General features: G+C 31.2%; 4 protein-coding genes across 20 annotated transcripts; 2 read left to right on the top strand and 2 right to left on the bottom strand.

Annotated features, from left to right (window-relative positions):
* Positions 1-17046: 17046 nt before the first annotated feature.
* LOC139519724 (pre-mRNA-splicing factor SLU7-like) lies at positions 17047-34662 on the bottom strand. The gene is made up of 15 exons (XM_071311954.1): positions 34531-34662; positions 31826-32011; positions 31192-31342; positions 30512-30592; positions 29864-30031; positions 29227-29298; positions 27686-27805; positions 26874-26965; positions 26149-26216; positions 25562-25758; positions 23616-23720; positions 22689-22796; positions 20869-20940; positions 19840-19986; positions 17047-17291 (listed from the first exon to the last, which is right to left on the bottom strand). The coding sequence occupies exons 2-15, from the start codon at positions 31987-31989 to the stop codon at positions 17115-17117; spliced, it is 1722 nt and encodes a 573-aa protein (XP_071168055.1). The 5' UTR covers positions 31990-32011; positions 34531-34662; the 3' UTR covers positions 17047-17114.
* Positions 34663-34734: 72 nt separating this feature from the next.
* On the top strand, positions 34735-70416 carry LOC139519726 (pleckstrin homology domain-containing family A member 1-like). 15 transcript variants are annotated; one of them, XM_071311956.1, is made up of 16 exons: positions 34735-34865; positions 36293-36453; positions 37999-38058; positions 38942-38987; positions 39475-39572; positions 40113-40214; positions 41210-41224; positions 44331-44444; positions 45449-45517; positions 46048-46112; positions 46639-46650; positions 48331-48391; positions 49255-49329; positions 50495-50518; positions 59070-59144; positions 69538-69747. In XM_071311956.1, the coding sequence occupies exons 2-16, from the start codon at positions 36313-36315 to the stop codon at positions 69613-69615; spliced, it is 1035 nt and encodes a 344-aa protein (XP_071168057.1). In that variant the 5' UTR covers positions 34735-34865; positions 36293-36312; the 3' UTR covers positions 69616-69747. The 15 variants fall into 15 exon arrangements, with proteins under 15 accessions (XP_071168057.1, XP_071168061.1, XP_071168059.1 ...); XM_071311955.1 differs by having other exon boundaries at positions 34788-34894; positions 69538-69746; XM_071311964.1 differs by having other exon boundaries at positions 34788-34894; positions 50482-50518; positions 69538-69690.
* Positions 70417-75978: 5562 nt separating this feature from the next.
* LOC139519723 (pyridine nucleotide-disulfide oxidoreductase domain-containing protein 2-like) lies at positions 75979-101323 on the bottom strand. 2 transcript variants are annotated; one of them, XM_071311952.1, is made up of 16 exons: positions 101109-101323; positions 98825-98844; positions 97700-97793; positions 96917-96990; positions 95457-95612; positions 94848-95004; positions 94201-94262; positions 92437-92534; positions 91940-92081; positions 91162-91293; positions 86464-86536; positions 85517-85673; positions 83309-83592; positions 78495-78601; positions 77723-77843; positions 75979-76926 (listed from the first exon to the last, which is right to left on the bottom strand). In XM_071311952.1, the coding sequence occupies exons 1-16, from the start codon at positions 101245-101247 to the stop codon at positions 76862-76864; spliced, it is 1881 nt and encodes a 626-aa protein (XP_071168053.1). In that variant the 5' UTR covers positions 101248-101323; the 3' UTR covers positions 75979-76861. The 2 variants fall into 2 exon arrangements, with proteins under 2 accessions (XP_071168053.1, XP_071168054.1); XM_071311953.1 differs by having other exon boundaries at positions 83441-83592.
* A 329-nt stretch (positions 101324-101652) lies between these two features.
* On the top strand, positions 101653-107047 carry LOC139519714 (V-type proton ATPase subunit e-like). 2 transcript variants are annotated; one of them, XM_071311942.1, is made up of 4 exons: positions 101653-101827; positions 103714-103761; positions 104570-104717; positions 106821-107047. In XM_071311942.1, exons 1-3 carry the CDS (start codon positions 101715-101717, stop codon positions 104685-104687), a joined length of 279 nt encoding a protein of 92 aa, XP_071168043.1. In that variant the 5' UTR covers positions 101653-101714; the 3' UTR covers positions 104688-104717; positions 106821-107047. The 2 variants fall into 2 exon arrangements, with proteins under 2 accessions (XP_071168043.1, XP_071168044.1); XM_071311943.1 differs by having other exon boundaries at positions 101656-101827; positions 106827-107047.
* Positions 107048-117005: the final 9958 nt, after the last annotated feature.

Below are 117005 nucleotides of genomic sequence, written 5' to 3'. Positions count from 1 at the left end.
CTATGACCACCTTTCAAATACATGCGCAATATCTATGACCACCTTTCAAATGCATGCGCAATAGCTTACAAATCTGTTGAATATGCATTAGCATCTTAAGTTGCTATAGAGATATTTTACGTATGATCTGAAATTTATTATGATATAATATTTTCTTGCACACGATTACAAGCTGCTAATATTAACCTACATGCGTAGTATTTTAATAAGTCAAACGATGTAACCAGCTGTGTTTAGATATGAGATAAGATTTCATGTAAACAATGCGCTTTATATTCTGAACGAGAATAATTAAAAATAAAATCTTTAGAAAGAGTTTTAGTAGCATTTTATTTTAGATTTTACGTTTAGTGAAGATGTACATGTTGTAAAAAGCAAGCTATTTATTTTTTTATACTGAAATTAAAGGGAAGTCTTTCTTGCATATGATTAAATTACAGTTAATTTTTTTGGTTAAATATTGCAACTTTAATAAAAAAAAATGGTTATTAAAAATAAAATTAAATAGATATTGAATATGAAAAAATAAAATATTTTGAACGAGAACAATTAAAAATAATATCTTTAAAAAAAGTATTAGCACTTTTTGAAATTTTACGTCTAGGATAGACCAAGGACATGGAAATATAATCATAAATACGTGCCTCAAATAGGTGTAAAAACGAGGATTTAAAAAAAAAATCGTTTATTGAAAATAACGTTAAAATTAATTATGAAAGTTATGTCCGTATTTATTTTCATTAATATTGCAAATTTAAAGTTATTTTCTTTGTTTAAATATTGCAACATTATTTACTTTTTTTTAATAACCTCTGAATCCTTTTCGTCATTAAAATGCGACTGATAAGTATAGATATTCAATATGAAGGGGGGAAAAAATAACCGTGACTGAAATCTAAATCTCAAATTTATTTAAAAAAAAATTGACCATGCAGATGTGAGAAATGATACTTCAAGCAATGAAACAACGAATTAAATGTGCCACTTTAATTACGACTGATAACCTAAAAAGGAATCATGCATGCATTTTTAGCAGACTTAACCAGGTCGGCGATAAGATATCGAATATAAAAAAAGAAGATATCGGGTTTGGTGTCAATGAGACAACTATCTACAAGAAACCAAAATAACACAGAAATACAAACTATGGGTCACCGTACGGCCTTCAACAACAGGCAAAGCACGTACCGCATAGTCGGCTATAAAAGGCCCCGAAATGACAAGGTAAAACAATCAGTCAAAAAAGAAAATTAACAAAGTCGGTATCATCGTATGCGTAACTTAGTTGCTCACCAGAGGAACTCTACGCAAGCGTTTAAACACGCGTTCCATAAGTTTGAAGTACGTCGAAATGCAAAGGTATACGCTTGGTGAACGCTTTTTCAGGAAAATTTTAATGGAACATAAAAAACATCATTCAGCTCAAGCGTTTGTCAAACGTATATACCTGTAAACTGCACGCACATAATATACACGCTACACGAGCGTTGAAAACGCTACAGATAAGTTTTAGACACGTTAAGGGCACATTGCATACAAAAATACTCGTCGCCTTAAAGCTTTCATTTAGGAAAAGAAGTCCGATACGGGTGAAACTTCATCAAACCTACAGAAGATATTACACCCTCTCCAACCATGCAACATGGGACTAGACATAGAAGTACAGGAACTACTCACATTAGTTTGAGCTGTACAAGATCTACAAAAATATCCCGCCTGCCTCAAAGGTGCATATAGGATCGACCATGGTCCAGCACTAATGATACAAATACCAACCAGAGTTACAATGACGTGGTAGTAAGTCTTTAAAGGCCACCGAGCAGCCTCCAAAAATGAAAAAAAAACACTATTTAGTCGGCTATTAAATGCCCCGACCATTAAGATTTAAAAACAAAAATCAAACAAAACTAAACAGCCTTTTTGATAACAAAATAATTTACGAAAACAACTTGACCGACATGAATTATGAACAACAACCACTGTACTACATGTTTCTGGCTTTAGAATGGACATTGGCACATAAACAATGTGGTGGCCATAAACCCAACCCTCCCAAATGAACCAAACCTTAAGGACAACACATCGCAAGAAAAAACTGTAAAATATCAGTTGCAATTCGCGTCCCTAAAATTATGGGTACGGTGCACAATAATCACTTACATAAAAACAATAGACACAAATCACTGAAATAATCGCACTTACCGAAAGCTATTTCAAAGCTAGTGAACATGTAGACGAACCAGTGGACATAGAAGGACTGGTAAACATGTAAACAGACGGGCGAATGTGACAGACTTATTGACAAACATTCACATATAGACAGACCTGCAGTTGGGAATGTAGGAAGACAAGGAGAAACGCTAAGGTACGCTTTACGCACACCCAATACACGCTTTAAGCTCGTTGTGCACACGATACAGATATGATTGACAGGTTGAATGCATCAAAATTACTAGCGTTTTGGTAGCGTGCATGATTTTTTTTACCTCGGCCGACGTACGTCGGATCTATACGTTGATGTGTGAAGCCGGTATTACATTATTTAAACCACTAAACAGGCAATGTCAGTTTCTAATTCTTATGCACAACAAAAGTAATATAAGACAATACATCTTTATTAAACAATTATCTAATATATATATAATGCCAAACAAGCATTTGGGTTTACGATTGCATTTCTTTTTTTAAAGAAAGCAACTTGTATAAGATTATTGATTAAGCTTTTCTTGTTTTCTCAAGAGGTTTGTCCACTCCAATCAATTTCATGCTAGACATCATGTGGCAAAATGTACAGTTGTTTTACTATCAAGCTGCCCCCCCCCCCAAAAAAAAAATAGCCTTGTATGACGTCATAAGTACTCACTCCTCACCCAGTGACCCTTCTGGATTTTCAGTAAAAAAATGAAATCCAGCCCCTCTTTCCAGATGTTCAAAATGCATAACCAATGTCCTTCAGTTAGGGACTTATCATTATTTACCTGGGATGGGGGCTGGTCATTTTGAAATCAAATATATAAAATTTTCATGATCCCCCATAAAATTTATCTATTTTTATTTGATCCCCCCTGTAAAAACATTGGAAAAATGTGACCCCCCCCCCCTCTAACATTGTCTAATAAACATGCCAAAATTTTTCACAGAAATATTGTAAACATGAAATATTCTCAGTGGATTCAGTCCAAAACGATATTTGAGGGAAAATTGCCTTGACATACATGTAGGACTCTTCCACGAATATTAGTGGGTAGGGCAAGCCAGTGCTTTGGGAGGCTAAATTTTCTGATTTTTTTTCTAATTTCCTTTATCTATTGGGCTATTAAAGAAAACGTTTTTAAACAGTAAAAGCACATTATTTACTAAGAGGGATCTATTTCTTGTCATATATCATTTCATTTATAAATGTGTGATAGTAACCCCAAATTTTGATTTATTAGCCTAACTTTGAGGGAATGAGAGCTAGGTATAGATGCCCAAAGGAATCTGATATAAATGATAACAAAAGGGTACATTAGTGTGTTCCGCATCTCAGAATCATCTATTGTATCAATATTCAACTGTTTGTATACAGAATATTTGACCATTTATTGGAGAATTTATTGCTCTACATTATATTCTTTCATGATGTAGTGTGATTTGAATTTTTGGACAAAATTTTACACAAATCGCTGTAGATTTCATTTTAATTTATACTTATAATAATTTCTTTCAAACTTTTAGGCTGATTATAACATAAATTGGCAGTAATGCTTGTTATTAATGTAGTGAATGCAGTGATATTATTCGGGTTATGAAGCACGTATGCATTCTGAATGGCATAAAATGACACAAAATGACAGCTTTTAAAATTACTACATCACCAAAGTTATGGAATATATCTTACTTATAGATACATTGTGTATGTATGGTGGTAAAATATATTTCCATTTGACTGTTGTAATGTGGTTGTAATGTTCTTCTTGACATTTTGTCTCTTTTTCCACAAACTATTTTTTTTTATCCCTCCTGTATTTTGACCAGCCCACCCTCCCAGATAAAAAATGATAAGTCCCTTAACCCATTCAGGTCTTATTCTAACAACTTTTAGGGAAACACTTGAACTGTCCCAGATAAAAAAAAAAGTGAAGTTGATCACTCGCATGTTAAAACCGGCCACACTAATCTTTATGTGACTGTCCAAAGTCAAGAGCCTATCTTAATCTTTGATATTAACCTGTTCTTGTCCTGAATATAGACATATTAAAAATTGTGTCGCTGGACGTAATAAAATAGCCATCCATCATCATCATCTGACATCATCCCTTGTAAAAAAAAAAAAGAGAAAGAAACGACGTGGTCTCAACTTATTACGATAGGCTATTAGTTAACAACCACTGTTAACAACAATGGGTTAATTTTAAGTCAGACTCACTCAAGGTCATAATATCAGAATCTGGCAGAAATGTTACATACCCTTTTCAGCTTGCGGCATGCACTTATCCACTCGACATCATATGTTTCAGGTAAGATTTCTCTCCTTCCGACTGTCTCTGTCGCTTTACGGTCAGTGCCACTAAAGTTTCCGTCGGCAAGTCGCTTGAAATCATATTCCTTTTACGTGTGTTTGGCATGCGAGTTTTTTTTTTTAGTAAAAAAGGGAGATAACTCGCACAAAGGGGCGGATTTAGTATAGGTCACGTGATTAAGCTAATGAATAAAGTACCCGCAATTTTGCCGTCTGTGAAGTCATTGGTTCATATTAGTCGTATTTCTTTTTCGTAAATTGTTTTGCTATAATAATGGTTTCTTTTTTTTCATGTTGGGTCCCATGGGCGGATCCAGGGGGTGCCTGGACCACCCCTTTTGTGGGGAAAATTTGGTTGATTATATAGGGAATCACTGAATCATGACCCCCTCCCTAAATGAAAAGTTTTTGATCCGCCACTGGACCGTACTTTTATCATCTGACTAGTATATACGGTATTGTTTTTTTCTCATTGTTGAAGTCCGTACAGTTTCCTATACTTGCTTTTTGTAAAAATGCCTACCCACTGTCTCAAGTTCCTCTTAGTATTGTTTGGGCAAACCAAAATATTTTTAAGTGTGGCCTAACGGGTCTTTGTTCTGCATGTGTATTTTGGATCTATATGTATCCGGGACCTAATTCATTTTTCCCGTTAACATTATTATAGGGAACTAGCTACTACATATTTCACCATATTTATAAGCTCACTACTGTCTGTATACTAGTAACGAAGTCCGTTTAATGTTCACATGTTTAATCAAATTTTTATATTTATACATTTTCAGCAAAATATTATAAAACAAGTTGCTTTCTTTAAAAAAAGAAATGCAATCGTAAACCCAAATGCTTGTTTGGCATTATATATATATTAGATAATTGTTTAATAAAGATGTATTGTCTTATATTACTTTTGTTGTGCATAAGAATTAGAAACTGACATTGCCTGTTTAGTGGTTTAAATAATGTAATACCGGCTTCACACATCAACGTATAGATCCGACGTACGTCGGCCGAGGTAAAAAAAATCATGCACGCTACCAAAACGCTAGTAATTTTGATGCATTCAACCTGTCAATCATATCTGTATCGTGTGCACAACGAGCTTAAAGCGTGTATTGGGTGTGCGTAAAGCGTACCTTAGCGTTTCTCCTTGTCTTCCTACATTCCCAACTGCAGGTCTGTCTATATGTGAATGTTTGTCAATAAGTCTGTCACATTCGCCCGTCTGTTTACATGTTTACCAGTCCTTCTATGTCCACTGGTTCGTCTACATGTTCACTAGCTTTGAAATAGCTTTCGGTAAGTGCGATTATTTCAGTGATTTGTGTCTATTGTTTTTATGTAAGTGATTATTGTGCACCGTACCCATAATTTTAGGGACGCGAATTGCAACTGATATTTTACAGTTTTTTCTTGCGATGTGTTGTCCTTAAGGTTTGGTTCATTTGGGAGGGTTGGGTTTATGGCCACCACATTGTTTATGTGCCAATGTCCATTCTAAAGCCAGAAACATGTAGTACAGTGGTTGTTGTTCATAATTCATGTCGGTCAAGTTGTTTTCGTAAATTATTTTGTTATCAAAAAGGCTGTTTAGTTTTGTTTGATTTTTGTTTTTAAATCTTAATGGTCGGGGCATTTAATAGCCGACTAAATAGTGTTTTTTTTTCATTTTTGGAGGCTGCTCGGTGGCCTTTAAAGACTTACTACCACGTCATTGTAACTCTGGTTGGTATTTGTATCATTAGTGCTGGACCATGGTCGATCCTATATGCACCTTTGAGGCAGGCGGGATATTTTTGTAGATCTTGTACAGCTCAAACTAATGTGAGTAGTTCCTGTACTTCTATGTCTAGTCCCATGTTGCATGGTTGGAGAGGGTGTAATATCTTCTGTAGGTTTGATGAAGTTTCACCCGTATCGGACTTCTTTTCCTAAATGAAAGCTTTAAGGCGACGAGTATTTTTGTATGCAATGTGCCCTTAACGTGTCTAAAACTTATCTGTAGCGTTTTCAACGCTCGTGTAGCGTGTATATTATGTGCGTGCAGTTTACAGGTATATACGTTTGACAAACGCTTGAGCTGAATGATGTTTTTTATGTTCCATTAAAATTTTCCTGAAAAAGCGTTCACCAAGCGTATACCTTTGCATTTCGACGTACTTCAAACTTATGGAACGCGTGTTTAAACGCTTGCGTAGAGTTCCTCTGGTGAGCAACTAAGTTACGCATACGATGATACCGACTTTGTTAATTTTCTTTTTTGACTGATTGTTTTACCTTGTCATTTCGGGGCCTTTTATAGCCGACTATGCGGTACGTGCTTTGCCTGTTGTTGAAGGCCGTACGGTGACCCATAGTTTGTATTTCTGTGTTATTTTGGTTTCTTGTAGATAGTTGTCTCATTGACACCAAACCCGATATCTTCTTTTTTTATATTCGATATCTTATCGCCGACCTGGTTAAGTCTGCTAAAAATGCATGCATGATTCCTTTTTAGGTTATCAGTCGTAATTAAAGTGGCACATTTAATTCGTTGTTTCATTGCTTGAAGTATCATTTCTCACATCTGCATGGTCAATTTTTTTTTAAATAAATTTGAGATTTAGATTTCAGTCACGGTTATTTTTTCCCCCCTTCATATTGAATATCTATACTTATCAGTCGCATTTTAATGACGAAAAGGATTCAGAGGTTATTAAAAAAAAGTAAATAATGTTGCAATATTTAAACAAAGAAAATAACTTTAAATTTGCAATATTAATGAAAATAAATACGGACATAACTTTCATAATTAATTTTAACGTTATTTTCAATAAACGAATGTTTTTTTTAATCCTCGTTTTTACACCTATTTGAAGCACGTATTTATGATTATATTTCCATGTCCTTTGTCTATCCTAGACGTAAAACTTCAAAAAGTGCTAATACTTTTTTTAAAGATATTATTTTTAATTGTTCTCGTTCAAAATATTTTATTTTTTCATATTCAATATTTTTAATAACATTTTTTTTTTTTTTTTATTAAAGTTGCAATATTTAACCAAAAAAAATAACTGTAATTTAATCATATGCAAGAAAGACTTCCCTTTAATTTCAGTATAAAAAAATAAATAGCTTGCTTTTTACAACATGTACATCTTCACTAAACGTAAAATCTAAAATAAAATGCTACTAAAACTCTTTCTAAAGATTTTATTTTTAATTATTCTCGTTCAGAATATTTAGCGCATTGTTTACATGAAATCTTATCTCATATCTAAACACAGCTGGTTACATCGTTTGACTAATTAAAATACTACGCATGTAGGTTAATATTAGCAGCTTGTAATCGTGTGCAAGAAAATATTATATCATAATAAATTTCAGATCATACGTAAAATATCTCTATAGAAACTTAAGATGCTAATGCATATTCAACAGATTAGTAAGCTATTGCGCATGCATTTGAAAGGTGGTCATAGCTATTGCGCATGTATTTGAAAGGTGGTCATAGAAAGACCAGAAGTGTTCCGACTAACATCCGGTGTTCCGAAAGACTACATCACTCGTCCAATATATACTGCGTAAACCCTCAGGGGTTTACGCAATCAAGTGAGAATAAATAAAGTTTGCCACATCTCTGGAGTAGCAACTCTCAAATACTTTTTTATTTAACAAATAATACCTGTATGACTATTTCAATAGTTTATTTTACAATGTTATGTAAAATACTGTATATGTTGTATCAATTATATATATGCCCCCATGGGGACCTAATTTGGAAAATAAAATTTATCTTATCTTATCTTATCTTATAAAAGTACATGTATAACGTGACATTTTTTTTTATGATCACGATAAAAATTTCCATTTTGTGTTTATTTTGTAGCCGTATCCTTCTTTATTATATAGGTATGTACACCAATTTGATTTTTAATCCATATGGAATCATAGAAAAAATGGTCTGAACTGACCTCTAAACCATCAACGAATCTGTAATGAGGAGTTTCCAAATTGCATCTATGCTTATATTCGCATAATTTACTGGATCCGCCCCTGTACCGTTACGTTATATAATATATGGAAAGGTTCGCAGGCAGTTATAAATTCCAATACAAAACGTTGCTTAATTCCAACTCTATGTAAGGGACGACATCAAAAGTTCAATGAAGGATAAAAAAAGTATTGGCCATCAAATCTTTGAAGTAGTCTGAGACTACTATAACTATAACTGTGTTATAGTAGTCTCAGATGTAGTTGACCACGCCGATGTAACTCAAATAATTACAGCGCCCCCTTGCGGTCATTGTCTTCCAGGTTAATGGAGTAATCGGAGTGATCGTAATATAACGACCGGATTATTCGGGTTAACATCAATATTAAATTTTTGAAGTGTATAATATTCACACATATATATGTATATCGTATGTAGCATGTGTAGTTTCCATTTCAGTGGCGGATCCAGAACTTTTCCTAAGGGGGCCCACTGACTGACCTAAAGGGGGGGGGGGGGGGGGCTCCAGTCATGCTTCAAAGATTCCCTATATTATCAACCAAATTTTTCCTACGAAAGGGGGGGCCCGGGCCCCCAGCCCCCCTGGATCCGTCTATGCATTTCTCGTTTCAGCATTTTTCAAATATTGGCTAGGCTATACCATTCATGTAACTATTTATGTGAATTGTAACACTTCTAATTGACTGGATAGGTTAAACCAATGCCTTTCTAGCCTATTTGTATAAATAGCTTCACTGGAAAAGGACTGATTCTGATTGAAGGATTTATTTTTACAACTGCAATATATATATGCCATTATACACAATTTTTACCATAGTATAATGCTAGCCTATAAATTAACTAAGTTTCATATCTAAGCTAGTCCAGTTAGATATTGACTTAATTATGATATTCAGTGAAGACAGATCATTGCAAATTGTTTAAATTAGCAACAATTAAAATACATGTATGCATGTTTGGCATATATATACATCTTTGTAAAGCAAATTGTTACAAATTAAAAAACAAACAGTCCAGAACTTTGGCATACACCATGTTGACAGACAGATGCAAACACAATGGCTATATAAACTCTGCTGTGTCACTATCTATTGAGTATGCATATTGGCGGATCCAAGGGGGAGTGGGGGGGGGGGGTCTGGGGGGTTGGAACTCCCCCTTTTTTTTGGTCGATCAATGAATTTAAATGGGAACATATAGTTGGACCCCCCCCTTTGTCCTGGGTTGGGACCCCCCCCCCCCCCATTGTTAAATGGCTGGATCCGCCACTGTGCATATTGCCAACTATATCTGATTTTAAGACAGTTTCATTTTCTCTCCATCAATTTCTAACCAAGAGTTCCAAATGGTGAAGTTGAAATCATCCCTCTTTAATTGTATGGAACCCATCACAAGTTGTTTGACCGTTATGGAATAACCGCTTCACAGATGATATCGAATACATTTCTTACATCGTAACTACAATCTCTTACCTTTTTCATGAATGTGACTTACCAAATAAGACTATTTACCGGGTTTGTAATAACATAAGCAACACAACGGGTGCCACATGTGGAGCAGAATCTGCTTACCCTTCCGGAGCATGTGAGATCACCCCCAGTTTTAGTGGGGTTCTTGTTGCTCAGACTTTCTTTAGTTTTCTATGCTGTTTCTTGTGTACTATTATTTGTCTGTTTGTCTATTTCATGCCATGGTGTTGTCAGTTTATTTTCGATTTATGAGTTTGACTGTTCCTCTGGTATCTTTCATGTCTATTGAAGTTACTAACTTAGTGCAGGATAAAAAATAATAGTTTTACAATTTAAAATTTGAACACAACATACGGCTGGTTAGAATGCAAACCATTCATTTTGCTTAATATACAATCATGAAGTGACACCAAAAATGCAGACATTTTAGACTGGAGGCAAACCATTATCGGCATACACAATTACACTAGCTCATTGGTTTGACAATACTAAAATGTATGTAAAACTTTAATTCAATAGATCGTAGATGGGTATACAAGCAATCAAATGTTGTATATATCCAAGCAAAAACCAGGTGCTCCGCAGCTTTATACGACCGCAGAGGTCGAACCCTGAACAGTTTGGGCAAGTATGGACACATTCACACCTGATACAGCTCTGAATTTAGATTGTGATCAAATTCTTGACATAATATGAGTTTCTGACACAAAACAAATGTCGAGATCTTACAAACCTATTATGCAATATTTTCAAAAATTTGGAATTTGAGAAATTTGGGGGGGAAATTGAAAACCCCCCTTTTTTTTGCAATTAGTCCAAAACCTGACATTTCTTTATACACAGTTTACAAGAAGTGTAAGGGAGGTAAATCCGAACATACCCAACATTGTATGTGAACTGTTTTTGAATTACCTCCCTTACACTGCTTTTAAATTGTCTTACTTGTCCATTGACCGGACAAACCTAGTTTTTTCCCTTTTTTGCCCCTAAATCCAAAACATTTTGAGCCATAACGCCCCAAAGTCATAACTAACCATTCCTTCATGATATGGAAACTTGTGGTATAATTTCAGAGAAATTCATACACTTAAACACAAGTTATTGTATGATAACTTCTAAAATGCTTAATTTGGGCCCCCTTTTTGGCCCCTAATTCCTAAACTATTGGGACCATAACCCCCAAAATCAATCCAAACCTTCTTTAGTGGTATTGAACCTTATGGTAAAAGTTTATAGAGATCCATTCACTAAATCTAAAGTTATTGTCCGGAAAAACCTATTTTCCTCCCTTTTTTGTCCCTAATTCCCCTTTTTTAGCCCCTAATTCCAAAACAGTTTGAGCCATAATAACCCAAAGTTATAAGTAACCATCCTTTCATGATATGGAAACTTGTGGTATAATTTCAGAGAGAATTATACACTTAAACACAAGTTATTGTTTGAAAACTATGGGACCATAACCCCCAAAATCAATCCCAACCTTCCTTAAGTAGTATTGAACCTTCTGGTAAAAATTTATAGAGATCAATTCACTACATCCCAAGTTATTGTCTGGAAACTAAATGCATCTTCGGACAACGCAGACAACGACATGATACCATTGTCATGCCTACTCTTGTAATCTCAAACAAGCGTGCACAAGCTGAAATGTCTCGCCTTCTTTACTTATCACTGATATTATGTTGATAGTCCTAAATATAAAGCTTTATTACAACTGTCACATAAACTTAACATTAACCAAAAAAAATAAACATTGACCAATAAAGCATGAAAAATAGGTCAAGGTGAGATGAGCCATGCCAGGCAAGCATGTACAGCTAAATATCCTTTCATACAACAAATACAGTTGATCTATTGCTTATAGTTTAAGAAAAACAGACCAAAACACAAAACCTTAACACTGAGCAATGAACCATGAAAATGAGTTTAAAGTCAAATAAAACCTGCGCAACTGATATGTAGATAATAAAATATTTCCATACATCAAATATAGTTGACCTATTGCATATAGTATTAGAAAAAAAGACCAAAACTCAAAAACTTAACTTTGACCACTGAACCATGCAAATGAGGTCAAGGTCAGATGACACCTGCCAGTTAGACATGTACACCTTACAATCATGCAATACACCAATTATAGTAGACCTATTGCATACAGTATAAGAAAAACAGACCAAAACACAACCAGATGCTCCGCAGGGCGTAGCTTTATACGACCGCAGAGGTTGAACCCTGAACGGTTGGGGCAAGTATGGACACAACATTCAAGCTGGATTCAGCTCTAAATTTGGATTGTGATTAAATAGTTGACACAGCATAGGTTTCTGACACAGAATGAATGTGTTCTAATGAACTTAAAATTTTTGTTTTCTCTTTAGAGCAATTCACTATGCTGTTGAATATTAATCCTCTCAAAAAAATGTTTGAAGAAATTTTCTTTTTTATTTATGAAATTTCAAATGAGAAAAATTGAACCCAATTTTTTTAATCACATCCCCCTTTCCCTTATTCCAAAACTAATCTCAATTAAAATTTCTAATGGAGTTTGTAACAATAACTACTCATTTAAATACATCATAAAATATTAAGATGTAAACTGCTTGTTATCACTGAATGGTAAAGATTATTTTAATTTATCAGTTGGTAGTAAAAAGTGAATATACATTGTATATTGTATATAACAAAGATTTAAGTTGATTCTGGACAAAGAAAGATAACTCCAATTAAAAAAAAATCTTGCTATTGCACAATATTTTGCAATTAGATATTTCTTGCTTACTATTCTGGACAAAGAAAGATAACTCTAATTAAAAAAAAATTTGCTATTTCACAATATTGTGCAATTAGATATTTCTTGCCATTGCGCAATACTGTGCAATTGAAAAGACTTGCTATTCGAAATACTTAATATAATAATTTTAGATCCTGATTTGGACCAACTTGAAAACTGGGCCCATAATAAACCAGATGCTCCGCAGGGCGTAGCTTTATACGACCGCAGAGGTTGAACCCTGAACAGTTGGGGCAAGTATGGACACAACATTCAAGCTGGATTCAGCTCTAAATTTGGATTGTGATTAAATAGTTGACACAGCATAGGTTTCTGACACAGAATGAATGTGTTCTAATGAACTTAAAATTTTTGTTTTCTCTTAGAGCAATTCACTATGCTGTTGAATATTAATCCTCTCAAAAAAATGTTTGAAGAAATTTTCTTTTTTATTTATGAAATTTCAAATGAGAAAAATTGAACCCAATTTTTTTAATCACATTCCCCTTTCCCTTATTCCAAAACTAATCTCAATTAAAATTTCTAATGGAGTTTGCAACAATAACTACTCATTTAAATACATCATAAAATATTAAGATGTAAAAAAACTGCTTGTTATCACTGAATGGTAAAGATTATTTTAATTTATCAGTTGGTAGTAAAAAGTGAATATACATTGTATATTGTATATAACAAAGATTTAAGTTGATTCTGGACAAAGAAAGATAACTCCAATTAAAAAAAATCTTGCTATTGCACAATATTTTGCAATTAGATATTTCTTGCTTACTATTCTGGACAAAGAAAGATAACTCTAATTAAAAAAAAATTTGTTATTTCACAATATTGTGCAATTAGATATTTCTTGCCATTGCGCAATACTGTGCAATTGAAAAGACTTGCTATTGCACAATACTTAATATAATAATTTTGGATCCTGATTTGGACCAACTTGAAAACTGGGCCCATAATAAAAAATCTAAGTACATTTTTGGATTCAGCATATCAAAGAACCCCAAGATTTCAATTTTTTTTAAAATCAGACTAAGTTTAATTTTGGACCCTTTGGACTTTAGTGTAGACCAATTTGAAAACAGGACCAAAAATGAAGAATCTACATACACAGTTAGATTTGGTATATCAAAGAACCCCATTTATCCAATTTTTGATGAAATCAAACAAAGTTTAATTTTGGACCCCGATTTGGACCAACTTGAAAACTGGGCCAATAATCAAGAATCTAAGTACATTTTTAGATTCAGCATATCAAAGAACCTAACTGATTCATTTTTTGTCAAAATCAAACTACCGGTAAGTTTAATTTTGGACCCTTTGGACCTTAATGTAGACCAATTTGAAAACGGGACCAAAGGTTAAGAATCTACATACACAGTCATGACAGTTAGATTCGGCATATCAAAGAACCCCAATTATTCAATTTTGATGAAATCAAACAAAGTTTAATTTTGGACCCTTTGGGCCCCTTATTCTGTTGGGACCAAAACTCCCAAAATCATTACCAACCTTCCTTTTATGGTCATAAACCTTGTGTTTAAATTTCATAGATTTCTATTTACTTATACTAACGTTATGGTGCGAAAACCAAGAAAAATGCTTATTTGGGTCCCTTTTTGGCCCCTAATTCCTAAACTGTTGGGACCTAAACTCCCAAAATCAATACCAACCTTCCTTTTGTAATCATTAACATTGTGTTTAAATTTCATTGATTTCTATTTACTTAAACTAAAGTTATTGTGCGAAAACCAAGAATAATGCTTATTTGGGCCCTTTTTTGGCCCCTAATTCCTAAACTGTTGAAACCAAAACTCCCAAAATCAATCCCAACCGTTCTTTTGTGGTCATAAACCTTGTGTCAAAATTTCATAGATTTCTATTAACTTAAACTAAAGTTATAGTGCGAAAACCAAGAAAATGCTTATTTGGGCCCTTTTTGGCCCCTAATTCCTAAAATGTTGGGACCAAAACTCCCAAAATCAATACCAACCTTCCTTTTGTGGTCATAAACCTTGTGTTAAAATTCATAGATTTCCATTCACTTTTACTAAAGTTAGAGTGCGAAAACTAAAAGTATTCGGACGCAGGACGACGACGACGACGACGACGACGCTGACGCCAACGTGATAGCAATATACGACGAAAAATTTTTCAAATTTTGCGGTCATATAAAAATCTAAGTACATTTTTGGATTCAGCATATCAAAGAACCCCAAGATTTCAATTTTTGTTAAAATCAGACTAAGTTTAATTTTGGACCCTTTGGACTTTAGTGTAGACCAATTTGAAAACAGGACCAAAAATGAAGTATCTACATACACAGTTAGATTTGGTATATATCAAAGAACCCCATTTATTCAATTTTTGATGAAATCAAACAAAGTTTAATTTTGGACCCCGATTTGGACCAACTTGAAAACTGGGCCAATAATCAAGAATCTAAGTACATTTTTAGATTCAGCATATCAAAGAACCTAACTGATTCATTTTTTGTCAAAATCAAACTAAGTTTAATTTTGGACCCTTTGGACCTTAATGTAGACCAATTTGACAACGGGACCAAAAGTTAAGAATCTACATACACAGTCATGACAGTTAGATTCGGCATATCAAAGAACCCCAATTATTCAATTTTGATGAAATCAAACAAAGTTTAATTTTGGACCCTTTGGGCCCCTTATTATGTTGGGACCAAAACTCCCAAAATCAATACCAACCTTCCTTTTATGGTCATAAACCTTGTGTTTAAATTTCATAGATTTCTATTTACTTATACTAACGTTATGGTGCAAAAACCAAGAAAAATGCTTATTTGGGTCCCTTTTTGGCCCCTAATTTCTAAACTGTTGGGACCTAAACTCCCAAAATCAATACCAACCTTCCTTTTGTAGTCATTAACATTGTGTTTAAATTTCATTGATTTCTATTTACTTAAACTAAAGTTATTGTGCGAAAACCAAGAATAATGCTTATTTGGGCCCTTTTTTGGCCCCTAATTCCTAAACTGTTGAAACCAAAACTCCCAAAATCAATCCCAACCGTTCTTTTGTGGTCATAAACCTTGTGTCAAAATTTCATAGATTTCTATTAACTTAAACTAAAGTTATAGTGCGAAAACAAAGAAAATGCTTATTTGGGCCCTTTTTGGCCCCTAATTCCTAAAATGTTGGGACCAAAACTCCCAAAATCAATACCAACCTTCCTTTTGTGGTCATAAACCTTGTGTTAAAATTTCATAGATTTCCATTCACTTTTACTAAAGTTAGAGTGCGAAAACTAAAAGTATTCGGACGACGACGCAGACGACGACGCCAACGTGATAGCAATATACGACGAAAATTTTTTCAAATTTTGCGGTCATATAAAAACTTAACTATAACCACTGAACCATGAAAATGAGGTCAAGGTCAGATGACACCTGCCAGTTGGACATGTACACCTTACAGTGCTTCTATACACCAAATATACTAGACCTATTAGTAATAGTATCTGATATATGGACTTGACCACCAAAACTTTACCTTGTTCACTGATCCAGGAAATGAGGTCGAGGTCAAGTGAAAGCTGTCTGACGGGGATAAGGACCTTGCAAGGTATGCACATACCTTGCACAGTTATCCTATTACTTATAATAAGAGAGAATTTAACATTACAAAAAATCTTTTTTTTCAAGTAGTCACTGAACCATGAAAATGAGGTCAAGGACATTGGACATGTGACTGACGGAATCTTCGTAACATGAGGCATCCATATACAAAGTATGAAGCATCCAGGTCTTTCACCTTCTAAAATATAAAGCTTTTAAGAAGTGAGCTAACACCGCCGTAGCCACCGCCGCCGCCGGATCACTATCCCTATGTCGAGCTTTCTGCAACAAAAGTTGCAGGCTCGACAAAAATTATAGATTTTCTTGAAATTGTCTTAAAAAAAGAAAGTCATCAAATGATAATACATGTACTGTAAATTCAGAAATTATTCAGTGCATTTATTATTGCGAATTTGTCATTTTAGACTTAAATTCGATTTAAATTTTAAATGATTTTGCGAAAAGTCATGTTTAATTCATATAAAATATTTCAAAATGCGAGTTTAAATTATTGCGTTTGCAACTCTGTCGCAAATTTTGCAATAATTAAAAACCTTGCAATAATTTCTGAATTTACAGTACATAAAGCATAAAATTTACAGAACCCTATCTCAATATAACAAGGAACAATAAATCTCCATTGTGCGCTTTATCATTAATGAAAGTCAATAACTAATATAGTTTACTCCTGCTGAATAATCAGGAAAGACATTTATTTTCATTATTTTATTTACAATATTTTACATCAACAATATTATTTAGTATCACATCAACAGTATTTATGACTTAAAATGAGCCATAGGATCGTCACTTCGTAAGTTTTTCATTCTCCATGCTTCCATTTCCTCTTCTGTTGGAACTATAGCCTCATACATGCTATTGTATGGTCGTTTTCTCTCATCTAGTTTTAATAACTCCTCTGCTTTCTTTCGATGCTCATCCTCCTTTGTCAGTGCCTATAAAATAATGAAACAATCCATGAATGTCTAAATTATGATATAATCCCTGCATACTAAAGGTTAATCAGTTAGATCCTTTGCAATCATACCACATTTGCTCATTTGTTTTCATCCGATTCTCATAGTAAACGTACAAATTCATTTGAGTTAGGGAAAAAAACAACATTTGTGGATATTTAATAGTTGCATGGTTTTGCCAAAGTCTGAATACAACCTATAGAAGTTTGTACTTCATGGAACATTGAAATTCTTGTATCTCTTATACCCACGAAATCAATGAAAATTGGTATCCCACAAATAATGGTGAATCAATAGTAATAGTATTATTTAATTAGAAGTTTGCTTCATCTACCTGAAGTTTTATAAAATTATGTGCTGTAAGATTAACAAAATTAGGTCCTTGTTCAAAAAAGTGAAATTGAACAATTTCAAAGTTATTGATTGAAAACTACAAAAATGCTTATTTGGGCCCCTTTTTTGGCCCCTCACTTATAGAAACCACCTTGGAGCAAGAACCCAAAACTCAATTCCAGCCTTTTCTTTGAAGTAAGGAACCTTGTAGTATAATTTAAAAGATAGATAGTTTATTCTCATAAAACCATGCAGGTACAAAGGTTACAAAGAAGTTAAAAAATAATGTACATAAAAATAAGAAATGCTTTAAAAATGCATAATATTCAAAATTTCGGATGAGATAGCATATAAAACAATATATTATATATGTATATATACTTATATAGTCAAATAGAGAGATACATACACTTAAACACAAGTTACTGTCTGTAAACTAGAAAAATGCTTCTTTTTGGTCCTTTTTTGGCCCCTTTTTCCTAACTGACACCAAACCTTCCCCAAGTTATATGGAACCTTGTGGTACAATGTCAGAGAGATCCATAGAGTAAAACATAAGTTATTGTCCCGAAACTTCAAAAATGCTTGTTTATATGCCCCTTTTTGTCCCTTAATTCCTTAACTGTTTGTCCCATAACCCTTAAAATAAATCCAAACCTTCTTCTTAATTGTATGAACATTGTGGTACAATTTCAGAGTACCGGTAATTGAAATACTTATTGTCCTGAAACTAGATAAATGTATGTTTTGTGCCCCTTTGGGACCTTAATTCCTAAACAGATGGGACCATAAACCCCAAAATCAATCCCAACCTTCCTTTTGTGGTTATAAACATTGTGTTAAAATTTTACTGATTTCTATTTACTTATACTAAAATGATTATCAGGAAACCATCAGTCTTCGCACGACGCTGACGTGATACCAATAAATGAACGCAAAAATCTTTGCGGTCGTAGAAAAACTAATTATGTTTATAAATAAAATACAGAAAAACAAAAAATATTATTTAATCATAAACAAGTTTCTGTGCAACATGTCCAAGATTGGTACAAATCCAGGACAGTTTAAGAAAATTATAAAAAAAATTAAAGACTTGAACCACAACGCGAATGGCAGAACAACTACTGTGAAAGTACTTTTATTAGTAGGGTACCAATTTTCGTGGTTTTCGTGGATGACTCAACCCACGAATTTAAGTGTCCAACGAAATAAAACAAACATTGACCAAGTCAAGACATTGAAAGATCCCCATTGGTAGGTTTGACTACTGATATGATCTAGAGAATATATTGAATAATGCCAAATCTTAGAATATTGTATTAGCAGTCACAGAACTACAACCGCATGCATGATTATACCCATTTAATTTTTAATAACATAAACTGTACAACTTTTGATCTTTTACTTCTCTTAAAAATATTTTTGATATGCTAGTTTGATTAAGTGTTCATTTTATATCCTCATATTTCTCGTACATATGGGAAATTATAATTTCATGCTGGGTTTGATTTGATAAGAATTATTTGACAATTCAAGATACGTTATAGCATTTGTGTATGTTACTGTTTTCTTTAGGTGACATGTTTATGGCCTAATTAACACCTTTGATGGTCTTTAATCTGTTAATCACTTTATCATGGATTAATTAGTGTTATCACTACGATTTACACAGGTCAATGTTTACTTTGCAATTTCCTAAATCTAGACTATTTGTAACCTTCGTTTCTTAAAAGGCTTAAATTCTTATTTTTTTTATTTTTAGAAAACTAAAATCCATGAATTTTAAAACCCACGAACATGTAAATATTCCTCAAACCACAAAAATTGATACCCACGAAATTAAAGTACTTTCACAGTAAGTCCATTTATAACTAAAATATGGATAAACATAATTTTTTTCTTACAAAATTTTACTTCTGGATACTATCTTAACATGATCATAAACAAGCTTCTGTCCAAGTTTGGTAGAAATCCAGGATTGTTTAAGAAAAATATTAAAATTTCAAAAACTTAACCTCAGAGTGAATATTTGTGGACGCCGCCCCTGACGGAATGTATGATCACTATGTGTCACTTTTACGACAAAAGTAGCAGGCTCAAACAAAAAGCAAGCAAAGAAATAATCCTTTAAAACTTAGATAAAATCTATGGATGAGCTGTTGTTAAAAATAGACCGTCCTTGTGATTATCCTACCTTTTTCAATTTTTTTGGGTTTATCTTTCCTTCCTCCTCCGATTCTTCACTACTACTTTCTGATGAACTCTTCTTTTTATGTTTCTTGTGTTTATTCTTCTTCTTTTTCTTTTTTCTTTTCTTCCCATTCATTTTTTCTTGATGTTGCTGAAAGAATAATACATTTAGGTTACAGCCATTACGTGTTACTACCCATTAATATATATGTCATAACTACTGTAAATTCAGAAATTAGTGCGATGATTTTATTATTGGGAAAAATGCAACAGGGTTATCATCGCAATAATTAAAACTCACATTTTGAATTTTTTTATGTGAATCAAACAGGGTTTTTCGGAATATCTCAAATATTAAAATCGCATTTTAGTCTAAAATGACAAAGTCGCAATAATAAATGCACACAATAAATTCTGAATTTACAGTATTATTCACAAAGAAACTATTCTAGTAATAGGTAATTCTTTGTTTGTTATTTATAAAGCTGCAATCTAACTGCAACTTCTTAATTCTTAAAAAGAGTTATTACCTTCCTAGGAAGTATAACTGGATATAAGAAGATGTGGTATGAGTACTAGTGTTGATGAGACAACTCTCCATCCACGTCAAAATAACATAAAAAATATAATGCACACTTGGTAATATTCAGTGTGCACCATATCTTTTATGTTATTTCTTCATAGATAGAAAGAAGAATGTGTCCATAGTACAATGATACTATCATTTTCTATTTTCAGTGGACCGTGAAAATAGGGTAAAAACTCTAATTTGGCATTAAAATTAAAAAGATCATATCATAGGGAACATGTGTACTAAGTTTCAAATTGATTGGACTTCAACTTCATCAAAAACTACCTTGACCAAAAACTTCAACCTAAAACTAAAACCTGAAGTGGGACAGACGAACGAACTAACAGACGCACAGACCAGAATACATAATGCCCACAAATGGGTCATAAAAATATTACACTCATTCCTTAAATACACTGAACGAATAAATTTGATCTTTGAAAGTTGAAATACTATTCTTACCTCTAATAATGATTTTTGAGGCTCTTCTTCTACAGGTGATTCATCTCCTTCCTCAATGGCCAATATCTCATTCTGTGGTAGAAATTTATTTTAATCATTATAGTGTAAAAACAGAACAACACAAAACATTTCTTATCTGTAAATATTGCGCAATTATCAATTTAGAATATAGTTAGGTGGTATCCATCCATGACACAAAATCAATACATGCACAGCAAACAATACAAAACATTAAAGCTATTCTTCATCTCTAAATCACAGTGAGTCCTTCAACAAGGAGCAAATACACTCTAATCAGAATAGGAGATTGGGCATGAAGTAGTGATGTGAATTTCATAAGCATGGCATACCAGGAAATTGCCCTAAAAATATTTAATTTTCTGCATAATATGGTTTATAATTAATTAATTAATTAAAATAATTAGTGTACGTCCAGTTGCATGCATATATATTACATGCAATCAATTTATGCATGTCGGAACAATTGTGATGATGACGAATTTCTTCCTATATTCGATCAATCTTATTGAAATATAAATCTGTGTCTTATTATGTCTATTACTTCGATGAACCAAAGCAAGTTAAATATTGACCTGTATTTAAATCCAATTGGTTCTCTTCTTCTTTTGGTATACAATAGTCTATCAACATTCGATGATTACATACTGTTGGCATATGTGGACTAGTCTATTTACTTAACTTTTACCCCAATTTACACAACATGTATGTTTCTTTCTTATGTTCAATATATATATTTTAAATTGCGCTATAGTTCTGTAACTTTCTATCTAGGCGTATAAACAAATGGTCGACAAGTGCGTACCGGTACATTTTTTAAAATCAATATTTCTGATATGTTCCAATTTGTCCTTCACTATTGGCAACGAGTATATACTTACATTTCCCAAATTTACCCTTGGAAAAATTATGTAAATAGATTTTTGTCTTATCAAATCTTTTTTTTGTTGTATTATTTAGATTTTTTATAAATTATATACTTTTCACCAAAAATGTTATTTCTAAACAAGCGTATGAGTTTAGCAATGACTAGTATATCACTTTCGGACATGCAAGACAGAGATGTACATTATACACCTGATAGTTCAAAATGGAAAGTTGCAAGTTATTGGCCCAGTACATTGATCAATACCCTCAGAAGTGAAACGATGCATGAACTTGCAAGCTGGACAGGAAATCGCTTGAATACCTGGACGTGTCACCTCATACCCCTCAGAATACCTTTGGGAGTAATACCTTTAGCCATGCTGTTGATCAGATGAGGGAAGATCCAAATTTATTTAAATTAAGTTTATTACATAAAAAAATATGAACAATTTAGATTTTCGAAAACAATTTTCACGGAACACTTATTTATGATTTGAACTTTGACTTTTTAAATAATTCCAATATAAACAGTTTAAAGCGAAACACCATGATTATTAAAAAAATAATAACATTTTGCATATCAAGTTAGTTAGCCAGATAAAACCAACGTTTGATTGACAAGATATCGACATGCAATAACGACTACATCAGGTTACTGTAGTTTTGGTCCTTTGTGGTTTATAGACATATCCTGGTTTCTGAACGGTGAGGGTGACAAAATGGTTGAACAGTGAGGGTGACAAAATGGTTGCACGCAGAGAATTAATAATCTAAATTTAAAATCGATGGTGACCTCTTATCTAGCAGAATAAAACTTTAATATCTATGAATTTGAGCATTTTTATACAGAATTGACATAATATCATTTTTTTGATTTTTTTGCGAGGATTCACTTTAATTAAGTAAGCAGAACTTTTTTATATATATATACTGACCTGTGCTGCCTCTTTCCCTGCTTCTCCTGTACAGTATGATTCTTTGATGGTCGAATGACAACACTTGAATCCCCATTTTCCATTTGACCAAAAAGATCCCCATACACTCTGTAAATAAACAATCAAAAATTCAATATACTGATATACTGACTAAACATTTTAACTGACAACTTGCATTTTCCATTCAAATGTTGAAAGAGTGTCTACAATGAAGTATTTGTTTGCTATGCTGATTGTGATTATAATTTGTGTTAAAACTCTTTCAAGGGCTTTCTACAGGTACCACATTTATATTATCAATGATCCAACACAATCGGGTCAAGACCACATTAACCCAGTCAGATCAACATGTACACCTCAGAATCTCTTTTATATATGATATTTCTCTACTCCTAACATTTACACTTTTAATGTTTAAAAAGCTTGGCAAAATCTCAAATTTCAAATAACCATATTTAACTGCCTCAAGTTCAAAAATATTGTATTACACACAAGACAGTCATGTAATCTATTGTGGATTCATTTATTTTCGTGGGTACCAATTTTCGCGGATTGCAGAAAATTGGCCTTTTCGTGGATATATAATTTCATGGTTTTGCAAATATCTGCATATGACCTGATAGAAAATTTGTACTTGTTGAACATTCTCTGCTCTATGGTCGGGTTGTTGTCTCTTTGACACATTCCCCATTTCCATTCTCAATTTTATTCAAATTTGTGGTTCACCTGTACCAATGAAAACCACTAAAATTGGTTTCAAACAAAGAATAATGAATCCACAGTATATATATTATTCAAGTGTAAGTTAACGATTTATTGTTAATTTGTTCTCATCCTGAAAATGCATGAAATATTTGTCCCTGGACACAAAACAAACAATTATAAATCAATGAACACTTTATTAAAGAATCAAAACAAAATACCTACTGAATGATTATTTATATACACATCTTCTTCATATTTAGATCTAATAACAGGTTTCTCATTCCCTTTAATAATAGTTCCATGTCTAGAATATTCCACATAATCTTCCTGTAAAAATATAGATAATGTGTCAATCTTTCATCTATCAAGGTACATAAATCCCATACTGTAGAAACATTAATTTTTGTGGTTTTGTCTCTATATAATATTTCATTGGGATTTAATTTTGTGGTTTCAGTAAACGGAAGTGATATTATATGTAGGTTACATTTTCGTGGATGTATTCTCTCCACGAAATAAACGAAATTAAATCCTCCAAGAAAATTTCTGCTTTCACAGTATGTCAATGAAAATACTTATTTATAATTGTTTCTCTATAATCATGATAATAAGAAATAAATTTTCACTAGAATTTGAAAATATCTAATATAAAAAAATAGCTGGTTATCAAAATTTGTTGAAACTAATATAGAGCTGAATGACATTTTTTTTAGTTGTGTATTTGTTTAGACGATGTGTATGTCCCACAATCTTTGGAAAATATATCTCTATATTTTTTCACCATCGACAAATGATTAAATCAGTATTTTCAATGTTGATCAAATTGTAAATAAATACTTTTAGTTATAATTGTTTTCAAGCATGATTTTTGTAAACTTGCAAATTTTGATATTTTAGAAAAACAATTGATTTTAGCCTGAAAGAATATGACATTCACCACAAAAGTATAAATTGTTGCCGTAATAAAAATTTCAAAGCTTTGTGCAATTTTCTAATTTTATAAAAATCAACACCTCCTCCTTTAGATGTGACCTCACATTTTTAACTGACACTGTCTAAAGAACATTGACTGACACTGTCTAAAGAACATTGACTGACACTGTCTAAAGAACTTAAAATGACACTGTCTTAAGAACTTAAACTGACACTGTCTAAAGAACTTCAACTGACACTGTCTAAAGAACTTAAACTGACACTGTCTAAAGAACTTAAACTGACACTGTCTTAAGAACTTAAACTGACACTGTCTAAAGAACTTTAACTGACACTGTCTAAAGAACTTAAACTGACACTGTCTAAAGAACTTAAACTGACACTGTCTAAAGAACATTAACTGACATTGTCTAGAGAACATTAACTGACACTGTCTAAAGAACTTTAACTGACACTGTCTAAAGATTTTTAACTGACAGTCTAAAGATCTTTTAACTGACACTGACTAAAGAACTTAAACTGACACTGTCTAAAGAACTTAAACTGACACTGACTAAAGATCTTTTAACTGACACTGACTAAAGAACTTAAACTGACACTGTCTAAAGAACATTGACTGACACTGTCTAAAGAACTTAAACTGACACTGTCTAAAGAACTTTTAACTGACACTGACTAAAGATCTTTTAACTGACACTGACTAAAGAACTTAAACTGACACTGTCTAAAGAACAGAATGGGAGGAAAGCATGAACAGTTAAATGAATTTAGTGATTTCTCCTTTTGAGGATTACCCTAAAAACTTGGAGAACTAATTCTTGTGGATTTTCCTGTGTAAAGGTATACTGTAGATTAAAGTGATCAACAAAATATTAATTTAAAGTTGAAATTTGAATATCATAACAAACAATATTCCTCACAAATACAATATTTGATCAATCTTGAAAAAAAATGTGTGCAAGAGTGTATTTAAATGTGTGATGGAGTGTATTTTGATGTATGCAAGAGTGTATTTTGATGTATGCAAGAGTGTATTTTAATGTGTGCAAGAGTGTATTTTGATGTGTGTGAGTGTATTTTGATGTGTGCAAGAGTGTATTTTGATGTGTGTAAGAGTGTATTTTAATGTGTGCAAGAGTGTATTTTGATGTGTGTGAGTGTATTTTGGTGTGTGCAAGAGTGTATTTTGGTGTGTGCAAGAGTGTATTTTGTTAAATGGGTTGACAATCACTTACTGTTTGTGCCATCAACAAGTGTTTAGGAGGGGCTTCCAAATGTTCCTCTCCACCATACTTGGCTAAAACACCTTCCTTTAAACTACTTTTAAAATCGTCTTTCCTCTTTTCTACTTCTTTGTTCAACATAGCTAACCGTGTAGGGTCTGCCTGCAGATGAACATCTGTTCCTGCCTCATAGGCATTCCATGCAAACACTGTCAACAGAGATAACATGTTTAAATATTTAAATTACTTTAAAGACAAATAATCTTAATTCCATGAATTAGTTTTTCTACATACATAAATCATAGTTTTGGTTGATTTTTATAATTCTAATATTTAATGGATAATTTTACTTGTATTTAGTCCTTTCTAGCTGAGTTCACAGCTATTTCTTTACTTAATTTTCTAGCTTTGTTAAAGCTATCATATAAAAGAAGATCAATGTTTGAAATGTTCACCAAAATATATATGTTGCATTCAAAATCTTGCTAAATTATCATTGCTTTACAGCTAAAATTTTAAATGCTATGGATTATTCAATACATATATGGATATACATCATCTAAGTATTCAGCAAAATTTTCTGTAGTAAAAATGTTTACCTTGATTTGATGCAAATTCAGCAGCATCACCAGAAAATCTTACAAAATTATCTCCTGTAAACTTCACCCTGAAAATATGAAATACAAATGTTCACTATTTGTTTTCTTTTTTTAAAGATATTTCTTTCACTATTAGAAAACAACTTTAATATGTGACCTTAAGATAAATGGAAGATAAACTGGCATTCCTTTTTTATTATTTAGAATCAATTTAAAACAACTTATAAATGCTTTTTATTACAGGAACTACCCATAATTTGAATGCAAGTAGATTCTTTAAAAAAATAATTCAAAACAGAAGTATAGATAGTTTTCCATTGGCATATTTTGATTTTATGTTATAACCTTTCTTTTGGAGGTTGATATGCACTAGTTCCTTTATATATCAACAATATTAAACTTGTTATACTGACCACAAGACTTGAAGATGTTAGGAAATTTTCTTTTGAAAAATAAAAATAAATATTTTGTCACAGAAATCTAGTAAGATCTAATATCAGACTTACTTGTTCTAGTGTACATGTCAAAATTTAGTTTCCTAACAAAAAGAAAATCTATCTGTTGTTTGCAGACATACTGTTTTTGAGGAATTTTGCAAATTGCATTGTGTGGGAGGTGGCAACTTGATAAAGCCATGTGACATTGTCACTTGAAAAATAAAACAAAATAATCTTATGAAGCTCATCAAGAAGAACATGCCTCATATTACGTACTATAAAACTTACTCGGCTTGGTCTTTGCCTAGGGATGGATTTTCTCTCATAGATCTGGTTTTTGGATCATAGAATGCAGAGTTCACATCCAAATTGTATAAATACTACAAAATAGATCATATCATGTATCATCAAAAATAAAATATGTCTATCAGTTGTAATATTAATGTACAATCATGTTATACTTTGAAAGAAATAATAATGTTGGGGAAGAAAATAAATTTTGAAAGAAATTATCACATGAATGAGTAAGATATCCATTTGCAATGTTTTATAGATCTATTGGTGCATGTAATGTGTACATCATCTATTTAACAACAACTTTAAATATAGATTCAATTATTCTAATTACCGATGAAATACCGTATAGTGTTTTTTTAGGGTGTAAAATTTCATTGCATAAGGTATACTAAATATTTTGGCGGTTATTATTTTGGCGGATTCAAAACTTTTATCAATACCTTTGCATGTGCACTTATAAATTGGTGGAATTCATTTTGGCAATTTTGTTCCATCCGCTATCTAAATTTACACCACGCGAAAATGACCTGCTATACAGTATTTAAAGGAAAATTTGACTGTTACCTGATCCTTAACAGCAGAAGACAGAATTTGTCTTTGAAAGTGGTATAAAACTCTTAAGTCCTAAATATACAGTGCCCTGACAAGCTGATACTTAAGTTTCTAATATTTGCCTTAACCATGTAATCTCTCATACATAAATATCCCAAAATTAACCATAGCTTTGGATTCATTGATACATATATTTCTGACTAAAATTGTCTTACTTTTTTGGGTCTCATGCAAAATATTCTGACAATTACCTTAGCTGTGTCTTCTCTGATACGTAAATTTCTGACTGTAATTCTCTGTTTGGTTTCAAATTTCTGACCAGGCATATCAATATGATCTGCATACTTGTCTTCATCATCACTGTCAATTTTCTTCAAGTAAAAACAAGTTTTAGGCATTAAACATTGCCTACATATTCTTTTTATATAGGGGCAAAAATAATGAAAGATGATACTTGAAAATCCTGTTGCTTGTTGTACTACTCTAATTAAGTGATATGTTTTATGTTAAGCAGATATAATCAATTTTCATATGTCAACCCTGAAGCTTTTTGTGAAATAAACCTCCTTCTAAAAGTAAAAGATGCATATGGATTAAACTTAGGTCATATTAACCTAATTGTTGTCTATAAAGAGGAGATAATCCAATTTAATGGGGGTATGCAGATACTAAGTAAGAGTTACACAAATGCTTAACCAACTGAGAGTATTAATTTCAATGGAATTAAAAAGACCAAACAATTAGTAGGAAAAAGAACGTTTTAATAACAAACTGTTGATACAGAGATATGTCTTGCCTGTATGTTACTCCAAAACGATAATGCAAATTTTGAAATTTAAACACATTAACATGTAATCTAAACAAAACTTTCAAATTCAATGGACAATGACTGAAGTATGGGACCAATTAGTCTCTATAGAAATGAAATGTGCAAAAGCTTTTATATGTAAATGCTTACCAGTTTTATTAGGTTGCCCTAAACTTACCTGATAACAAACATTAACTATATTTTACATCGCTGTTGCCATCATTTGAAATATCAAAGCCTATATATCTGACAGGTGGGTCAAAAACTGACAGATAATTCTTAACAATTAGTAGATGGAGGAAGATGTGGTATGAGACAACTCTCCATCCAAGTAACAATTTATAAAAGTAAACCATTATAGGTCAATGTATGGCCTTCAACACGGAACCTTGGCTCACACCAAACAAAAAACTATAAAGGGCCCCAAAATTACTAGTGTAACATCATTCAAATGGGAAAACCAACGGTCTAATCTATATAAAAATGAAAAACGAGAAACATGTATGAACTAAATAACCAGACTACAATTTCTGTACATCAGATTAAGACTAATTAATAAAAGTAACTTCAATATCTAATATCTATAAATGTACATCTTGGTTACAAGATGCAAGTTTGTATAAATTTTTTGTACAAGTTATATAAGTATTTTGACACATAACTTTTTGCACCAGGTTACAGATAGAAATAAGAACACCTAATTGGTTTAAATTCTATTTGTACTTTTCTCCTTTCTCCAAAATCATATCCATAAAAAGTCTTCTTGTGTTCATAATTTTTTTTGTATCAATGCTCAATATTAGACTGTATCATGAAGTCATGGAAATATAATAGAAATATGCCAAACAAACGACTGTGTGTGTGTACTTTCCATTTGTGTTAAGCAGTTCCTAAAACACTGATAACATGTACAAAATTTCTGTACAAATAATTTGAACAACATTACAATTTGTACACAACATATACAAATCATTAACAACTTACTTTTTCTGTTTTATCTGAGTCTCCTTCCATTAATGACAAGTCTAAACTCTGTTCTTTTAATGTTCTTTTTGCCTGTAATATGTAATTATAAGGTATTGGTTATAAATATTTATCATTATAAGAACAACAAAAAATATTTTTCAGTAGTTTTAGATATACATTCAAACATTGTATCAAAGGTGTTGAGAATTTTTTACAGAAAGGATATGGGGTGGAACAATGATATAATCAACAAATATAATACAGGAACAGAGCTTTTATTGCTGATAATTGTTCTTATTCATATTTCTTAGCAATTTCTCTTCAATTACAGATATCCAAATGTTGGCAATCATTTGCTTTGTTTGTCCTATTAACTGTATAGATTTTATACATTATCTTAATTATTTGTCTCTCAAGAAGATAACATATAATCAAAACAAATTTCAATAAGCTTACAATTTTTCTTCCATATATATACCACTAGTCACACCAAAAAACATAATCCCTTTTTAAACACCATTTACATGACTATTTTGTAGTTCATAAAATAAAATGAACCAAAATGCAATTTGGAAAAAAGTCATTTTGTTCAGATGCTGTGTCTTAAATTTGTGGTTTTGCTCAGACAATTTATGTTGCATAACTGTAAATTTACCTCTTCAACACGAGCAAACTCTTCGTGAATCTTTTTCTGATGTTCTTCAGGATCTAAGCCATTCCATCTATCACGCTTACTTTCGTAGCTAAAATCTATATTGGGTTGTAAATGTTCATCAGGTGCAATATCATCTCCTGTAAACTTAGCTCCTATCTTTCTTGGCCTCTGTAAGGATTAAAGGTTGCATGATTCAAATGTCTTAGATAGAATTTAGAAAATATTTCTATGTTTTCAATATTAAATACAAAAATGCAAAAGAATCGAAAATTGAAACAGTAAAAAGTTTTAAACAAGACATTTCAGAAAAGTTGTTCAGTTACAAATGTACCATTACAAAACATACATAAAAAAAATCATAAAGCAAAATTCTGGTGGGTTTAAATTAGAATTAAATACCGTTATTTTCATGGTTATTGTGATAGTAAACTGGGATTTTTTCTAGCCATCTTTTATTTGTGATTTATCAAATGAATTTAAATTTGTGATTTCATACTGGCATTTAATTATGTACAGTCTTAGTCCGATGAGCATGATGAGTTTCAATTAAATATCTGCTGTAGTTTTATTTTTCATGGATTAGATTTACTAATATATATTTGTTCCAACACAGTAAAGAATACAGAAAAATGTATAATTATTACTTACTTCAAAACAATCTTTCTTTTGATGTGTCATAGAACCACAGTTCTGGCATGCTCCTTTTCTAAATTTTGTAGCTGTGGACCCCTATAATGTGTTATATAATAATTGAACTCAATCTGTAATGCTTTTCTTTATAAAATGACATAATTTTTAAAATTATTGAGTTCATGTTAGAGCAAAAGAATATAATCGCAAGATCTTTACATATTTCTAATTTTTACTTTTTAAAAAACTAGTTCAGCCATTCATTGTTTTGTTCAACTTTTAAAAACATGATACACACATCAATTTCAATGAGAGAAATTTAACAAAATTATCAAAACTGTAAAATTCATTTTATATTCTAACCTTTTAATGTGTATATATATGTTAAAGGAATATACAATTGCCTTGTTGTTCCAAAAGCATTCAATTCTTTGATTATTTTATGAAAACTAAATACTGTAGAAACATAATTTTTGCGAGGTTTTGTAATTTTGCGTACGATTTTATTTGAAGTAAACTTTGTAGATTCTAGAATGTGATTGTAAAATTCTACATGTTCTATGCTGGTTAAAATTTTGTTGAGGTTTTAATTTTGTGGATATTTTATGACATAAATGAAATATAAAACGCCCTAATGTTCTGCTTTAAGAGTGGAATTTTTTATACACATGTATCAGATGAACTAGTTTAGAAAATACCTGTTTAACTCCCCTTTTGTACCATGCTCCCACTTCAGATAACGGTTTCATTGTCTCTGGTTGAACTCTCTGATGCTTCAGTGTTGCTGCATCTACGCCATAATACCAAGGAGCTTGCATAATATACTGAGGAATATGAGGATTTATTTCTCTAAAAAAACAAATAAGTATTTCATTTATTATGTTATAAATTATATATACAATACTGGTTTATTGTAGGAAAACATGAATATTGATTACTAAAAGCTTTCGAAAGAGAGAGAAAAGTGAGGCTTGTCACTCCTGTTTCGAAGATAGTCCAAATAAGTTTTATTTTTCCTTCAAAGTATGTATATTGTTATTATCCTGCAATTTACACTGAAAAGTATAGTTTTATATTTCTTAACAGCTGAACTTTAAATCTGAATTTTCAATATATATTGGACAAAATGTTTTACAGCATCATTTGACAATGGAGAAAATGAATAAATATACTTAAGATTAAGAAATATTTTTTAAATCATCTAAAAGGAGGCTTCATTTTTGTCACTACTGGCATCACTGGAAACAACCTAAATCTACATAATATCTCTGATCAAAGCATCTTGATTTTTTTAAAGTATGAATCCTTGATATCAGCATAAATTAAACTTACTTTCCTTCTTCATCCACCATGGCTGGAGCTGTTCCTGCCTTTCTAGCTTCCTCCAGCTCTTTCTGTTTCCTCCATTCCTCTCTGGACACTTTCTTTGGAAAGTCATCTTCTGTTTTGGCCAACTTTGCCACCGCAGAGGGTGGCAAATTCAATTGAAACGACATACTGCAGAGATGTTTTGTTTATCTACAAGAGAACTAATGATTGTTAGATGTTTAAAAATGTAAAGTATACTACACATTTTTGATAGTAGTTATGTTTAACACTGACTGTCAAGAAGACTACATATTGTACATATTATCAAAAAATGATTGGTAGTCAAAAGGTTGTAACAATTAAGGACATTTAATTTTACACATGAAATTTAAAACAAGTATTTATCTGTGTGTTCTAAAATCTTATTTATAGGTCATGTACAATTGGCTCCCGGGTACAATAGTTTCAGCAAAAAATTAAACATTTGTTTTTTCATTACAAATTTTATTTATTACACTATTAGTTACTACTTTATGACATGGTACAAAATGCCATTTTTTGCCATCAAATTTGGAATATCTTTTTTAACTCTGACATCGGTGACCTATATCTTTTATTATTGTTTTCAAATCAGCTGTACATAAACTAAATAATTGTAAAATTTTAACAATTTCTGTAATTGAGTTCTTTTTTTTTCGATATTACCTCTAAATCTCCTTTTAGTTCAACAGAAAAAAAAGGACATTCACAAAAATGTATGCTTCCCTCGGAGGCAGATTGTGAGCTTAAATGATCGGTGACCTCATTTTTTTTATTTCATTTTTCTATTAAGTATATGATAAAGTTTATTTATAAAAAAATATAGTGAAATCCTATTTAAAAAAAAAAATGATTTATACCCCGAGCCACCTTAACAAATATCATTGGCACAGGGTACAAAATAAATCACCCAGGCTACTATTCACCATCAAACAAAATGTTGATAAACTGTAATTGGATTTACTTGATAATTGTGAAACGTTTAAAGGTTTTATGATAATTGTACTGGGACTAATGGCAGGTGTAAATTTTATAAACTATATAAAGGATTTGTAAAAACAATAAAAGCATTGTAAACTAAACAAGCTACATGTAAAGGCTTTAAATGCCAATGTTGCTCATCTGGATCTACATAGCTATATATAGGTGTCCGGCCCTCTGTCAGTAAAGTTTAAACACATACATTGACAGCGGGAAAGGAATATACTTAGAAAAAAAGTTTGTTCTGTTCTCAATTTTGATATTTTAATTGGACCTCTGTACTTGAATTTCTTGGTGTCAATATCAAGGACCTGAATAAATTCTACCTGCTCTATCTACTTCCATGAACTTTTGAATTATTCAGGGTGAAACAATCAATACAATCATCATAATTGAGGTATACAATAACTTTTTAAAACAATTAAAACCTTGATTTCAGCTTGGTTGGAACATTTATAGTAATAAAAAAAAATCAGAAAATAATTAAGCAAAAGAAAATACATCATTACATGTTGTTATGCCTTCAGGTCATATATGTAAAAGGACTATATCTGTGTGCATGTATGAAAAAATGGAACAGTTATAAATACAAATGTATTATCTATCATATAGTGCATGTACTTCTTCTTCTTGTTGTCTCCGTATAGGCATCCTTTATAAGGATCACCACCATGAGTTATGGCAGATAAATTGATTGATTGATTGTTGGTTGCTTAACATCCAGTGGCAAATATTTCATGCATATTCAGGACGAGAACAAGTTCACAATAAATACAATAGGTAGGTTGTTGTAATAGAGGCCATCTAGGATGATGGTCGGGGAAATTTGGACTGCCACTGGAAAATGAGGGTATATTGGATAGGGACAGAAATTTTGCCTTGCAACAGGCCACCTACGGACCCCTCAAAGAGTTGTTGCAAGGGTTCTTAACGTGCAAAGAGCATGGCACTCTCTTTACACGAGGCATCGAATTTAACGTCCCCTTCTGCGAACTTGATACATCCCGCACAGCCAAACGGACGCCCCACTTCAGCAAGCGTTTTACTGCCGGTTGGGAGAAGACCAAGTGACCATATTTCTATACCCCAGTCACCCATGGGGGTTTATGGCGGATAAAGGAAGCATTTGCAGCCTGTATCGGTACAGATTAATGTGAGCATTTGCCTACCCAATTCCCCAGCCAGGCCGTGACAGGTCTTATTACCAGAAAGTTAACCTTCCCTCTTCTTCTTCTTTAAGGTCAACAAGGCTTCAATACTGAAGAATACATGTTGTTGCGCATGCGTGATTGACAAAAATTTATACAAAATTTATAAAATTATTTTATAACAATTGGAGTGTTTGTATTTACAGATAATTTTTTTTGTGATTAAAAATATGTGTACATGTTTTGTTTGAATTTGTTTATTTGAAGCTAGAGAGAACATAATACAATATAACAAAATAAAACATACAAACTCACTCACTCACCTGATTCGCTCAGTCCTCAAAGTATAAAAAATGTATTTTTTCTATGTATCAAATATCCTTTTTTAAATATGTACATTTATAGCTTGCTTGATACATTTTTCAAATGCTTGAAATGCGGTACACATTCATTGATTTTATGTTTATTTCGACATTGAAAACAGGCAGTTACATCTGAAATATATGAAATCAATCAGTTTAACTGATGAGTGTATTATGTAAATATATATATATCCTTTACCTTTGTTAAATGGGTAAAATTTGTTTACATCTTCGCAAAAAACATTCGTGGAACGTTTTCGTCCCTTATGCTCATCACAAACACGCTTAGATCCATAGAAAAATGCGGTGTACCATGAGAAATGATCTTGTCAAAATAAAATAGAGCATATTTCTTAAAAATGTAATACTTTAATTAATAATTTTATACTTAAAATGTTTAGTAATTCATAGCTTTACCCAGAGCAATAAAAAATAGACATAATGAAGTGATTAATTCCAAAATAAACTTTTCGTATTTGGAGATTGTCCCTATATTTTATTTTACTTCCGTATCCTGAAACGGCAAGGAAAAAGGTAAACAGTCTTTTTCTGTGACAAAGACAGTAAGTTTCGTTTATAACATGCACATGACCCTTGTTGCATTCATTTGACATATATTCTGCAAGAAGCCCCTTTCTCAGTAGAGTTTTTCTAGGCCCACATCTTTAAATGTACTGTTTTAGTTATCATTGTTATCGTGCATGTATATGGACCTTATAAGGCATTTTTTGCTCTCTTTGGTGTACCACAGAACCACAATATTAAATTCAGTGTTTATATGCCATCTTCAAATATAATTTTGACAATAAATAGACAGATTTTGACAAATCATTTTTTTTTATTCTTTCAAAAAATGACAGTAACAGTGAAAAATTTGAGACCACTGATAAATCACGATAAGGATATATACTGATGAAGCAGGAAAATTTTAACTGATTTGATGCTAACAGTAGCTGTAGTTTGACACCTGACGGTTAAGGGCATTCCTAATCTCAAAGATTGGAAACACTTCTAGGAAGTCACCTTAGATAACGTCTTTATTAAGCGATGTTGAATATGTTTTAAATTTGTCAAGTTGTAGTGGTGTTGTTGTTCTAAATATAGAAACCAATAAACACGCCACAATATATGTATAGGCAGTCGAAACCGAAACGAAATGTGGTTGATACGAAAACATATGACACGACGATAACATAACTAGCATCCAGAGAAAAGATATTAGTTATAGTATGTGCTTTCTGGTTGATCCCGCCCCAAGTCAACCCGTCCCAAGTCGTTACTGTTGGATTGACATGGGGCAGATTGACTTTGGGCTGGATCAACTTGGAGTCACTTGACTTTATGATGTGGTATGAGTGCCAATGAGACAACTCTCCATCCAAGTAACAATTTATAAAAGTAAAACAAAGCCTGTTGCATTAAATGGTTATGGCAAGTATAGTACAAATGAAATAACAAACTGACAATAATTGAATAAGAGTGACAGTGGCATTTTAACATGAAAAAGAAGACTACACATACATGACATACATTGTATATATGTATGTATTGACAGATAAGCAATTATTAATGTCCATGAATTATATTTAAAGGATACATTTAAAAAAATTTATACACATTATCTCAATAAAAGACCATCATTAATAATTTAATATTTTTATTTAAAGTCGTACGTTCATCAATATTTGTGGATTGAAGAAAATATGTACATTGTTTTTTTGTAATTTGTCTGTGTAAAAGCTTAAGGTAAATTTTAGTGTACACTATGATTTTTTTTCCCCGCCTTTACCCACTTTATCCAGTGAAATAGGATGTCCTGAAAATGATGAATTAAAAAATGTATTCACAGTTAATTGATTTGGTAATTTAATAGAAGAGGGCTGCCCATAGTGAGTAGATGAAAAATAAAAATTTACATTAATATGATTAACTTTACCAAAGTTTTTAAACATTACTTTCAGACACTATAAGATGAAGAACAATGCCTTACAAAGATAAGAACGGAAAATTTTGTGGTTTCTTAAATGCAGAGGAAAAAGAGGGAAGTGGAAAATTTCTACGTAGATATTTTTTGTTAGATGAGAAGAAAAGTCGACTGTATTATTATAAAGACAATCCTGGAGTAAGTGACATACTTTCTAAATTTCATGTTTTATATGTTTACTTCATTATACAGTGAATGTGAAACTTGACTAAACTGAATCCTGTATAAACCGAAAACCTGTATAAACCAAACATGTCCGTAAGCACCCTCATATCAAATTATGTGTGTTGTTAAAACCAAACATCAGCCAAAACTGCACAAAAGGAGTAGGTCACGTAAGACCCCTTTTTGGCCCCCAAAATATAGCAGATTTACAAAATTGTTAAAATGTAAACTTCCAGTTATTTATTGGACAGTAGAATGCTTCTGCTACATAAATATGGGCTGTTTTTGACAATACAATGCACATATATCAGGTAATAGCACCATTAAGTCGTGCTAAATTACTGAAATCTTCACAATTCTAGCAGTTTAGTTAAATTTTAGACAGTTTTCGTGTAAATGAAAGTGGCCACATTAGTGTTCATCTGTAATATTGAAATGTAAGTTGTATTTTATGATAATACATAACATATATAAAGGTTGAGGATGAACACGGATGCGGCCACTTTCATATTTGACAAAAACAATCTGAAAAGTGACATTTGTCAGCATATTTGGTAGATTTTTCATATTTGAGCTTAAATCGGATCATTTTTAATGACAGAATCAGTTAAAATCGTTCACATAAACTAATTGATTCAAAAGAAATAGACACTTTAAGTGTTAAAAAAGTGGTCAAAATCTTTTGTCAGATGAACCTGAAATTTGGGGCCAAAATCGGTCCTTACCGGACCTACATTGTTGTACTCCTTTTAAAAAGTCCAGAAGAGGCTCGGTTTAAACAGGTTTCACTGTACTTGGTTAATATGATGGTAAAGTTTTAATGTACAGAATTAGATGTGTCCTGTCATGTCTTAATTTAGGACTGACAAAACTACATGTAGATATAGTTTTAAAAGGTTGGAAGCAAACTTAAACTCATATTATTAACTCTATATAGTTATATGAGTTATGATTGCAATTGACTAGCACAAGCACGAAATTCTTTGAGCAAAGGTAAAATAAATAGTTAAGTGAAGTACATTATGTCTTAAGACATTTTTTCTTCTGATCTTCGAAAAAGTAAAAAATGCTTATGCTATTTTTCATTTGCCTCAAATTACATTTTGAAGAATGTATTCAATACATGCTATACATGCTATAATACAATTTCATACTTAAACAAGTATAGAGTAATGGTATAATGACACAAGAGGTTTCTAAACAGTAAACACAGTAGATCTATTTGAAACTATTAGTAGTGGAAGCCCATGGAAGTAATATTTACTTCCATGGGAAGCCATATTAAATATGTGTATCAGCGGGAAAAAATTATGACAAATAAGAAATATAGTACATTATACAAACAAACCCAATGTATATACCATTCACAGCACCTGGTTATGATTCTTAGCATGACTGGTTTCAGGTACAATTTCATATTTAATTTGACTCCTAAACCAGTTTACTCATGCAGGGTTCACTATATCACAAGTATTGCAATTTCTACTATCATGATATATTGTTATATTCCTGTTTCAGAATTTACATGCTGACTACAGTAAAACTTGTGGAGAGATAGAAATTCACTTTATTTCAAGGGTATGCCACTTAGAATTAGTATTTGATATTTCTATGTTGATGATACATTTGTACATGTGTATACATTATTATGCAATTAGTACTTGGTACTTGGATATTTCTCCTATAAATTTCATTTAGAAGTACTTTTTTTCCAAAGAAATTATTGAACAGCCATTTTATGCAACTTTATTACCATTTGAATGACGTACTACAAAATGTAATATTGACAGATTTATTGTTATGGACATTGGAACACTGTTCTTTTTAAAATATTTAGTGGTAATAGTTATTTCCCTTGACTGATTTTCTCTTAACCAAAATAAAGCATGCTGTACAAGTCAGTCAGTTAAGATATATTCTGACTTGATTGACTATTCCATGCTTAAACTATGAAAATGGTTCAGAAAACAACTTTTTATTAAGTCAAGTTAGCTAAATGTCAGTTAAACAAGTTTAATATCATAGTTTATGCAAAATTTGTGCATGTTGACTTTCATAAAGCAAGGGAAATAACTTAAGCTCTTATCATATCAATACAAACATTCAAATCGTAGAATTTTAAACCTGCAACTAAAGATCATTGAATCATATTATTGTGGATAAGATGTTATGTTGTATACAATACACAGTTTTAGATTAACTATCATCAGGTTGTCCCATATTCCAAAGTTTCGATAGCCAATGTACAAGAAATACATTGAATCTACATGTACATTAATTTACAAAAATTTGCAAAAAAAGACCCAAAACAACCTTTGACTTTTGCCTGAGGGAATTACAACCTTAAGTTTCTTTTAAAAACAAATTGTATTAGCTAAGAATTTTTAAACTGTGATATTAGAATTATAAGTTTGTCCTAATGTCAAGTATTATATAATCTATCTATTAATATGTTTTATAGGTTAGTGATGCCAGAAAGCTTAGACCAAAAGTTGATAACTGCTTCTGTAAGTACAAATCTAAAGCACAATGACTTTGGAATTGAAAGAGGCACATACAGATTTAAAAGTAAAAACACATTGTTTACTCTATAAAATATACATTTGTATTTGGGCAAAATATGGAAAAATGATTTTAGTCAAAAGGCTATGAAATACATTTGTGTATTGTTTTGTAACACATAATTCCCTTTAGAACATAGCTTGGTATCATAACTGGCTTACAGACTATTTCATCACTCTAGAATTCTTAATTTTCAAAGCACAGTCCAACGTTCCTACCTCTAATTTTGAGACACTGGACGTTAAGCAACCAACAATCAATCAATCAATCTAATTTTGAGATAATATGAAAGAAGTTTGATCTCTGTTAAACATTTTAAAGAAAATTCATGGTCTTATATTAAGTTTAGTAATAACATATGCTGGGAGAACTATATATTTAGAGGCCATAAAACTGCTTTGTCTTTTCATAGATATGTTATATTAATTTTAGCAATAACATATGCTGGGAGGACCATATATTTAGAGGCAGAGGATGGAGATGATCTAGAAGGATGGATCAAAGCCTTAAATGATGCTAGTAAAATAACTGTAAGCAAACAATATTTTATACATAAAAAAGCACTTTATGAATTAAATGCATTTAAAGTGCTTTCTTAGATTTACCATCATTAATAATTCCTAAGGCAACAAATTTAATATAAATTACAGCTGATTGCATAGAGTGTTTAGGCACAGGTAATATCTTTAGCTAGCTTGCTTGCTAGCAGAAATGTAAAGTACAGGTAATATCTTTAGCTAGCTTGCTTGCTAGCTGAACTGTAAAGACATTATTAGGTTAGGTAAACTTCCCTCATTTAAGAGTAGATTAGCCCAACAGATAACCAATCTATCTGTCTTTAGGACTAGGCTACTTTGAAAGGAGGGTAGTATACCTTACCTAATAATGACTTCACGGTTTAGCTAGCAAGCAAGCTTACCAAAGATGTTGCCTTTTCCTACACACTCAATGCAATTAGCTGTAATTCAATACTGATCATGCTGATTATTATAAGCAGGCAAGATATCTGAGTGTGTGCACCTGTTTTACTTTATGAAATCATCAGTTAACATTGGAATGTTTGATTTAAGGTACCAGTAAAGCATGAAGATCTTGGTAATGGTAAAAAAGATTCAAGGGCAGGATTTACAGCAGAAATAGCTGGTGGTGTTGTCTGTAAAATCCCTATGAAGGTAAGAAGATCTAGAGGGTTAACTAGAAATTGCTGATCAGGCAATATGTTAAAGACAATTTGATTTGGAATTTTAAAAAAGTAAACAATCTTTGACACAAGATTTTGAATTGAATGAAAAGTTTGTAATGCAGTTTTAAGTCAAAGATTAATTATGAACCATGCTTATCTCATATTGATTACAAGAACAAATTTATTATGTCAAAAAACATAACCATTTGATCTTTATAATGGCTGTACATGTGCAACAATGGAGGGATTAAAACTGCATGGTTATTTTGCACCATACCATGCTTCATGGAAGGAATGCAAGATCTGTATTCTAGATCAATGGATAATTTTGTTTTTTAATGAATTTATTCCTAACGTCAGTCAGCTTCATTTCATCAAATTTGAAAGATGTCATTAACAGTAACTTCAAAACCGGTACCTACCCACAACCAGAGCAACCCAATTTCAATGTAACTACAGATAAAATTGGAGTCTTGGACCAGAAATATGTTTGTTTTTTTGCTCACCTGGCCCAAAGGACCAAGTGAGCTTTTCTCATCACTTGGCATTTGTTGTATGTCATCCTAGTTTTTGACTTATATCTCTGAAACTGAAGCATAGACTATTAGTAACGTTGCATTATTTCATGCATCAGTTGTAAATAAAAATATCAGGTGAGCAACATAGGCACCTTGGAGCCTCTAGTTTTTTAATATAAAAAAGAAGATGTGGTATGATTGCCAATGAGACAACTCTCCACAAGAGACCAAAATGACATAGAAATTAACAACTTTAAGTCTGCAAATTTATAGGAGGTACAAAGGGTTTGAGAAAAAAACCCATATGAAATGAACATTGCATGGTATAATTTTCAATTCCTTTTTTTGACTCTGTTTAATATATTGGGCAATTCATGAAAATATCAACATGAATGACATTGACAAAATGTTTCTTGACTAAAAAATAAAATGGAATCTACTCGTAATAAATGTTTAATTAATACAGTACAATAAGATACAGGTAAGAAAGTTTGTTGTGTGCAGAACCAGTTGGTTAGCTTTTGTCATCAAGTTAATATCAATGCCTTGAAGAATGTACCTCATAACTTGTTTTACCATTGACAAATGGCTATATGCCAATTTATTAATTGCAATTAAAGATATTTTATTTACAAAAGGAGTAAGTTCGGTAAGGGCCAAATTAGGCCCCAATTATCAAATTGAATGGTACAAGATAAAATTTGTTTTTAAGTTGTCTTAAGGATAGGCAAGAAAGTTCAGGTTTTATTCTAGAGCGTGGATTTTTACATCCAAAAGAGGTCAAAATGAGAGATTTTGACGAAATTTGACAAAATTATAAGTTATAATTGACTTGTTGTTATATATTTTTGTTATATTATTAACATAGTGCTACTTACAAAACTTTATTGATTAGAATTTAGAATATTTATTTTCAAAATTTGGTTCCCAAAATAAATGTTTGACTGAATTATGTTAGATTGTAAAATTTACTTGTTGTTTTATTATTAACATAGGGCTACATGCCAAAATTAACTTAATTACAATTCAAAATATCTGTTTACAAAACATTACTCTTAAGTATATGTTTGACCTAGTTATGTTAAAAAATTTAAAGTGACCTTCCTGAAACCTAGTACTAGCTACTTCCTTTTTCTGATATTCTCATGAAAATTAACTGTAGTAGTTCAGAGAGGGTCACAAATAGAACTGTGTACAGAAGTGTTGAAATATGAAATTTAAAAAAAAACTTTGCAATAAAGAATCTAAATAACTTCATTATTTTTTTAGGCTTTGTCTGTACAATTTTGTCTACTTGCAAAAAAGTGTGATTTTTATTATACGTTTGATAGAAACATTTGTAAAAACTTGCAATCATGTTCCAAAATCATCTGGTTTGAATAGTTTTAAAAATTTTCTTTGCCAAATAATGAATTGGTAAACTGTTGGAAGGTAGCTTTCCTATCGAAATGATGTGAATGATCTTTTAAATAAATAAAAAAAAATATGCACCAAGCAATTCAGTAAAATTTTCAGAATATGTTTCTACATGGCAATAATCTGATTGGCTATCTGATTGTGTAAAGCAAAATTATATCCGGATGAAATTTGATCCGGAGGAAAAAATGTCACAGTAGTTGTTGTTATCTTTTTATCCGGAGGAAAATATTTCCCTGGTATATTTTTTCCTTTGCCGTGAAATTCTATCTGGGTAGTTAACTTATTGAATAGTTGTTAGAAAAAAACTATGAAATAATAATAGTGTATTTGAATTAAAGCCAAATTGTTAAAAAAAAAAATGTATTATAATGGGAAATAATTTCACAAATTATCCTTGAAAAATTTCCTGAAATATTCATGTCAATATCATCCTTTTAAAAAGAAAATTATCATGAAACATAGGGAAGAAAACCAGAAGTAATTTCAAAGATTGTAATTGTGAAAATAATATCATGATTAAATAAGGTTAGTGAAATACATGTAAAAGTGAGTTGTTTTCAGATCTATGTACAAATATAAATTTAAAAGTAAGGTAGAAATATAGTTGCATTACAACTGTTAACAGTAATAGAAGAATTTGATTATGATGATATTTTTAACTATATAAAAAGTTTTGTCTGGGGACAGAGATGTAGTTGTTGATTATATGGAAATCAGATAAATCATAGCATATAACAATATTGGAACAAAAGCATGTTTAACAGCTGGATAGTTTTTACCTGTGAAATTTTATCTGTCTTATTAAATCAAGTTGTAAGTCATCTTTTTATATAAATGAATATATAAAAAATAAGATTCAAGGAAACATTTCACTATACTGTAAAATAGATTCAGAAATATATTATATTAATATCTTTAAAATATAAATTGCATATAATTACCTCCCTTTGATAAATTATGCAAATTTGGTCTACCTTTGTGAAACATTTTATAATTATAGTCAGGTATATATTGATTGTGAGTAACATAGTAGTTAATGGGACTCTATTTCACACGGTTCTGTGAAATATAGTAAGGCAAATATATACCGGTACATACTATCCGCATAACACAGATAGATTTTCACTCCTCTGGAAAAAATCAACCTGTGCAATACCATGCCTGGAAAAAAATTACTGGGACAAATTATCCTCAGGATAAAATATCACAGAGGAAGAAATAAACCGTTACAATTGAACATGTGTATACAATTTATGTGGTTATTTTTTCAAGGCTTTGATATTGTAGGAAATATATGTTAAGTTTTGATATAATAAAACATGTTTGAGTTACAATGTACATGATTTGCTTAATAGAATGTTTTGCTGTTAAAAACCATGCTAGTATACTAATGTCTCATAGTTCGTCACAGTGAACTCAATTTCATTTAAAAGAAAGCATTAAAAGGCATTGTAAATATCACCATGTAAAAAAGATTTTAAAATAGCTGCACACGGTAATTGTAGCTCTGATGGTCCTTATGATATTTTTTGATAATTTGTGGACCATGGATATATCATAAAAATAACATAAGGACCATACTAGAGCTAGGGTTCTGTAGATTTAGAACTACATGCAGTAAATGGCGGGAAAACCATATCTTTTAGTTAAAGGGAGATAATTTTGTACAAGAAATACTGCAATGAAATAAAAAAAGATAAAATGCTGAACTTACATTAAGCTAAAAGATAGGGGAAGAGATTATGGAACAAAAAATTATCTTGTCCTCCTTTAACTCACAAGACCACCTTTAGTGTTCAAGGAAAACAATCGTAATTTTATTAACATTTGTTTTGATTTTTGTTAGTTGTTTTAACAAATTCCAGTTACTTTGTTTCCTGAAAATTACTTAAAAACTGCTTTTTAAATTAAGAACTGTTAACATTACTATTTTAAAAAATTGCTCAAGTGTTGACAATATACATGTATCTTTTATAGATTTTGAAAAGAAAAATGGCCAATATCATCCCTTAATTCTGATATCGATATCATGTAGTTGAATTTGATATATTAAAATAGTTCTACATTGACAATGGCAAGAAGTACACCGGAAAGTAAGACGAAAAGTTATAACAAATGTAGATTGTTTTCTTTAAATTTTCTTACAAGTAACATTGTTTTATATGAAGGTCAGTGATGAAGAACCAGGGTCATCAGATGAAAGTCCAAATGAGTCATCAGGTCTGTCAGCTAGTGCTATGCAAAGTTATATTAGTGGATACTGTGTTAAACAAGGTGGTATGGTAGGTACTTTTATTTATTTATTTAACCCCTCCACAAACAAGGTGGTATGGTAGGTACTTTTATTTATTTATTTATTTAACCCCTCCACAAACTTTTGTCTTGTACTTAAGCATGTTAAAAGGACAAAAAAATAAAAAAAATATTGAATCTGAATCGGTACTTGTTTTCCACTGAGTTTGTTTTTTGTGGAAAACATAAAAGAGTTAATTGTTTCCCCTAAATTGTATAATTGTATGCTTGATTTAACTTTTTGCTTACTGGAAACATGGTTTTACTTGTAGGAATTATTTATATACTGCCTCAACAATTCATCATTGTTGCATGTGTATACACCACACACCAAGAGAGAATTAAGTAATAGCAATACATATCTTGATACAATATTTTAAAAATTGTATGAATTGTATTTAAGAATTGAATGCTTCTTTTTGTAAATTTATTGGGGTGTAAAAGCGTTGACCGAAGTACATTTTGTATGAAGCGCGGAAGCGCTTCATACTAAAAATGTGCGCACGGTCAACGCTTTTACAAAACCCTATAAAGTTACAAAAAGAAGCATTCAATACTTATAATTACATTTTTTTAGCTAGAATTATGAAAACACGATTTTATCAAGTTTTCATTTAATTTACCTGTGCACTTCATTGTGGGACCTTGTGTCATCATGAATGATAAATGTTATTGTCTAATACAATTGTTTCAGGAATAGCACGAGATGTGCAGTTGGCCAATCAGAATAACGTATTATAATGAAACATACATCTAATGTTATTATTAATGAATAACTAAATTGTACTATGTAATTGTTACTTATATATATTTCTTTGAAAAGAACTTCACCTCATTCAAAAATGATAAAATTTAATATTTCATTTTGTAAGAAATTGACCTTTTTGGCATTTGTATGTTTAACAGAAGAATGTAAAGCCAATGTTACAAATTTCTTTACCTTTAATAATATCATTATTATGAAATATTAAGAAGTAAAATATGCATTTTGTAGAGAAAGAATTGGAAGAGAAGATATTTTGTGTTTTCTGAAAGTGGATTTCAATATTATAGTTCTGACAGAGTAAGTTTTGAATATTGGAAATGCTTACACTCTTAGATTATTAGATCTTCACAGCAGGGATCTCCATGAAAAAGTATTTTAGCTGTGTCTAAGGATAATCTTTCAAGAAGGGTTTGGGAGTCTGTACTTATTGCCCTGTACATTTACTACATGTACTAGTAATTTTAAACATGTAATTAACAAAACAAAAATTATATGGACTAGCAAAAGAACAACAGCCAAAACAGTTTCACTACATTTTCCAATGATTGGAACTGGCAAGTTAACTATGGGAAAAAAATTTGATGATGGTGAAATTTTAATGAAAGATGGTCGTTCCTTATAAAAAAACGTCAAATAGATCCCTGTCGGAACAAATCAGCATTTTTGCTCATTTGATCTCCCTTCTATGAAATAAATCAATATGAGAAAGTTGCTTGTGAACTCAAAGGAATCAAGCTTAGAGCAAAAAAACTTCATATTAGCATATTAAAATACCAACTTTTCAATTTAATATCACTGTAGTGTAAGGTTTGATTTCATTATTGCAGGCAAAAGAGCCCCTTAGAACATTACCAAAGGCTGACATCATTGATGTAAGAAGATCCTCATCAGGGTAAGTAATTCACTTTTTATGCTTCCTGTGTCAAATAACATATAGATTTACCCCTGATCCTGATTTGACTATGTTTTGTGTTAAGTTCCATTTATTTTGTTATGCTTTTTTAAAAATAAATTTGATTTTGATGTATAGATTCTATTTCCAACTGAACAACACATAAGTGATATTTTAAAGAGTTATCTCCAAACAGTTGCACATAAATTTAAAGCTGGACAAAATTTAACCTGCATGTCTTTTAAGATAGATCAACTGTACACCACAATCTTGAATTTTAAAAATAGTAGTGTTCACAATAGGTCTAGTTCTTTTCTCTGCAAATTTTGAGACAGATTGGCCATGGATGGGGTAAACTGTTTGTTGGAATGAAGGAAAATAAGTTACTTATGCATTATTTAGACTGATTGATCAAACAATTAATATATATGTGTTTGATCAAATAAATTGTCAGCTTAGCTATTCAAGGAGAGATAACTCCCATAGTTAAATTTTTACATAGAGAAATTTTCAATTTTACTTGTAGCAAGAACACAAGGTCGGTGACATCATTTTTTATTTTTATTTTCTTAATGCCTTTATTAAAACCTATCTTTATTTTAAAATTCTATCTTATAGATTTCTTTTGATTCACAAAAAATGGTTTTTTTTATGAACAATCTATGCAAATTTAGGCAATTTGCACGTCTTGTAGTTTGAAAAATAGCACAGTGATCCATACTTTTTATTAAATTTTTGAAAAAATCGTGGAAAAATCTACATTCTTTTAAAGTACAAGAAAATCTATCTTGGGGAAATATATGCCAATGATCCACTTTAAATTGTTTTTAACTCCCTGTTTAAGCTTAATGTATACAAGCCCCTATTTATAATTGGAGAGAGCGAAAAAATTTGGTCAGAAAAAGGATTTATATCAGTATTACAGTCAACAGAAAAATTCCAGATAATGCTGAGTACATGTTGAAAAATAAGTATGATTTTAAGGTATTATGAAATTTTATGTATAATATGTAATTACACATGAATGCATGTAGTTAAAGTTTGATTAAAAGTGTTCATTTTTGCGCCTGTCCCAAGTCAGGAGCCTCTGGCCTTTGTTAGTCTTGTATTATTTTAATTTTAGTTTCTTGTGTACAATTTGGAAATTAGTATGGCGTTCATTATCACTGGACTAGTATATATTTGTTTAGGGGCCAGCTGAAGGACGCCTCCGGGTGCGGGAATTTCTCGCTACATTGAAGACCTGTTGGTGACCTTCTGCTGTTGTTTTTTATTTGGTCGGGTTGTTGTCTCTTTGACACATTCCCCATTTCCATTCTCAATTTTATCTTCTGTTACAATGGATATGACATTTTGAATACAGTTCTAATATGACATGCTTTTTTTGCTTTGTGAATAAACCCATGCTCTAAATCCAATAAAATTTGTTTCCACATGCATATATTGACTACTGCAGAATAATGAGTTTTATCAAATTGGCATGCATTTAATATATCTCATAATGTTTATCAACTTAAAACACTTACAAACTCTTAAATGATACACATGTTGTTACTAATTCATTTATTATGACTGTAATGTGTTGTAGTTTGAAATTGACATACATGTATTTGACCTAGATACGACAACCATTTCATGCTAGCGGTTCACAACTTCTCCCTCTGAAAAATCACATTGCCAGTTGTTGCCTGTTTACTTACAAAAAAGGGAAGTTAATGGAAGAGCCTATACAAACTCTCTACACATATAGAAATTACCTTAATTGTCCTAAACAGAATCAAAATAATTGATGCAAGCTATACTTTATTGTATTTTTAATATGGGTAGGCTAAATATTCATGGTTTTTTTTTTACGCTTGGGCAAAAATAATCGTGAATATAATGCCTACCCATGTTAAAACTACAATAAAGTATAGCTTACATCAATTATTTCTTAAAGATAGACTTATTACGTCTGTTTATTTTTTTAGATTTTCTTTACAGATTTAAATGAACCATTCATGTGCATTAATAATTATCTCCTCTATTATTTTAGGTTACCATGAAAACCATGTCTAATATGATGAAAAATTGTGCTGTTTTAGTAATAATGCTGCTATAGCTGTTTCTTGCATGTTTTCAGTTCTTTAATAATTTCTGTGAAATCCTTGAATAGAATACAACCTACATTGTGGTGAAAAGTAGTATAGTGAAAAAACCATTTATTTTACTTGTACAGGCATTCGAGTAGAGATAATTTGTTTGAAGTAGTAACAGCCAAAAGAACATTCTATATTCAGGTGAGTATATGATTTCTTATATAATTACAATATGAAAATAAAAAGCTATGGTATGTTTGATCGCAAATGAGATTTATATCCACTAGACACCAAATGACCTAGATATATGGAATTATAGGTCATCATATCCTTAATTTGTTCATATTTGTACAAGAATTAGTCAGTTATTTTGCAAGAAATAAAATCTCTTTTCTTTGCTGATAATATACGCATAGCAGCTGAAGGACTCCTCCGTGTGTGGGAATTTCTCGCTACATTGAAGACCTGTTGGTGACCTTCTGCTGTTGTCTGTTCTATGGTCGGGTTGTTGTCTCTTTGACACATTCTCCATTTCCATTCTCAATTTTATAATCTAGAAACTAAAGTTCAAACTCCATCAGGCAATTGCAAAGTTAACCATAGATAAATTTTTCTATTCTTTTTTCTAGTGCCATTTTTTGTCATATATCTCCTCCTGTATTTGGGTACTTATACCTTCCCTACTTTCAAATGTTTAGTTTTGAGAGTTCCTGATGAAATTAAATCTAGAAAAGCACTTCTAAAATAGAAAATTTATAAAGGGTTATTTTCATTTACGAACAACTTGACTTTATCAGAAAGTAGTCTATATTTGTTTAGGGGCCAGCTGAAGGACGCCTCTGGGTGCGAGAATTTCTCGTTGCATTGAAGACCTGTTGGTGACCTTCTGCTGTTGTCTGCTCTATGGTCGGGTTGTTGTCTCTTTGGCACATTCCCCATTTCCATTCTCAATTTTATTTCATTATTTCTTTGAACATTTCATCTGTCTATGAATATATTATGATGTCACAAAATGCATATGAAATATGTAGTTCTTAAAAAATGGTTTAACGATTTAATTACAGTGTGATGATCCTGCTGATACTGACAAATGGGTGAATATGATGAAGCAAAACTTACCAACAACTCAGATATCACTGGTATGTTTTATTGTATTCAAATTATGTAGAAGGTTCAAGTATAGCATGAGATTATCTTAAAAAAATATAAGCACCTTTTGGTAAAAGTTGGTAGGAATTAGAATAAAATGTTTAAAAATACCATTGAAAGTTCATTAACTGATTGAAGATCAATATAATACCATGATTGTTCTCTACGCCTTTGATACTTGTAAAATTTCACAAGTTTCTGTTATCAAATTGATTGACAGTTGTACTATCAATCAACCTGAATTGGAAGTCAGTCATTATCTTTCAATCATATATGGGTCATAAAAAGCTATGAATCTTACAGTCAGAAAAGTTTTTTTTTGAAGATTGTTTTGATCTGTAATCAATTATTAATTTCAGTGGTGTTTTTAAGCTCACATTAAGGATGTTCGCTGCTCAGTATCAAAATAAATAACTTTTCATAAATCTAGTATGTAATGATAGGGAATAAATTGATGAATCAAAAAAGCAAAAAAAAATTATAGGGGTTAATGTGCTTGTTTTCGAGATATTAGCCATTGGAATTTTGGCCGGAAAATGTTTTCTCTTGATTTTTCATTGCTTTATCATTGACCAGTTAAAGTTCTCAAATACTATTAAAACATAAAGAAAATTTTATAAGACTTTTACAAATGACTTATAATTATACATGTAAAAGATTTATAAAAAGAAAAATGGGGGTTCATGGGGAAAGTTTTTTAAGGCATTCAAATGGATAAAACCAGAGGATTCCGAAAATCTGACAAAAATTCCAAAACATGACAAGCAGACATCCTTAAAGGAAAGTCTTTAAAGGTAAACAAAGGGCAGACCGTGAAAAGGGAAAGATGATAATGCTAATCTACAGTAGCAATATGTAACTAATTTTTCAGTTATTTTGATTGTTCTGATTTATTCTAATCTCTGAATTTTAAAAAGGCCATATCATTCAATATTTTTACTTTATTGCAATGTCTGATTGTCAGCTTTAATTTTGATTATCATGATTTTTCTGTGCTTTTCAAATTGTTGTTGTCTTGCTTTCAATTAAACACACTGGTAATATATTACTACCTTCCCTTTACTAACAGTTTTTTTAAAATGAATTATAAGAACTTTTTAAGAGGAATATCGCCTGCTGTTTAAACTTTACAAATATTTTAGACCAAATTAACAGGGCCAAATGGAGAGGCAATTGAAGGTAGTATTGTATAAGGGGTTGTATAGAGCTAGGCAAGCTTTCTATACATATAAATGCTTAAATGCTTTACTAAATAACAAATGATCTTTTATTGTTTGTATGAAGGAAAGAAATCTTAATTTGAAAAAAATTATAGAATTGGATTTTTTTTATTTTTGCTTTATTTGATGAGTTAGTTTTAACTGTTAAGTTAGTTTTAAATGCTACACAAATAAAACAATTTTAGATTCTTAAATTTAAGGCTAGCTTAATACTTCAAATCATTACAACAAAACGCATACTTGTTAATTTTTTTTTAAAACTAAGTCATTATTCAGCTGAACAGATGACTTTAATTTACTTTAACTTTTTCCAGAGCAGTTTTTGTCTTGCCCTTGTTGGAAGTTGCCAGACATATGCCTGCAATTTATGGCAGTGTCAGTTTTGTGATTAATTTACACAAGCAAGACAAAAAGAAGGATCAAGGCATGGAAGGGGAAGGGGCATACTTGTCCAAAATGATAAAAATACAGAAAAATTATTATTCAAAAAGGATGATAACCTCTATGCCATCCCTGTATCTGCCACTGAGACATATATTTGCTTATGATAGTTTATTATTTCAACACTTGATAGATTTGATATTAAAATAAATACAAATTCAACACTAACAAGAACATTTGTTAACACAATAGTATTTTGGGTTTCAAAGTTTTACTTTTCTTTTATTCTTAGACTTTGGATTGGGGTCCGTTTCTCTAATTTTAATCCTCATTTTTTGTAACTAACTGTGTTTCTTTATAACTATAATTATATAATTTGGTAAAATAATTATATTAATGTGTTGAATTGCAACATGTAAAAGAAATTAAGAAATCATACTTTTAATGTTACTAGATGAAAAAGGTAATAAAGTACGGAATGATATATTGAATGCTGCTTAGAATTAACACAAAAGCTCTGCACTTTCTGTTAATTTAAAATTGAATTTGTAAAAATACAGGTTATATACTATCACTACTATGATTGTCAAGTTAGCTTTGAACAATGAGAAAACTTAGACAGTACACAGTAAAGAACTTCAGCATGTAAATATGTGAACAAAATTCAAACAAAATTTATGATAATACAATAAACGAAAAACTTATGGCAGACAGCAACCATCCATAACCATTATTTAATAACAGGCTCCTGACTTGTGACACTCTCTTAAAAAAATTAAGGAGGGTAGCGATACAGCTTTTAGAAAAAGTGAAGATTGGACTGTTAGACATATAAAAGAACCTTACAACAACACAAAAAATGATTAATATAAATAATTCTTGATCCAGTTGGTATATCTAAGATACCAGAATGAATCTGTTTATCATAAATTAATGACTTCTTATCATGATATATAAAATTTCATCTACAACTAACGGCATGTCAATCTTTGTTTCTTAAAATATAGCTTCACTTTGTCTTGTATATCTATATCATACAAGGCAATTTTGTTGTTATCATTTATGTCTACATCTAAATCCATTGAAATAGGAGGGTTTTATGTTTCTGAGTAAACATGAAGGTATTTCACATAGAAATGGATATATTTAAATATGATAATTATTCCTGATTCTAATCTTTTGTAAATACTTATTTATACAATTAAATTATTTCAAATACTTTTCATTTTAGGTATATTTTATAATTTACTGTGGATTAATTTTTTTTTTGTGGGTACCAATTTTCGTGGATGGAGGAAAATTTGCATTTTCGTGGATATTTGAAATCATGGTTTTCCAAAAGTCTGCATATAATCCTACAACAAATTTTTGAATTTTTTGAACATTTGAATTTGTGGTTTCCTTGTCCCAACGAAATCCATGAAAATTGGTATCCAACGAATGATAATGAATTCACAGTAATCCAAGTTACAGAATAACCCAGTTATTGATTAGGAATAAACCGATTAGTTTTCTTTTCTTTCTTCTACATTAAGCTCTGTTAGAAACTGCCAATTTCTATTTTGAAATCTTTGCTTGTTTGTAGAATTTTGTTTTCGATTTTAGCATATTTGAATGATTGCTTTGTTTTTTTAATGTAAGCATGTTATTTTTATCTACAGATGAGTGAAACTGCCATCTGACTCATGGTAATCTTTTTCTAACCTTAGATTGATTGCAGAATTTTTGTTTACATATGATTTACCCTTAGTATGATTTTTTGACTTTCATTATATATATCACATGGTCCTGGGACAGTTGAGCTTTTCTGTTATGGTTTTAAAGGTTCACTTTATTTATATTTTTAGCTCATCTGGAGTAAATGGACATTTTAGTCATTGCCATCACATTCATCTGTTGTCCGTCTGTTTGTTATCCATTTATTTTCTAAAAGATCATGTGCTCTGAAACTAAATTGATTTCATCAGTTGTGTCGTCTGCTTTCAAAACTATGTCAGACTAGTAACTGAGTAAACAACATGGCTTCCATTGCTATAAATAGAATATATTAAGAAAGTTAATGTCATCAACTTCTATTGGAAACTTTTCTAATAAGGTTCATTTCATTTTAGAAAGTTATAAATCATTTATATTTGGTATGCAATATAATGGCACTTAAGTTTATATGCTTCAGTAACTAAGGAATTTTACATAGCCATTCAGGTCCTGTTTTTGAATGGTTTGGAGTGGAATTTGCGAGTCTTGATCAATCTTTATGAATACAAAACTATCAGGTGATAGATATAGCTTTTAGGAGCATTCTTTTTTAATGGCCCCGCAACGAAGTTGTCGGTGCCATATAGTTTTACCCTTGTCCAAAATTCTGTAATTCCGTCATTCCGTCATTCCGCAACAAACCATAATACACAGTTTTTTCTGAACGCTTTCAGATATTGGGCTGATTTTTGTTATGTGAGTTAACCATGATAAGTTTCAGATCAAGTTAAAGTTTCGTTCCACTCCGTTAATTTTTGCCAAAATTACGGGCTATGGACTTTGATAAATTGTTGAAAATCACAGTTATATAGACTTTTTTCTAAACTCCTTCAGATATTGGGATGATTTTTGGCATGTGAGTTAACCAAGATGAGTTACAGATCAAGTTTAAGTTTTGTTCCGCTGGGCTAATTTTTGCCCAAATTACGGGCTATGGACTTTAATAAATTGTTGAAAATCACTGATTTTAGGTTTGTGAGTTACTCCTGATAAGTAACAGATCAAGTTTAAGTTTTGTTCCGCTCTGTTAATTTTTGCCAAAATTAAGGGTTTACAACTTTTAAAATTGTTGAAAATCACAGACCTTTTGCCTATACGCCTCCATATTTTGAGCTGATTTTTGATATGTCAGACAACCATCAGGTTTGTGTCCACATGTGTTATTGAAATTGCAGATTTTTCAACTTTTTGAGACGGGGCCATTCGTTTGGCTTTGACACGTCTAGTTTAATTTCCGCTATCGTTTTCAAAAGATCTCAGCTATAAAAGCTCCAAAGAAAATATGGATAGAATCATTTTCGTAAGAAATTCTGCAGTCTCATAGTATTTCCATACTTACCAATAAGTTACTGCTACTTATATATACTTACCTTGCAAGCTGCATTTGGTTCTAAGTATTATACTGTATCTTGGAATACTTTTTATGCCCCACCTACGATAGTAGAGGGGCATTATGTTTTCTGGTCTGTGCCTCTGTTCGTCCGTTCGTCCGTTCGTCCATCCGTTCGTCTGTCCGTCTGTCCCGCTTCAGGTTAAAGTTTTTGGTCAAGGTAGTTTTTGATGAAGTTTAAGTCCAATCAACTTCAAACTTAGTACACATGTTCCCTATGATATGATCTTTCTAATTTTAATGCCAAATTAGAGTTTTTATCCCAATGTCATGGTCCACTGAACATAGAAAATGACAGTACGAGTGGGGCATTCATGTACTGAGGACACATTCTTGTTCATTACTGACATTCCAATTTTTTTCAACATATTTTATATCAATTTTATAATGCATGATTTGCATAATCTTCAATTAAATTTTGACCTATAGCTTTAAGCATGCAATCAATTTGAGGTTTCTTTGACATTGTACTCTGATATAAAGCTATGTTGTATTATATAGTCTACTTCTTTTCTTTCAATCAATTGAATTACTCTGGTTAACTGTCTTAATATTTGGTGTTGTGTGATATTGATATGCATTTTCTTACCTGTTTATTATGTAAACACATGTACATCGTGTATTGGCATATCACCTTTCTTATATACATTTACATAATTTAAAACATTTTGCTGTATTTATCAACACTCTTAAATTTAACATTATTAAAAGAACAATGGTTTAAAAATTTTGTGTTTTGTTTTTGTCAATTTCTGAGTTTTTTTTCGAATATTGATACTAATTAATGAAATCATTACTGACAATATATGTCCATACAATAGGTGTTATTTGACATTGACCTCGTCTTCAATTCAATTCAATGTTTTTTCTCCTCCAATAAATGGTTTTAAGACAAGACAAGAATGCTAATCTGAAGACAAATGCTAAATATTTTAAATGGTATAAGAGCTAAACAATTTATAATTTGTATAGGATCCAAAGTTTCCTTTTATAGCCTATGGTATTTGGCCTTGACCTTATTTTCATGACTCAGTGACTTCTCAAAAACTATAAATAAACAACGCGGAAATTATTATAGCGTCGCGGTAATTATTATAGCGTCACGGGAAGAAAATATAGCGTCGCGGTACCGCGACGCTAAAACGGCCTGGGGAGAACACTGCTATAATGATAAGATTAGTTTCTCATTTATTATGATTTATAGTGCAAAGGTCAGTGTTATGTTTCCTGAATAATGGGTCAACTGGAATTGGTCTTTTATTACAAAGTGTATATGTCTGTTTAATAATGTGACATCACCTTGATCTTATACTATTAGCTCATAGAACAAGTTTCTCAGTAAGCAATACAGTACATTTCAACTATATTTGGTATGTAATTATAAAGTGTACATGTCTGTTCTACTAAGGTGACCTGATCTTGATCTGATTTTCATGGTTCATTGATTCACAATTAGTTAAGTGAATAGTATAGTTCTACCTTATTATATTTGTTAAGCTAATTATCTGTAGTTATTAATTCCCATTTGATTTATATAGTTCGACCATAGTACTGTAGAATTTCAATATCAAAATTAGGCCAGTTTCACTTATGTAGGCAAGACATGTCTGCATGACACTCTAGTTTAGTAGATTTCCAAGGATTGCTGTAAGAAGATAATGCATAAGGGTTCCATTGGGGTCTAAGCGTGACGCAGGATTGCCAATTTATTGTAAGCGTGATACGTGAAAGTCAAATTATTGTGCTTTGAAAACGGGAAATGAAATCTAGCACGACACGGGAAATTACAAAAAATGAGAATTGCTTATGTACATAGTGTAAGCAGGATACAGGAATCTGACTAAACAGAAAGCGGGCTCCAGGATCAGAACCCTCCAATGAGACCCCCATGCATGGTAGTGTGTCATGAGCAAATAGCATGTTTATGTTAACAAATAATTGTCCCAGTACAGCTTCATCTGACTTTGTGTAGTTTGGGTCATAGCTAGAAGAGTCCAAAAGAAGTCAGTATCAGAATTATGACATTTTTGTTGTTGTATAATTTTCTGTCCATTTCAGTAATGAGTTTATAAAATGTTAATACATTGTACTGACAGGTGTTAATAATTTTTGTCAAATATCCAAAGTAATTAGATAATAAACACAAAAAAGTATCTGGGAAATACTTAATGTAGTTCCTCTACACTGTTTCAGAAAGTAAATGACTATGAGTAATTTCATTAATTGTACCTGAAAATGAAAATTAATGCCCTGTCATTGATTGGTTGAATCTCCATTACCCGGTATTTAAGATGTTTTTAACCAATCACAACATTTTGTTGCACACTTTTGAAATATTACTTAGAATGCTTTAGATGAATACTGAAAAAGACAACATGAACTATTTTGTTCTTTTGTTATAAATTAAACATAACAACCTTTTTTGTGTATGGTTAAGCAGAGTCCCAATGATGTATTGGACGATAATCAAGAACAAGAGGCCCCTGTAAAGAGAAAATTTGTTTATGCATCAATGGTTTGAGGTATAGTCACTCACTCTACGAATCCTTTCACAACCTGAATTACCCTGTCAAAATAGTGGTACCTTCTATTGCACAGAATAATCTTATAAGTTGTAAAATCCTTTCCCCTAATAATGATTTAAACTTTGTTTGTGAAATAATTGTGTGAAATTGCTGTTTATTTTAATTCCATGTCTTACAAAAATAGATGAAATTGAATCTGAATAAAAAAATTAAGCCTAAATTAGACATTCACTGTTAATAAGACTGGTAGATGAAAAACAAAATTAATGCATTTCAACATTTTCATGCTTTTGCTTGCATCATATGTTAATCCATCCTGCAATTTATAAACAAACCCAACAGCAAGTTAGAGGAAACTATAATCATCATAAACTGCTTTTATAAATCCTTAATCTTTGTACATATCTTCCTTATAAAAACATTTATCATATATATTTTCTGTAAATGTTAGTATATGTTTGAAAGACTTTTTAATAAGAATTGCTTTGAATGATAACAGATCCATCTGCTAATATAAATTAATATGCATACCGTTTTCATATATATGTACATTGTGTTAAAAAACACTGAAGGCTTATCATTTTTGAAGAACCATTGATAATCTATAAATATCTTTATTTAGATTTTAAGCTTTCAAAGGTATTTTTAAAACTATGTTAATGGTTGTGTCATCTACTGCAAAAGGAGGACATATATGTGTCTTTTTCATTTTTTGCTTTTCCTGAAAATAGTGAAATTTTCATCAGTAAAATCATTTATTTTATTTACTTATAAAAATATATTTTCTGGAAATGATTAATGTCATCAAGTTGATTATTTTCATTGGTAATATATGTTATTTGTTTTTGCTTGAAAATGTTTTGTGTGACTGTAATAACGTGTTAGATTTATCTGATAAAAAAGAAGATGTGGTATGATTGCCAATGAGACAACTATCCACAAAAGACCAAAATGACACAGACATTAACAATTATAGGTCACTGTACAGCCTTCAACAATGAGCAAAGCCCATACGGCATAGGCTGTTTTGGTCATATTTTGAAGTCTTTTTAGGTTTTTTTCAAGTTTATTATAGGTTTTACAAATAGTACAACATATGTTGATGTTCATGACCTTTATAATCATTCTCGTTATGAATATGAAAATCAAAGACGACACAAAATCTGACATAACGTCAGACAGATTACCTAATTTCATCTTACAGACTGTTGAATTATTTTGCTACAAGGAAAAGGGCAAAGATTTAAACTCAAGAATATTGACTCATAAAATATTTTAAGGTAAAAATGAAAGAAGTAAGATACCAAGGGTACATTCAAAACTCATTAAGTGAAACTGACAAGCCCACCCGAAAAAAAAAGAATCTTTATGAAATTTTTATACACTAGTTTGTTCATTCAATAGCCTGTTACTCAGTAAATACAATCTCAATACTAATTTAAGTTTAGGTATTTCATGTTCTCCTGGCACAGTCCTTTATTTTTTTTTTCACATGGTTTTGATGAAGTGATTTTTCGCACCTAGCAAATTAGGGTTAAATCTGCACTGAAAGTTTGGCTACATGTATTGTGTTTATCACTTTCAGTATTTTTTTGTTAAAATTGAACTGGTAGGTGCTGTGTAATGTCACATGTTTTTTCTTTTAGTTTCCTTTTGATAATTTCTTATTTTCACGTAGGTTTACTCATATGATGTTAAATTTTTTATCCTTTTTTACCACTGTTAATTGGCAGATACAAAATTATAGTTTTTTTCTTACAAAACTATGTAAATATACTTATACAAATTGTTTGAATCTGGAATTAAAAGGGCCTTAAAAATTATGTTCTAGTTTTTAATTCCCTGTTTTTTGCAGTTTCAAGCTTAAGTTCATTGCATTTGCAGTTCTACAATTTAAGTATTGCATTAATTTGTAATGGTTAAAACTTTTTTTTAAAATGAGTTGTCTTCCTTTTTTTTTTAAAAATGTTATAACATTTTACATTTGTTTAGGATTTACTTTTATTTAGATTGCACTATTATATAGCAAAGAAAAAAAATCATAATTGGGCAGCATCATAAATACAGCATCATTGATTTTTTAACATTTGGTCACAAGTTAAAATGAAAACAAAAATGTGCATACCAACAATCTCTAATCACATTATACTTCTAATACAAATTAGTTTAAGAGTCTTAGTCTCTTTCTCAAAGATATCTAAAAACTCTGATGATATTGTCACAATTTTTGCTGACAGCAAATCTCTGCAAATGGTGAATGGAAACAATAGAACAATTGCTGAAACTGTCTTTCTCAAACTCGTACAAAAAAATTCAACTTTCTGGCAATTTTGTGACCCCAATATATTCCTTAGTAGTTTATATGTTTGTTCTCTAAAAAGCGATTAATAGATAGTATGTGAATATTTCATTAATTATTTTCCGTCATTAATTTCTCAATATTTCATGTATCATTGCAGACGCAGAGTCTACGGAGGCCGCCAACGAACTCTCAGGAGATGGCAGTGACCCGGGTGTTTCCTAGTAAAGAATGGGTATGACCTGCATGTCATTGCCATGGTTACCAGTAGCTAATTAGTTACATGTTGTTACATTTAGATAATATTATGTTAATGAATGATTTTATATTCACTGTTATCAAAACCACTACAATTTGCCATGCATTTATTTTCTTGGACACTGCATGGGTTTGTTGATAAAACTGTAAAAGTACTTTAATTTGTGGGTATCAATTTTCGTGGTTTGAGCAATATTTACATGTTCCTGGGTTTTTAAATTCATGGATTTTTAATTTTCTAAAAAAAATTGAAAAATGAAAAATTAAAGTCTTTAGAAACGAAGGTTACAAATAGTCTGGATTTAGGAATTGCAAAGTAGACATTGACCCGATTTACAATCGTAGTGATAACAGTAATTAAACCATGATTAAGTGATCAACAGATTAAAGACCATCAAAGGAGGTAATTAGGCCATAAACATGTCACCTAAATAAAACAGTAACATAAGCAAATGCTATAAATTGTCAAATAATTCTCATCAAAATCAAGTCCAGCATGAAATTATAATTTCCCATATGTACAAGAACTATGAGGATATAAACTGAACACTTTATCATACAAGCATATCAATACCGGTAATCTGACTTTCATAGATCAAAAATTATTTTTTAAGAGAATTAATAGATCAAAAGTTGTACAGTTAAGGTTATTAAAGATTAAATAAACTCATCATAGATACCAGGACTAAATTTTGTATATAAGCCAGACGCGCCTTTCGTCTACAAAAGACTCATCAGTGACGCTCGAATTCAAAAAAGTTAAAAAGGCCAAATAAAGTACGAAGTTGAAGAGCATTGAAGACCAAAATTCTTAAAAGTTTTGCCAAATACAGCTAAGGTAATCTATGGCTGAGGTAGAAAAGCCTTAGTATTTCAAAAATTTAAAATTTTGTGAACAGTAAATTTATAAATGTAACCATATAAATGATAATTCATGTCAGCACAAGTGCTGACAACTGGGTTAGTGATACCCTCAGGGAAATAAATCTCCACCAGCAGTGGCATCGACCCAGTGATAGTAAATAAACTCATCATAGATACCAGGACTAAATTTTGTATATTAAATGGGTATAATACTGCACGCGGTTGTAGTTCTGTGACTGCTATTAAAGTATTCTCAGATTTGGCGTTATTCAATATATTCTCTAGATCATATCAGTAGTCAAACCTACCGATGGGGATCTTTCCGTGTAATGGTTGTTTTATTTCCTTGGACACTTAAATTTGTGGATAAAGTCATCCACGAAAACCACGAAAATTGGTACCCCACGAATAAAAGTATTTTCACAGTAGTTGACTACTTGGTTATGGACCAATTGTTATTGAATATTTGACAAACTCATAAATTTGACGCTTTGATTATTTGATTACCATTCATATAAAATTGATAATTATATAATTACTGTTTTAAACATTTTTATGATCATACAATTATATGATTACCCCATGCAGGGCCTCATTTCTTACATTCCATTTATAATGAAAGTGCTTCTTTGAAATCCACCGATTGACTTGTTATTTTTCTCTTAATTTATAGACTATTTTGAAAATGTAATGCAATGTAAATGTTTTTGTTATCTTGTTAATTTTAAATATGACTATATAAGGCTTGGACTCAGACCCAAAAAAATTGAAACATTGTAAGGACATAAATATATGATGCAGTAAAAAAACACAGTATTATGGAATACTGATGAACTTTTTTAAAGTTGGCAGAGCATGAAAGAATTTCAACAGTGAATTCAATTCCAATCCAAGAGAAATCATTCTTTACATCATTGCTATGAAGCATAGTTTTCCATTATTCTTTTAACATCTCTATGGCAACATCTCTATGGCAATTGATTCTGCTATACACTAGTAACATCATTATAGTGTGTTTTGGATTTTGTCAACTGTTAAAAGGTATTTAAAGCTTCATTGATTTTGCATGTGAAGATGGAAGTTTTGTTATAAATACTAAATTCATTGAAGAATAGATTAAATTGTTGTATAAAAAAATGAAAAAGTAAGAGGTATTTTGCAACATTATGACATCTATCAAAATAAAAAAAAATATCAAAAGTGACAATATTTTTGATAGTTTTAATGCATGTTTGCTTGAAAGAAACATAAAGTACATTTGTGAGACATCAGTATTTTAAATTGAGGGTCATATTGCAACCTTTCACCTAAATACATAATGTAAGTGTATTTTTTAAGGAGAATTTTTTAATTTCTGATCTCAAATTTTACTACATGTAGTTCACTATTCTTAAATAAGTGGTACATAACTTAAATTTTGTTGTTGATTTGATCTCTATATATACCTAAAACAAGGCATTATATTAGCTTTAAATGTGATATACCAATAAAAATTCAATTAATGCTTTGAAGCATTCCTGTTTTAAAAATGAAGAAAAATTTTGCTGAAAATTATTTGCTTTGAGTAATTAAGATATTGGTATCTTTATAATGATTCTCTTTACACTCCCCAAAAAACATTTTAATAAGTAAAATTTTCTCTAAGTGGGAAACCTTTAATACCCAGAAGTCAAAATTGTTGTGAAATTTGTTAGTGGATATATTATGGATATTAGTAAGCTTCAGACACAAAATATGCTCTTTACTTAAAAAAAAAAAGAAGATTTTATCAAAGTTTGATTTAACTTAGAAGATTAAGTAAAGGTCAAAACTACACATGGGTCACATTTACCAGTTAAGGTCATGCATGACTTTTAGTTGTGTGCATAGGTCCCGTTGTGAACAACTACAACCCTAAAGAGGGGGTCAGAACTTTTTCAGGACTCTGGGATCAGGTGTTTTTAAGCTCTGGATTTCGGGATTGATCCTTTCAGGATTCAGGAATTCTTTTTTTCGAATTTCAGGTTGTCTGGATTTAAATTTCGGGATCAGGACCCCTCAGACCCCCTTCCCTAGAGGATTAATATTTTGTAAGTCAATAGATCTTGGTCAGTAAAGAAGCTTTAGAAAGTTAAACTACATTTTTTGGCTTCATTCATTCATAATATTTCTTGAACTTTATCTATTTACTGCTACATAAAATAACCAACATCTCCATTTAGTCAAACCCTATTCAAGTTACACAGTGTTCTGTTGATACAGATTTCACTGTAAATTAAAATGACTCTTTTTCCTTTGAGGTGAATAACAGCAATGTAAGCACTGTCAGTTTGTTTTTGTTTTGTCAATTGCTTGTAGAGATTTTGTGTAATGAATAAGTACATCATTTTCAATCTTTTTCATAACTTTTATTTAACTAAATTTCGCTTGTGATTCCTTCCTTTCTTTCTTAATTTTATTACACATAGCATAATAAGAAAAGAATCAACAATTTTTTTTAACAAAATATTCACTCTTTGAATAGAATAATTTTATAGTTCATGTGTATGTAAATGTTCGTTCTGTGTATGAATACTTTTAATAGTATGATCTGACCATATTTCATCTCAGATATAAAAGATGTGCAATAAATCTTTATAAAATACTAATACAACAATACTGGGCCTATAATAGTAGTAGTGAAAACTGAATTATATTTTTGTTATAAAATTACAAATTTTCAAAAATATGTTGTGAAGTCATCAATATCCTATTTATACTTATAAAATCTTTTGTAAAGACAACTGAAATAGAAACTAAAGTCATGTTTATTCAGAAATTAGGTATACTTTTAGTATAAATTATTATTGTGACAACATTTTTTAAACTTTCTTTTAAATATGAAAGTTTCAAATTTCCGTGAAAGTTACCAATAGACACACTAGATTATTCTTATATTGCAGATGGTTAATTTGTAAAAATTGACTGACATTTGTCTTCAGAAAGTCATTTTAAAATTTCTGTGTAAAATAAAGTTATTATCAGACGAACTACTCATTTTAAGTCCAGTATTGTACATGATATAGCTCATGTGTTTAACAATTTAATATTTACAGTTTAACTGAATGCATGACTTAAGAATTTGATACTCATGAAAGTAATATATAACACATTTTCAAATGTGTGCATCACGGAAAAATTTACTGTTGATTTCCAACCTTGCGACCTGATTTTTTTCTAATTTTTAATCCTTTCTGTAGTGAAACCTTGAAGGTGAATTTTCCCTCTTTTCATATTTCTTTTATTTTACACAAAATGTAGGAGTTTATGCTTTGAAAAAAATACCAGGACTAAAATGCATAATAGATATTGTAAAAGTATAGGGCTAGGTCTAGTGTAGTTTGTAGTGCATTTTCTTATTAATAATATTACATGTATTAAATTGATGCAAAGTTTACATGATAGGACTTTATTTCAGATCTTGATGAAATTTCTATTATATATCTACTATACCTATGACCCATTTTGTTTGCAAACAATAAAACAGAAGTGTTTACAGCAATAATATTTCAATTCTAATCAAAATTTTGTGGACTAACTTTTGAGAAATGCAATTTAAAGTAGATATTGCATATTTTATGCCGCTATTAGTGTCCATTCTTTACATTTATAGATCTATTTCACAAGTTTTTCATTGGTTTTATCTCTGGAATTATAAATGCTACATGTATCATTTGTTATATTCAGATAGTCTAAGTTCAAATAGTTCTTATGCATAGAAAATTTCATTAAAATCTAAAATAACATCCAATCATGTATACTTTTATCATATATACTATGTTATAAAATTGCAAAAGCCCAGAATTTAAAACTCTGAAGTTTTTAAACCAATCTGAGTTGCTGTATGCTTTTTCAAGACATTTTGAGTTTAGTCCAAGCTTTCCTTACTGGATTTGAATTTTTATTCAAGTGTTATGCATGAATTCAAAGTAACAGTTCAAACTTTTTTGTCTCCCCTGAAATAAACGGCAAAGAATATGCAAGACTTCAGTATACCTATATATTGGCAATGGTGTTGCTTTTTGTATAAAGCATCATATTGCAAAACAATGTAAAGATGGACAGTCCTTATTTGATATTTTTGTACACTGTTAAGGTGTTCTTTGACAAATTCTTTTGAAAATTTTCTGTTAAAATATGTGTTTCTGAACAAAATTTTCTTATTGTTACATTGTTATAAAGAACAAAATATGCTGAGAGAACTATCTTCCTAAAACTTTGTAACTTTATATATATCTCGTTAGATTTTTATTAAATTTATCATGTTTTTATGACTTTTTTTAATGAGCATCTATTCTTTTAAATTATTATATATTGTGGATAATTTTTATTAGTGTTATTTCTAAGCATGTGTTATTTCTAAGCATAAAATTTAATAAAACCAAAGTTTAGATATGTTATTTTTTATATTTGAATTTAATGTAAAAGGCAGAATATGAGATGACAAAAATCTGTTTAATAACCAATAGTACACATATATAAGTGAAACAAAATTCAATTGTTAATGTATTGTCTTGACATTTAAAAAATTTATAAAGACAACAGTGCAAATATTGATCTATTTATAAAAAAAATGTTAATTTTTGACAAAGACATGTGAATATATTGTGGATTCATTTATTTTTTTATGTGTCAACTTCACAATATCAGAAGAAAAATATCCTACATTGGCTGACACCATGTATTGCAAAATTCTCATGTGTGTCTTTGTTTAGCTTTGTTCATGGTAGGCATTTTCCTTCAAATTTCATCATCAAGTGAAACTTTGTGGTCCATTTAAGGACATTGTACAAAGCCATGAACAAAGTGAACAACAAAAATTTAACTTCCTATTGTAAGACCTGAGCCACAAAAAAAAATGAAGTTTGGTACTTTCTTTACCATTAATTAACAAAACACTGTGCTGAAAACATTTATTGTGGTCACACCTTCAGTATTTTTATTATTTTCTTTTTTTTGTAAAGCTAGGTTTGGTTTAACAGATAAACCAGTTTATAAATTCATTGATTTTCTTTTATTTCCACTTCTGATATTTTCAATGAAAATTGATACCCAATAAAAGTATCAATGAATCCACAACGTATGACATGTATATTCACATTACATACCAAATACACTTTACTTGAAAGACAACATAATAAAAACCTGCACATTTATTTTTTAAAAAGTACATGTAGTACATATTTCAACATGTTATTTGATACTATTAGTTTTTTATGCTGTATGTAAAAGCTTTATATAAGCAAACTATATATTTCAATAAAAATTTTAGTACTAATTTGCATGTGTTTATGTTTGTTTATGGCATGTTTTCATTTTGTTTTATTAGCTTTTGTCCCTATACTAATACAGTTAATTGATCCTGCTAGTTTTTGCCTTGTGGCATGTTTGATGGTATGTATTCTGGTATAAATAAAAGGTATGTCAGTGAGACAGTAACCCAACAACTCAAGAGGACTTGAAGACATCTAGATGCTAAGATATTGTCTTCAACAATAGACAAGTGTCTAACATGTTTATGAAATATAAATATACTGTTAATTCAGAAATTGTTGTGTGTGCATTTATTGTTTAGATTTTTTAAGAATGGACAAAATTATAAGATTAATTATTGAGATTTAAGAAAAATCTGCATACAGATACAGTCAAACCTGCTTAAGAGACCACCCGTATTAAGCAAAAACCTGTGTTCAAAGACCACAAATTTTATATCCCTTTGACGTCAGACATTCGAATCAATGTGTTTGTAGATAGATGTTTTTTGTGTTCTGTTAAATTATTCCTTTTGAAAATTGTTACACGATGATGACTGCTGTACCCATATTTTAAATATTTTATTTATTATGTCTGTTTAGTTCACGCATCATTGTAAATATAACAGAATTTGATGAGACTGTTATCAAAGTGAGAGGTTTAGCGCTTTAAAACCAGGTTTAATCCCCCATTTTCTACATCTGAAAATGCCTGTACCAAGTCAGGAATATGACAGTTCTTGTCCATTCGTTTTTGATGTGTTTTGTCATTTGATTTTGCCATGTGATTATGGACTTTCCGATTAGATTCTCCTCTGAGTTCAGTATTTTTGTGATTTTACTTTTTTGTAGTACATTTCATATATATTGAACCTGTATTAAAAGACAACCTGTCTTAAGAGACCACTTTTTTGCTCTCCATTAAGTGGTCTCTCAAAACAGGTTTGACTGTATAGATATCAGATATCAGAATGCTAGTTCTTATTATTAAAAAATCACACGACCGCAAAATTTTTTTTGCGTCGTATAATTGTATGATGTTGTGGTCTGCGTTGTCTGCGTTGTCTGCGCCGTCTTCGTCATCCGAAGACGCATTTAGTTACGAACAATAACTTTAGTTTTAGTGAATGGATCTCTATAATTTTAAAACAGAATTCAATACCACTAAAGGAAGTTTGGGATTGATTTAAGGGGTTGTGGTCTAAATAGTTTAGGAATTAGGGGCCAAAAAAGGGCCAAAATAGCATTTTTCTTGGTTTTTGCATAAAAACTTAAGTATAGGTAAATAGAAATCTATGAAATTCAAACACAAGGTTAATGATCTCATTAGGAAGGTTAGGATTAATTTTTTGAGTTTTGGACCAAACAGTAACAGAATTAGGGGCCCTAAAAGGGCCCAAATAAGCATTTTTCTTGATTTTTGCACAATAACTTTGCTATGAGTGAATAAAATAAAAATCTATGACATTTAAACACAAGGTTAATAACCACAAAAGGAAGGTTGGGATTGATTTTTGGAGTTTAGGAATTAGGGGCCAAATAGGTCCAAAATTTAACTTTGTTTGATTTCATCAAAAATTGAATAAATGGAGTTCTTTGATATGCTGAATCTAACCATGTATTCAGAATCTTAATACTTGGTCCCGTTTTGAAATTGGTCTACATTAAGGTTCAAAGGGTCCAAAATTAAATTTTGTTAGATTTTAACAAAAATTTAATTGTTGGGGTTCTTTGATATGCTGAATCTAAAAATGTACTTAGATTTTTGATTATGAGCGCAGTTTTCAAGTTAGTCCAAATCGAGGTAAAAAATTAACCTTTGTTTTATTTGAACAAAAATTGAATATATTGGGTTCTTTGATATGCTGAATCTAACCATATGTATTTAGATTTTTGATATTTGGATCCAGTGATCAAATTGGTAAGCATTGAGGTCTAAAGGGTTCAAAATTGAACTTTATTAGATTTCTTCAAAAATTGAATTCTTGGGTGTTCTTTGATATGCTGAATCTAACCATGTATTTTGATTTTGGATATTGGACCAAAATAGGTAAATGTCCAATCTAAAAGTTTTTAAGTTTAAGTTTAAGACCACATTCATTCTGTGTCAGAAACCTATGTTGTGTCAACTATTTAATCACAATCCAAATTCAGAGCTGTATCAAGCTTACATGTTGTATCCATACTTGCCTCAACTGTACAGTGTATATTATAGGTCTGAAAAGAGAGGTCAGTCCTTATCTCTAAAATGACAAAATTGATTGGTAAAAAGTGGAGATAATATACCAATTCAAAGGGGCAATAAATAAAAAAATCATAAGTTGAAGAAAACATTAAAACTGTGAACCAAAAAAAGAAAAAGATGACAAACAAGTCTTCAAACACTACACAGAGAACTTAAGATAGAGCAGAAAACCCTACCAAAAACCTACAATTAGAGCATGGGTGCTCGATCAGTAAGGGGAGCAGCTCCTGCTCCACAAGTGACACCTGCTGTGGTAGTATGGGATAATTTAAAGCTATGTTTATATTGGTGCATTGGCATTCCACTTATCCTTTCAGCTACCTGGTCATGATAGACATAGGGAGGTTTTGTCATCTTTTGGCATTCATTGTCTCTTGGTCGTAAACTTTGTACCAAATCTTCTACTCTAAAACCAACAGGATACCAGTAATTTAAACAAACTTGGATAACTATGTTTGGTAAATAGGATCCTTGCAAGGTCTACATGTCCTTCATACAGGGTTTAACTGACCTCCACCTCATTTCATCGATAATTGATCAGTTTAGATTTTCATTGGTTGTCCATATTTGGGATGCTATAATTCAATAATTCATTGGTCTGTATTTCAAGTATGGGATGACTATAAGTAGGCAGGTTTTAGCATCATTTTTATGATTCATTGGTTAAGTGATGTTTTGTGGTTTGGTCTGTTTCTCAGACACTGCAGGCAATAGATCAGCTGTATTTGGTTCATTGAATAATTATAAGGTGCACATAAATTGAGAGTGAAAATAGGGAATGTGTCAAAGAGATAACAACCCAACAATAGGACAGAAAATAGCCAGACCAGCACTGGGATTAAACACAGTGAGAAAATCTGGCATCCAGATGCAGGCTTGAGCTGGCCCCTAAACAAAATGGGTACTAGTTCAGAAAATGGACATCACACTCAACTCCAAAACATATAAATGAACTAAAATGATTTTTTTTACAAGACTTACAAAGGCCAGAGGCTCCTGACTTAGGACAGACCCCAAGATGTGGTGGTTTAAACATGTTTTGTGAGAGCTCCATCCTTTCCCTTTACCTTTAGCCAGTGTATAATAATCAAACATACATGTCTGTCCAGCAGATTTCATCTGACCTTGCCCTCTTTTGATGGTTCATAGGACAATGTAACGTTTTCCTAGTTTGGTCTATTTCTTGGATTCTATAAGTAATACCCAGGGTAGGACCACTATATTTGGTGTATGAAATTATTGTAAGATGTACATGTCTGTCTAACAGGGTTCATCTGACCTTGACCTTATTTTAATGGTTCTTTATAAGGAGTTATAATGTTAAGATTTCATTGTAATGTCTGTTTCTCTATACTTTAAGCAATATGTCAACTATATTTGGATAAGGAAGGGTTGCATTGACCTGGTGTACTTGTTGTCTGGCAGGGTTCATCTGATCTAGACTTCAATTTTATGGTTTATTGGTCAACATTTAATTTTCTAAATTATATCTGTTTCTGAGATACTATAAGCAATAGATCAACTTCTGTTCATTTGGTGAATTGTATGATTGTTAGTAAAACATGTCTGTCTGGCAGGGTTCATCTGACCATGACCAACATGGCAGTGGTAAATCTGTTCAGAAACTTGTTTTCACTTTTGTCTTGAAAAACACTAACTGATAGAGAGATACTCTATATAGCAGAAAATATCAGCAGTACAAGATCAACAAATCCGTTAAAATAATTAGCTGAAATTGGCAGTCCACTCCTGATAGGAATTATTATCCCTGAAAAAAACCTATTTTTTACCTTTTTAAATTTTGTATACAGCTAAAGTAATCAACAAAACAAAATCTACAAAATAGATCCACATGGAGACAATTGTCGATACACTTCCCCAAATTTCTTTCCCTTAGGATGTTATATATGCTGATTAAAATGTGAGATATCAGGTCATCAAAAGTTAGATTAACTTCCTAAGGATTTCATTTGAATTTCTTTCCATTTTAGAGACCAGAATCACCACAGCGAAGTAGTAGTCAAATTGATGAAAATCAACAGAAGAAAAGAAGTTGGTTATGGTCATAAGTAGAGAATCACCAAGTTCACAGCTCATTTTATTTTCATGCCTCATTTCTTATATAGATATTTCAGAAAATTGTTGTAGAGTCATGCCACATAATGATATTCAAGGGCAAATTAAATTAACCCTTACCTTAACAAAGAATTACAAAGAAATATAACTCTAACTCAAATTTTTAACTTGCCCTACAAAATACAATTCAGTTGCAAGATGACAGCAATCTTTACCATTCAGTTCTGACAAGCACTTTGGTTAAGATCCAGGGAAACATTTGAGTTTGTAGTTTTGCCTATGTAATAAAGTTCCACTAAAATACTACATTTGAATTGATAATCTTAGATACATCTTGTAATCTCATTTATTGCTTATAAACTATTGATTAATCAGTTATTTCATCAACTCACTTTTATTATACATTCTCTTTATTTTTCCATAGTTTTTACCTCATAATCTGTTCATGTCTTTTTCAATATTATCAGTCTACAAATTCTAAACTGTTTGAAGTGATTTAAAACACTCAATGACCAAAAAAGTCCAAGAAAAATGTTGCTATTCTTTCCATAACATAAGAGTTATAATTAAATGGTCCTTAACTAGTTCACCTTTACCCATGAAATCCTAAAAAAATTAGTAGGAATAATAGTTAATTTTAATTTTAGTATAACAGGTATCTGTTTTTTCAGACAGGTACATGTGGTAAATCTTCAGTAAATGGACTTTTCTGTAAAGAGAATTCACACTTTTATATAACTGGCTTTGAAACCAACATTTTTAAACAAAGCAAAATTACTCTGCCTTTTCTCAAATGAAGTTCGAATGCATCTACAGCTACAGTATATAATCCTAAAAAAAAATGTCATGTTATAAAGAGTAACAATGCACTTTTTGAGATGATAAAAAGTTTTAAACAGTATTAAGTTATCAAATTTATAGAGCAAATTTATCAACATTTAGTTAATACAAAGTAAAAATACCATTTTTCTCATACTGTATAATACTACAGGACAATCATATAATAATAGGTATATCATGCAACTATTTTTTTTACAGAAGTTTCTTTTTTCTTTTCCTTTTTTTTGTTATTTTTATGATTGAGGGTTACTTAATTAGCTTTTATAATTTTCTACACAAGAATATTTATATCACTCAATATTTTATTGTATATTTAAAACTGTAAATTGTCAACTCTTGGGAATTTCAAAATTTTTCTCTTAAAGACTAATCTTGTTAGTGGGAGATTAATATCCCTACAAAAAAATAAAAAATCCTTCCCATTGACATTCCCCTATTAAGGTGGTACCTAACAGTACAGGGAGATAACTCTTTAAAATCAGCTTAACGTTTGTTTATCAAGTTGTTTTGTTAAGGGAATGTGAAGCTTCTCAATGATCAAAATTAGTGTTTGTCAAACTGCTATATATCCAACCAATTTATTTCAATTATACCAAAGTGATTGGTTCAAGTTTTTTACAATTTTTTCAAAGGATCAAAGTAAATATTTTGTCAAAATTTTATGTAAATTAAACAAACCAATTTAATTTTACTTAAGGTGCTGGGTACCACCTTAATTGGTTATTATTCCGAATACAAAAACATATTTTAATTAAGCAAATAATAATACTGCAAATAGGGTCAAACAGTCATTGCAGACTTAAAATTGTATGTGAGCATTAAAATAGACTATCATAATATATATATTGTATGTTGAAGAACAGTAAAATTAGTGCTTAGACCAAAATGTGTGATTTCAGTGTACATAAGTTATTTATTTTTGTATGCATTTTTTAGAAATTGATATTTTTACTTGTTAATTAATTTATTTATTTTAAAAGTGTTAAGCTTTATGAGAATCTATTCCAAGTTTTTAATACATGTATTTTTATACAGGGCTTATGTGTGTCATTTGTTCTGTAGCAGACCTTATAATGTGCAATTTAAAATTCTTTGTAAAGTATTCCTATTTCTCAACTTCTACTGGAAATTTACTTTTAATTATTCAGCTAATTTAACATCTAAACAAAACAGCATACAAAATTCATGTCAAAATATAGACATGCTTCTGTGGCTTAGATAAAAGGTAATTATGAACTTATGATTTTACAAAATTAGCTGAACCTTGATACTGTTGATTCATTATAAATCATTGGATACCAATTTTCGTTTATTTCGTTGGTGCAGGTAAACCACAAAATTGACTGTTCAATGTACAAATTTTTAGCTGGACGTTTGATATCATCTTTGGATGACCAACATTTTTTCTCTGCATATTTCCAGTGTTCAATTCCTATATGTTTTTATAATACTGTAACATCATCAATGTTTTTTCACAGATAATATATTGTTCATGTAAACAACTTTTTATAGTGCAGATATGATGCAAAAACCAAACAATACTGCTAATGTTAGTATCCTTTGAAAAATGGTCATTCAATATTATTTGTGCTCAAGATGGTGGATTTAGAATTTTGTGTACACCCACTTTCATTATATTCCTTTGTATATTATACATACATGTGTTCTAATTTTAAATATCAACCTTTTGAAAATATCTAGAAGTATGACCATTTCAGACAATTGGTATTTTATTAAGTCGTTTCTTAATTTCTTCTTTTTTTCCCCATTGAAAACTAAACTATTGGTCATTAGAAGTATTTTTTTTAACAAACTATGTAGAAAGTCTTATAACAACAAGACTTGAGGGACTGCTGCATAAAATTTATTGATCAATAAAATAAATTTTATGCAGCAGTCCCTTAAGTGTTGTTGTTATAAGAATTTTTACATTTCTGTGTTTTATCATAACTACCCTGCATACTCGAGTATCCACTTCAGGGACTCTAACTTACTACAGACTTACCAGGCATTGGTTCATTTTCGTTTGTAATTTTTTAACAAACTAGTATAATTAATAAACCTTAGTACCTCAAAAATACATGTTACATAAAATTGTATGTACAAATATTCATATTAAAAGTTCTCAGTTTATGAAAAATCTGATTAAAATACAGATCTGGTGTCCACCCTTGGCTTAGACAACATCTGAAAACACTTGTACTTTGTCCTAGTTATAATTAGGGGCCTCTGTGGCCCAGTTGTCTAAGTAGTTACTACTGTAATCACTAGCTAGTCAACACTGGGGTTGTGAGAACCTCGTTCATGCCGGTGCACTCGACTCCAATCTTATTTGACTAGGATTGTCAGTTTTCCTGGCAAAGGTTTGTGGTTTTCTCCGGGCACACTGGCTTCCTCCACCTATAAAAACTGGCCACAACGAAATAGCCTAAATGCAGTGCCTAAAAGTACCATTAAAACAACAAAAATGAAATAAAATCCTAGTTTTAATTACATTAGCTATAATCATTGTGATAAAACCAGAGAGACACTTAAGGTTTTTAAACAGAGAGCATTATCAGATCCTTTTTAGTAAAGTGTGGACACAGACATGTCTGTTTTTTTAATCAGATTGATTTTGGTGTAATGTTATGTTGTAAATTCCCTTTTTTATGTGTGCTGTGTTTGATATATGTGCTTTCTATATATTTTGTTAAAATTTGTGATTACCTTGCTAATTCCTAATGTACAATATTTTGTTATTGCTTTTTTGTAATTTAAAAGGAAAGAGTTGTAAATACATGCAACTACACTTCCTTGAAATACTTTTCATATTGCAAGAAAAATCAAAACAAATAAAATGCTATGCTTGGCATCTCTTTAGTTATATGTCAACAACAAAGTATAAGAAGAAATGGTATGATTTCCAAAGAGGCAACTTTCCACCTGAGACCAAAGAAAAAACTTGTCCCAACTTTTCCACTCTAACTGGAGAAGACTATGTTTGTAAACAGTTCTTTAAAAGCATCAATGATATCCCTAATACTTCCTTTTCAAATTCTAAAGGACTATCGGTAATTTCACTGTTTGTTCCGCAGTATGTAAACAATGTCACATGATTACATCCATTTCAATTATCAAGGAAGTTGTAAGCCAATCACATCTTTGTTTTTGTACACTTTTGAAAATATTACCAAGAATGCATTAGATTAAGAATAGGCAAATTGTCTCTGTATCAATATAAGTAAGCTGATTGACACCAAAGTAAACCACTTTGTCAGATCATCACAACCAAAATTCATGCTGTTGTTTGTTTTCAGTTTTTTGTCTTGCCTGCAACTGCTTGAAAAAAAGTTATGTTTTTTTGTCATGTGAATTTCCAACTTGTTATGAGTAATAAGATAATTATATTTGGTATAATGGTTCCTTGCAACTTCTACAGGTCAGTCAGACAAAGCCTGACCTCAACCTCATTTCATGGATCAGTGATAAAGGTTAAAGTCACTTGATAAGGTCAGTTTCTGAAATACTATAAGCAGTAGCTCAACTGTTTGTGGTGAATAGAATGATTGTAATGGGTACATATATTTAGTCAGGTTTCATCTGACCTTGACCTATTTTTCATGGTTCATTGGTCATAGTTCTTTTTTGTGGTTCTGTCTGTTTTTCAAGTACTATAAGAATTTTTACAAGATAAGGAGCCTATCCAACAGATTCCAGAAAAAAGCAACTATGTGTCACTGTAAAGCTTTCAACAATGAGCACAACACAGACAGTATAGTCCCTAAAAAGGACCCTATATGAAATAAGTGAACTTATTCAGAAAAAAAAGGAACTGATTTATGTAAGCAACCAACGATAACAACTGAATTACAGGCTAGGGACTGACACATATAGAATGTTGTGATGTTAAACACAATTGTGACGATTCAATCCTAAAACAATGTTGTAACAGCACAACATAATACTGAACTATAATGGAGATGGCTTATCAGATAGGTATGAAGCACAAAAAACAACTAACATATAAACAAAAGACACAAAGTACTGATCGAATATACAGCGAATAAAAGCAGTAAACACATTGTTGGCCCGAAAGACTAAACATGTTTGCAACAACAAAATACACAAATACATAACACAAACACATTAGATTTGGTAAAATATTTTTAATAAATAATCACATTTACTGTGTACAATTGTTGTGATTGTCAGAAAATGCATGACTAGTGACAGAATAATCCTTTTTCACTAACCATTTTGAAAATAGACCTTGTGATATTTCACAAATCTTTTAAGATTGTACTGGCCAAACTTTTGATTTTAAACTCAAAACATGCTATAAAAATGTATTAACTGTAAATAAGTAATTTCCAACCAGAAAATAGGAAATATAACAAAAATACCATTCCAGATGGTGAAAGTGTAATTCTTTGAATTAACAGTGTGTAGTTAAACAGTATGAAAAAAAAATAATCTATAATAAAATTGAGAAAGGAAATGGTGAATATGTCAAAGCGACAACCACCCGACCATAGAGCAAACAACAGCCGAAGGCAACCAATGGGTCTTCAATGTAGCGAGAATTCCCGCACCCGTAGGTGTCCTTCAGCTGGCCCCTAAAATATGCATAATAGTACAGTGATAATGGACGTCATACTAAACTCCGAATTATACACAAGAAACTAAAATTTAAAATCATACAAGACTAACAAAGGCCAGAGGCTCCTGACTTGGGACAGGCGCAAAATTGCGGCGGGGTTAAACATGTTTATGAGATCTCAACCCTCCCCCTATACCTCTAGCCAATGTAGAAAAGTAAAACAATAACAATACGCACATTAAAATTCAGTTCAAGAGAAGTCCGAGTCTGATGTCAAAAGATGTAACAAAAGAAAATAAATAAAATGACAATAATACATAAATAACAACAGACTACTAGCAGTTAACTGACATGCCAGCTCCAGACCTCAATTAAACTGATTGAAAGATTATGTCTTCATCATATGAATATCAGGTACAATCCCTCCCGTTAGGGGTTTAGTATCATACTATCATAAAATATATGAGAAGAACATAACCCGTGTCATGCCAACAACTGTTTTTTTAGAAATAAATGTGTTTAGTATAAACATACTTAATTGCAACTTAAGGAATGAAACTCTAGAAATTGACTTTATATTGCATTCATAGGATAAAGAAGAACATAAAAGAAAGAAAGCATAGCAAAAAGACAAAGAAAAAGCAAGCATAACAATTAATATTAAGTGACCTGTACAGCAATATGTGTATAAAATAAACAAGAATGTGTCCTAAGTACACGGATGCACCACTCGCACTTTCATTTTCCATGTTCAATGGACCGTGAAATTGGGGTCAAAAGTCTAATTTGGCTTTAAATTAGTAAGATCATATCATAAGCAACAAGTGTACCAAGTTGATTGGACTTCAGCTTCATCAAAAACTACCTTGACCAAAAACTTTAACCTGAATAGGGGTGAACGGACGAACGAACGGACTGATGGACGCCTAGACGGACGAACGAACGGAGGCACAGACCAGAAAACATAATGCCCCTCTACTATCGTAGGTGGGGCATAAAAATACTCATTAAAAATAATACATATATTGGATGTTTCACATTGAGGTCTATGTTTGTTTGTTTATTTAGTGCTATCTTATTTATACCAAGATGCTGACAAGTTCACAATAAATTATACTTTCAAGAGAAGATAATTGCATGGTTATGAAAAAGCATCAAAGGGAGATAATAAGTTGACAAAATCAAACATTTGTACTAAACAATTCTGACTGAGACTTTAAACACACTATACTGCTGTAAATGAGTCAGTAGAGTCACCATGTTTAGGACTTATACAAGTGGTACATCATAAGAGACAATATGGATTTCACAGTTTGTAAATTGCAATAAAGTTAATATACATAATTTTCTTATTTGTAAACTACACAAATAAAAAAATATATTGAATAAAAACATATTTAAAGTAAATAATAATAATATTCTTAAAGGAATGTTAAGAAAAAATGGATTCACAACTCATTAGCTAATTTATTACACTACAAACCATAAATGCATTAACCAACTTTTATGATCAAATAGCTCAATATAAATTTGATTTTACACTGTTAGATGGGATACTTATTAGTTAGGTAAAACAGCTTTATCCAAGTGATTTAACCTTACATTTATCTTAATTTGACACTACCAACTTCAGTGTTAACACCTGACAATTTTTTTAAACAAAAGATTAAAAATTTGGTTAACACATGCATGGTTTATAATGTAACAACCTGAGTACTTAATAATTTTCTTGACTACATTTATGATATTAAATGTTCTAGGAAGGACATCAATATCAAGTTTACTAACATAAATCAGATTTCTATTTTCCATCTGTGTTATTTTAGATCTTTTAAAGCCACCTGTGCTGCTTGTCTACCAGGGACGCCCATTACACCACCACCTTCAAAATAAACATAAAATACAGTGGTAAGAATCACATATAGTTTTTTTTTATATTTGACTGGCTACAAAAAGAAAAACAGCCTTTTCAGATCATTGTATGCAAAGCATGGACAGAGGATCTGTTTTTCTATCAGGTTGCACTAAAGTGTTTATCTAAGATATTTCCTTTGGCCTTATTTGATAAAACATAAAAGTTATTAAATGCCAATACAAAACAATATTCTATTATTTACCAAATAATATCAAAACAAAAAAAATAAATTAACAGTACAATTGTTTTTCGCTTGGTTGTTGTTAATCAGTTTACTTACAGAAATATATTGACAAAAAACAACTTCTAGGAATACTTAAACTAAGGATCCCTTTAAAACTTTAATACTTCTGTTCTGAAAATGTGAATTATAATATGCTCGAAGCTTAAATCAACCAAAACAATCCGGAAAAAGTCATTATTTTAGTTGAACATTTCTGTAAAATTTCCACCATTCCTCATGTGATATTTGTTGTTTTGGTTAAAGAAATGGTTTTAGCACAGATATAAATAATTTCGACACACAGGTGCATACTGTTATTTCAAATTTTCAGGTCTGTGCTGAATATAATTTCTTAATTCATTACAGCAGGCTACTGAACGCCTATCTCCTTTATCATGATGGACACATACAGTGAATTTATTGTCCATTAAAGATCAAACATATAAATGCAGTTTTTTCAAAATCCGTATAAACCTGGTTGTGTATTGTAGGTTTTTTCCGTGCAATATTAAATCTAACATATTTATAAAAAAGGTATACCTGGATGGGCACCAGATCCACAGAGATACAAGCCTTTGATAGGACATTTATAATTACTCAGCTTTGTGATTGGACGAGAGGTGTACAGCTGATCAAGTGACATAGATCCATGAAATATGTTCTGAAAAAAATGTAAATAAGTACAAATGTATTTGTAAATATAGATAACATGTCAATTCACTTCTCTATAAATCAAATTATTATATTTAAAAACAGCTAGATATTAAAATTGCAATCCCTGCTTTTATCTTGCAAAATAAATGACCATGCATTTTTCTTCTTGGTTCCATTTTGTCAAGAAAAGAAGCTTTTTTGCAATGAGTTATCTCCCATGTTCCTTCTTGAGTGACAACAACATGTTATGTTCAGTCAGTCTTTTTTGAGCTGTAGTATAAGTCATTCAATATTCAAATTCCATCTAACAAACAATTTTGTGTTTAATCAATCATTAAGGAAAACTATTTCAAATGCAAACTAATTTGAGGAGAAAAGTAATTATCTTCTGATGATTGTGTTGTGCATTATCTATAGATAATATAAAACAATAGTTTTTTTTCCCAAAATTGCACTAAAATTGCACTAAAATTGCACAAAGTGTGAGCTTGAATTTACTTTTTTATTTTGATTTTATTTGACAAGAGTACCAGTGTGTCCTACCAAAGAGTAGGTAACTTGCTGAAAATGTTGATATTTAATATGAAAATAGTAATTCAAATACCATAAGTTAACATAAAAGTCATTATGCTTTCTTAAAATATTTGCAAAATATTACCCCTCCTGTTAAACCAAATATTTTTTCTATATCAAGTGGTGTCAGTATATCTCTTCCTACTACACTGTCCTTAAATCCAGGAGCATAAGATTCAATGATGTCAAACACTGTAAATAATGAAAGAGAAGGGATGCAGTGTATTAATTAGTTCATGACATAAATCTCTAAATGCACAACACCCCTTTCATTGCTGTTCTTTGTAGGTTTTGCTCATTGTTGAAAGAGTTACTGTGTCCTATAGTTACTTACTTTTATGTCATTTGGTGTCTGGAGGCGATTTGTCTTATTTGATTTGTAATTTTACCATAACTTCTTATTTTTATCTAAATATAAAATATTTTACAGTATCAATTTTCAAGAAGAGCATGTGCTAACATAAGACCTATTTATATGTCTAATACAAAGAAATATATTATGTAAATATGAATAATGAATATGTAAATACGAATAATGAATATGTAAATATGAATAATGAATATGTAAATATGATTAATGAATATGTAAATATGAATAATGAATATGTAAATATGAATAATGAATATGTAAATATGAATAATGAATATGTAAATATTCAAAGAAATGAATTATGTAAATATGAATAATAAATATGTAAATATGAATTACATGTATTGTTGTTTGGCAGTTATAATTTCAAGAAGAATTCAAACTAAGGTTACATCTACCAACATAATGTGTTTTTTGTTCCACAGGCATCATCTCCAAGGAAAACTTTTTTTTTTATCAAAACCAAGAATATTCCCAACTGATGTATATATAATGATAGAATTATTTGTTTTTTAACTGTGTCATCATGAATGTCTGATAACTGTAGCTTTTTAATGATTGTAGTGTCTCACATTTATATATTTAATTAGAATATTAATTGTGATATGATGAACTTTTTTCGCTTTAAAAAAAAGCCATGTTCTAATTCCAATATAACATCGGTTCATTGTGATTTATGTTAAAATGAAAATTACAACATCAGTTGTATTATGAACAACTTTGGAGATCAGAATATACATTTGTTCTGGTGTTGCTTGCTAGTAAATTAAATAAAATCATTCTCAAACTAAGTTTACATGTACTATATATACCATGGTTTTTACGAGTTAACATATTTAAACAAACGAATCCGAAGGATGAGTTTGTTTAAATATGTTAATGAGTAAGACACATGGTATATAAAATTTGTAATATAAATAAAATGATTGACAGCTTCAAGACCTTCAACTAATATTAGAAATTGATCACGTTACAGTTTTATCCAATGAAATGGAAGCTCGCGCGTCACTTTTGCGCTTCGTGTATGATCGTCTGTGTATTTTATGTAATAGAGCCCCTGAATTTGCAGAAAGTAAAGAAAATGTCGGATTTTCCCGATTTATTTTAGTTTTGCGCCCCGTGTATGATTGTATGAGCAGGTAATTTCATAATGACTGAGGTAAACAAAAATGTCGGATTCCAGCGACAAGGATTAAATGATTATTCTAATGACGGTAAGAATTGTTTTTCTTTGTTTGTTTTCAATGTATCATACAAATTAATCATATTTTACAGAATTTTCATCTGATTGAAAAATGTTTTTCTTCCGTTATTTTATTAGATTATTTATTAAAACACAATTTTAATAATAAAACAATGTATTTAAACAGTGGCGGATCCAGAGGGCGTAGATAGTGTACGTCCCCCTAATTGATTGCAAAAAAAATCATGTTTTTTTCACAGATATTTGTAGCTGATATTTAGTCCTTTTTATATCGAAATTTAATTGAATTTTCGCAAAGGAAATAATAGTTTTACATTTTATTTTTTTTCAAAACTGAAAGAAGAAACATTAAGTAATTGTTTCCAAAATTAAGGGAATTCGTAACAATCTTATAGTTTGAAAAAGGTTTCTTAAAATGTGGTACACATAATTCATTGCTTTTTCTTATAAAATGAAAACAAATGAAGATCTTGACCTTTTAGTACGTTTTACGGTTTCCTAAATATTTTAGAGGCGGATACATTAAAAAAAAGGTGGAGCTTCAGCCATGGAATAACATGAAAATGAATATGTTATACCATGGCTGAAGCGACGCCTTTTTTCCTTTGGATTTTAGTTGAGTTGCATATTTAATTAGCAAAGTATGGTACAACATAAATTTGCATATAATATACCATGGTTTTCCCTCACCACACTTTTTAAGCAAATTATTTCATAAAAACATCAAAGGAAAAAATCCAATTTATGTTACAAGTATCAATGTTCAATTTTTCATTAGTGAAACAGTATGTTAGCTATAATGTTTTGACTTCCTTTAATCAATTAATGGCTGCCTTTTAAAAAAGTTTATAAATTCTGAATGTTTCAAGTATAATCTAAATAATTGTTTTAAACCATGCTCAATACACCTTCCTAATACACTTGAAATAACGATATTGACAAATATAATGCCTACTCAAGTTAAAAACAGAACAGAGCATGGAATGAAATAATTATTTCATAAATAATACCTAATACCAAAGAATTATCATAATGACTGAAACTAAGCTCAATATCTCAAAGTCAATCTGTCTGTTAATAAATGTTCCGGACCATATGAGTATTTGGACCATACGCGTATGGTCATGACCATATGCGTATACTCATATGGTCCGACCATACGCGTATGGTCGGACCATATGAGTATAATACTCGTTTGGTTATTAACGGGCCGGACCATATGAGTATTTGGACCATATAGGTATATTTATTTTTCCAAATTACATTATAAACGTTTCAATAATACAAGAACTTTATCTAAAAAAAACAGTGATGGTTTAAAACATGACAATTTTTTAATTTTATAATAAAAACAAGAGTGCACACACTGAAATGTCTCGCCTTCTTTACTAATCATTGATATTATGTTGAAAGTCCTAAGTATAAAGCTTTATTACAACTGTCACATAAACTTAACATTAACCAAGATAGCTAAACAAAGACCAATGAACCATGAAAATGAGGTCAAGGTCAGATGAACCATGCCAGACAGACATGTACAGCTAACAAAGCTTCCATACAACAAATATAGTTGACCTATTACTTATAGTTTAAGAAAAATAGACCAAAACACAAAAACTTAACACTGTGCAATGAACCGTGCAATTGAGGTCATGGTCAAATAAACCTGCGGACTGACATATAGATCATAATATATTTCCATACACCAAATATAGCTGACCTTTGGCATATAATATTAGATAAAAAGACCAAAACTTAAAAACTTAACTTTGACCACTGAACCATGAAAATGAGGTCAAGGTCACATGACATCTGCCCACTAGACATGCACACCTTACAATCATTCCATACAACAAATATAGTAGACCTATTGCATAAAGTATGAGAAAAACAGACCAAAACACAAAAACTTAACTATAACCACTGAACCATGAAAATGAGGTCAAGGTCAGATGACACCTGCCAGTTGGACATGTACACCTTCCAGTCCTTCCATACACCAAATATACTAGCCCTATTGCTTATAGTATCTGAGATATGGACTTGACCACCAAAACTTAACCTTGTTCACTGATCCATGAAATGAGGTCGAGGTCAAGTGAAAACTGTCTGACGGGCATGAGGACCTTGCAAGGTACGCACATACCAAATATAGTTATCCTATTACTTATAATAAGAGAGATTTCAACATTACAAAAATTCTGAACTTTTTTTTCAAGTGTTCACTGAACCATGAAAATGAGGTCAAGGACATTGGACATGTGACTGACGGAAACTTCGTAACATGAGGCATCTATATACAAAGTATGAAGCATCCAGGTCTTTCACCTTCTAAAATATAAACCTTTTAAGAAGTTAGCTAACGCCGCCGCCGTAGCCGCCGCCGCCGCCGGATCACTATCCCTATGTCGAGCTTTCTGCAACAAAAGTTGCAGGCTCGACTAAAACTACGTAAAAATTTAATATTGATGCCATAGTTAGTTTTCATCGCTAGTTACATTAGTGCATGTAGGCTTGGATGACATTCACTTCCACACGGTATCATAGCTTTTTTGCATTTGCAAGTTTTGTGCACGATCTTTTTCATTTACACATTTTGTTTGCGAGTGAAAAACAAGCCTTTTTTGCAGCTGCGTACAGTGATACCGAGGTCTTTGGCAATTCTGATGTCTACAGTGTTTTTAAGAAGCTCTAGATCTCAAATATCGTAAAATGGTTGACTGCAATACACCATCTTCACAACACAACTTAAATAAACTAATAGTATGCTACTTTCCAGTGACTTCTTATGTAACAGTTCATTAAGAAATTTTTGGAATTTAATTTTTTAGTCGACATATTGCCATTTACTCGTAATAACAAATCGGTTATGACCATCGGTAATGACCATCGGTATAAAATGTGTTTACTTTAAATTTGACAATTAAGTAAAATTAACAATGTGAAACTTCTTATTTTTATTTAGCTTATCTTTTTATTATATTATAACGATAAAATTACCTATATGATAGCGTCTTTTGAATGAACGGTCATACCATATGAAGAGTTTAGAAGTATTACAAGTAAACTGTAACAGAGTGTTAATTACCCCGACCATACGCGTATGGTCGGACCATATGAGTATATACCCATATGGTCATGACCATACGCGTATGGTCCAAATACTCATATGGTCCGGAACATAAACACATACCTGTATCAGCATACAGATTCCTGGTAGCATCATCCCACTGACCATCACGTAACTCGTACGGTGTGTATTGTGTAAACAGTAAACACACATGGCTACCTGGTGGTGCTATAGTAGGATCACTTAAACACTTACCTGTATCAGCATACAGATTCCTGGTAGCATCATCCCACTGACCATCACGTAACTCGTATGGTGTGTATTGTGTAAACAGTAAACACACATGGCTACCTGGTGGTGCTATAGTAGGATCACTTAAACACTTACCTGTATCAGCATACAGATTCCTGGTAGCATCATCCCACTGACCATCACGTAACTCGTATGGTGTGTATTGTGTAAACAGTAAACACACATGGCTACCTGGTGGTGCTATAGTAGGATCTAAACTACTTGGTATTACCATTTCTATCATTGGACTGTAAAAGGAGAGAAAACGGTCTAACTGTTCTGTTTTTGGTTGTTTTTTTTTCAAGGAAAAAATATACTTATAATTGTATTAAAAAGGCTGAATATGGGAATATGAGACAAATCAAAACAAGTTGTATACAATTTTATGCAAAGTCTACTGTGGATTAATGTATCTCTCAGTCTGAGAGTATTGATATTGTGGATTAGAAATAAAAATTGTAATTTCATGGACATTTGATTTGGAGGTTTTGTCAATGTCTGCAAATAAGTCTATGGAAAATTCAAACTTTATTGAACAATTAAATTTGTGGTTTACCTAATTCCACAAAATCCAAGAAAACTGGTATCCCATGAATACTAATGAATCGGCAGTACTTCAACTTGAGTTGCTTAAAAAAATTGCATGCTAAGAGGGTATAATAATTGAGTAAAAAGTATAACATGGCACGTCTGAAAATTACTTCCCTAGTGTATATAGCAGCAAATGATGTATTAAACACTTAACTTCATTCGTCCTGATAATGAATGAAATATTTGCCACTAGATGTTAAGCAACAAACAATCAATCAATCTTAATTCAATTATCAACAATGATTTTAAATATACTAAAACAAGACTTTACACAGTGTTCTCCCCAGAAATTTTGGATAGCATCACATTTTGCGTAAAAAAAATAACTGTATTTTTTTTAATGTCGTTTGTCGCGTCGCGTTGATACTCTAGTATCAGTAACAGTTGTTTCAGTTTATGTTTTCTTTATTCATTTGTAGTTACAGAATTATTTTTTTCCTCTTGTGCCAAATAAAAATAAATATGTGGTTTCAGTTACCCAACATTAAGTCAAATGAATGAATGGTTCATTATAGATCAACCTGTTTATATACAAAACTAAATATCTAGTACACAAAATTAACTATTTTTTATATTATATCAAGTAAAGATAAAGTAGCAAAAGTAGCAAAAAAAAATCAATTTAAAAACTTTTTTTTTATCATGTTTATGAAATTCATTGTTTCATGGCACTCAATGAATTAGTCCCAGTTGTTTCTTATATTTATATCAAAATGATATGTATTTTTAACAAAGTTATCTAACAAATAGTCTGTTAATGCATAGTTTTCTCTCTTGGTATATTTTTTCTGTCTACTGTCCATCTGTTGTCATTATCGTGAAAATGCGGATTTTTGTCATATCTGGTCCGGTTCTGTTACGCAGTTTGCACAAAAATGTGCAATGGCGGCCGTAGAAAAATTTACGAAAATGAGTCAGAGAATAAACATTGTTTGACAAAAGATTGAGCATGAATAAGACGCTTTTAATGCATTAAATGGATTAAACATAAACTTATGCCAATTATGATAACTTTTTAAAGAAGTATTAAACTTAGTTTAGCTCTAAACCAAAATTCTCGCTCTCGTATTACCGGAAGAGAAAGAAAGTAATTTTTGGAGAGATGCACAAATAAACGACCTTTTAAAAAAAAAAAAAATCGTTTCAATCTTTGAAATTTCGTAATACAAAACGTAGATTTCGAATTGTTTTGTGATTGCATTTTTCCATGTTGAAATTGGTGATTGCAGACACGTGGTATTAGTCATGTCACAAGTGTCAGCTTGGGATATTCGCATCCAAACAGTTATCACCCTGAGGGCAATTAACACCTAGCTATTTAATCTCTTAATTGCCTTTAGTGTCCGACTTAAAGGGATTACAATTAAAGGTGATGTAATTTTTATGGTCATAATCGATAATAGATGAAAGTTCAAAATTGAGGACAAGTAAAATAGCATCTTCAAAATAATTATAGCGTCGCGGGAATTATTATAGCATCACGGTGAAAAAATATAGCGTCGCGGTACCGCGACGCTAAAACGGCCTGGGGAGAACACTGTTTACAATCCCTACATTTTTTTACAGAATACTTATAGACACCTCTTTGAAAATTTTCCTTGCTGAGCATCTAAATATCCATCATGGATTAGATCTGAATGTTCACAGTTAAGATGAATTGTAGCTCTGTGATGTGGCATTACCTCCCCTTTCTGTTTACTAGGGTCTGCTAGGAAGTTTGGAAGTTCATTTACTGCAACTGTAAAAATTATAAAATAATTACTTATAATTTTCATATTTCTAATTATTAAATATTCTTAAGAGTAGAATTTCAACTGAAGAAAAGATAATTATCTAATGATAAACAACTTCTATGAAAAGAATTTGGTTAAGAACTAAGCATAAATGTAAACATTTAGTCATAATCTCAGTTCTTATAAAAACTTTTCTCTAAAGACAGAAGAAATTATCTATGCCTGCTTTATTTCAATTATGACATTTTGCATATGCAAAATACATTCTGGTATTTGAGATGTGTCAGATAGAAATTGAAATTATGCAAGTGGCCATAGTTATATATACATGCATTACACTATGATTGATAGGGATATACAATTTTGACATTTAAGGTTGTGGTGGTCTGAAGATTCTTACAAAAGATCTAAATATACATTCAAATTTCTCCATCAAATATAGCGTACTACATGTACATGTATTTGTATTTTTTTGCATAAGAGCAATTTCCTTATGGTTAAATAAAGTTTGCATATTATTAACTTTTATCTTAACATATGTTGAAACATTCTTGGGTATATTTTGATTCAATTATCTTTTAAAAGGCTAAAAAATAAAGACTATTACTTGTATCACTTAAGCTCCTTTTAAATTTTAACCATACAGAGCTAAAAAAAACAACTCTACATAAGCATCCGAAACTCCTGTGAACAAAAATTAAAGCAAAGCAGGACTTTCACTAAGAGACAAACCAGCAGTTATCATAACGATTTTGATTTAAAAAGAAACACATGATGTTTTTTAATCATACAAACCATTTATTTTTGTGACTGGTGATTCGTAAGAGATACTTCTCAAGTCTAATTCTACATCCTGTGGTAAGCTGCCCTATTGAAATATTGAAAATATATACATACATTAAAAACATTCTTTCCTTTTATGAAATATTGAACACTTTATAAAGTAAACTTTTTTTATAAAATGTTTGGCATCACACACAATATTGTAACTTTCAAGTTGATTTTTCTAATTTTTACATATATGTAATTGGAACTTTAAATGAACATTTTTCTTTTTTTAAGTCCAACTCATATGTGTATACCTATTCACTTACATACCATGTATTTTTATCTATTTATTTTAGTGACATGAGTATATTATTTCATTTTTAATTGTAAGTTGTGTACATTCTACTTTCAATATGCTAATACATTTATTTAAAAAAAAACAAGAATGTGTCCAAAGTACACGGATGCCCCACTGGCACTATCATTTTCCATGTTCCATGGACCGCGATATTGGGTCAAAAGTCTAATTTGGCTTTAAAATTAGAAAGATCATATCATAAGCAGCAAGTGTACTAAGTTTCAAGTTGATTGGACTTCAGCTTCATCAAAAACTACCTTGACCAAAAACTTTAACCTGAAACTCTCATTTTCATTTTCTATGTTCAGTTGACCGTGAAATTGGGGTCAAAAGTCTAATTTGGCTTTAAAATTAGAAAGATCATATCATAAGCAACAAGTGTACTAAGTTTCTAGTTGATTGGACTTCAGCTTCATCAAAAACTACCTTGACCAAAAACTTTAACCTGCGGACGAACGAACGAACGAACAAACGAACGGACGGACGGACGGACGAACTAACGAACGGAGCCACAGACCAGAAAACATAATGCCCCTCTACTATCGTAGGTGGGGCATAAAAATAACAGGAATAACCCAAAGCAGAACAATAGATCACACTTACCATCACCAACCAGATTCTCTGAGATAATAAGCAAACAAAGAAAGACAAACACCAAACAACTCATGCTTAAGACAGCCTTGGTACAAGCAAAAATCTGGTAAAAATAACCTGGTTTTACATGCACAAAACCTTCCTAATAAATATCTAGACCGTACATGTAGTAAAAGTGAAACACACAATAAAATACCTACACAGTCCAGCTGCCAACAGAGGGACTAATTACTGTAACAAGGAAATAAAAGACATTATACAATTTGGATGTATAATAAAAAAAAAAGAAGAGCTACAGGAAGCTAAAGGTTGCACTTTGTAAATACAGCTGTTTCTCAAAACACGCCTCTTTTGGGGAGTAATAGAATATTCATAGAAAATTAATTGTGTTTACATACTGGTTCCCAGTTATGCTCTCTGTGTTCCATATCGCAGAGACAGAACTTTGGAACAGTTTTTAACAGGTTCTAGGCATTTTTATCAGAAAATATGCAAATAGGGTAAGCCGGCAATAATTAAAGTCTTGTTTTCAAATTCTTTAAAAAATTGAAACAGGGGAGGGGGTATAAAATGTATAGTAAAGAAAAACTTAGAGTATACACAGTGATTTCTTTAAGACTTTAATTCTGATAAATGAGTATTAATGTGAGAAAAACTGATTTTAGAGAGTTTTCTATTTGAATAAATGTCTGTATAGGTTGCACTTTGTAAATACAGCTGTTTCTCAAAACACGCCTCTTTTGGGGAGTAATAGAATATTCATAGAAAATTAATTGTGTTTACATACTGGTTCCCAGTTATGCTCTCTGTGTTCCATATCGCAGAGACAGAACTTTGGAATGTTACCAGTAAATCAACACGTGCATATTGTTTACATTGAAATTTGTGGTAACCTTTCATTCGAGGTAGGGGTAGTTAAGAAAATTAGTGTAAGTTTAAACTCTGAGAAGTTCAGGGCATATAAACGTTGAAAATATGCCGCACAGCCCTATATTTTGACCTTTGAAAAAAATTGTGGTGCATATGAACTTTCAATTCTAGGATAAGATTTTTTTCAAAACTTCATAGTAAAAGTGGTACAGTTTTAGCCGTAAAAGGAGTTCCTATGGGAAATTGCATTGTCAATATTTACAGAAATGCAACCTATATAGGGTGAAAAGGGGGAACATTCAGAATTAAACCAAATTTGCTTTATTTCACAGATTTTAAAGAAATTAACTCAAATAAGAAGTTTTATAAATATTTAATGAAGATTGATAGAATCTTGGGCCTTAAATATGATGACTCAGCATAAATTCACAGTTTACAGTATGCATAGTTTACTTAAAGTCCTGGATACAAAATTAAATCATAATATTTGCATATTTGTAAGTTAAATTGTTAAGAAGTGCTTATATTTACTCTTCGCAGTCATTGAAACTCATAGATCCTTCCTGAATATTATTTATGGGGTATTTGTGTCCTTTCGATAACCCAAAAAATAAGCCGCAACACCTAAATCTGCATTTTTGTCACCACGGCATAATAAATACAAGCTAGAAAAACAAAAAATATCTCAAGAAAACTTACAATAGTGTGTTCTATCCTGAATATGTACTAAATATTTCAAATTGCTAGAAACAGCAGAATGATTTAGGAAATTTGAGGCCCCAGGGGCAAAAAACATAGAAAATTGCCTACCCCCTGGGTCATAAAACAAATAATTTAACTTGTAAATGCTATGATTTTATGATTTTAAAGTTCTTGATATAGAAAACAATAACTATGCTTGGAAGTTATGCAAAAATCAGATGTTAGCAATCATCTATACAACATTTTAAGTGAATTTATATCTCAGACTGGTATCTGCATACATACAACTATTGCAAATATGGCTTTGTTTAAACACTTCTATTATATATAGTAGCTAAATTGTGTCAGATATATGGTTACCATGGTTACAGATGATACTGTTGTGACAAGAATTCTAAATTGACCATTTGAGGCAGAAAATGTGTTCTTTAATTGACAAATAGGCATACAGTAAGATGTGGACTGGAGATAGAGGTTGGATTGGATACTTTATATAATCTTGAATGTTGTAATGATTGATTGCTAAACATTACATTTCTGATATTCTGATATGCTTTCAATATGTTATCAAAACAGTTTTTAACAGGTTCTAGGCATTTTTATCAGAAAATATGCAAATAGGGTAAGCCGGCAATAATTAAAGTCTTGTTTTCAAATTCTTTAAAAAATTGAAACAGGGGAGAGGGTATAAAATGTATAGTAAAGAAAAACTTAGAGTATACACAGTGATTTCTTTAAGACTTTAATTCTGATAAATGAGTATTAATGTGAGAAAAACTGATTTTAGTGAGTTTTCTATTTGAATAAATGTCTGTATAGGTTGCACTTTGTAAATACAGCTGTTTCTCAAAACACGCCTCTTTTGGGGAGTAATAGAATATTCATAGAAAATTAATTGTGTTTACATACTGGTTCCCAGTTATGCTCTCTGTGTTCCATATCGCAGAGACAGAACTTTGGAATGTTACCAGTAAATAAACACGTGCATATTGTTTACATTGAAATTTGTGGTAACCTTTCATTCGAGGTAGGGGTAGTTAAGAAAATTAGTGTAAGTTTAAACTCTGAGAAGTTCAGGGCATATAAACGTTGAAAATATGCCGCACAGCCCTATATTTTGACCTTTGAAAAAAATTGTGGTGCATATGAACTTTCAATTCTAGGATAAGATTTTTTTCAAAACTTCATAGTAAAAGTGGTACAGTTTTAGCCGTAAAAGGAGTTCCTATGGGAAATTGCATTGTCAATATTTACAGAAATGCAACCTAAAATATCCCATTGATAAGTTAAATACTACCTCTCCATGAAAACAAACATTTTTTTTTTAAAGTTTCATGAAATCTCATGATATTAAAGTTTAATTGATATAAGCAGTATTTGTGCGAGGCCAGTCATTAAAGTATTTAAAATTGTCAGAATACTTTAACAGAATAAGTTGGTATATTATGGGTATATTCCTCGCTGTTAAAACATGAATGAGCTAATCCAAGTTTAAAATTTGTATTTGTAGATGACTATTAGTTCGATTTATGAAAATATAATAGAAGGTCAGTTAAGAAATATTCTCATATATATATTTTAATCTATTTCATGCCAAAAAAATTATATACAAATTTATCTCCTAGTAGTAGTATGGAGATTAAACAGCCTTGACGGATTTGTCTTCATGGGATAATTTCGAATTTTATCTTATTGCGGACCCAAAACACAAAATCACATGCATTTTTAATGGTAAACATGTTATTTCGATCAATTTAGCAGATAAACGTTTTACTCTGGTAAATTAATCAATGAGTGATAGATTTCTTTTAGAAGAATTTTAAAGGTCCCAGTGAATAAACTACTCAGAGAACAATATCTGTTGTATTTGTTCCATGGGACAAATGAACTGCCAAAAGTTTAAATGGACAGATAACTATCAGGAGAATCTGTGGTAAACTTTCATTGGGTTCCTAATAAAGTGATCAGGGCTGGTATACCTATTACTTTTTGTATCCAACATAGTTACTGGAACATTGCATTCCCTTTTCATATGTGACGCAAGTTTATTGTTTATAATATTCACATGTCTTACAATTTTTCCAGCATATTCATAATGAGTTATGATAAGAAATTGAAATTAATGATTAGAAAAATAACTTTTAGACAGAAATCTGATGAAGTTATATCAGCTTTTAGTACACACATATTTTCAAAATTACCTGTGGTAATAAGTCTAAAAATGTGACTTTTGGTGTTGCATTTGACAAAACAGCTTTAGCTTTTATTTCTGTTCCATCCTCCAACACCACTCCTCTTGCTTCATTGTTCTCTATGATAATGCTTGACACAGGCTGAAATTATAATTGACATATTTTCCAATCAAATAGGAGTATAATGCCTTATACACCACTGAATCTACCACTGGGAAGAAACTTATACAAACTGTGTGTAAACTTATGCCTAACAAAACAGATGCATGATTTATAAGATAACAGGATCTCAATCACTTTTAAATTGAAAAAGAAGAATTCTAATCATTGAATTTGATTCTGATGAAGTTATAAAAAGACTTCCTTTATTAAACTAAAGTAATTAGATCATCAATCCACCATTCATATTCTTGTATGATAAATTGAAGGCTTTCTGACTAAGAGTGCAACATATTTTAAATTGGCCAATAGATACCAGAATATGTTTACCATAATGTGCACATTGATGATATGCACATTAAATTTTTTCGAGGGAGGGGGGAGGGGTAGTTTGCAGCTTAAATCTAGTTGTACAGAATGGGTTTTTCTCATTGTTGAAGGCTGTACAGTTGCCTATAACTGCTTACATCCAATTCATTTGAACTTGGTCATTAGTTGTCTCATTGACAATCATACCACATCTCCTTGTTTTTATATTGTTCCATAAAAAATAAAAAAATTACACTTTTACCCACAAAAATCAAAGAAATTGGTATCACATGAATAATAATGAATCCATTGTACTAACTGTATTGGTGAAGACTGATGCTCCATGATCTGTAGCACAGTTAGCAATGGCTTGTGATACTGATCCCATTCCTCCTTCTACATAGCCCCAAGCACCTTTTATTCCTTCTAATTCTCCCATTACATGATGTAACAATACATACCTATTTTATACAAAACTAAAATTATGTCAATGTTCTTTGGTGTTTTGTTTTTAGTCGAAGTAATGTTTGCTACATGTATCCAACTTTTGTAGGTATGGCAAAACAAATGCAAAAAATGCATTATGAAAATAAATACTTTAAAATCAAATAAAAACATTGAATAATAACATTGTATTATTGTCAAGACTAAATTTTGTACAGTTAACTCCAACTTTAGTACATATTTATCATCTATTCTGAAAGTCTCATAGCCTGCAAAGACAGAAACAGTGTAATTTGCAATGAAATGTGTTGTGACATTGGTACTTAATTTTTTTAAAACAATATGCTCTATCTTTACTTTAAATCATCTTACCCACTTCCAGGTGTTTTTGGACTAATCATTGCACCAATCACAGAGTCTGTAGCTAATGTTGCCTTAAGTGGCTCAGATTCAAACCACTTATCTAAAATCTGTCAATAAAAATTTGGAACTTTAATACATTTAATTGAATTGTTTTTGTCTAGATCATTTTATTAAAGGGATAGTAGCTACGATTTTGACAAAAATATGAACAAGTTTTAAAGCTGCTAAAATCAAAGATATGTACTAAATATAAGCAATAAGATCGCTAGAATGTTTTCATAAACTACAGAAGTGTTAATAATTGATAATTCATATCGTGTTGTGTGCCTATTCATCTCATTAATTATGCATCGGGTTTACTTCCTGAACTTTGTCGACACAGCGAGTGAGCTAACCAAGATGTATATAGATACGAACACGTGCTTTTTGTTTTCTTACACTATAATTACTCTATATTAAACGTACATATTTGACACCATTTATAAAATTATGTAATTAAAAAATATAACAAATACCGGCATATTATTCCAACCCAAGATTCTCCAACAATGGCGATATTATACACTTGTTATTACATTTGTATGGCTTAACCATGCCGATAATGTATACACGTGTTTGTGTGTTAAATCGGGGCCTCCATGAAGGATACACTTGAAGAATAATACTAAAGTTTAGGAAGTTGATTTTTAATTTCTTCTAAGGTGGGAGATTACTGCCCGTAAATTTATAAACATATTTTTGACAATTATGAACACGTTGAGATTTTTTTTCATGTGATCTGGAAAATTAAGAAATGTAAACATTACGCAAACCGTCGGCTACTTCTGTTTGACTTTGCCTGCGTCGCAGGTGTTTTGAGTGATTTTAATGACCGATCTCATCGACGTTTTTTATTTTTAATTTACAATAACTTGTCTGCACCTCTTTTTTGTTTCTTTTCTCGCTGAAACTGTAAATTCACGTACCATTTCCGCGATAACATTCCCCTGTTCAACCATTTTCCCTTCGAGGCACAATGTGTGATTGCGCATTGGGAACTGAGGAGTAAAGGTCATATGAATAAGGGTTGGGCTTAACATCGAATTATTATCTATAGACAATAAATAAATGTAGATGTTAAACGTTAAAAAGCTTCTAAATGCTTAATGGAACATAACCAGTAATTGATTTAATCATAATTATTTTACTTTTTGTACAAAATCCGGCATATAGATTAAAAAAGTAATTTTAATGAAAATCGTAGCTACTATCCATTTAAGATCAATACAAAATATCAGAAAAGTTTAACTCTTAACTTTGAACTACGTTCAAACGTTCTAAATCTTGCACCAGGCAATATCATATTCTGTTATACAATGATTTGAATTAGAAAAATGTCAATTCATGAAAATAATCAGAACGTTGCCTTTTTATGTTGGATATGTTAAAATATACACATTTTATCATTTTTCATACTTTTTTTTATTTTCAACCATGTTCAATACATAATAACATTAAACAAAACACAATAATCATTGTTGTTGGTGCTGTCATATTATCCAAGGGCCTTTTATGGTTTACTATACAGTATGGATTTTGCTCAGTGTAGAAAGCTGTGTGATCACCATAGTTGTTTACATAATAACATTGAACAATATACACAAATCTTTGTTGTTGATACTGTTTTATCTGTGGGCCTATTTTACAATACAGTAAGGCTTTTGCAGATAGTTGAAGGCTGCATGATGACATGTAGTTGTTTACATGTCAAAAAAATTTGAATAAAACACAAACCTTTGTTGTTGGTGCTGTCATCAATTCTGTAAATGCTGACACATCGTTTTCTTCAGAAGGTACTGAAAAAATATGAGTTTTTAGTGTCTACAGGTCAATTAGCAGTCACCAATGTTATCTAACCAAGTTACCAAATATAAAAGGGAGTCTTCTATATTACTTTTAATGAATTGAAATTGTCTTCAAATGGTTTTATAATTGTGGAAGCATTGTTTGTTTACAGAATGTTCTAGCTGACTGATATTTGTGATAACAAATTAATTCATTTCTGATTGATTCACATGAAAGTAAATTGTAAAAAATATTTCACAGTAATATTTCAACTATAGCAAACAACAACAAATATTTTGAAAAACACTGTGAAATAGGTTCTTTTACAATACTTCTTTACAAAATATTCTTTAGTTGATCTCCCTTTATTAAGAAGTTATACTATTTAATAAATTTAAACAATTTTTTCTTTATTATATTGATATAAGAAGTTGTGGTATGGGTCCCAATGAGACGACTCTTCATCAAAGTCACAATTAGTAAAAAGTAAACTATAATAGGTCAAAGTACAACGGAGCTTTTGCTCACGCTGAACAGCAAGCTATTTATTTTACATTTATTTTACATTATTTCACATATACATTTATTTTGCATACCTGATTGGAGTAGTGACTTCAATGATGGCAACTGTGACAACTTTTCTTTGAATGTAGCAGACGCCAAGACATGAGGTAAATATACTGGATTAGAGTCTAATAAAGGCTCAATGGCAGCTACAATTCTCTCTAACATATGCTCATATTTCACAAACATCTAGAATATAATGCATATCATCATAAAAAGTGAAAAACAGTCTTTTTGGCGAAAATTTTACTTGATTTAATAAATACAAGCTGTTGGTACAGAAAGAAAGAGATATCAGGAATACTTCAAAGTGACAGCAACCCAATTACAAAAATAACAAAATTAAAGTTGTACAGTGACTTGTAGTTGTTCACTTCTTTGTCCATTTGTCTATGGATAGTAGTTACATTGGCAATTATTCAACATCTCCTTATTTTCATATTGTATAAAAGATTCAAGTGTTGTATGAAAAAGACCCAGTTAAATATGTCTGTGAAAAAAATTTCCGATATGAATTTGGTTATCAAAGTTAGTTGTTAAATTTACTATAGAAATAACATGCTGCTTGTAATATTGGCTTAAATAAGTTCTTACAATTATCTATAAGTTATCATGTATGATATATTTATAAAAATTTATACTTCTGAATCCTTTTTAGAGAACTGGGCTATCTGTCTGACATTCTCTGCTCCATCTCTTCCAAGAAGAAGAGATCTAGCCTTTCCATCTAATCCACCAGGTTTTATAAGAGGTGTATAGGAATTAGGATCTCTCAGGTAAACCTTAAGTCCATATTTCTATAATAAAACTATAAGTTCAAAACAAATATCATAAAGAACATGATTATTTTGTGTGTCTATAGATATGACCTGCTAGATTTATCCCATTTGCATGTTCAGTGACTTTTGAAATAAATTTGAGTTAAATAACCTTATAGCATATAGCAAATTGTAAAGTTAATTTCTCAGAAACATGCACAGAATGGAAACTTAAGTATAATGCTTCTACTATTGATAAATGTACACTGGACATAAGATTGAATTGATCAATTGATTAAATAAAATGTATTTCAAACAAAACTTTTTCTTCATTCAACAAAAATATTGCATAGGCTTGCATCAATTATTCCACTGAGTGAGGGTCCACATTTCATTAGTACAAAGAAACTCTGAGAATCTTTTAAAAGGTAGATAAACTGCATGTTGTTAGTCGATTACAAAAATGTTATACCATCAATAAATAAATATGTCATCATTTCAACGTGTTTTTTATTATATGGTGTTTTTCAAAAAGCAAGAGATTATTGGATTTTCTTAACACATCTAAAGACAAAAAAAAAATTATTTAAAAACTGATGGTGTTGTTTGTTACCATGTAAACTATTCAATGTGTACTGTGGATTCATTACAATCTGTGGGACAAAAATCATCATTGTTGATTATGGGACAAGGAAATGAATTTATTAATTGAATTAATTTGTTTGAATTAAATTTTTTAGTTGTTTTGTGTAACTACAAAATTAAGAATGCCTGAAACAGACACTTATCTCTCGCCACATAGACAGTTTTCTCTGACCACAAACATTGGTTTCTATGAAAAAATAAATGAATCAACAGTAAAACCTGAATGATGCTTCACAACACAACACAAAACATTGATAACAGTAGGATAAACTGAGTTTCCTGAATGTGTAAGTGAAGTTATCTCCCCTCTTTTAATCAATGGTTTAATTTTGTAAAATTGCAATTTCCTGCCATGCAAAATGTTACTGTAGTATCACGAGAAGCAAGAAAACTATTGATTTTCTTTCAAATAGTATTGTTTATTGTAAATTCATAAATTATTGTGATGTTGTTATTATTGCGAAAAATGCGACAGGGTTATAATGGCAATAATTTAAACTCGCATTTTGAATTTTTTTATATCAATTGAACAGGATTTTTCACAGTATCGCAAAAATTAAATTTGCATTTTGGTCCAAAATAACAAAATCGCAATAATGAAAGCACCCAATATTAATGAATTTACAATATCATATTTCCCTTACTAGTTCATCAAAATAGACATTTTTAAATCAGAAAATGTTAACTATAATATGTACCTTTAACTCTAGATCTGTTATTATTTGTGGTCTCAACAAACTCAGCACATAAGATGCTCTTGAAAATTTAAAACCTACAATATAAACACATGTACAAAGAATCAATTTTAAGTAAATATAGTTTATCAGTAACACCCCTTCAACTAGTTCCACAATAATAATTATGCCCTTTAATGCCAATGTTGTAAAAAATCCTGCTAGGAAACTATATATGTATATATTTTTGTAGGGTGCAGTTTTTTTTATCAACCTTAGCTTTCATTTAAAAGATTGTCATAAATGATTAATATCAAAATTTGGCTCCAAATCTTCCTCAATCCCAATCCTCTTATACTGTAAATGTGTCGTTTAATCTCATGGAGGTCAATTTTCTATTTTTGGAGAGGCAGTTATACATTATGATCAAATAATTAAGTTCACATTCTGTTTTTCTATAAATTCAACAAAAAATACAGGACATGCATAAACAGTTCAATCAAGTATAACATACAGTATGTTTAAATAAAAAATTATGAATGTAATATCTATAGCGGTCTTTAGTTCATGTCTGTCACATTTGTTAAATTATATATATAGTAAATTGTACTGTTAAAAAATTAAGCCATAAGTTTCTTGTTTCAATTATTCAGAATTTTTTATTTCTGGGCCTTAACTTGCTGACTATATACAGTATTGGTTTTTCTAAATGGCTAATACCCATGTAATTTTAATCATGGTGATATTTGTCTTTTCAGCAAAATCGTCTTATTTTCATATGAAATAATTCAATATATTCTGACATACCTGGAACAATTTCCTCTGTAACAGCAGCTCCACCAATCACATGTCTCCTTTCTAATACACACACATTCTTACCAGATTTCTGTAGGTATGCAGCCTACAACAGATACCATATCTTGTAACCTTATGTTTTATCTCATAAAAACTATATTCTTTCCAAGATATTTTCTATAAGAATGCATTGTTTGAGATCAGATGGATGACACACTTTTGGGATGTGGGATATAGTGTAAAATAGTGATTTAGATGAAAAAATCATCAAAATAGCAGGATATGAGAAATAAGCACACTCATGCCACACCCGCATTTTTTTCATGCACTAATCAATATCACCAAAACTATGTGGAATAGCCCAGTAAACCTTTTTGCTAAAGTTTTCAATTGTTTTCAAAAACTTTGTATTTGTATTTGTATTTTGTAAATGTCAGCTGGTATCATTTCTGTATAGGAATTTACACCAATAAAATTATTTGATTTGATTTGATTTGCAAATAGAGAAATCATCTTCTTCTTCTTCTTCTTCTTCTTCATCTTCTTCGGAAGTCCACCCTATTTGAAGGGTCAACGCATTAAAAATATCCTAGTTTTAGATAATCATCATTTTAATGAGACAGAATACATATTGTATAATCAATTCATATCATGCATAAGTTATGTGTATTAGATCCTCAAATGAAAATGTTACATTTGCTAATAATACATAGGATCAAATTAAACTGGATGTAACATGATCCATTCCAATTGATGAAAATATTGTTATTTTCATCTCAGTTGATATAAATGGTATAAAAAACTTTGTTACTAAACATGCTAAATGAATAAATATTATTGTTCTTTCTATTGTAAGGAACAGAGATTATACAAAAATAAATGTGCTTTTAAAATTCATGTATTACAGTTCTTATTTGATATTTTTATTTCACAGTGATTTAAAATCTAAGATTACAAGCACTATGAATAACATTGGTCAGGAAAGATGTGACTAAATGTGCATCAATACAAGCTCTTATGGTTCTATCATTCTATAGCTCTATTCTCACTACTCTAAAATGCCTTGATTCAGATGTCTTAAAGTTAAAATATGTTTGAGAGATTTAATAAAGACATCGTCATGATTATGTAACTTACTGTAACAAGTCCATTGTGTCCTATAAAAAAGAAAAATAGTTTAATATTTTTTTAAAACAAATTGTTGAAATTCAGTAGCTTTGAAATGAAAGATGAAATACATATGTAAAAGTTGTTCTTTATTTTTGTGCTGTTCAGTAACTGTTGTATTAGTCTTTCATATAAACCCATTACCAATATTTTCTGTGATATAAGTTCTAGTGGAATATTTTCTATAAAATTTGTACCAGTGTAACAAATGTCATGCCAAAACACATTTTGTGTTACATGTACATTTCCTCTTTTGAAATGTTTGAGGTATACCTATACAAATTAAGTACATGTATTTTACTCTACACTAAACACATAACAATAATACCAAATTAGCTTTGTAAATACCTATTTAAAGTAGGCACTGGCTACGGTTACATGGAAATGTAACAATAATAAAAATATTATTGTTACATTGGAGACTAAATGCCGGAATGCATGGTTGGATGAGGACCTGATTAATTACGAATGTAACAATAACTATTAAGGCTACGGTTACATAGCGTTATTGTTACATGAAAAACAGCAATGTACGATGGGGACTTGTAATATGTACTAAATAATAAAAGTTTAAGACATTTATTTTATATTTACAATACATACAATGTCTTTATTTTTTTTTATTTACAATGACAGTTTATAAATATCCAGTAAGTGGTTTTTGGAGCATGTTTAAGTCCGACACATCATTTTGACGAATCCACTCCAAGCAGCCATCCCACACCAGTAATTAGGGGGCAGGACCTTTTTCGGGATGCGGGATCGGGTGTTTTTTTAAGCTCGGGATATCGAGATTGATCTTTCGGGATGTCGGGATTTTTTTTTTTTTAATTCGGGACCTCGGGACTTCATGTTTTTAAGCCCGGGATTTCGGGATCAGGACCCCTCCTACCCTCCGCTGTGAACGTCTGTATCGCATACCGTGCAATTCAATTCTGCGATATTCCTTTTAGAAGATAAGGAAATCTTTAATGTTACAAATGGAAGTTTTTAACGACCTTGACTGGCTATACAGCCCTTGCACGGTCGGTCTTTAATGTTTGCCATGCTTTCGGTGAGAAATACTATTTTACTCTCGCAATGTTGATATTCTCATCCGATCTTTTGGTTGCCGGAAAGCATGTGGTGTAGTTTCATGTTGTCTTTCAATATGATTGCATTGCCGTCCATTACGGATGTTAGGTTTACCTCAGATTTCAGTATCCAACTTAGCAGTTAACAAACTTTGCTTCAGTTGATGTATCAATTTTTTAGAGTTGCTTTTGTATAGAGCTATAGCTATAGAGCTGTATGAATTTTGTGTCTTGATATTGTTTCATTTTCGTTTCAAACGCATCCCAAGTTTTTCATCCAAAACTAAATTGGTAAAATAAATCTCTGCATCCATTGTTCAAAGTATATAATGACAGTAATAAGAGAAGGTGTGCAGTTAAATACTTCAAAAAGTGAACACTTTATCAGCCCCAGTTCTCAACAACAAACTATATTTTTCGCATTCATTTTGACACTGCTAATCTGAGGTATTTTTATTACCTTTAAGATTAATATGTAAAACTACTTAAGCATCATTTGTATAATAATAATACTTATTAATTATCATTATTACAAGTATTAATTAGTACATATGAAAGAATTAAGCAACACAGCTAAAGAAGATTTAAATTTAATAAATTTAGCGTACATTGCTGTTTTTCATGTAACAATAACACAATGTAACCGTAGCCTCAATAATTATTGTTACATTCGTAATTAATCGGTTCCTTGCCCAACTTTGCATTCCGGCAATTAGTCTCCGATGTAACAATAATATTTTTATTATTGTTACATTTCCATGTAACCGTAGCCAGTGCCTTTAAAGTAATCTTTCTTAAATAAATCAAAAGTATTATCAATCATCTTATCACAAAAAAATATTTCATTTAGAAACATGATAAAAATTCATGGATTTTATTCCTGAAAATAACAATAGTGTAATATACACATCTGAAAACATCTTTAACATCAACCAGTATTTGAATAAAAAAAATAGGCTGCAAAGGGCCCAAGGTAAGAACATGACTTACATGAACATGTATGGGTTGCAAATGTGTTTTGGGTGCAAACGGACCCGAAACCACAAAGTTTGGTAGCATAATCAGTTTGTAAGTTTGAGAAGAGATTTTTAGATATTCTTGTCATACAAAAAGTGCAGATGTTGACAATTGATGTAATGAACCTTTAGATCTAAGTGAGATAAAAAGATAACAAATATTACCTGCACCAACAACAATAGCATCATATTCTGTCTTTAAATCATTTTTCACATTACTAAATGTTCTTGAACACTGAGATATCTTTCTAAATGAAGGAAATAACTTTCTAAAATTGACAATCATATTTAAAGATATTGTCATTCAAATCTACATGGATAATTGGGTAATTATATAAAGTTTGTGTGTTTGATCTTTTGGTCACTGGCGTCTGCCATAGTTCGATCATGTGACTATTTTGATCTACACAATAACCCAAAATTAAAAATAAGATAATTGTATAATCTTTAAGGACTATAAAGTTTTTGTATTATATTTATATCGAAATGATGTCAGATTAAATTAACATGTTTTTCAGTGTATTATTTTTTATTAAACCAATGAGCGCGGACGTATTAGAAGACACCGTTACTAAAAGTGCTCTTTTTACGGAATATTCTCGTGTCGGTGTCCGAAATAATTTTTAATATTCTGATGCGTTCTGCGCTTTTCTTATTAACTGGTACCTAATATATATTTTTTCCCTATGCTCTTATTGCTATCCAATATTTACCAGTCGCTAACAAAATCGATCACATGATTATTTCCTGTCAAGCAGTCGAAAAGCAGTTATGGTAGACAGAAAAACACTACCAGTTGTTATTGTGACGGGGTTTTGGGCATTTGTTGGAATAATATGTCCAATTCTCATTCAACTGTTTATGAGAAGATCAGCAAATAAAGGGTATTTGGTTATATATTTGTCATACAGTACAGTAAATTGAGTAATCATTGTAAAAACTGTCATGTACAGTACTGTTGACAAAGTGTTGTAAATCACTAGTCTGAAGACGAAATTTGAAAGGTTAATGCTGTGATCATTATCTTGATCACCAGTAATTCACTTCCTATTTGTAAACAGCCTAACAGGGTCAGACCTACAAAATGTATAATCCAACAGCCCCATAATGCAACAACCCGATAGTCCGACAGTCCCACAAAATCTGACAGCTCAATAGTCCGTGTAGGATCATCTTACTGTCAGCCTGTTGGACTAGTATTAAAACTGTCGGTATTTTGGGGTGTTGGATTATAGCTACACTCCCTCTGTTAATCACATGGAATACTTTTTGTACTGTTTTTACATGTACCTACAGCAGGTTGGGAACAAACGGTATCAGGTCCGTTTGCGCCCAATACACTTTCACACCCAACACGTTCGCACCTCGCACGTTCGCACCCAATTTTAATTCAAATTCCAGTTGAATAATTGGAAAATCATGATTGTTGTTTTAAATCGCTTTGATGTAAATACTGAATGCATTTATAGCTTGGTATGAGTAAAACATTGAAGATTTTAAACGAAAAACACACAGCTTGGCCCCTTTGATCTGAAACAATGAAACAATAAAATATAGCAATACACTATTAAAACCAAAACATGATAAAATTTATTCAACACACCAAAAAAACCTAGTCAGAATCTCACTATATTTTGAAACAAGTCAATGAAACAAAGTAATAGTTATAGCAATACACTAACCTTTGTGAAAGCACGATTAAGAGTACTGTTATTCAACACAAAATAAAACTTAGACAGAATCCCACTTTATTAAGAAAGGATTATCATTTTATTTTAACAATAAACACTATCCAAAACGTCATGATTCAACACAAAAAAAATGCTGTCTCACTTTATTTTGAGACAATGACAACAATTATACTTATAAGAATATACAAAATGTACTTGCCAAAACTTGATGACAAAGTTATTAAATGCAAAACCAATTAAAATTTGGCGCAAACATGTAGGGTGCGAACGGACTTTGGGTGCGAACATGTAGAAACTAGAAAGCGAACGTGAAAGGGGGCGAACATGAGTGGGTGCGAACATGAATGGCGCGAACGGACCCGGATTCGGAACAAACCCTCTATATGGTGTTTATACCTGTATAGAGGGAGAATACTTCTATATAGGATAAATTATCCTTCTATAGAAGAATGTTTTTGTTAAGACTGGATTTAAAGCAAAATACTTAATTTAATATGCACATGCCCAGTTTACTGCTAAACTGATGGATATACAATCTATTAATTTGTTCATCATAATTGAAAGCTGTGATGATCAGGTAAATTCCACTCAGTTATAAATACCTCTATGAACTGCAGTCTGTCACTTTTTGTAAATTGCAAATACATTTACTGATTTTGTGTCTGACATGGTTAGATACCCATTATCCTTTGTTTTTCTATTATTATGTATTCAATGGTTGAGAAGCTTTAGTCTCTATTCAATTTGGTGGTTTTTTTATTATTATATATTCAATGGTTGATAAGCTTTACTCCCTATAGGTTCTATTGGTTCTAAATGTGATTGGTTTTTTTTTGCATTTATTTAAATTTTCTAGAAATGCTGGATTGTTTTGGCTATGCACATGATGTACATGTATTGGGCAAAAATGCATAAACTCTTCAAAACAGGCCTGTTGAATGTTTTATTGTTACATTTTTGATAAGAATACCCTGATAGAGTGGTATTTAATTTATACAACAATGTGTACATGTATGTTGTATATTATTTGTTTCAATAATCATATTACCGTAAATTATAGATATTTATTTCAATTACAGAGTTGTTCAGTTAATGTTAGCTATGAGTGCAGCCTGCTGTTGGTTATTGTAAGTATAGTATAAACCTAACCTATAACATATGCAAATACAGAGATTTGTTGACCCACCCCTCAGTCATGGTCTATGATTACATGTATGATACTTTTGAGTATAAAATAAGAAGATGGGGTATGATTGCCAATAGGACAACTCTCCACAAAAGACCAAATGACACAGAAATTAACAACTATAGGTCACTGTACAGCCTTCAAAAATGAGCAAAGCCCATACTGCATATATAGTCAGCTATAAAAGGCCCCAAAATGACAAATGTAAAAAATTCAAATGAGAAAACTAACGGCCACATTTACATGTACCGTATGTTCAAAAAATAGAGAAGTTCACATTTTAAAGTTTGTGATTAAAGATAAAGATAAATGACTTAATCAGTGATATTTGGAATGCTACTATTATAAGCATTTGCAGGTCATAATTTCTATGCAGATTGTATGGCCCTACTCCTCAGTCATGGTTCATTGACAAAAACTGTTCATAGTTTACATGTTAAAATTTGTGTTTAGGTTAGTTTAGAGGGACCAATGTACATATGTTGCTATATGAATTCGTAAGTTATAATTTGTGCCTCACACAAAAATGAGATAGATGAGCCCTTACTGAAATGCCAGTTTTCTAGTTTTTATATGATCATAAATATAATCCACAATAAATACTTTATCTCTCTCGCTGCAGAATGTCAGAAATGATCAGAATTTATACACTTTTCTTTTCCTATGATACATGTACAAATGTTAACAATAAAACTTTTGAAGTTTCACTGATATTTAAAATATAATTATAATTTGAACCTTTTTTACAGCTGGTTATTGGCCTTTTTGTTCCAACTTAATCCCCTGATGGGTCCAGCTTTAAGTACAGACTTGATTAGAGTTTTGCAAATGGAATGGACTGGAGATCCAAACCATCAAAGAGTATGAGGCTAAACGAATTACGGAATCATGTTAAAGGTAGGTTTGATAACTTGGAAATACAGATGTAAAAAAATACACAATGTCAATAAACTTAAGTGTTGTGTTGAAGACAATGAGCATGCAGGTTTGTAGCCAGAGATACATGTATTCTACAATTAACTCATGTGTAATAACATTTTGGTGACAGCTTTTTATTGTATTTTAGTTAAAGTTTGCATCATGAAGCAAAAGATTTTTTAATATTATTAAGAATGAGTAAAGTTTTTTTCATAAAAAAAATGTTACAAAAATACTGAACTAGCAAATTGAAAAAGGGGAGGTCCAAAATAACGGACAAAATCAAATGCTATCAATCAATGGAACATGTGAAAAACAACTGTCATATTCATAACTTGGTACACACATTTTCTTCAGGTTAAACCTTGTTTTATAGCTACTCAAACCTTCATTATGTTTGACAGTTGTTTATAGTTCCAGAAGGATAAGTAAAATTGCCACAAAAGTCACTTTTGATAATAAAAAAAGCTGTTGTTCAACATACAGTTTTTGTCTCACTTGACAGAGTCAAAAAGCTGTTTTCGGTGTCGCGATTTGCAGCATCAACAATGTATTAGTTTGTGATTAGGTCTTGATTATGGTGAACCGCTAGTGGTAAGTCATAGATATTTGGTATGCAGTTGTATTAGTATTGGCCCATTTCATTACCATGGAGATTATTTGGCCCCGCCCCCTCAGTTATGGTCTATTGACTTTGAAACTTTTGTTTAGTTTTCATGTTTAGTTTGTGATTAGGTCAGTTTATAGGGAACCACTATCGGTAAGTAAATGATAATATGTATGCAGTTGTATAAGCATTGGCATATCTCATTTCCACAGAGATTATTTGGCCCCACCCCCTCAGTCATGGTCTATTGACTGAAATTTTTGCTTAGTTTTCATGTACAAAATATATTAGTTTGTGATTAGGTCAGTTTATGTGGAACCACTATTGGTAAGTTAATGTTAATTAGTATGCAGTTGTATAAGCATTGGCATGTCTCATTTCCATCAAAATTATTTGGCCCTGCTTGCTCAGTCATGGTTTATTGATTTTGAAACTTTTGCTTTGTTTTCATGTATTAGTTTGTGGTTAGGTGGATTTATGGGGAACCACTAGTGGTAGGTCGATGATATTTGGTATGCAGTTGTATTAGCATTAGCACATCTCATTATCATGGAGATTTTTTTACCCTGCCCCCACAGTTATGATTTATTAACTTTGAAACTTTGCTTAGTTTACATGTATTGGTTTGTATTTAGGTTTGTTTAAAGGGAACTACAAAATACCAAAAAAATGTACTTATGATACGTCAATGGTTTTTGGTATGCAGTTGTATTAAATTTAGCATTGGCACATCTCATTTTCATGGAAATTGTTTAGCCATGTACCTTCAGTCATGGTTCAATGACTGAATATTTGAAAACATTACATGTTACAGTGTTGCTATTTTAATTTCAACATTTGCATTATCGAAATTACAAAAAAAAGCGAGACATATCTCTGTGATAACAGTTTATTATTCATTTGTATCAAAAGAAAGGATACATGTATGGGGTATCCATCCTTGAAACAAAATCGGTACTTGCACAGCAAAAACACACAGAAAGCAGAGGAACAATGTATATACATGTACATGTATCACAAATATGTTAAATAAAAATTATATAAGAAATTTAAAGACTTAAAACGTGTAATTGCTGCTTATTAGAAAATCTTAAAATATTGAACATTAAAAAATCCTGTAAGAGTCAGTCTTGTGCAGGGGATCCAAAAAACCAGATTGAAGGACCTGAAAGTCAGAATTATGTTTGTAATTTAACCTCTCAGCCATTAATAAATGAAGGTGTATATTCTTGTAAGGACAGTTGCAATTTTAAGGGGCAAGATGTGTTTTCTTAAACTTGCCCTATGGACATGTTAGTTGACAAACATTCTGACAGGGCTTTTGTTGTAGTTACTAAAAAAGGATAAGTAAAACTTCCATATTTAACATATAAACTTGTATTTAATGATTCTTACTGAGGTAAAGAGAATCTGAAGACGTTGGGATGAAGTGAAATGAATTTGACTCTTTTATCTATATAGTATGATATTTTTAGTTTCAGATATTTTCATCATTAGCTAGTCCTCATCTTTATGTGTAGATCCAGAATGTGTCCTATGAAAGACTCCAGACACAAAACAAAGATAAACAGATTTAGTAACATTTTAATTTAATTTATTTTGGGAAATAATATTTTACTTTGTTAAATATTTGAAAGATTGTGCGACTACAAACACATACATATTGTTAATTTTTGATACAATAAAGCACAATTTTTAGTTATCTCAAATCTAAGCATATATATTGGTAATTGATTGACAAATGTTTTATTGGCTGCAAAACAAGTATTGATTGAACCTCAGTCAATCTATTACATACATGTTGAATTTCTTGGTGAAATGCACTTTGTAGCTATGTTTCATACTCTGTGATTTTTATTCAAATATGAATTTTCGGTGGGATATTAAAATGCATTTTATTTACATTTATTCATATACAATTCACCTAATTTTAGATTTCACTGATATAATAAACAGGAAAAGAATGTTTACATGTATTAATTATGTATGAGACATGCAAAGTTGTTGTTTTAGTGTACATGTATATTATATGTAAATAAATATAAAAAAAAATATTCATAATGTTACCTTTTGTTTTTCTATTTGATAACTCTGCTTTTAGAGGAGGAGAAATGAATGGCATTCACTATTTGTACAAAGTTGTTTTTAAAAGGACCAAGATCTAGAGTCTAGACTATCCATATTTTATTTGAAAATGCAGGCGCGGATCCAGAGGGGGGGTTCCGGGGGTTGGAACCCCCCGTTTTTTTTGGGCCGATCAATGCATTTGAATGGGAGCATATAGCTGGAACCCCCCCTTTACTCTGGGTTGGGACCCCCCCCCCCCCCTTTTTAAAATGGCTGGATCCGCCCCTGAAATGGCTGCCTTAAGGTCTGAGGTTTTGGTCTGGTATATGTCACTTACAAAAACCATGGAACTGTTTTGTTGTAGATAAATCTAAACCAACTCTAAATAATCATTGCAAAATGTACATTCCAATCAGTCAGGGGTCAAAATAACCTTGACCTCCATTCTTTGTCAATGATCAATGGTAAGATTTCTTAATTAAAGATGGGGTGGTCTTATGGAAGTGTCCACCTCACGTGCGAGAGGTTGTTGGTTTTTACCTCTACAGGCTGTGCAGGGTAAAATCAAAGACTTTAAGATTGGTATTTGCTGCTACTCTGCTAAACATGCAGCATTAAGTATGATGATTAAAGAGTAAGAGCAAAGACTTAGGGACGACATTAAAAGTTTATTGAAGGATAAAAAACTTAATTCACATAGTTTTTTCACTGACCCCCCCCCCCCTTCTTAACTTAATTTGGGAACAGTTAATTGACCAATAGGGATATATGTAAAATCGATTTTAGATTAACAAAACTTGTAGCAATGTTGACCCCCCACCCCCAAACTATTTGATTTAAGTTTTTTATCCTACATCGATCTTTTGATGTCGTCCCTTACATGTTGGATGAATAGTCCGTCTGCCAGATATTATGAGGTGTATTAGTTGATAAAAAGTCAAGCTCAGTCTGTTGAAGTAGTACAAAGGACTTAACAGCCATCCATAATTCATCATCTTAGTCAGCAATTTCTTAGAAAATAAAAGATGTGGATACATTTAGGTCAATCAACTAGGTTGTTGTATTGAAATAAATATTTGGAAGGTCAACCCGTGATATTTCTGTCTGACATGTTTGACCTTTGAATCAACATGGTATGTATATCCATTTTATATTTTCTCAGTATTGTTTTATTTAGTCTACATATTAATTGTAAGGTGTTTATGCAGTTTTGATAGGTGACCTTGACCTAATTTATTTGGTTCATTGCATATATATGTCACTGTCTAAGATTTTATTGTCTTGCCTGTAATGAAAGTCGCAGAATGCATAATGGGGATAATAATCCAGCAGCAGTTGTGGTGTAACCTGATTGTATAAGGCTTTCTGTTTGAAAGGGTAGAATACCTGGAGGCCTCATAACCTTGTATGCAGATGCATTATGATATGAAGTTTTTCGTCTGTCATTTGTCTGTTTTGCCTTGACCTCATTTCATAGTGCATTGACTCCTTGAAACTATTTAGTTTCTTTTTTGCAAGATGTAAGTTCTCAATTATTGGGAGTTATAGTATAACTATCTTTGGTATTGTACATTGGTTACTTGCAATGTCTGCATGTTCATCAGACATAATTCTATTGTCGACCTCATGGCATGGATCAACGATTGTGATAAATTTAATTAATCAGTTTCTCAGATAGAATAAGCATTAGGTCTCAATGTCTCGATTTCACGATAAAGATTTAAAAAAACAGCGTGTCCAGTCAGTGTGTCTGCATGTTATCCCTGTTTCATTAATTTCTGTATAGAAATAAAGTAGTGTCTGTCTTTATTCCATAGGCGGATCCAGGGGGGGGGCGCCCCACGCCCCCTTGCGTGGGAAAAATTTGGTTGATTATATAGGGAATCACTGAAGCATGACTGGAGAGGGCCCCCCCTTAGGAAAAGTTCTGGATCCGCCACTGTATTTCCCGGTTTCTTGAATATATAAAGAAATGGACATGTTTCCAATTTTGTCCGGTTGTCTTTCCCTATTGCTATTTCATACAGAAATACCAATAGTATTGTGATAATTTTGTTCACCAGTCCTGTAGCTCTTGTTTCTTTAATTTCAATATGAATGTGTCCGCTTTTATCCCCCCATTTCTTATTTTCAGTAATGTAAGAGATCTTTCAGTTTTTCATTTCTAAATATTTACACAATAAAAGAATAAAAGTATACAAAATACTGAATTACAAGGCAAATTAAAAAGAGGGAAGTCTGTCAAAATTCACAAAATCAAACGATTTCATAATAGCGAACAGAAATATTTTTCTCCATAAAGTCAAGAATCAAATTAAAAGTTAGGATCCAGTTTGGTTCATTTCCCGGTTGTTCCTGTTAACACTCTTTGAGAATACATATTTACAAAAATCGGGTGCATATTTTGTTGTACGAACTTTCTGTATCAAGAGTATCCGTTTCAATTGCTGGCGCTTTGTTCAAAGTAAGTTATGTATCTTTGACCTTTGTTTTTTCTTAATATTCAGATTCAGATTTAAGAAATTATCAGTTGTTAAAGAATGTTTTTAAGTCAAAATAGGGGAAATAATGGTTTTTGGGGAATTTTATTTTCTGCATAAAGTTAAAACGTAGTCACCCCTCCCCTCATAGTACCAATAGGTAACGGAATTAGGATATAAAAGTTGTATTTAAAATTGAAACCTGATAATGGGAAGTACGGTCATGTACTTTTACCAATTACCAATTACTAATGTTAATTCATTATTGTATAATTGCACGAAACTGAACAAAAATGTACCAATTTTAGATGAGATAATATATAATGGAAAATTGTTTAGTTGATCATTGAGATTGTCTGTCTTTATTCCATAGGCGGATTCAGGGGGGGGGGGGGGGGGCTGGGGGGCCCGCCCCACGCCCCCTTGCGTGGGAAAAATTTGGTTGATTATATAGGGAATCACTGAAGCATGACTGGAGAGGCCCCCCCCCCTTAGGAAAAGTTCTGGATCCGCCACTGTATTCCCCGGTTTCTTGAATATATAAAGAAATGGACATGTTTCCAATTTTGTCCGGTTGTCTTTCCCTATTGCTATTTCATACAGAAATACCAATAGTATTGTGATAATTTTGTTCACCAGTCCTGTAGCTCTTGTTTCTTTAATTTCAATATGAATGTGTCCGCTTTTATCCCCCCATTTCTTATTTTCAGTAATGTAAGAGATCTTTCAGTTTTTCATTTCTAAATATTTACACAATAAAAGAATAAAAGTATACAAAATACTGAATTACAAGGCAAATTAAAAAGAGGGAAGTCTGTCAAAATTCACAAAATCAAACGATTTCATAATAGCGAACAGAAATATTTTTCTCCATAAAGTCAAGAATCAAATTAAAAGTTAGGATCCAGTTTGGTTCATTTCCCGGTTGTTCCTGTTAACACTCTTTGAGAATACATATTTACAAAAATCGGGTGCATATTTTGTTGTACGAACTTTCTGTATCAAGAGTATCCGTTTCAATTGCTGGCGCTTTGTTCAAAGTAAGTTATGTATCTTTGACCTTTGTTTTTTCTTAATATTCAGATTCAGATTTAAGAAATTATCAGTTGTTAAAGAATGTTTTTAAGTCAAAATAGGGGAAATAATGGTTTTTGGGGAATTTTATTTTCTGCATAAAGTTAAAACGTAGTCACCCCTCCCCTCATAGTACCAATAGGTAACGGAATTAGGATATAAAAGTTGTATTTAAAATTGAAACCTGATAATGGGAAGTACGGTCATGTACTTTTACCAATTACTAATGTTAATTCATTATTGTATAATTGCACGAAACTGAACAAAAATGTACCAATTTTAGATGAGATAATATATAATGGAAAATTGTTTAGTTGATCATTGAGATTGTCTGTCTTTATTCCATAGGCGGATTCAGGGGGGGGGGGGGGGGGGGGGCTGGGGGGCCCGCCCCACGCCCCCTTGCGTGGGAAAAATTTGGTTGATTATATAGGGAATCACTGAAGCATGACTGGAGAGGGCCCCCCCCCCCCCCTTTAGGAAAAGTTCTGGATCCGCCACTGTATTTCCCGGTTTCTTGAATATATAAAGAAATGGACATGTTTCCAATTTTGTCCGGTTGTCTTTCCCTATTGCTATTTCATACAGAAATACCAATAGTATTGTGATAATTTTGTTCACCAGTCCTGTAGCTCTTGTTTCTTTAATTTCAATATGAATGTGTCCGCTTTTATCCCCCCATTTCTTATTTTCAGTAATGTAAGAGATCTTTCAGTTTTTCATTTCTAAATATTTACACAATAAAAGAATAAAAGTATACAAAATACTGAATTACAAGGCAAATTAAAAAGAGGGAAGTCTGTCAAAATTCACAAAATCAAACGATTTCATAATAGCGAACAGAAATATTTTTCTCCATAAAGTCAAGAATCAAATTAAAAGTTAGGATCCAGTTTGGTTCATTTCCCGGTTGTTCCTGTTAACACTCTTTGAGAATACATATTTACAAAAATCGGGTGCATATTTTGTTGTACGAACTTTCTGTATCAAGAGTATCCGTTTCAATTGCTGGCGCTTTGTTCAAAGTAAGTTATGTATCTTTGACCTTTGTTTTTTCTTAATATTCAGATTCAGATTTAAGAAATTATCAGTTGTTAAAGAATGTTTTTAAGTCAAAATAGGGGAAATAATGGTTTTTGGGGAATTTTATTTTCTGCATAAAGTTAAAACGTAGTCACCCCTCCCCTCATAGTACCAATAGGTAACGGAATTAGGATATAAAAGTTGTATTTAAAATTGAAACCTGATAATGGGAAGTACGGTCATGTACTTTTACCAATTACCAATTACTAATGTTAATTCATTATTGTATAATTGCACGAAACTGAACAAAAATGTACCAATTTTAGATGAGATAATATATAATGGAAAATTGTTTAGTTGATCATTGAGATTGTCTGTCTTTATTCCATAGGCGGATTCAGGGGGGGGGGGGCTGGGGGGCCCGCCCCACGCCCCCTTGCGTGGGAAAAATTTGGTTGATTATATAGGGAATCACTGAAGCATGACTGGAGAGGCCCCCCCCCCCCTTAGGAAAAGTTCTGGATCCGCCACTGTATTCCCCGGTTTCTTGAATATATAAAGAAATGGACATGTTTCCAATTTTGTCCGGTTGTCTTTCCCTATTGCTATTTCATACAGAAATACCAATAGTATTGTGATAATTTTGTTCACCAGTCCTGTAGCTCTTGTTTCTTTAATTTCAATATGAATGTGTCCGCTTTTATCCCCCCATTTCTTATTTTCAGTAATGTAAGAGATCTTTCAGTTTTTCATTTCTAAATATTTACACAATAAAAGAATAAAAGTATACAAAATACTGAATTACAAGGCAAATTAAAAAGAGGGAAGTCTGTCAAAATTCACAAAATCAAACGATTTCATAATAGCGAACAGAAATATTTTTCTCCATAAAGTCAAGAATCAAATTAAAAGTTAGGATCCAGTTTGGTTCATTTCCCGGTTGTTCCTGTTAACACTCTTTGAGAATACATATTTACAAAAATCGGGTGCATATTTTGTTGTACGAACTTTCTGTATCAAGAGTATCCGTTTCAATTGCTGGCGCTTTGTTCAAAGTAAGTTATGTATCTTTGACCTTTGTTTTTTCTTAATATTCAGATTCAGATTTAAGAAATTATCAGTTGTTAAAGAATGTTTTTAAGTCAAAATAGGGGAAATAATGGTTTTTGGGGAATTTTATTTTCTGCATAAAGTTAAAACGTAGTCACCCCTCCCCTCATAGTACCAATAGGTAACGGAATTAGGATATAAAAGTTGTATTTAAAATTGAAACCTGATAATGGGAAGTACGGTCATGTACTTTTACCAATTACTAATGTTAATTCATTATTGTATAATTGCACGAAACTGAACAAAAATGTACCAATTTTAGATGAGATAATATATAATGGAAAATTGTTTAGTTGATCATTGAGATTGTCTGTCTTTATTCCATAGGCGGATTCAGGGGGGGGGGGGGGGGGGCTGGGGGGCCCGCCCCACGCCCCCTTGCGTGGGAAAAATTTGGTTGATTATATAGGGAATCACTGAAGCATGACTGGAGAGGGCCCCCCCCCCCCCCTTTAGGAAAAGTTCTGGATCCGCCACTGTATTTCCCGGTTTCTTGAATATATAAAGAAATGGACATGTTTCCAATTTTGTCCGGTTGTCTTTCCCTATTGCTATTTCATACAGAAATACCAATAGTATTGTGATAATTTTGTTCACCAGTCCTGTAGCTCTTGTTTCTTTAATTTCAATATGAATGTGTCCGCTTTTATCCCCCCATTTCTTATTTTCAGTAATGTAAGAGATCTTTCAGTTTTTCATTTCTAAATATTTACACAATAAAAGAATAAAAGTATACAAAATACTGAATTACAAGGCAAATTAAAAAGAGGGAAGTCTGTCAAAATTCACAAAATCAAACGATTTCATAATAGCGAACAGAAATATTTTTCTCCATAAAGTCAAGAATCAAATTAAAAGTTAGGATCCAGTTTGGTTCATTTCCCGGTTGTTCCTGTTAACACTCTTTGAGAATACATATTTACAAAAATCGGGTGCATATTTTGTTGTACGAACTTTCTGTATCAAGAGTATCCGTTTCAATTGCTGGCGCTTTGTTCAAAGTAAGTTATGTATCTTTGACCTTTGTTTTTTCTTAATATTCAGATTCAGATTTAAGAAATTATCAGTTGTTAAAGAATGTTTTTAAGTCAAAATAGGGGAAATAATGGTTTTTGGGGAATTTTATTTTCTGCATAAAGTTAAAACGTAGTCACCCCTCCCCTCATAGTACCAATAGGTAACGGAATTAGGATATAAAAGGTCCGAGAACACAATTAATTCGTAGTGCATTTCTTTTAGAACATAAATGAAAATAAAAAAAATCCCACCTGCGCTTTCTCAAAGAAACTTTTACAGTGTGTTGTACTACTTTTGGGACAAATTATATCAAATTTATAGAAAACTTCATCGCCTCTAACTCAAAATATGGCCAATTTTATGTTTAGGGCGTCTTGAAATCTTTTGACAGCTTCCGAAGTGCTCATTTTCAACCTTTTTCAGCTGGACCAAATCACTACTTTCCTTTAAAATTCTGGACCCAAATTTTTTTACAGTGTAATTTCAACCCCCTTCTTGCAATTTGAGGCAGTGAACATGGAGAAATAAATTTGGAAGGGGTATAAAATTAATGGCAAGTAACCCACTGTCAACACTAGGGACTATATTTGTGAACAACGAAAATCAAGGGACGACAATGGGTGGTCTCGGACCTAATAGGGTAGAAAGAGTAGACAAATCTTAAAAAAACTTGGTATGAACAAAGCTTAATGTATTATAACACTACTTACAAAGTTTCATGACAATAGGATGTATATTATAGACATTAAGTTTAGTTCTATACTCATCTTTGCGTGTAAAATTTTGACGTTAAAATTGAAAAATTTCAACTATCAACATTTGGGCTTTAAAAATTTAAATATTGCAAAAAAATACTTGTTAAATGCCTTAATATATAACTTATCATGTACTAAAAGCAATAGAGTACTCATTTGATTTATCAGACTTGGCATAATTATTCATAAGTCAAATTTATATGAGCCTGCGCCTAAAAATTCAGGTTTTTCAATGAAGTGGAGCCTTACATGAAGATGTAATATTTTCCAGCAATTTTAAATTTGTGAAGCTTTTTGGTTATAAATAATCCCTTACATATGTATTTAAAGTACTTTAAATGGAAAGAAAAGTTACAAATAACATATCATATTAGTTTAAAAGGGTCTTAGGCCAAGTAAGACTGGAAAAAATTTAGGGTCAATTAAGGCCGTGCCACATATTTACATTTAAAAATGCATATTGAGGCTATAAAAAATAAAAATGTGTGTCTTTTGTTATCATTTCTATACTCATGTGACATGATACAAACAAATCTGAGCACAAAAAGACTCTTGCAAATAACTTTTCTTACAAGCAGTATGGGCTGAAACAAAGATTTTTGCCCTTTTTAGGGAAAAACTTTCATGCAATTTATTCTCAACAGGCTTATATTTAAACCACTTGCTATCCTACAGAAGAAAAGAAATATAGTATGTGAAATGGAACAGGTACAATAGACATTGTAAAGTGCATTTGATACAAATTTAGTGAAGTCTCTAATATGGACATCAAATTTTATATACCAAGCTCCCCACTATTGCCTTCATCCAAACAAGGCGTTAGACAAGGGTCATTCATACAACACATTTTGCACATTTTATCTGAGACAAACTTCTTTTCTGTAGATTCAGAGTTCATAAATAAGTAAAAGAAGCAGGTAAAGGCATAGAAACACAAATATTGACACATAAAAACCTGTCAGATAGAAAGTCAGGATGCCATTTATGCATCAATATTGAAAAAGTTATAAAATGCCTATTTTGACCATAAAATGTCAAAATTGGTCGTTTTGGCAGAAATTCTATAAAATAAAAGTTTAAATCCTTTAGTTTCATGCTATTTGACAAGTTGACACCATCAAATCATTTAGGGAAGTTGCCAGAGTACAAATTCTATATTTACAGATTTCACCTCTTAGGTCCGAGAACACAATTAATTCGTAGTGCATTTCTTTTAGAACATAAATGAAAATAAAAAAAATCCCACCTGCGCTTTCTCAAAGAAACTTTTACAGTGTGTTGTACTACTTTTGGGACAAATTATATCAAATTTATAGAAAACTTCATCGCCTCTAACTCAAAATATGGCCAATTTTATGTTTAGGGCGTCTTGAAATCTTTTGACAGCTTCCGAAGTGCTCATTTTCAACCTTTTTCAGCTGGACCAAATCACTACTTTCCTTTAAAATTCTGGACCCAAATTTTTTTACAGTGTAATTTCAACCCCCTTCTTGCAATTTGAGGCAGTGAACATGGAGAAATAAATTTGGAAGGGGTATAAAAATTAATGGCAAGTAACCCACTGTCAACACTAGGGACTATATTTGTGAACAACGAAAATCAAGGGACGACAATGGTGGTCTCGGACCTAATAGGGTAGAAAGAGTAGACAAATCTTAAAAAAACTTGGTATGAACAAAGCTTAATGTATTATAACACTACTTACAAAGTTTCATGACAATAGGATGTATATTATAGACATTAAGTTTAGTTCTATACTCATCTTTGCGTGTAAAATTTTGACGTTAAAATTGAAAAATTTCAACTATCAACATTTGGGGCTTTAAAAATTTAAATATTGCAAAAAAATACTTGTTAAATGCCTTAATATATAACTTATCATGTACTAAAAGCAATAGAGTACTCATTTGATTTATCAGACTTGGCATAATTATTCATAAGTCAAATTTATATGAGCCTGCGCCTAAAAATTCAGGTTTTTCAATGAAGTGGAGCCTTACATGAAGATGTAATATTTTCCAGCAATTTTAAATTTGTGAAGCTTTTTGGTTATAAATAATCCTTACATATGTATTTAAAGTACTTTAAATGGAAAGAAAAGTTACAAATAACATATCATATTAGTTTAAAAGGG

The sequence above is a fragment of the Mytilus edulis genome, chromosome 4, assembly GCF_963676685.1.
Source record: "Mytilus edulis chromosome 4, xbMytEdul2.2, whole genome shotgun sequence".
In the NCBI taxonomy this organism is placed as follows: Eukaryota; Metazoa; Mollusca; class Bivalvia; order Mytilida; family Mytilidae; genus Mytilus; species Mytilus edulis.
This window is presented reverse-complemented; position numbering and strand designations above follow the sequence as displayed.

Bases quoted from the DNA above. Each gene is read 5' to 3' on its own strand.
- LOC139519724 (XM_071311954.1), bottom strand. From the start codon at position 31,989: ATGTCGTTTCAATTGAATTTGCCACCCTCTGCGGTGGCAAAGTTGGCC. The intron at 30,032-30,511 runs GTAAGTAATAAT...TAATCCTTACAG, and splicing joins AAAAGAAAGATTGTTTTGAA to AGGCCAAGAAAGATAGGAGC. The intron at 19,987-20,868 runs GTAAGAATAGTA...TTATTCTTTCAG, and splicing joins CTCAAAAATCATTATTAGAG to CAACATCAAGAAAAAATGAA.
- LOC139519726 (XM_071311956.1), top strand. From the start codon at position 36,313: ATGCCTTACAAAGATAAGAACGGAAAATTTTGTGGTTTCTTAAATGCA. The intron at 38,059-38,941 runs GTATGCCACTTA...TATGTTTTATAG, and splicing joins AAATTCACTTTATTTCAAGG to GTTAGTGATGCCAGAAAGCT. The intron at 50,519-59,069 runs GTAGTATTGTAT...GTATCATTGCAG, and splicing joins AAATGGAGAGGCAATTGAAG to ACGCAGAGTCTACGGAGGCC.
- LOC139519723 (XM_071311952.1), bottom strand. From the start codon at position 101,247: ATGACAATATCTTTAAATATGATTGTCAATTTTAGAAAGTTATTTCCT. The intron at 94,263-94,847 runs GTATGCAAAATA...ATATTTTTTCAG, and splicing joins GAAGTCACTACTCCAATCAG to TACCTTCTGAAGAAAACGAT. The intron at 78,602-83,308 runs GTAAGTGTTTAA...CATTATTTACAG, and splicing joins GAATCTGTATGCTGATACAG to TGTTTGACATCATTGAATCT.
- LOC139519714 (XM_071311942.1), top strand. From the start codon at position 101,715: ATGGTAGACAGAAAAACACTACCAGTTGTTATTGTGACGGGGTTTTGG. The intron at 101,828-103,713 runs GTATTTGGTTAT...TTTCAATTACAG, and splicing joins AGAAGATCAGCAAATAAAGG to AGTTGTTCAGTTAATGTTAG. The intron at 103,762-104,569 runs GTAAGTATAGTA...CCTTTTTTACAG, and splicing joins GCAGCCTGCTGTTGGTTATT to CTGGTTATTGGCCTTTTTGT.